The sequence below is a fragment of the Triplophysa dalaica genome, chromosome 1 (assembly GCF_015846415.1).
Source record: "Triplophysa dalaica isolate WHDGS20190420 chromosome 1, ASM1584641v1, whole genome shotgun sequence".
NCBI lineage: Eukaryota > Metazoa > Chordata > Actinopteri > Cypriniformes > Nemacheilidae > Triplophysa > Triplophysa dalaica.
The window spans coordinates 9,636,429-9,780,607 of record NC_079542.1 but is presented as its reverse complement, the minus strand read 5'-3'; the positions used below and the strand labels follow the sequence as shown (position 1 = coordinate 9,780,607).

The following is a 144,179-nucleotide window of genomic DNA, read 5'->3' as shown; positions in this document are numbered from 1 at the left end:
TCTGCTTAACTGCTATGTGTTGATTTGACAGGGTTGTCCATTCACATGTCATAATTGCTCCTGGCTCTAATTCAGATTCATGTTCGCGTGTGTACGTGTGCACGTGTTGATTTTGGATCATTGAGTCACGATGGAGTGTAATGAGCCTCAAACGGCTATGTTGTTTGCATGATGAGAGGAAATTAAAGAGTGGGATTTGAAACCCTTTTATAGAGGCTGAACGGATGAATCAGTCAACTGAGGGTTATCAGTTTAATATTATTGAGGTTTTTATGTTCAGTGCATGGAACTGGATGTAAGATGGTTATGTTGAACCTGTCAATGTCACCAGCTGGTATAAAAATGTAAAAAGCTCATATGGCTTAAAGGAATAGTTCACCTTCAAAATGAAAATTCTGTCATCATTTACTCACCCTGTTGTCATTTTAAACCTCTTTCATTTGCAGAAAACAAAATAAGCTATTTTGAAAAATGTTGGTCACCAAAAACTGTTGGTCTCCATTGACTTCTACTGTATGGACAGAAAACCAATGAAAGTCAATGGGTACCAATGGTTTTCTATTACCATTTTTCAAAAAATCTTCTCTGTTTTGCAAAATAAAGAAAGAGATACAGGTTTGAAATGTGCTTAATGGCAGAACTTTCATTTTTAAAGGTGATCTATTCCTTTAAAGTTACCATTTCAGTTAACGTATATAATAGACATAAATAATTTAGAAAAACAGAGATGTTTTTTTTTTCAGACCCAGAAAATTTTTTATATTTCAAGAGGTTATTTCCAAAATGCAATAACAATAATTTAAAAAGCATGTTTTTTCGAAATTAATATCAATCAAACTGCAGTTGGTTTGTTTTGATTTAAGACATAATCTTCAAATCCTTATGGACGGCTAGCCATGGAAAATCTACTCATACCATGGTCATTTGCCAAGTTTAAAACAAGTTAAAGCTGTTATTGATGTTTATAGTTATTGATAAGACTGGTGAAAATTAGTCATTCATATGTTACCGATATGTACTTTTGCGTCTGTGTAATATGATTACATTCTATTAATATGCCAATTTGTGATCAAACTGACTGGATCTACTTGCGCTTTAATTGTTTTTAGTAGACACCTTCAAGCCAATCACAATTGAGTGTTCAGACAGACCATGGTATAGGTATATAACCATCCTTTTTGTGTGAACTCATCTAATGTGCGAACATTCTATGTCTAGTAAATGAAATGATCCGTTACCAAACATCATTAACAAATTTTTAGCATGCTCGCTGTTCGAGGATAAAGACACTTTTGGACATGAATAAACAAATAATTTCAAATGACGCTCGGAATGTGAGTGTGTGTTTGTTTGCAAGCGTTCATCTTAGAAATTGAAAAATAAAATAAACCTCTGTAGAACTGCACGCGTTTGTGTGTATTTAATATGTGCAAGCATGCAGTGTATATGTGTGTGTTTAGACCCAAGTGGCCTTGGATGTTGACCTGTTCAAACTAGCACACACAGTGGCTGGAGGTAAATTCTCTGAACTTTGAATGACTCTGCTCCCTTTCACAGTATTTTAATCAGACACTGTTATTTATGGGGAAAGAGCGAGGGAGGGGGTGACTGGCACTCCATGAAAACCTCATCTTTTCCCATTTACCTCTGCTGCCTTGCCATCGCTGGCCCATCATTGGTGAAATCAGCTGTGGCAGACGGAAAAGTTGGCGGCAGAAAATGGACTTATCCAATGCACACAGGCATGACTGCCATTCCTATACAGAGAAAACAGGGACTAAAGGACAATGTTATTGACTTGAGAATCTGAATGAATCTGAATAGAGCAGTTGGGGGCTGTGTGGTGCTGGCGGCTGTATGTTTTACCAAGCTAGACATGACATCCATGTTTCAATTATAAAAGTCTGGTCAAATGTGTTGTTTTTCTGGTAAGATTAGTTTGCCACAAGGATGGCAGTGATATCTTACATAATGTACTATCACAACAGTAGGAAGGATTACTGTAACCCCAAACTGTACAATGGACAAAAAAATGTTAAGAACCCTTGTGTTACATAACCTCCAAATTATTCACATGCAACACTTGTTAAATGACTTGACCCAACTTTATAAGCAACAAAACATAATTTCTCCACCTTCTCCTTTTCTCATGATTAATCTTCTCTTGCCTACAGGGGACTTCCTCTCTATCCATCTTATGAATGCCATGCCCATTTGTTACCTGTTGATGGGACATGGTTCACTGTCTGCCCTCCATGATTACGGAGCCACTAATTACTTTCTTTTGCTTATTTTCATTCATTTCTCTTGTTCACGCAGCGCTTTTTCCCTTTGCAACCTGGCAACCTTTTTCTTACTCACATACATTTTTTTTCTCTCAGATTTAACACACTTTTCTTTTTCACTCCCACTGATTCTCTCTCCATATTTTTTCCCTCTCACATACCCTGAAATATCCCATCATTACATCCTACTGCAGCACTTACTTGCTTCTTGTTTCTTCCTCTCTCACATGTTCTTTACCAGAGCACCACTTCTAGTCCACTTGAGAAAATGAGAGGGCCTGCAGTACATATATGATGTTTTTCATTGCACATGTGTATTTATTGTGTGTTTTCCTTGTGATTCCTCCAATAGTTTTTACAAAACATATCATATTTACATTGAAGTTTGAATAGAATAATTTAAAAGGGTCTTGATCTTATAACATTACAGTACAAAGCGAAGTGCTAGATTAAACGAAAATTTGAAGTGCAATTGGACATGTCGATAATGGTCTGCCCATAATTCAAGGCTCATCCAACAAGAGGGCAACAGAAAAATCTGCACCTCACCCAGCCTGATCTGATTGTTTATACATAGGTATTTGTACGTTAAGTTTACAAGCACAAAATGTACATTTTGTACGTTTGTATTGATGCTGAAACGTTAAATTTGTACTTATTACAACATATAAAACTTAAAAATTTCTACGTATTTTTAGCTAAAAAACATAGTATTTACAAAGCTTGTACCTCATTAAGATATTTCAGTGCGTTTCAATAATTGTTTCTGTATTTCTTAAAAAATATGTATAGTATAATGAAAAATGTGAGAGGCAGAGTGCAATCACAATAATGTATTTATTTCAAAAATACCAAAAGAAGTCCAAATGACGATGCGTTGCAGTCACAGTCCTCTCTAGTTGAATAAAACTGGTGGTTTTGTTTGAGAAACAGAGCAGAATTTAAAGGGATAGTTCACCCAAAAATGAAAACGCTGTCATCATTTACTCACCCTCATGTTCAGTTGAACACAGTGAAAGATATTTGAAGAACGTTAGTAATTTTCAGTTCCAGGACATTATTGACTACCATAGTAGGAACATTTGTAGGTCGTCAAAGCGGCCCAAGAACTGTTTGTTTTCCTAAATTCTTCAAAATATTTAATTTTGTGTTCAACAGACAATTCTACTGTGGTAGTCAATGATGTCCCAGAACTGAAAATTGATAACTTTCTTCCAAATATCTTCCTTTGTGTTCATCAGAATAAGGACATTTATACAGGTTTGGAACAACTTGAGGGTGAGTAAATTTTTTTTTTTTTGCGAACTATTCCTTAAATTGTTAATCGCTGAAAATATCCAGGGCTACTTTTTTCGATAACTTTGTCTTTTAGGGCACAAAAAAGACATCTTAAAAGCTACATCTTAACTCAAGTTATATCTTTTTTAGGCGTGTTCCCTGAACTAAGCCTTTTGAGGTTATTTAAGGTCAACCTTCTTAAGTGCGATGTTAGCAGGTGCTGTCCATGGCGGTGTTGCTGAATAGGTTGATATCGATGGCTCGAGAATTGATTTGAGAACCATTGAGAAAACAATGTTTATCACAAAGAAACGTTTTAGAAATAATATAAATTGCACTTATCAGGGCTCACTGAAATAGTATAAAGAAAGAAAGAAATATGTGTGTGTGTGTGTGTGTGTGTATGTATGTATTTATAATTTTGTGTATAATTTTAAGTGTCCAATTCCGCACCCTCACGGCTATACATTTACTGCATTAACCAGCTACATTAACTGTCTGTTTGGCTTCGCTTATTTTTGAAAGGGTAATTTATATTCTCATAGTTTGTCATCACGTTCTCCACGATCTGTGTTGATTCACATTATTGGCATAAATCACTCATTTGTGAATAGGGATAAGTGTCCCATCCAGAATGCAATCACTCTCGGGACACCCGCATTGGTCTAAGACAACTATTCGCTGTCTCGCTGCCATAGTTTGACCAAATTTCCCCCCATAACATTCATTCCCTTTATATAGACTATGCCTTTCCTGTCAAATGGTTTGCCAGCTGATGTGCATTGGGATAATAGGCTGTAATTAAAAACGCTAACAACCATCAGTGTATGATAATTTTATTCATGAAAACACTTCAATAGCTTCACTGAGTGTATTAAACCCAAGTATTTTATTTGTAAATTTAAAACTAAGTCAAAGTAAAAATGTAAATTTAATACTAAATAGAATTTTATGTTAAATTACTGTATTCAATTGTATATGTGAAATTAAACTGCGATGTAGAAAAGATTTTTGCATAGCGGTATGGACATCAAATCCGATAAGGTATAGACCTACCTTACGAAAGTATAACTTACAGAAGGTATACTTAACCAAGAAGGTTTCGGGAAACACGTATTACCGATAAGGTATAATTTAAGAACACGTAGCGTTAAGGTTTCGGGAAACGTAGCCCAGATTATGATTCTGATCCACTACATGAAAGCGCGCATTTGTACTACAAACACACCTCAGGAGAAACAAGGCATGTCGAAATCTGTGACGAAGCAGGCAAGAATCAATAAGCGTTCGATTTTCCTGCCGTAAAATCTGTTGTAAAGCTTCTTGATGGCATCGTTAATGATGCTATAAATATGTCAGTATTTTGGATTTTATTGTTAGTACAAACATAAGTAAATAAACGTTTTATAGAACCACATATAACGCAAAATTCATACGAATTCTTATGAAATCACATTGGCTCACCACACTATTTCTGCAAATTCAATATAAACAAACAAACAACTGCTCATTGCATGTAAATTCTGTTTCTGCTTTTGCAAAAGTGTGGTATGGTTGTTTCGGCTACTAGAAGAATCCTGCTGTCATATGGCGTCCTGCTAAACAGAGCCACTGATGTGAGAAGAATCATTTGTTTTGCCTGATGCACTCTAATGTCATATGCATCCCAATAGATCTAAAGTAGCCTGAAATTATGCATTGTCTTTTATGCATTGTCTCTTGACTTTTTGTTTTGTTTTTCAGATGTTGTTTTCATGCAAACTCAAGAGGATATATTCTGCTAAGGTTTTGCTGGTTTACACCAAGTAATTAATGTCGTAGAGCCTAACTTCTGACAAGTGCAACAAACCATGGTTTTGATATTTACCCATGATAAAAAATGTGGGCATCAATGTTTTAATGAGATACAAACTCTTTTGAAAGCATCAACATTGTTTTAGAAAAAGCAATTTCGTTTCATTGTTCTTATCAGACCATTTTTACATAACCCCACTGTACGGAAAGAGCTAAAAATCATGCTGTAAAGTAGCCTATACTGTATATGTGTGTAAGGTGCAGCCAACTTTGTAGGGACAAAATTGATTAAAAAACATACTATACAAAGTGATGCTTATTTCATAATAAATGATGGTAAAATGTTTCTGTGAGGGAAGGTTTAGGGGTGTGGTTTTGGGTAAAGAGCAAAAAATACCAATAGGTCAGTTTAAAAACAATGGCAAGTCCCCACAAAGATACCAAGAGAAACACGTCTGTGTGTGTAGAACACATATGTGTGTTTATGTAATCACAGCAAGCTATGGCCAAGAAATGTGTGGACGTTTTTTACAGCATGTTGTTCCATATGTGTAGAACGTTGGCTGTCAACCAAAACAGCTCCACACACTTGTCAATCTACCATTTCTGCATGTCAGACACCCACAGGAAGTGCTTGGGTGGCTAAAATGGTTCTGGAAGGAGGGGTGGGAAACAAAACACTGAGTGGTGATTGGCTATTTGGCCGGTAGCCAAGGTAACGGGCTAAAAGGGTGAATGTTTCCTCTCTTTCTCTCTGTGTGTCCTTTGAAAGGTCAAAAGAATCAGACACAGTCTCTCAGAGGCAGAAATTGTACAACACTACCTACATTTTTCCACTTAAGCACATTTCTCTAATTACAAGCTCATAGTCCATAATAACGTAATTGCACCTCAATCAATCTTTCTAACTATATGAGCGTTCATCCGATCAGTGAAGAAGGTAGTTACATTTGAATTTATGCTCTTGGCATCAACTTTATACCAAATTAGAAAGTACAGCCATACAATATATAAAAAAATAATAATAAAAAAATATAATATATTGAAGGTCCAGTTTGTGAAATTTTGCAGCATCTAGTGGTTAGGTTGCAAATTGCAGCCAACATCTCACTCCACCACTCCCTTTTGAAGCACTACAGGGGCTGACAACATGGCAATTTCAATGCAAATATCTCATTCCAACGTAATAAAAGCATAACGCTTCATTATGTAAGGTCTTCATACACCTCTGAAGACATAGTATTGTTTATTATATTTCATTTCTGTCATTAGCACCTCAAAAAATTACACATTGCACCTTTAAAAATGTGTGCATCTCTCAGTCAATCAGGAAGGACACCAGGCCTACCAAAATTAAAGATGCAATATGTCATTCTTAGATCCACCTATTTATGTGGTTAACAGTATTGTTTTACGTTACAAATCAGCATAACTAAATACAGACTTTACACTTGGATTTTTATTGTTTGTTTTATGGGTGTAACCAATATGCATAAACTATTGTTTGATGTGATGTTAATATATACACTTGTGTTTATTTAGTATATTTAATATAGTTACAGTCCTGAGAAATTGTAGACACAGTGGATCAGATACAAGACGCACATGCATTATTGAGCATGTTGAGTTGTGAATCAAATTATTAGCTCATCAAAGCCCATAATAAACATGTTCTTCAATTAATCTCTGGGGATACAAACAAGTCTGGAGGCATTTTGCTCTTTAGTATCAAAACAACTGTAAAAATGTATCGTGATTTAGATGCAAAGAAAATAATCTGTCTTTTTGCATGGCTTCACCCACTCATGAAGTACGATCGGTTTATTGTGAGGTGTATGTATTTTACACAACTCAGTTGTTCATTCTGAGACTGTAGTAGAAACAATTCCATAATGTCAGTGCTTTCCATTTCTGTCAAATGTGGTGTACATCACAATCAGATGGTGGAATCACTGAAGTGAGAGAAATAACACCACCTCGTTTTTTCCCATTCTCTCCTTCTCTCTCTCTCTCTCTTTCTGCAGCCCCCTGCCCGTGTTTCTCCGCACGGTAGCCATATGTGCAGTTTCATAGTGCCATCCAGACATCTCCTATCTCAAGTCCTGTCATTCTTCCCAAGCTTAGACATCTGTCAGAGAATGAGTGCGAGCCAGAGAGATGCAGCCACGCAGAGCCTCCGCTCAGCTGGTGTAGTTCTGAGGCAGGTCCGGAGGCGTTCTGAAGACTCCATTCAAAAATACATCAACTCGTAGTTTTTTCATTTATTGTCCTTTGATTGTTCATCAAATAAACTTAATTACACAACACTTAGTTCCAGTCCTCTAATTTAACTGGGCAAGCGGGATTTATAATAGTGCTGTTTCTTAGTAAAGCAGTACTGGGGAGCTTCACAGTTTGTACTGCTTTGTCTGTATTTGGCATTCAATCCAAAAGTAACTGAGTGTTTCGAAGAAAAGCAGGGAGATGAATTGTGTGATTTTTCCTGTTGCGAAAACAACTGCTTTTGGATAGTTTTAGTATTGTTTAGGAACACTTCCAAATTGAATTGGGATTTGCTACAACCTTTGTTTTGCTTGGAAACAGGTAACACATGATACTTAGACTCTTAGTGTAAACTAACATTTTGGAGTGGCAAGTTTAGCAAGGTAACGGTTCTACTCGGTTTCTTTTGTTTGTTATCAGAAATAATCTACAGGCACTCTATAATTTGCGAGTGTATTTTGATATGCAGTCATGTTTAAATTGTTGCTTTAAAACTGTCTATAGCAGGAAATCAAAATTGACCAAAAAAAACATTTATTCTCATGCATTTCCAACCATTGTATAAAAGCAATATCACACAAAATCATTATGTTGCCTTAAATATTCTATTTATTTGGCCGTAAGCATGATTTACAGGGTGCCTTTGTACAGTGACTCCATTAACAAGGAATTCATATCGGATAACTATCTAAGTTGTGTACAGCAACACTGCAATTGCAATTTTGCACAGCACTGACTTAAAATCACCTCTTCAACAAAACCCTTCAAGAAATATTTGCATGTGTATGAGGCCAATCTTGAAGAGGTCAATATCAAAGTAAATGAAAGAGAAAAATGAGCGAAAGAGAGCATGTGGTGTAATGACAGAGAAGAAGGGAAGCCGTGAATAAGTGAACAATAGTTTGGCATAATTTAAGGGACACTGCGGATTTGCATTCATAACAGATGTAGGAAGGCCTGCGCAGGACACCCAAGCATCCCGTTGAAGGACGTTCTCTATCTATCCGGTTTCGCACCGTCGGGGTGGTGCCGCCCCGCTGAAACTGGTCAGGCCCATGTGCGGATATACTGGACAGCTTGGCACACAGCACGTGGCCTGTGCTGTCCCGTCTCTCTGCTTGGCGGGCCACATTGTTGAATGCCGGTTACTGGCTACTGGCAGCTACAACTGACTACCTGCTCATATGCTTCTGGCTATGGTTGACCTGGGGCAGACTCTGCGGGCTCGCATGCCTCTTTAGCGGCCAGACAATCTGCTCCTTCTACGCGTATGCACATACATTTATTGTCCTGCTTCAACAAATTGACACTTAAATTCATGCATGCTGACTACAGGAGCCCATAAACATCACACTCTCTCTCTAAAACTGTATTTGTTGAGATTAAAACTACACATGTATTTATTCCTTACACGTCCTGTTCCCACCATCCTTCAATCTAACCACACACCTCGTTTCCCTCCTTTCGTCTCTCCATCGTTCTATGTTCTCCCACTGGCTCTCTCTGTGTGGAACGCTAAATGCCCAGACGTACCATCTGAGTGGTTCATCCGCCAAGACTTTCTCAAAACTCCACGCAGGGACGTCTGTCCCGCTGTTGCAGAGGAAGAGGAATTCCTTTTAATCAAGAATCAGAGACGGTCTGGTGTGTGAAGGTTATCTGAAAGGAAAAAAACACTGTATCATGAACACATTCTTACTTGCAGAAAAACATATACTTGTTAATGTAAATTCATAAAAAATTATTCAATGAAGGCTAGGAATGATATGCAAGTTACTGACACAAGGGGTACAGGCCGCTGATCCCCAGACTCCAAGCGGCCCCCTATTGATTTGAAATGTGAAATGTAAATATATAGTTCTAGGGACCAAATCACTGCACAAAAAGCTACACGTTTGGTTTGGGTTCTATGTTTTGTGGACAAGGACCTCATGATCCATTGATCCAGACCTCAATGGATGCCGGCTAAGCAATGAAGTTGTGGCCTAAAAGTAAATCATCAGATTATGTTTTTTTAATCATTTTGGTTAGATTATCAACTCCAGACACCACTCGGCACCATCATTATTTCATTGGAACCATTTCCATGTCATTTCCAACGTCATTCACAGTGACAATTACACTCTAGTCTGATAAACAGGTACATCACACACATACGAGATGGATTTTGAGTGAACAGATGTCTGTACTAAATTAAATTCAGAGGAGTGAGGCTGCCATTAGTCTAGACAGTTCGACTTCACTGGAGTGATGGAGTTTGTCATATAAATGAAAGACATAAGAAATCTGAAGAACAGATTTATTTCATTCTTTTCCTCTAGTGCCTATGGACTTGATTGACATGAGGGAACGCAAAGCCTTCAACAGCGGGTTTTACACAAAGACTTAATGACCAATTATTTTTACTGCATCAATAACATTAAAGCGTAAGCATAATGGCAGTCCACGTTAACATGTTTTAATGAAGTTTGGTGGTTTAGAATAACCAAACATTGTTTCGTATAACAGAAACACGGCCACTTAAAGGGATAGTTCACCTGCAGAATGACAATTCTGTCATCATTTACTCATTCTTTTGTCATTTCAAACCTGCATGACTTTCTTTTGCAAAACACAAAATAAGATATTTTGAAGAAAGTAAGTAACTGTACAATGGCGGTGCCTTTTCACTTCTATTGTTTAGACACAACACCACAATGCAAGTCAATGGGTACCGCCCCCTGTTTACAGGTTTGAAATGACAAGAGGGTGAAAAAAATTATGACAGAATGTACATTTTTAGGTCAACTATCACTTTAAGACTCACATGATTTCATAAACTGTTTGTGTTTGTTGTGACACCAAGGACCTGTCAAATGTTTGTATTTAATACACTTGACATTTTAATTGCTTAATGAATTTGTTGTTTCATAATTACACTTTACACTAGATGTCAACGACATTCACAAAAGCAAAAACAAAAACAATACGGACACTAAACATTTCTGTTTTATTGTCACTCATCAGCAGCTAATTAAACTTTGCAACTCGCACATTCTTCACGGCGCACATAAACCACCTCGAATAATAGACCAATGAAAGATAGAAGACACACACCACCCTAACAATACGTCTGCACACTAAAATGACGGTTGGAATCTGACAGCTAGGATTATAGTGGTCCTCCGGTAGAAAGGCCTCTCAGACAGCAAGCCTCTGGAGCGATGCATGAAGCTATGTTATAATTAACTCCGCTGCCAAGAGATATTATATATCATCAGCCGTCCTCCAGCCAAAGGAAGTGCTGCGCGGAGAGAGAAAGTCATGGCAGTGGTATTGTTCAGGGCTTAATCAGGTCATCGCCGTGGCAACTCGGATTACAGTCATTTCCAAGGTGCTGGTTAACGTCCACAACAACAAATCTTGTCACACATCAACTTTTACTTTTTTTTGGAAAAGTACTTTGCGGCAGGCCCGGCAGACAGGAAACAATTAGGATCAATCTGGACGTGGGTGACAACAGCCGCCCAGTGACAGCAGCCCCACTAAATAATGACGCTTTGACTCTGACTGACGGGCCCTCCGAACGTGTCACCCTACGCTGGTTCTAGACCCCTAATCAGGACCCATACAAATTCACAATGAAGACCTAATTGTCATTTTTAAATCATCATGCGTCGAAACATCAGGATTTGCAAGGCATCCGGAATTGAAAACGCATGTTTAAACACACGACAAAACAGAATGGGTTCAGGTTTATAGCATCATATAGGGAAGTATTATGACAGAATAATGAATCTGTCTTCAGCTGGAGCCTGAAGGGAGGTGTAAAGCCAGGTTCTTTTGTTTTGATCTCTTTCTCTCCTCTCGTCATTTTCCTTTTCATTAAGAATTTGGTCTGGACTGATGTATTGCTGTGTGGAGAGTGATAGCACGGGGTGATTCGAGAACTTTCAGAGCCCCAAAGCCTCATCGCGATCCGCTTTTCCTTTATAGCTTTAACCTTCATCTTTCTCTCTCTCTCACTCTCTCTCTCTCCCTGTGTGGGGATGTGTGACCTGACCAATCACCCATTGTATTATTTCGGTACTCCCAGGTGCAATGTTTCTAAATGAAGACATTTGTGATCATTATGATTCACATTACAGGCTCTTTATGACGCATTTGCTTGCTTGACTCTGATGTGACTGATTAATGTAATTACTATTCAAAGTCAATGTGCCAGGTGTCCCAGGAACAGCCAACACGGTAAAGCCCACAAATGCATTTCACCCAATTTTGTGTCTTAATTTTTACATTTTCAAAAGTAGCTTATCCATTCTAGTATTTTCTTTTTTAAGGAAATGAAGAAAGATTCAATTTAAGGCGATTCCCAGATTCACATTTTCTCTCTATATTGCTGTGTTCCAGTTGTACCCCAGCTGTAGATTGGTCCACTCTGGAACACTAATTTACTCACATTACCCAGGATTCTTTGTGCTCTCTCCCTCTCTCTCAATTAACCATGTGAACACATATCCACCTCTCATTTGCCTCCTCATTTAGTGCAGCTCTTCTAGCTTGGGCCAAATTACCTGCCGTTTCAGAATGGCAAAAACTCATTCAGCCCTGTTTACAGCTGAGTATGAATAATGAAAGTGACAAATGGAATCGCTCAGGAGCAATGCTAGGACTGGCTTAAAGCCCTGTTTCGTTAGGCTTGGCTGACTTTTGTAATTACGTTCTTTTTCTTTCTCTGCCCTCACTTTTCTCGTTTTTTTAAACCTAACATGAAATAAATGTGCCTGAAATATAATATGAATTTCTTTCTTATTGATGCAGAGATTCATTTTTTGGTGTTTAAAGGCCAAAATGCTTGTTGTAGGAACAGATTGTTTCTTTCCTGACCTTTTGCTCCAAGTTATTGTGAAATATGTATAGCCTTTTTATTTCATACCTCATTTTTACAAAGGAAAAACTAAATTTAACAGTCATATCAGTGCTAAAACATTTATAAATGATGCACCATCTGTACGGTTGTTATCACATTGCCCTCCTCTATTTAGAGCGAAATATATTATTAACAATAATAAACATCCTTAGATCAGAAGAAAAGATTTGTGTTCTAATTTGCAATTACTGGTAAAGTAACATAAACTGCAAAATACAAGGGGCATCCTTTGCCCCCTCCACTTTTACTTTTGGATATATGTATTTTAAAAAATTCACAACAGTGGAATATATCAACACATGACAGAAAGTGAAATGATCAAATCAAAAGGCCTGAAATTTTCTCCTTGTTTTCAGGCCATCCCTGTTGTTACGAAACTAAATTTACAAGAAACTGCATAACCTTTCACAAAGTGTGGTGGACGTATTTGAGTAAAATAAAAGTTAATGGGACAATTCACCCAAAAATGACAATCCTCTCATCATTTACTCACAATTTTGTCATTTTAAAAATGCAGCGCTCTGGACTAATTTTTCCCACTGGTCGCACTGGTGTGACCCACTTTCTCAGTTGGTTGCACCAACTTCCAATTTGGTCGCACCTTTTTTATTGTAATCATAATGATCTTGCATAATGACCTCAGATGAATCCTTCTATTAATTTGTCACCCCGTCTTCTAACATAGTCGGCTACAAACTGCTTCATATTTGCGATTTAACACTTGCTAGCTCAATAAATCCAATATAAATCCAAAGAAACTTTGTATTTGTTATTTTATACAGCTGTTATTATTTAGTTTTATATTCAAGTTATATTGGCTATGAAATGACAAACAAATATACCGTGTCACTCTTCAAAATCCTCCTTTATTGCCCTCTTTGCAAAAAGCTGTAATTTTGCCACTGGCATTCTTTATTTTTATCACATAAATTCAGCTAGCTCAAAACTCTAAAGTAACTCAGAACTAAATTATTATACATAAACTTTACTACACATTGTCATACATAAACTTTAAATATTAAATCTCACTCTTTAAATTGTGTTGGCACGCTTTTGTTCTGAGGTGTTTTGAGAGACTGATTTGATGGGTTCAGAATAGTGAGTCTCGTGAGTTCAGTGTTTGACATATGAGTTGTTTCAACAAAATGAATTGGTTCAAATGAGTTATTACGTCGCGAATCAGACATTAGCAGACATTAACGTGCTGTTCGCAGCCGTTAGGACATTGCTAGAGATAGAAGTTAACATGGAAAACAGTTCACTGCATAGGATTTTTTCTTTATGTCACCTGCATGCGCGGAATCACTTGTCAGGAAGAAAAGGCAACATGTTTTTGAGCACATTTACACTCGGGTAATTTGAGTAAACATTATAAAAAACGCTTGCATTTGCGAGCATTTTAGTCACAGTCTGGAGCCCTGACATGAGTTTCTTTCTACTGTAGAACACAAAACTAGATACATTGCTTTTTTTCATAGATACATTGTATTTTTTGTTTAACTGAGGAAAAAAGGTCATACAGGTTTGAAATGAGTAAATGACGATTTTTCATTTTCTGTGAACTATACTTATAATATGTTGATATTAATAATAGTCTAAAATAGAAGAAGGTTACAAGCATTTATTATTTATTCTTACCTCATCTAACCCTCAAAAATGATTTGTTGGTGTGACCTAAAGTAGCGAAAGATTGATTCGTTGATAATAAATATTTGTTAATGTATTAACATAAGTTAATTTAAAGTTATTAATAACAATTGTTTTTCTAGTGTTTTCTCTATATTTTTGAAAAATATAAAAAAATCGCAGTCTTTTGTTATAGCAGAAACCAATGTTCAATAAACACTTCAATTTTGTATTAATATGCATTGGAATAAACAATTCTACTGCCAAGTATTACACTTTAATATCCTAACTGTGTTTGTGGTTGCCAAGCAACATCAACTTGGCAGAAAAGGAGAATCTAATATAGATCCAGAATTATCTGCTTTATAAAGTCAAGTTCTCAATTATAAAAAAATAAATAAAAAAATTCCACACAGCATGTGCATTAGTCTGGAACTGAATTTAATTAGGTTCTAGACAACCGCCCCTAAATGATCCCCCTTTTATTGTTTTTTTATTCACTGGCCTTTTGTCCCCACCCACCTCCTGAATATTTAGAATCAGCCTAATGGCAGTTCATTTTATTTTCGTGAGACAGTCAGGTGTTCAGTGATCACCCCTTGCCGTGAGCCTTTCCCTGCGGTGTCCACTAACCAGCAGGACATGCCATCAGATGGAGAGGCTGTGTCACTGACAACCCAATTAGCCAAATTAGCCTCTTAGAGCTCGTCACACCACATAGACCTTAATGGCTTTAATACTGCTGGGTAATCTCCTTAATACAGGCAAAAAATGATCAGATTACTTCTGCAATGTGACATGCAACCGAAATAGACAGCAGTTTGATTTATCAGTTGTGATAAGGGCTGGCTATGTGTGCACAGGAAGTTTCGTGGAGATACAGTACAACATTCAAATGCCTCATTAATTTTGTGTGATTCAGCATTAAAACAATAACAACAAACTAACAAATTAAGTGCAAGCAAAAAAAGAAAAGAGTATTTTATGGGTATTTCATAAATCCAATCCAAACGCACACTTTCTTTAAAAATGTAAACATATTTAAAACTGTTTCACTGAATTCTGCAGATTTTCCCAAATTTGAGTACAGAATTCACAAAAAAGTCTGCAGATTCTGTATGACCCTGGTATTGAGTATTGTCACATCCCTCTGAAATGAAAACTGCACATTTTAATTTCAATGAGTTAAGTATTTTTATTATCAAAGTATTACAGCTATTTTGGTGGAAAATGTCAAAAAAATGTGCCCCTAAATGTTCTGCCTACGCTCCCAAATGTTTCAGTCAGGGGGTTACAGTGCTACAGTGCGCACTTCATATCGATCCCTTATTAGAGGTTCTTCAGCAGCTCCTACAAGCTCTATCCTTGTTTATCTTCCTGCAGGTTAAAACTGAATAGAATAGTGTAATGTTAATTAACTAATAGGTCATTCATTGAATGCAGAAGGTTGGATGCTTTTCTACAATAACTTCAGCCTAAAATAAAGAGTCATTATTAACTCACATGTCGTCCCAATCCAGTGTTTTTCCTTTTTTTTCTTGGTAAATTTCACAAGAAAATATTTCTCATGGTTTACTTCTGTGATCAATTCTAGTCACGTGATCGATGATATTATTCACTGATCCACTCTAAATGAGTTATATGTTCCACAAAGACATAAAACAGAATAAAGAAGATTTATAGTTTACAGCGTATGGGCTAGTTATACTTAAGATTTATTGTAAATGTATTTTTTAAAAGACTCAGCATCAATCAATTGGGTTTCTTTGAACTAAACTTCTTCATCTCACATTTCAATGACCTCTCCAATTACTGTTCCATTATATGCAGTGCCATTAGAGGTAGATCCACCCTTAGCTGCCTCTCACACCAAACCAATTCTCTTACATCTACTCAGCCAGGTAAGTGGGTCTCTTGCAGTATATCACAGGGCAAAGCCATGAGGAGCACAACTTCTGATTGTCCATGTTTCCTTCTTCTTTTCTTCATCATCAGTAATTAGATGTTGATGAGAATATAGGGTGGTCATATCGTACTATTCTACTCAAATGTTATTCAAGGATAGTGAACAGTAACATCATGCTCAACTTGGCTCATTTTCATACGGACATTTTGTTGTTATTTTAACTTGACCATCTTTCAGCATTTCCTTTGTGTTTAGTTTGAATTGTGCTTTGTAAATTACACATTAAGTTGCCATTAGTATTCAGCAGCTGGGATTGCAAAACAATTAATAATGAGTTTAGTGTTCCTGAGATGTTGATATCTATTCAGTATAAGAGCACTTTAAACAAATTGCTCAGAAAGGAACGTGGATATCATTAAGTGTCAGTGCTTCATCCATCCTCTGTTAGTCTCAGACGCATAAAAACTATTTTTCACAAACTACTGTCTATTCTAAAACCAACACAATGACAATGTCATATGACATTAGTCTATTTATATACTTAACAGAGTTTGTCTGACTCGCATGTCATGGTCAAGATTAAAGATTAAAGTACGTAATTCATACAGTGATTGATGCTGCAGTGTGTGATTCCTGCTTTTTGAATTTCTAGAAACTATTACTGTTGTGACCCCATCGTGTGATCAAAAGGCAGTAGCCCCACCCAAAATTCAAGCCATTAGCTGAGCTAACTGCTGGCAAACTGCTCAAAAAGCCACAGAGTTCCTCTACTATAAAAAATGTTGTCTGTTAACAGTAAACTGTCAACTGACACTACGACAAACGGCTTGTTCTAATATGGAATGGTCCCGTCGCGCCGCATCCAGTGTGAAAAAAATGTTAATTTATAATAGGTCCAAATGCATTCTTTTGTTGAGTAGCATCGCATCGCACCATGCCCGATATAATATTACTAACAAAATGACCCAAAACACAAGTTTTGATCCCAAATTGGGTCAAAAGTTTCAAAAGGAGAGTGTTGAATATGTAAATAAACAGCAAAACCTGGAAATCGCTCAACCAGTGATTTACAGCATGCTTAATTGAGCACCATTCTCTCTCACAACAGCTCAATGGAAATCAATGGAGCCCAAAGGATGGGATGGTCGCCAAGCCTTTACGTTAAGTTAGATATCTGATCGGTAAAAGACAGTGACTAAAACTTGGAATTGACCTTCTGATAAAATCATTGGTAGCTTTCCTGTAGCTCAGTGGGATAAGCATTCCATTATCAACACAAGGTTGTGGGTTTTAATCCCAGGGGATTGCACAAACCTATGTATACATGTGTAGGATAATGCAATGTAAGTCGCTTTGGATAAAAGCATGTGCCAAATGCATAAATGTAATGCAATGTAAATGTTATATCGCATCTGTTTCTTCTGACAATTTGACACAAAATCAACTACTGTATGTACAGTATAAGCACTCAAAAGAATATAACCAATGTTTTATATTCTTTTGTATAAAGGCATCATTACAACTTCTGGATGCAAACAACCATGTTTTACTGTTTCAGTAAATCAAAACAAATCTGACAATTTTATGCAAACTATTGATACGCACATTTAAGATATTTCAATGATTATATTTCATTGTGCAGCCTTAGCTTTCCCTTTAAGTATTATAGGGTCAAGGTGTGCATATGCAGTGGTTTACACAATTATGGCTGTTTTTTATTTAAAAAAATTACACTTGCTATAATGTGGTTGTAGTATATTCTATGCGCCTCATATCTACACAGCTGCACGACTCCCTGAGACTTAATTAGAACGCAAAAGCATTTGTCAATTCTTTATTTACATGTTTTACGTGTCTTATAAAAGCAGCAGGTGGGAACATTCACTAACATTCAATTCACCAAAATCTCTATTGACAACTTAACATAAACACCAGGCAATTGTTGAAAGTTCGACTACGCCATTTTGTCTCTCAATAGTGTCACCGAAGACATTACCTATGAAAATATGGTCACATTAACATATGAAAATGTGTTCTGGAAATGTTAATCCACTCACACCTTTCCATTTCCATCCGAATGCATCAATTTTACAAGGGCCGAAGACACATTTGGTAAACATACCTCTATTGGGCTCCACAGGGAACTATTAAAGTCACTGTGTTAATGAAACAGTCACTCTCTCTCACACACAAACACACTCACACACCGGGAGTCCGTGCAACGACGCAAGGCCGATCAACAACAGCATCCCTAAGGATTCATTAAAGAGCCAATTGTCTGGTAGAGAAGAAGCTCTGAGGAAATGCAAACCTCACTTTGCGCATCCATCGATATAAATGCTCCAAGATTATGACCCCACCGTATGGTAAACAGAAGGTAGTCATAGTTTTGATTTCATTATCCGAGACTCTAACAAACAAAATAATGATCTTTACTTGGTAGAAAACAGACTGGATCTATGATGAATCCATATGAACTGTCAAAACTCTTTGACGTGACATCAACAGTTAACATTGTGTTATGTGAACGCTAATTATACATTCACATCGAAAATTTGCTTGATTTGTAATGATCTCCATAACACATCGCAGAAACCCTAGTTTTCAGCATGCTAATGAGATTTGACTCCCAGTTTTAACATTAATTAACTCTGAATATGAAATACAAGGCTTTGCCCATTATTTTTTTAGTCATTGGCACTAATTGAACAGCTTCGCCTTAGTGAAACCTGGAAACTTCTCACGGTTTAGCTCCAGAAAGCAGAATATGTTGATCCAACACTACGGCATTGTTCTCTATGCATTAGAGGATTACCAGTAAACAAGGCTTTCCATCCAACCAACCAAACATATTGTTCTTCTTTAATTAAAACGGAGAATTGTACATTTGCAGATCCTTCCATTCCTTCTAGTTCCACATTCCTGTTAAAGATTAGTTATCTAAACACTCCAGTCTTCTCAAAGTGGATTTGGCGGCCTTCTAGCTATTTTCCACTCGGGCAACCATGAAGTCATATTGACACTAGACATATGGCAAGCTCTGAGTGAAGATACACTCACAGACTTCTCCTGTGTTTCAGTTGTCTTAATGAATAATACCACGGTGCATTCAAACGGCTCAGGGTTCTCTCTTTTCCCCCCTCGCTCTCCCTCTTTTTCTTTCCGCGCTCCCCTACTTATTTCTCCCCGTTTCTGCAGCATCAACAGCACCTTCATGCATGAATTAGTACGCTTGCATTTCCCATTCAAACACATCACTGAGAGAGAAATGATATGTTTCTCTCCGCCTCTCTCTTTCTTGTTCCCGCTTTATCGTTTTACATAAGAATTAAAAACACAGCTGGCAGCACAGATATAAAGATGTTGCGTCTTTAGTTCGGGTAACGTGTTATTCATGCAATTTATATTTGGCTTCTTTACTGAAGAATTAGCAGATCATTTAGAGGATGATGCCTCCGCGCATATCATGAGACTTGAAGATCAATCTAATGAATAGGATTTCATCGTGATGCTTTTGTTATCACGCAGAGTTTTGGTTATACATGTTGATCCAACCCTCTCTAATAAATTTCCTTTTTCTGTATTTTATTTAAGTGCCATACTGTGGAAGGTGAACTCGTTTCTCTATTTGCCCCCATTTTTCTGACAAACATGAATCTAAGTGACAGAAAAACTAATGTAAATAATGACTTCATAAATACATGTCCAGAGTTCGTATTATAGCTGTATAGGAAGGGGGTAAGGGGACATAATCCGAATTAGGTGACCTGGGAGAGAGAACAGAGAAGACACAAATCTGCGCATGACATGAAACATTTCGGTCTATGTGAGATTATCACTGAAATGGCAGATGAATCAGTTTTTGCACGCTCACACAATTTTCTTTCAAGTTTAATAAAGTAGGTCTACGGACCACAGTCTGTCAGAGAAAGAAGTTGAGATGATTTGGACTGCAATATTATACACCACTGCAGAGCATGAAAGCAAGTCTAAATATACAATTTAGGAATGAGAAAACTGATAGAGAAAAACAGACTGGAGGAGATAAAAGTATTAGGCTTGGTGAGGCAGAGAGATCAGCTCTAAATCGGATGATTGAAAGGGACTCCAGCAAAACCAAATAAACAAAAGAAAACAATAAGTAAATGTTTCCTTCACCAGCAAACACACTCTACTATACAGTTTATGTATTTATGAGGTAACTGAGAAAAGTTGGTCCAAACTATACATATGTTCTAAACTCATTAGGGACCTTAGGTCTTCACGCCAAACTGTCAAGCGGGCTATTTACATTAGACAATGACAACAAGATAGTTCTTGGGACACTTTGTGATTAAATTCAGTGACCGCCAAACTAATTTTGCCTGGGGTGGGAAAGAGAGAAGGGGAGGAGAAGCATTTTGCATGAATCAATGTGGAGAGGTGAAGGACAGAACAGATGGCAGATGGATGGAGTTGTAGCCAAAGTCAAGGGTGTAAGACTTTCTTTCTCTGAGGTATTCTGCTGTGATCTTGCTCACTGTAACATGCAAAAAAATACAAAGACGGAGCTGAGAAGATTATAGTGGGCATGACATTAGTCCTAATTATTTATATATTACAAATCAGCCTGTGCTATCATCTACTAGTGCACATCACATAGATTCGGACACTGTGGCATTGGCCTCATTATCCGCAAATGAGGTTGTTAGAGACTCACACCTAACCAGGAAATGGTCATGTGACAAAGGTGTCCGGCCCATTACTCTGTGACTAAGACAAAGTGTTTCAAATAAATGTCATTGTGGGTATTTAAAATGACACTCCTTTGCTGTACAATACTGAACACTGTATAGTGACTTTATATATATTTCTAACAATGAAACATATATTATACTAGGTTGTTTTCAATCTGTAAAATATGAACAAATCAACAGTTGAGTGAACCTACAGCTAGTTGTGCTGGCTAACATCCTTAGCTGTTGCAAAACAACCCAGCGTTGGTTAATTTATAAGTCAACGTTTGGTTCTGTCCATATTTGAAATGGACAGTAAGTTTTGTGTAAGTTAACGAGAAATGTGTTATGTCTACTGTTTGCAATCCTATTGAGTTAAAAAGTATTCATTAAAGCAAACAGAAAAATTGCATGTTTTACAAAACACAGATTACATACTGCAATTTTTTTTATTCTAAACACGGCTTCTATATCCAAGATAACATTTGTATGTGATGAAATGTATTGATTTAGCATTCAAAACAGAATACTTAAGAAATACGCCGTATGTTGTGCAGTCTTGCATTATTGGTGACCAGCTAAGCATCCATATTATTAGAAGAGGATTGCACTGGGTGGAGTTGAATTTGACTCGCATTATTAGTTTTGCTTGACTTGAAATGTGCTCTCTTTATCAGTCGCTGACATCTCCCGCAGTTCATGTCATTAAAATGAGGCAATGATGCAATCTGACATTGTCATGAACGGAGCGGCTTTCCACTCTTACTCTTCCATTTCTCTTAAAAGCAGACTCATATTGATGAGTCTCCAAAACAAATTGATGTAATTAATGCACAGGTTGTATGTAGAGGACATGGACATGTGCACAAACCATTCATCACTTGCTGTGTTTATTTGCTTTCAGCCCATTGAAATGGCACTTTGGTCTCGATGAGCTGAATCTTGGTAGCAACCGATTGGACATTCTTGTGTTTGGGGGGACGAAGTGAATGGATACTGTCTTGTGGGTATAGAATATGAGAATACACGTGTTCTCACTCTTTTTCCATCTCCCTTTTAACCATTTAAGCTTTATTGTTTCGCTCTATTCATTATCAATATGTTCAAATACTACACGGATGTGATAAGCACTTAAAGAGGCAGTGTAAGTTCAGAATTCAGAAAGCCTATTCTACTGTACATTTTTATTAATTACATGTAACAATATAAATGTAGATCATATTGGATGTGCCTACTTCTACGGTTGACTGCTTGATTTGTATGTTTACGTTTTAAAGCAATTTTCTCAGATGATATTCAATAAAGAATTTAAACATTATTAGCATACAAATTTGGGCAAAACATCTGACTTTCTGTGACAGCATCTTCAAAGTAAACAAAGAAATCTGACATTTTGTACCAATAAGATATCATGTTCAATGTCAAAAGGTCTTAAAATTGTTCAGAATCTTAAATATGTTTTATCGTTTACAAATTATCCATGTTGTTTCTACACTCTCCAGAGCGTGTTTCTTAAGTACAGTATTTCCGTCGGGACAGGAGCGAAAGTGTCACAACAACATATTTGTTCTGTGTCAGCCACCGTAGTGCTTTGAAAGGAAGAGGGGAGGTGGAGTAGATCATTGGTTGCAATTAGCAACCTCACCACTAGGTGCCTCTAAATTTCAGTATTCTAAGCAACAAATAATGAAAGCATTTAATGTTGTTTGTTAAGAGTCATTTTACTATGCAGAAGCATGGAGAGTGCAAACAGACCTAAAAGCATTCCTATGGGGTCGCGAAGTGCTGGTGCAGCATGGAATATTTCTGATGAGTTAAAGGCTTTTGAGAGACCACGGTTGACGAGGTTGTATTTAAGTGAGTCAGAGCAAGAAACAAAGGGAGGGAATGAATCTTCTAGTGAATGACTAATTGAAAACATAAATGTCAAAGGAGAAAGCAGCGAAATGGGGGGTGTCGCTATGAATAGACAGGATTAGGAATGCTAATGAATACAGCCATGACCATTTTTATGATTTTTTTGTCTTATTCCATCTCCTCTAACGTACACACAAATAAAGGTGAGCTTGAGAATGCATCAGAGTGATATAGGGTGTGTTTGTGTGTTTCTGCAAATGTCTATTTAGGAGCGCACTTGGATATTTACGTGAGAAAACTGCGGATGAACGGTACGACAAGGGTAGGCCCATTTGAAATGTGGCTGAAAGGTAAGGACATCTAAAGTAAAGGTAAACAATTACTAAACCGTAGAGAACTGAGCCCCCTTTTAGTTCCTTCCTTCATTTTCTTTCAAGTCACATTAAAGTAAATTCCCCGCCATCTGTAACCATACAAAATCTCGACTTACAGATTTGCATTTGCCGTCTTGCATATGTACAGCCTTTAAACCCCACACAAAACACTCTTATTTACTTACTTATTTACTGTTATTTACACAGACGATCGCCAGTAGACACACTCATGTCATTGACAATTGTCTATGTGTCTCAAGAGCAAGCATCGTCATTTTTTTCCATGACACCCAGCAGAACAATAAACAACGGCCTCTTTTTTACCAAGTGCGTCAAATTCACCTGCTTGAAATTGCACGTACAATAATCATAACTTGAAAAGTTGTTGCAAATTGGGATTAAATCCGATCGAAGTGACACATTTATTTCCTTCCACGCCCATCCGATGCATCCTTTAAAGTTAACAGGAAACAAATCAGTAGTACCATACACTGACCTGAAGTTATAAAATAAGGCCCAAGTGTATGATATCATGGGTGCAGTACAGAGTAAGGATTATGACATCGAAGTCATAAAAAATGTTTTCTTTTCTCTATCATGGTAAGTTTTTATTGTACGCTGATCGGTCCGCGCCGAACCGCAAGAAGTCAAAATATATTTTTGCAAACCAAAGTGGAATTTTGGCATGTATTGCATAACTTTTCGCACGTTCCGTACCTAAACTTTGATTTGGAGATGCATGAATGTCAACAAATTGTTGTAGACTACGACATGTGGTGTAAGTTGTCCTTATAATGATTACCTTGACGAACAAAAAAGGGAAATAATATAATATAATAGCCTATAATATAATACAATACAAAAGCCCAAAATAACATATTATTTATAAATAATAAAGTGATGTGCATAAATGTCAGTAAATGTTTATCTGTTTTGTGCAGGAGGCTTGGTAAAAAAATTATAATACACAACACATACACAAAGTTTATTGTGTAAATAAGTTTAATGGCTACAAAATATTACTACAATAGAGGATTAACAAATTATTGACAAACGTGATAATTGGTTTCAGGTCGAGAAGCACAGAATGGAAACTGTCCTGACAGCAGAGCTTCTTTGTGTGAACACTGCAGAGTCATCAAAGACTTAAAATCATCTCAATAAATTTAATACACAGTATTATATTTCATGTCTTCAATGACTTGCTGTTTCTAGTATGTCACAACTCAATACATAGGAAGTGAATTATTGAACAGTACGGACCTCATGTTTCAGTTTCATAAGGAAGATTCTGTTGGAGCCTAGAGGCTTTAGATGGTCAGTGGTGTCGATACGGAGGAGGGCATATAACAGCAGATGATAGACTGCTGACCTTTTAGACTCTTCAAAATGCCGATGCAGATGACAAATAAACCTTTAAGTCGGATAGAAGTGCTGACGGTGAGCAATATACACTTTTCTCTTTGTCTCTATTTCTCTTTCACTCTCAGTCTTCCTGCCTCTGATGTCAGATTCACATAAGCGGTTAAATTTTTAACGTTAAATTACGTCTTATAATGGTTAAGGATCTGGTTAAGAACAGGTCAGTCTGACGCAGGTGTAACCCCAATCCTATTAAGTAACCGAAGAAGCTCCTAAAGCACACATTCAACCCCAGTAAATGAGACATCTTGTGACGTCTTTACATCTTTACTCGCCCACAAAATGTGATTCTTATTTTTCATTTAACCCTTGTTCCAGAGGGACTGACCCAGTAATTATTATAAGTCACTTTAATCAAAAAGCACAAACTAAATAATCATATGCCTCTTTTATAAGAAGAATCATCACTGTTGCTTCTAGCTGAAGGGCTTCCATTAATAGATGAATCTGATTATGTAAATCATTATTGTTTTGAGTTAGTTAAGAAAAGAATGAAAAGTGTAAAATGAATGCAGTTAATACTAAAGCAGAGTGAACTTTTGTTATTTAAATCCAAATTACGCTGTGATTTTTTTTCCTTTAAAAATAGAAACACTGTCTGTCTTTATAGAGTTTGGTATCTGTTCATGTGTTTAGTTTGATTAAAAAATAGCATAAATCTTTCTCAGTGCAATTTACTAGAACAATTCTGTATTTGATTAAATGTAAATAAAAAATGATAACGACTGACTAAGGGGCTTTGTCCACCGAGCCGCATTTATGTGCCTGAAAAGGGCAGGAGCTCGGCTGAAAACGCCTGCTGCAGCGTTCTGCCCAAAGTTGAGCGTTTTTACAACTCTGGGCGCCAGGTCGAACGCTTGCGTTGATCGTGGGAAAAACGCATAGCACCAGCGCGAAAAAAACGTCAACTGATGGTTTTTAAAGCGCAGCATTTCCGTTGAAAACAATTGAAAAAACACGTCGGCCGCAGGCGTAAGCACCTTGGTGGACACAGCCCCTACAAATGTATAAAATCAACACTGGTGTGAATGTGTGACATTAGTAACGGCTAATCATTTACAAATCTGCGCTAGCAGAATCGCTAAATGTAATACTTTATAGATTCAAAAGGAAAATGGATCATTATTAGGATGAGTGTACACAACCTTTGCTGTTTATTGTGGTATGTTGTGATGCAATGCTTTCTGCTACCTTTCATGTAGTTTTTCTGTTTCAATCCTAAAGTAGGGTGTTCTATTTATGAGTAGTTGCAAGACCTTGTATCACCTCACATTCCTCTTGTTTATTATATTGTATATTTGTTATCCCTGTATGTGTGTGTGTCCCTATTTGGGATGTGCAGTAGTGCTAACACAAGGGAATGTAGGGAGGGAGCTGTCAACATCCATGTTGATTTAGACACTTTTGAATCTGAGTGTGTGTTTGTCAGAGTAAATGTTGTGAGGTTGTGTGTATGTATGTGCGTGTGGATTATATGTGACAGACAAATATAATCTATAAGAAGCCTCTATATTGTTTGGCTCCACAAAATGATGAGTACATTTAAAGTTTAGATGCTTTTCTGCAACCGGAATGTAACTATTGAGACCAACACCAAAAAGGGTGAGGAAAAAATCTTTTCCCTTGAGGCAGTTAGCGTTAAATAAGCTTTGTTATTATTGAAGTGGGTTTCTGCAGTGTGGTATGCCAGAGAAAAATGTTGCTCTTTCATAATTTAACAGTCAGATAATTTGGTTTTCTAAGAATTTGATGAGAACTGTTGGAGTTGATATTGAAATCACTGGCTTTTAATGGCAGACTGGATATGTTGGCAAATCTAAGCACAGTTTGAGACCTTGATTTCTTCTAAAGCTTTGTCGGAGACAATATTAAAGAAAAAATATGAAATCAGACTGATCTTAAGGAATTCTCTGTATGATTCTCACTCATGGAAGGGTTTGAGTTTCGTATTTAGAATTAAGCATTGTTTAAAACTACATGGAAAGCCATACAAAAAAAAGTATTTTCAAAGTGGCCTAAAAATGGAGCTGGAAATAAAAAATATATTTATGGGTCATATAATACTATGAGTTCCCCGGTGTACTTATAATCCTATTAATCTATTGCAATAAGTGTAAATATTCATATTTCCATTTACAGTATGTGAGTGCATATGTCTGTTTATTGCTTGGATATAAATAATGTGAAGCATGTCTGTAAATCACATGGCTGATTTACCAATGGCAACCCAATGAACTTTTCCCTTTCAAAGTGTTAGCAGAGGTGTAAGCAGAGGGAGAATGTGCGTCTGTAGAGCAGAAGCCAAACTTCCCTCGAGACCATCACTTAACCAAAGGGACAAACAAGAGACAAACACAACTGAGAATAAAGAGCAGATTAGGAACAACGGAAGACATCAGACTAAACAAATATATACTGTAGTACAGTGAAGTGTCCAGTTCTGCTAAATTCCATTTAATTTCCTTATCTTTAGAGAAGAATACATATGACAGACTGAACGAATGAACTGTATAGATTGCCACAAAACGGCATTATTTTAGCTCAGGTTCTAATTATTTTTGTCTTTTCTGAAGGCTGTCTAGAAACACTGTGTTTTTACCATTTGGCATAATATTGCTGATGGCAATTTTGAAAGTCTACTTAAGATCAAGAGTTATCATGTCAATCCACAGCCCACACAGTTCACTGCTCAGTATGTTGTTTGTTTCTCAGTGTGTGTCTGCATGCGTGTGTGTGCTTGTGTGCCGCTCGCATCTGTTCGCTTCCGCATTGCTTCTGGGAATCGAGAGCGCTCATATTATCAGCTTTATGGCTCTCTGAAATCCCCAATCAGCCAAATCCAGAGCCCCTTGAATTAATTGATCGCTATATCGGATCCCATGGTGTAATTAAGGGGATAAAGTGGTAAGAGGCAGTCAGTCTAAGCCCTGTTCCCTTAAGACCATTCATCTCTGCAACCCATCACCACACACACACACTCTGCATTATTCATAACCGCTTTACATGGCCATACATTTGCACGCTTTATGGAGATGCCTCTAGATGCAGGAGGGGATGTTTTGAAACATTCAGATTGGGGTGTTATTTTGTATGCTGTTTAACCCTAGACAGTATTCATTGTTGCTCCTTGTGCGGGGTGGGGACACCATTTATCAAAGCTTCTGAATGAAGAATAACAGCTTTCTCCATGATGTGTATTTAGGAGATGCTAGTTAGGGAAATAAATGTGTTGTGCAGCTAGATTTAGATAAAGAACGGGTTTTGTTTGTTAAAAAAAGTTGTAACAGGGGACTTCGGTGTTTATGTGTAAGTAAATGGGTTCTGTATTGTTATGGTATGGCAACGCTTCTTGCTCAGCTCTTTGCACTTTATCAAATGCATTATGAAACCCCGGGATTGTTCACCTAATGTATTCAGTCATCCTGCTCATTTGACACACAGTCCCGCTTCATGGATACTTTTTACATTGTTTAACAGGTACGTGTGCATTTTCAGAGTGATTTCGTGTTGTGGAAGAGTCCAAGCACGTTCCCTTCTTGAGATTCAGCCACGCTCTCGAGTCTCTTAAGCTCAGCTGTATAGCTTGGGATCAAACTGTGGACTGAATTCATCATATTTCCCCCCACACAGACACGCAGAGAGGGAGACTGAGAAAACGCATGACATTTGGAATTCCATTTTCACATCAAATTGCCAGCAAGGTCAGGCTGTGTATATCACTTATATATAGACTGCGGCATTGAAAACGTTCTCCAAACCTTGACTAAATGCTTAATGTTGCCAATCTCATTTGATCCCCGTTGGACAAACTGTGAGTAAATGCCCAAGAGCCCCAATGACTGATGACATAAGGCCTTATTATAAAATAGCACATTTCAGATGCTTCGCTGATGGTGATATGGATACATAGATATGCCTACTACCATGATGTCAAAGTTACTGCCACTTCGGAGCTGAGAGATGGTTGCCCACCCGTTGTTCTGTTATATTATAATTGGATGACAACAACCTCAGTGGGGATGGGTATAAGACAGTGTATGTGTACTGCAAACTAGGCCACTTGTGTTTTTATCGTTTTGATAGCGTATAGAATATTTAGAGTATAGAATATTTATTAACACTCTCCTTGACAGAGTCTGCTGTTTATGAAACATTGTGAGTACCAATATGCTTCTTCTATATATTTTGTGATGCAGTGAAAAAATGTACAAGGGTTCTAAACCACCGTTGAAATCAATTGTTTTTGTAAAAAGTTTATTTGAAGAGTTAATTTGCAAAACAGATAATTTAACCATTTAAAAAAAACATGTTTTTTATTGTGCATGTAATATAAATCAAGCTGCAGTTGGCTTTTTTAATTAAGTAATAATAACAAAAAAAGCTGACTAACATAATACAACACAATAAAAACATGATTACACAATAACAACTGTTGTTAAAAATGTGAGTTAACTTTTTTCTAATTAAATGCTTTCATTACATAGTATTTGGTATGTTATTGTATTGGTGTTATGAGAGAAAGCACTTGAGCTGGCATGGACTCCACATGTTTGTTTATTTAATTATGCATCTAATTTTAAAATCACCTATTAAATGTTTCTAAATCTTTTTAAAAAAATCATTGTTTTAAAATATTTCGTTTGTTTTGAATCACACTTTTAGACCCAATGTACATCATACTAACTTGCTAACATTTACATTTGCATTTATTAATTTGGCAGAAGCTTTTATCAAAGCGACTTACAAGTAAGGTAGGAGAGCATAAAGCATATAAATGCTGACATAGTTAGTGAAGCAACTAATCCATATGTGGTCAGTTTCAAGATTCTTTGCATGTCTGCTAATCTGTCAGCGGAGAAATGAGTGCACGTTGACCTTGACTTGAAGCAGAGAGTGAACCTCCCTGTTACACACTGTCAGGGTTAAATCAGGGTTTTTATGTTATCCGTTGTATTATGATGCGATAAGTGGGTTAGTTAGGGAAGGAGGAGTTTACAGACATCAAATGGGAGGTTCAGGAATTACACTGCATAAATACATGACATGGAAGAGCGTTATAGCCAGAGGGCATTCCATTCCATTCCATTTTCTACCGCTTATCCGAACTACCTCGGGTCACGGGGAGCCTGTGCCTATCTCAGGAGTCATCGGGCATCAAGGCAGGATACACCCTGGACGGAGTGCCAACCCATCGCAGGGCACACACACTCACTCATTCACTCATTCACTCACGCACTCACACCCTACGGACAATTTTTTCCAGAGATGCCAATCAACCTACCACATGTCTTTGGACCAGGGGAGGAAACCAGAGTACCCGGAGGAAACCCCCGAGGCACGGGGAGAACATGCAAACTCCACACACACAAGTCGGAAGCGGGAATCGAACCCCCAACCCTGGAGGTGTGAGGCGAACGTGCTAACCACTAAGCCACCGTGCCAGAGGGCATAATAAATATAATTAAAAATAAATATTTACTTTGATGGCACCACAAAACAAATACTGTATACATTTGAAACCCTTCAATGATGACAATTTTTTAGCTGCGATGTCAACAGAGAAAACAAACTTTTAAGAGCTGTTCGAAAATTGTCACTGACAAAACATGTTCTATAGTATAATAAAATGTTTGCAATTTAATGTTGTTAAGGTTTTATTCTGACAAAATATGAATAAAGCAGAATACAGTTCAGTATCGGCCAACTGGTCTATGAAACCTTAACACCTTTTTTTATTGTAATTAATGAAGATGTGTGTGTTGTTTTAAAACCTACAGTAGATTTTGCTCAGTACAGCTCCAATATAAATCTGCAACTGGGATATTAAACTGCAACTCTCTGAAATCATGAAAATGTAGCATTCTGATTTCTGGCAAAGCAACGCAAGGCTCTATTAGGAAAAGATTTTGATGTAATGGAGTCTTTTGAGTGTAATATGTATGTCAATTATACCTTTTTTTGAATACTCTTCTTCAAATGCAACATCACACGCCGCAATAATATTACTGCTGTAATACAAATAAATGGCAATAGAATATACAGTTTCAATTACAGGAAAAGATATTGCAGGATTTTCTCATCAGGGCTGTTGGATCTTCCACAGCACTTGAAATGGTGATTTAATTTCTTCACTTCATACTGAAAGGGAAAAAATTTAGGACACACAAATACCAAAAAATCAATTTTACACAGTGCTAACAGCCTTTGATTGAATTTCCCTGGCATAGAGAGAAGAATATTAGAAAATCATAAATCAGGTAAACATAACGCTTCATTGACCGGGCATGGGCTATACCCGTATGTTTTGGCATTGCCTCAGCGGTTTATATAATTCTCGATCAGTGGTTGACAAATGCAGAGTTAAATATGACAGGGAAATTCATTTCAAAACACCATCTTGAGCAGAACAGCGGCGAGAGCTGATCAATGATGTTATTAATTACCCTAGCTGTGTATCGACTCTCTCGCGCTCTATATCTGGATCTCCATTTCTTTTCATTTGGCCCTTTTACCACACCCTAAAATCTGATCTCGATGAAGATATATCGGATGCTATTGACATGTTATGGGGGACAATCGTTTTTACACACTGCATCAAACTCTCTGCAGTCCTATTTGCTCTTTAGGTAATGCTCTCATTTAGAATGAACAGCTTATCACAGTTTTAGCCCAACTTCAAGGCAAGAAGAGAAGGGAATCCCACAATGCACTGCAACAATAGTATAGTTGCACACTAGTGTATACAATTTGAATGTAGTTGATAAATATAGTGTCCTATGCTACATATAAAGTCACTGTCCATTCACAGTGGTCCAAAGAAGTCTTTTATAACGGTTCATGTCAGTTAGGATGCTTCCGTAAAAGGCACATGTCTAGACGGTAGGCGGTGGGAATGAATGCAGAACAGAGCTAACATTTCATGAATGCAGTTACTAATGGTTTGTAAAGATATACCCCTTAGTGATATATAAAGGCCTATTGATGTCAGTCGTCAAAATCTTTCTTTTGTTCAATGTTTCTGCACTCAGACAGTCTGTATTTGCAGCATTATATAAATCATGGTCAAACACGGTCAAAAGGTTAGGGACAAGTTTATATTATTGAGCCCAAAAGAAGTTAGGGAGTTTTTTGGGTGTAATAGCCCTGCTCTCATACCTTAAGGGTCATGTTGGATTTCTACCGCAGCTGAGAGCTACTGATCCAGGGTCAGTCCGCTGTGAGTGCTTCATCCATCACGCTAGCTACTAGACTTCATGAGGCTGAACAGGGAACAGAGGAGGACTCTGGAGAGTTTAAGCACCCTTCTGCCCAAGTAAAAGTCAACAAACTCTAGGGCAGGGAGTAAATAATGTACTTTTTAAACACATCTCAAGAGTTGTGTCCTTTTACGTGACTCAGAAGCACAGATACCAAAATAAATAATGTTTTTTACAATTTATCTAGAATGCAGTTCCACTAATGGGCGTGTTTTATTGAACTATTTTAGTGTTCTTGTCAAATAATATTCATATCTTTGTATTATTTGAGGCATTTCACGTTTACATGCCAACGCTGTTTCATTCACTGAACAATTCATTTGGAAAGCTTCCCATAAACATTGCATAAACGCAATTAGTTTTGATTTAGTTTCATCTTGACTTTTAATGGAGAAAAATACGCAATTAGATTAAATTCTTTAGATGAATGTTAAACATTTTGCACAGCTCTCACGAAAAAAGAAACCAAATGGATTGATATCATGCCATATAATTATCACTGTAGACCTTAGACACAATAATCCAAATAAAGCAGTCGTCTGATGAAAGCGTGACTACAGTATACATTAAACAGCTTTTAAGTTCACCCAAAAATGAAAATTCTTTCATCATGTTCTCACTCTCAGGTTGTTCTATATCTGTATTGTTCTGCTGAACACAATGGAAGATATTCAGAAGAAAATATTTTAACCAAACAGATCTCATCCCCCATTCACTCCTATAGTATTTATTTCCATACTATGGCATTACATGGGGGATAAGATCTGTTTGGTTACTCACATTCTTCCAAATATCTTCCTTTGTGATTAGCAGAACAAATACATGTATACAGGTTTGGAACAACCTGAGGGTGAGTAAATGATGACAGAATTTTCATTTTTGGGTGAACTTTTCCTTTAAATCGCATTATAAAGCACAGATCTGTTTGGTATTAGAAGCCGTACCGTGGCTCAGAGTAATGCAGTATTTTAATGTACTGGGTTTAATTCTGTTTAAGAATATTCCATTAAAACTAAACTGTGCTATGATTTTGTCTGATTGATTGACACTTATTGAGTCTGTTTTGAGAGAAGTGAAAATTTTATCAGCATTGGAAAAAAAGTGATCACTTCCGAACTCTACTGGATACTGCCAACAGATGGTGAAGTCTGTGAATATTCTTGCCACCCAGCTTCATTAGACTGGAAAAGACTTCATTTACAGGCATATTATTAGGGCAGATTACTCATTTGCAACATTTTATCGTAAACTGTAAATGTAAACTGTGGCTGTCTGTTCAGACTCAGTCCAATCATTGACATACATGTATTGCTGGTAAGTTAGCCAACAGTATACCAACAAACATTTCTTTTCTACCCAAAAAAGGTATTCCGTGTCTAATCACACAAAAATAACAACTATAATGATCACGCAATACCACAGAACAAAAATTCGACCCATTCACTGTTATATCATGGTATATTTTAATTTCTGCAGAGACAAAAATGACAAGCAATTTATTTACAGAAATAGCTGTACAAAAGCAAAAAATATGTAAAATAGATCATAAATAGAGGTGGGCTTGCGCTCAGTACATTTGCCATGTTCAGCTAAGCTGCGTGCATAGTGACTCCTAATAAACAATGATTAAACTCGATCCTCAATTCTACATCAACATCCAAGTCAAAGGACAAATAGAGTATGATTTGAATCACAATTTCTTTTTTCATTATTTGTGACGTGTCCTATGACCTAAGCGCTACAACTTAAGTCTTATATCTTCTAAGTTGAATGCTTGAGGAACACACACCTCAGAGGGCGCATATGTATTCCACCTCTTTCAATAAAATGTCTTGTTTGTTTGGGAATTTTAGAGACAGAGAGTTTCCAAATATGTGGATGCAAATGTGTAGATACAGTATTGTACTCAAATGTAATGAGCTGATATTAACTGCACATCTCTTGCATCCCTCTGAGGTACGTGTCCCATTGGTAAACCTTTGGTGCTTTCTTCTAGCTCTTTATACTAGGAAAACCGTGTGTCTCAAAGCGTTTATGTTTGATCCCCAATAGACTTAATATTGTGTTTTTTCTGCATTGCCGTCCCTACCTATATTTTCGTTGAACACTAAAGTCATCCTAACTGTATAAATCGCAGTTGTGACCATGCTAACTTTGAAATGGATGGATATACCAGGGTATCACCTGTGACATGTACAGTTGTAACTCGTAGATATACTTCACAAAGTTTGACTGAGCTTACTTAAAGAAGCCACAAGAGAAAAGCTTTTGTTATTTGAAAGTCTATCATAGTAAAATTGCCAGGACTGTAGATTCAGCATAAAGTACTCTTTCTCCACTTTTAGAAAGCATCTCAATACAATTGGTTTCATACTGGTTAAAACCAACGAGTCATACCAATTATGGTATAAAAAGGCACAGTTGCATATTTTGCATTCACTCTATAGTTTTGTTTTGATTTTTTTTTGTCTTTTTTTACAGAAGCACTACATATACAAAGTGGCACAGGGACGAAAAGGGAAAGCTATGATGGATGAGTTCTGAAGAGGGATTCATCGTGAGCAGGCGTATATTTGAACACAGACATAAAACAGAGATCTAAGGTAAGTGAGAATCCTCTTGAATCGTGGAATTGAGTTTTACAAATCACTTTCTATATAAAGAAAGGTACGACTGCGTTCTTGGGAAAATTATATAAACATTACAGAACCGACGGATAAAGTACAGCTGCTGTAAAGGAATTATATAAATAACAAAATGAAATGACACTAACACCAATGAGTAAATAACTGATGAGTGTGTTGCTTTTTCATCCTCATCAAATCAATATACACAGTCATATTACAATGTATGTAACAAATGCAAGCAATGGACTTCCCTGTTCACAGGGTATGATAGTTTGATTTTTTTTTTTTTTTTACTTTTTGCTTCATAGTAAGTGTAGATTCCCTTTAAACGTGCAATAAAAAGTACATATCTATGTATACAGTTTGTAAGCATCATAGCACTTCTTTTAAACACGAGTAGTACATACAGACTACAGATTCGGAACCTGCATGAAAGGCAGTCCATTCAAACTGAAGGAATCATTAACATACAAAAAATATCGATTGCATCTGAATAATTTACCACGGGTTTTAAAAGCAAGATGCCTAGTTTTCTTGCAAATGTGTTCTTCAAACGTTGTAAGGGATAGGCCCATGATGCATGTATATGTGTGCATGTGTTTTCATACTTTCAAATTTCTTTCGAATTTCCTTCCCGCTTCCCCACATTGTACCAAAATGTGTTTTGAAGGTAATTAAAGCGACGCGTAACGCAACCAGGAGCTTTGCAGGACCTTTCCAAGTTGTTCGAGCCATCATACGTCAAGTTGTTCCCAATACTTTGGTTATAGAGCGGCGACATGCGTTGCATTGCCATCGCTCCTGCAGTCGCTAACGTTTTTCTGTGATTGTCCATGTAGTTCACTCCGACTGCTACGAATGACCCGAGGGACACGTGTTGGTAACTCTTTCGAAATGTGCGGGATCAAGTGAATCTGTTGAATGAGTTTATTGCTCTATTTAACATTCATTCTGCGAGAATGTTACACAGGGCCAGCCCAAGCTTTTCAGCAGGGCAGTATTATTAGACTAATTCACCCCAGCAGCATATCCAAATAGTGTTCCTGTGGCTTTATGGGATCATGTGTATTTACAACACGTGGATCTATTTCGAGTGTGTTTGCAAGGGCCTCCGAGGCCATTTCGACACCAAAAAATAAAGAACTTAGCATAGTTTCACACACTTAGAGAGAAAGGTGAACAGAACAACCACAATTACACATATCCATGGCATTCAGGCAAATAACTCACAATCTCAAGGACGTAAAGAACCTTTCTCTATTTCCAGAGGTATACTGAGAAAGGACGGATGAGCGAGATGAAAACATATCGCTTATGGTTTCAATGCATGTGTCCGAAGTACGTTTACAGTATATATATGTACAATACCTCACCGACATGAGACAAGCGTGCATTACTGAATTTGTCTGAGTTTGTGTTCCTTTTTGTGTACAGAATGTGAAGTTAGGCACACAGGTAAACTTGCTTCCTGCGCTGTAAGTTTGCAGTTTACAGCGTGATCGCCGTTCACTTGCGCCATTATCTACAAAACCCTCGTAAAAGGCTAAAGTCAATGATCGTGATGCCCGACCACAAACACTCTTCTATTAAAGCCAACACTCATCATCATGGGATGATTTTCGTCCTTCCTTGGCTCGTCTTTTTTTGTCTTGGTTAATGTGATCGGTTTGTCCAGAGTGGATAGTTCAGTACATGGACTGATTGCATATCGACATAATACATCCACATAAAAACACTCACAAAAACAAAAAGATTAAAAGACAGAACCTCATTGGTTTCAGTCCACAGCAATGGTAAAAAAGTCCAGATCCGTTTCAATGGGCACACACTCTCAAGGGGAAATGCATGCATGTTTATAAAGAGGTCTACAGACACCAGGCAGCACTTTGGGGAAGTCTACGGGGCCCGAAACGCTAGCAGCAAAGTAGCATTCCCGTCTCTCCACCTTCGCCACTTCCCCCTCTTCATCTCATCCTTCTCACACACATTTACAACATGTAATTCCGCGTTTTTTACTCAAAGATCTAGTTAACGTTTAGGGTGGCGTTGCACTAGCTCAAATTAAGTGCAAGCGGTTCAAGGAAAATCCATGTTGCTTTGCATCAGGGTTTGCTTTGCTAACAGCATCTCTGACCATGCTGAGTCACTGTTGTTGTCCCCTGTTAGCCGCTGTGTGTTGTTTACAGGTAAACCTCTCGCCTGGTGAGAGTTCCGCATTGCGTCGGCTTGTATTCGCCTGTGGGCGCCAGCGGAATCTCCTCTGTCGGGCGAGACGTTTCCTCGCTGGCGGAAAATCCGGCTGAGCTGAACGTGTCGTAGGATGAGGAAGAGGAGGCCATCTTCTTGTTAAGGAGATTGCGGTTGCGGTCGCCCAGCAGGTGCGAGGGGTCGCCACTGGCGACGGCCAGCGTCTCCTGGCTTCCGGGCTGGTCAGCGACGGTGCTCCCGGGGGAGGTCATGAAGGTGGAGAGTTTGGGAGGGGTGGCCTTGGGTCTGCGTTCAGGCGAGGTGCGCACGGGCATCCAGCAGGCATCCGAGTGGCCGTATTCGTCACACTCCCGGGTGCATTTTCCCGTCATAGCTACGTCAGGCAGGGGCCGAGAGTCTGCTCAAACAGAGAGAAAGACACAGAGAACAGGGAGAATATTAGTTATGATGCTCAGCTTTAAATAGATGAAGAACATTAAAAACAATACAAGTATTGACACATACAAATTAATTGTGATATGTGTTTCATGAAATTGGAAGCATCCTTTTTTTATATAATATTTGTAATGGGCTTGTGTTGCAAGCACACATGTTTTTCTAATCCAAGTAACTTCATGTGTAACACATACCACAGTACACAAAATGGAAACATACACAAACAACACTGAAAGCTAAAACATAAACCAAAGAAATAATGTGAGCTCTAAAAACAACACCATGCTTTGAAAACGTGGGGCAATTCTACTGTCCTGTGACTTCTGACTCCCAAACTAATGGCCTGAATCCATCTCTAATGGCTGCGTGTTCAGCTAAAATATGTGTTTGAAGAGGGCAAATGTGTGTGTTTCAAGTAACAAGCTGACTCTACAAAAGCTGCGATGACTACCATTAATTTTTCAGGAGAGGAAAAGTGTTTTATCCACTTCTTGACTTGAGAAAGCACCTGGAGTTTACCTAACAACAACATACTGTAGACATGCCTGTAAGATTGCACTTACACTCTCCTTAAATCTTTTGCATGCAAGCAAATATATAAATAAATACATGTGTTCTAAGCGTTTTCCTGACTGAGGCAGGGCAAAGAAATCATCTGAGATTCAGCATCACAAAACCACCTTAAGATCTCATATTTATAATATTCCAAAAAACTCAGAACAATTGTTTTCTGTTTATAAATGTCGAAAATACCATCAGATGTAAAAAACACAGCTAAAAATAAAAGGAGTACATTAATCTGAAGTGCACACAAATGCGACTGGCTACTCAAGCGCACATAAGATGTTAAGATTCCTAAGATTCTAGGATGCCGGAGAACAAAAGCTGCAGTGTTAGAAATGGTCGGTTAATGACCAAATGTGATATGGCACAAGCAAAATAGGGTGAGCGCAAATCTAACAAAAAGCATGCGGCCTTTGGTTAAAAAGCAAAATGGGTTTTAACCATAGCTTACTTTTAATGTTCTTTTTCTCCTGCAAAGAAAGAATAGGGTAGAATCACTGTTTGGTTTCTTCACAGTGTAATATTAATCCATTTATAAGTGTATCATACAAAAAAGGATGATGTGTTGCATTTATCTGAGAATCAACATGGCATGATTTAAGGTCTAGACAGACACGGCCTGGAATGGTAGCAACAAAAATAACACACACACATCTGTCCTGTATCCGAAGAGCTAAATTGATCCATTTCTACAAAAAATACAAAACATAAACTATTGCTTAACTCTCACATTCTAGCTTTTTCACGGTTTTCTTAAATATCTCCTAAACAGAAATGAGAATAAATAGAGAGGCTAAAGGGCTAAATTAATTATTGTGGGCCCCGATTATATCCCAAAAATCTCCTGTTTCAGAAAATCAAGAGTTAGATTTTTCAGTATGAACTAGGGCTTTCTCATGATTAATCACGATTAATCGCTTTTAGAATAAACGTTTGTGTTTACATTATACATCCACATTTATATGACAAATATAAAAATGAATAAATATTTAGAAATAATTTAAATTATGGGTAAAAATAAAGAAACTTTTATTCTGAATTCGATTAATTGCGACTAGTCATTTGACAGCCCTAGTATGAACTCAATTGTTTCACATCAAATTCTTCCTAAACTAATTTATCTGAGCATAACTTTAACAGTATTTTAATATAAATTTGTAATATTTAAGGAGAAACAAGTGAGGCGAAGTTGAAACCTAAATAAAAAAACTAGGAACTTTATTCAGACCTACAAGCTATGACAGAGCAACCGTTCAGAAATATCATTTCCATCTGGGCATCACTAATCACATAACAGTCTAAAATGATAAAATACAAAAACCGTCATTGATAAATGTTAATTTGCCACAAACCAGTTTATCATCCCAGTTGTACCATTCAGAGGCCTCAACCAAACCCCAAACATGTAGGTCTGACCGGACTAAAACATCTGCAGCGCTCCTGTTAGTTACAGCGGCATCGGTGTGGTTGCATTGTGGGCAAGTTTAGCTGGATCTGACTGAGCCATTGGGATGGTGACCACATGGACAGCTCAATGCTGTTCCCTGTGCACTTTTAAAAGCCGGCAAGGCTGGATAACGGCCCGGCGTCTAAGATGAGGTGTGGAAGTAGGTTTGCCGCACAATGCTCCGTCATGCATCACAGAGCACTCAGTCAAGCAACAGTACCTCAATAGCACTAATAACAAAGATGAGTGTGCAGGCTCAGATCTGCAGGAAGTCGATATGCCAGAGCAATGTTAATGCTTCAGACGGGGATTACAAAATGGCTGGATAAATCTTTTATGACAGTTAATGTGTTCGCAGAGGAATTAGGCACTGTAACAGGTAATACACGTGCACGACCGTCAGGGAAACTTGAAGATCATAGGCGTTGTATTTTTACCTGCTTTTTGAACAGCGAGTTTTACATCTATTTATGGAAATATCTTACTGTTGTCTTTCTTGACTTTCAGTTGAGAAAATCGCCGTTTGATTCAGGTCTTCCTGAGTATCTCATTGTCTCTTCTCTTTCTATAATTGTCTCTCAGATACAAAAGATTTTCGACATCTGTCTATTGTTTCATACAGCATTGTATTTCGCTCTAATTTTTTATGAAGTGTTACATCAGCGTTCAATTGTTGTGTTCAACTTTGAAAAGCTACTTTGTATTCATTATTAAAGCAGTTCAATCACAGTCTAGCAACTTAAAGTATTTATTTAAATTACGCAACTAATTAAATTAGGCAACTATATTAATATTACAGACTTTATTTAAAAATATTTTGTGTAAAAATATTTGTAAAATAAATAATAAATAGTAATATATTTTCTCTCTTTCTCTCTCTCTTCCCCTCTTTCTCAATCTATTTATATGTATACAGTATATATATATATATATATATATATATATATATATATATATATTTACTATTTATATATATAGAGGTCACACCTTATTTCAAGGTCCAATAATTTTCATTTAATAAACCATTAACTATGACTTTTGTCTCAGTAAACTACTAATTTGTTGCTTATTAATAGTATGTAAGGTAGTTGTTAGGTTTAGGTATTAGGTAGGATTAGGGAAGTAGAATATGGTCATGTGCTTTATAAGTACTAATAAACAGCCAATATTCTTAAAATAGGCATTTAAGAAGCAAACTATTCTGAAGTGTTACCTACAGTATTTATTTATATTACATTTTCTATTTATAGCTATATATTTAGGTAAAATTGTCATTTTTGTTTCATTCTGTGAACTATACAAAATATTTCTACCAAATTTAAAATAAAATAATGGTTCGGTTTAAATTTATTTGCAAAACGGGAAAACTGGAGAAACAGGTCAAAATAATGGAAAAGATGCTCTGTATTTTTTCAGACCTTAAATACTGCGGGGTTAATCTTCAATTTTTAGGAAAAGTAAAAAAAAATGTTTAATGTAATTTTTATAAAAATATATTTTAATCACAGTTTTCATGCGTCTCGTTATGCTGTCAGTCTTTCACATTGCTGTCAGCAGACTTTGTCACTCCTGAGGTTTGATTTTGTTGAAATTGAACAGACACTTGAACGGAATGGCCACAATACATCTTGAAATGTTGCTTAAATGAAAAAATAGATATTAAATATGCTTTCAACATCTGCTGTAAATTCATTTCAAATGTAATATTTAAATAGTTGGTGGCTTATTATAATTTTTTAATAACATTATGGCTTATTTTTGTCTTTATGAAAACAGATGGACTACTGTCTTGCTATTAAACGTGTGTGAACATTGATGAACATGTCACGTCAATGAGCTTTTTGACGAATACTGTACATTGTATCAACAGATTCCAGTGTCTGGTTCTCGCACTGTTCAAGCCCCTCAAGGCCATTAGCTGGGCCTTTCATGTATTGCTTACTCTGCTGTCTTCAGCAACTGTTTCCTCCAGTGAGAAACAACAAAAGAAACGGCGCGCGTGAGAAAGCTGTAGTTCATTAGCCGCTCCCATACAGCCTGTGGCTCCGGGCTATTCTTCTGTTTGAGTATTCCAGCACTAAACTCTGGGACAAACCACCATTATTACACAGTGAAATTTCACAAGAATAGTCATTGACTACCTACCATATAAAATCGGTTATGGTTTTGCCTGAGCCTGTAAAGATTGCCTTCAAAGGAAAGAAGCATGGGATTTTTGTATTAGATCATATTGTCTGTGAATCGATTAGTTTTTTTTTGACACGCTCGAGTGAAACTTCTAAGTGGCGGATATGAGGAACAAGACTTTACTATTCGCCATTCTCCCAAGGCTGAAACAATCTATAAACTGTGGATTCTGTCATTTTGTAGTTTATGCGCCTATTTCTTATTCACTTCTAAGAACGGGTGATCTCATTGCAGATGAAACAGAACATTGTCTGATTTTGGGCTATGGCTAATGTAATGTAACGGCATGTAATTGTGATTTGCACAATCTCTGTCTCTCCTCCAGCTCATTATAGAGGTAAGATGGAGAGCGTTTAAGATGTCACTCAGAGACACGCTCTGAAGCCGCAATAATTCAAAGCATTTAGACGGGGCAGTCACAGGTCAAACGCGCATCCAGATGAATTCAATCGCTGGCGGAAAGACTTCACGTCCAACTTGTTTCATTTAAATGAACATCTTCCAGGAGTGAATACGTCAAACTGAAATCTTCTACAAAGTCATACGAGGCTAAAAAACACTTTTGTATGGGCCTGAAAAGTCTTCCTTTCAAAGTCTTCCTAAAACCCTTGCCTTTAAATTGACCCCAAGCCGCTTTTAAAACTCGGTTTTGAGCCTCAAAAGCAGGGGCTAAACAAAAGAGACCGTACTCGGGCCCCTGGCTGGAAACAGCCGGAAACAGCTCTGTGGCACGCTAACTGTCATTCCGCATAGAGGGCTTTTCTGCCGACGGGGGCTCAGAGTATAATGCCTGCCATTTTCCACAGCCAGTTCTTTTGAATAAATCAAAAGAAACATCCACTCTTCTCCGACGGAGGGTTTGAAAACGAGAGATCGAGGGGGGGGGGTGCGGAAGATATGGCTCTCAGAGCTATTCTGCGAGTTAATTACGTGTGGACAAAAGTGGATTCCCTGGCGCAGTCGGAGCTTTGCTGTTGTGAAGCTTGTGGCAGGCTTCTGGAAAGCTGTAAGTGGGCCAGAGGCTCGGCTAATTGACAGGGATATGAGGATTTTGTCATCTATGTGTTTTGGTTTGTGTGTATTTTGTCCTGCTGTTTTAAGCTTAATGCCTTGCTATTCTGGCGTGTGTGAATGTACTTGTGCGTGAAAGCATTAGTCCTTCTATATTTTTAGCGCTCTGCGTCTGCATGTGTCAGTGTTTTCATCGCCTGCGAGTTAAGCCTCGTTCCTCAGAGGCCGGATGAACTACATGCTGGTCTTTTGGTCTGTTTTCCGGATGGGAAGCCCTGCCAAAACATAACTGCCAGTGAGCTCTGCTGACCCCACTGTCCAGCCACTCTGTGTGTGTATGGAAAACAAAGAACAGCCGAGAGGACAGTCTGGAAAATCATTCAACGCAATCCAGCAGATTATCTAGCAGACAGCCGGCATCTACCGCACGCACACACTGTCCTCAGTAGGAGACACGACAAGCTTCTTGCGTCTGGTCATTTTACTATCCACACTGTGATAATAATGAAACAACATAAACAAACCCAAACTTAACTTCCGGTAGGCCTCCGCAAAGAATCAATAACTTTTTAGTAGTTTTAATTTAATTTAATACAATTAATGTACGATAAAATATCCCTATAAATTGTTATATGAAATATATAGTCCAAAATATAGTCAAAATTTTGAGATTCATCCAATGCCAATTCTACAGTGTGACAGGAATAATTAATGTAAATGTCCTTGTCAGTCCTTATGAGTCAGGCTTAAAAAGCCATCTGATGCTTCGGTCACCAGTTACCACAAAAAAAGAAACAAGAAAAACAAGAAAAACTCTGTCTCTTGTGGCTAGAGCTCTCTCCATTGGATTCAATAATGCTGGACTGTCCTTGCTGACTTATTAGTGCAGCTGATCTAATGTTCTCTCTGTCTTTTTCTATTTCTTCGCACAGCGTGAACACTCAGAGTCGACCCCTCGCATTTATCACCCAACATCACTTTTCAACACACACTCAAGCTATATACAAACACAACAAATTCCCACCTCAGTACACGCCACCCGCCGAGCTAACTGAGGCACCATAATGTGACCAAGCTTACTTGCAAAAGGGGGAACAAAGGCATAATTTAGTTACACAAAGTAAAGGAAATTCCCAGCAAAGTGACATATAATGCCCTCTAATAGCATTAGTGGAGGTAACGCTGCAGTCAGCTCACGAGTGCTTCGGTCGAGCTAATGTGACGGCTGAGAATGAGCCGGTAGCTTGAGGATGCTGAGGCCGCGTTGACCTGGTTTGCTTCAGTAACCTCAGTGTTGGGCTGCACATGCTTTCAGAGGAACTGCATCAGTAAGCCGGCACAACAGAGTGTACAGTAACACAACAGCCGAAGAACCATGTCCAACATGACACAATGAGATGCGGATGAGTGATGTGTGTATTTATTTTTCTCTCTTCCTTTTCTTTCTCTATCTCGACCAACATCCCCCAGTTCACCTTATAAAATTATGCTACACGAAAAAAATCTCTTCTATGTATTAATATCTTAAATATCAAAATCAATGTTTTAAATGTACACTGTAAAAATATATTCATTTTAGATTTTTTCACATTATTTCACCAAATCAAAAGAAGTTAAACAATTTCAACTTATTTTTTAAGTTAAGCAAATTTCAAGTTATTTCAACTCACCAGCAGCCAAAACTATTGTTGAAAGTACTTGTAAATCAAAGATACAAGCAATAAAACTTAAAACAGCAAAGAATTTTCACAGTGTTATAAGTTCTATATTAAATCAATATATCAGTTCATGAAAATCTGCTTTAATGCTGATATATGTAAATGTCTTCCCTAACATTTCAAAGACCCTAACAATGACTTGTTCATATACACAGGTTTCTCAAGATACAAAAAACACAATTTTAAATCTGGTTTTAAATATTATACAATACATTATAGCATATACAACTACATACAATAATGCTGGTGTCCTTCTGAAACCTTAAATCTCCATGTTTTGTCATTTTTATTTTTGGCCTTAAATCATTATAGTCAGTAAACCTTTATGTTTGCAAATATGTTACCAATAAAAAGTATAAATAGTGCTTGTCAAGTATTTTATCAGTTAAAATATACAGTGTTTTTTCCATTTGCCGAAAAACAGCGAATTTGCACATGCAAGGTTTCGGAAGGACAGTCAAAAATATATGATATTGATATTCTTCATAATATTCTCCATAACAATTATCAAGCTATACACTTAACATTAAGGTTTTAGTCTTGTACTCCTACATGTCTGTTCCTACTTTTAGTTTGTGAACATCTCTTTTATAGTCAGACAAAGTTGACGCTTAAATCATAACTCAGAACTCCATTTAGTCTCTTGAGCTTCAAAAGAGCAACCCCTGAGCATTAAACTTTCTACTGGGGTTTTCAATCCACTCTATACATCAAAATGCACAACCACACTGAGAAAAAACCCTCACTTTAAATCCACCGAGTGGCCACAGAGCAGGTATAGGTGGCTCTTTACAATACTAAAAAGCACTTGGGGAAATAATTAGTCTAGCGTTTGGGCTCTCCAGCTATGATTAATTGAGGAGAGATTAACTAGCATAATTTCATTCAGCAGACTATCTCGCTGCCAATTACCTTATGCAACTCACTCACTCGCTCGCCATCCCCGTCCTCTCTCTCATCAGAAAGTGTCATGAGATCAGAAACGTGGCCCTCATTTTCACCACTTCTCATCTGTCATAAAAAGTCTGCTCACATGCATACTCAATCAGAAGTCACATGTCTCGCTTTCTAAATTGGAAAAGCAGATTTTCACAGTACCCAAAAAGAACAATCACACATTGTGAAGCTGAAAACTCCCGAATGACGGCAACATTTTCAAAGTCAAAAACATTTCAGTGGTCAAATGCACTGCAAGCGCTGACACATATATTACACAATTTCCATGACAAAGGTATGAGTGATAGGGTGAGAAGCATTCAGGAGGTGGACAGACAGTAAAAATTGTAACATGTATATATATTAGAAAATGGTAGGGCTTGAGCTGCTATTGACTGCGTGTTGAAAGAGAGACAGATATATAGAAAGTGAAAGGCAGACGGGGATTAAAATCTCGCATGTGTGTGTGTGTATGTGTTTGTGACAGTGTGTTTTCCCCTCACTGTTGGTCTTTAGACTGCGTCTCATTGGCTCAGAACTGAATGCCTTATCGCACACTCCCAGACGCACACACACAATAGCCGATTTTACACCATTAAATGCGTATTTGTCAAAATAAAATTTCAATTAAATCCCACAAACCTACTGGTTTGTGCTTTGCTCCACTTACCACCGAGGGAACGGAACAGAATGACTAACTCTGTCCGTCTTTCTCTCATATACATATACATATATATAGAGAGAGAGAGAATAAATATTAAAATGTAAAACAGACTACCAGACTACCAAACTCTGTTTACTATAACAACCATTCCGCTGCGATTGGACACGGACACAGTCTGAGCTTCCAGTTTTGAACGAAATAACTACAGGTTTAAAATAAATTGTCTTTATACTTCATGCTACATGTAATCGATTTGTACATGGTCACAAAATCGTTTTCTACTGCAAACATATTTCAACGACAAGCTGGGCTGTATCATCACTTCAAATCATGCAGGATACTTATGTACAACGTGCAGTTTGTATTGCACATCTAAACAACAACAACACACACCTCACCATCCCTGCGGAAACAGACTCATATGCTCTCTGTTAGATGACCTAAGTGCCCACGTACTGCACCACTTCGCCGGAGCTGTGGACCCTGCATTTATTTCCCATGGAGAGGCAACCAGATTGAGTCACCACATTTAATTCCCAGCATGCCAAGGGGCGTAAGAGGCTAATTAAGTAAACCGGTGGTAGAGAGGGTATAGCTGGCTGCTCCAGATCCTAAACACTAGAGGCCTTTGGCCCTTCAGGCTTGCTAGAATTGAGCTCAAATTGGCTAAATGAGTGAGGTTCATATTTCTGCGGGGTTAAGCCGTGAGGTCCTGGCGAGATATCCTCTTAGTTCTGGTTCTAGCACGTCATCAAAAGTGGAGTGAACTTTCAGAGAAAGTTCTAAGCCTTGTCAGACTTGAAAATGGTTCCATTAAGGATGAGGGAACGGGCCATAGACTGCAAGCACCTTGCAATGCATATTTTTGGGTGATACTATGCGATTATCTGAAAATACAAAATGGGGATATGCTTATGGGCCCTGACGATATGAGGAACAACATATTCTTTTCGGCTGCTCGGCAGCAAGCGTGAGAACAGATAATTGCTGAAACATTTCAGTGCCTAATTTAATGTTCCCGTTTTAGCACCTGAAAACTTGAAACTTCTCGGCGTCATTCCTGTTTGAAGGGCCCTTTGTGCAAAATAAAGACGCTCTTTAATTCGATGGAGCTGAAGAGGTGGCACATTAAGGTCGTTTACTAACTTAGCCTCAAAGTAATAACAAAATGGCTTAATGCAGTACGAGTGGTTTCGCTCAGTTTAAAGAATTTAACTCATTTACGCAGTCCCATGATGTTAAATTCACCCGGTACAAATAAAGCGCTGTTTTAGTGCCTTTATCTGACATCCAGCCATTTTGTCATCTCAAACAGCTCCTTGTGAGCTCTCTTTCAAATGAACAATTAATAATACAATAACCTTGAGTCCAAGTATTATTAAAATCCTACAAAGGCATGGAGTAGAAAGACCTCATCAACACCTAAATTATAACCTACAATATTTCACAATACCACAGTTGATTCTTCTAGAGGCTCATTTATTTTTAACTTGTCAATGTTTCTGACACTCAGAGGTGATATTGTTCTGCGGCAGTCCATAGGATGCTTAGTGGCACGCTGTGTTATCAGAAACGACTTTAAGCGAGACGATGTGTCCTAGTGTGTCTCTTGCCACCTTGAGCTGAATTAAGGCTGTGTCACAGTGCATTGTCACTGCTGGACTATCCCAAGCTGGAACTAAAAGATCAATAGCTGTACCTGAGGACCAGTGAGTGAGAGAACGACACTGAGTACATGCGCAGACAAGCCATCTGCCATACAGCAGTGGCCAAAAGTGATGTCGGGGATGCTCTTTTTTGCTATATTTTGCTTTTAATGCCCCCTCAGATGATTAATTTATATCAATTTTTCATTCTACATCAATTGTATTGAATTCATTTAAAACTACTTTACAAATATTAAATCTTTGCCGAGGTCAACCAGAAGTTAAATTTGGGTCTCATAACGTTTGTGTTGTTGAAACCCACCATAGGACTAGATTATTTGGCAAAAAGAGGGGAATATGGGTTTTATTCTAATATACGAAAAAAAACTAAAATCCATACAAAAACTAAAAAGCTTACAGGAAATAAAGTATGAATTAATATTTTTAAACCTCAATGTTGTGCAAATATATAAAAGGTGTGGCAAAATCATATCAAAATTTAGTTGATTTAATTGTTAAAGTATTTTCATGTCTAACCTTGCCTAGAGCACGAAATGAGCAACGGACACAAAATAAAAGTGATGTGTACCGCTCTTAACTGTCATTTTATATCCGGAAGCGGTCTTCACATGGGTGGGGCAGCTTTGCGAGCATTGGCTAAGTTAGCAGTTTAAAACCTCTGCGTGTATTATTCAACCGTTTTCTTGTCTTTTCACACCCAAGCTCATCAGAAAAATGAGCATGCTTTATTAAATGCACTCACACAGGGGGTTTATACTCGCGTGTCTGTAGCGATCAAAGCACCTTGCCACATCGCTTTCTCACATTTGACTCTAATTCCTCCTGGCAATGTGCCTAAATTAAATCACACATGCATGGCCAAAAATACACAGAGAGAGAGAGAGGAGGGAGAGCAACAATAACAGATGCAAAATAAAGTTTTGAAACCCCTCTATCTATATGAACTTTAAACTTTGAATTCTGAATTGGAAATACATAACAAGCCTGCGTGTTTGCTGCAGACAGAAAGGTTATTAACCATGCTTGAAGGTTTCTCTCTATCCTTCCTACCTGCCCTCTCTCTCTCTCTCTCTCTCTCTCTTCCTTTTCAAGCAATTGATTTTTGTCCATTCCCACCAAGCACCAATGATTCTCAAGCAGTTGGGTTGTGGGAAATATTTATCCTTATTGATCCAGGGGGCTGATGAGTCTGTTATGAACGCTGCAGTTCAAACAGTTTGGGTCCCACAAACATCTCTAAATATCAATCAGCTACGGGTGGACTGAGAACCGATACCAGGATTTGTTTGTGAATGCCAAGAAGGCTGAACCGGCAAGAAAAATACCACATTCGACCTCTCAGTGGGGTGATTTCTGAATCATGACAGAGTGAGATTGACTCTAAGCGCAAACATGTAGGTTGTATGTTTCCATACAATTTCTTCACTATATAGGACAACCTTAAGAAAAGGAAGAGAAAAAAGCAGAGCGAGAGAGAGAGAGAGAGAGAGAGAGAGAGAATTACTGTAGCTGCGAGGTGAAAACATCTTCCGTGCTTAGATGTGGGACTGGAGGGGCCGCTACTAGCGGAGGGGGAGCTGATAATTCCGTGTGCTATCAAGTCATTAAAAATTCAACACCTACAGGATATTTTCTGCATCAAACTTTCATGCCATCAGGTTGTCTCGACAGTGCCGGCTTCACACACCGTAACGATGAGAAAACTGATGAGAAAAAGCTCATCTTCCTGTGTGCTGTCTCTGATAAAGCCGAACATCACAGTGTGCTGCTGACAGACAGGTTACAGTAGGCAGCGGCGAGAAAAAGTGTTTAAGGAGGCTCATCTTGAACTTGGCTCGACATCCCTGCAACACAGCAAGGAACACCTTAAGAGAAGGAGCCAAGAAAATCAGTCTATTTCTTTTGGGTTTCTCACACACGCACACACAGAAGCAGATTTAAGATGTCTGACTTCTAGCCGTCATACTCTTTTAAAACTGCGCAAATAAAAAAAAGTCAACAAAGTCGATCATCTCCCGGCAATAAAACTATCCGCAAGTTCTCGTGCATGCAATTGTATTAGGCAAGGTCATATGGAAATGTGTCCCGTTCCCGTTCCCGGCCTGCACCCTGCATCACTTGTCATGCCAGCATAATAAACAACATCGGCAAGCACTTGATGAATTCCACAGAGTGAGGCATTCTAAAGGCTAAGCCAGCGAAAAGAGACTTTAGGGAGCGTGAGAAAGTTCAACACATCTACAAATAACCTAACCTCCAATGAACATCGGCTTACGTAACAAGTTGCAAATGTAGATGTGAATTAATCATCACACAGACGTAATTGTAACCGGTTATTGTGAAACATTTGCTGGCTGTGAGCAGAAGAATTCACAGGAACCAACGCTGGGAGAAATATTTGGCTTAAAAGCCTTACTAGCAACACCCGTGTATATGATCTTGAACATACGGCACATTAATCAGAATGAAATGTTGCTTTTATTTTTATTATGAGCCAAACGATTTGGCTCTTCATCAATAATAGTCCTGGAATTTGAAGTTGGAAAGGATACAAAATAAAAATGAAATAGTGCCTGTGAAACGCTCTTATACTAACGGCAGGCTGTCATTATAAAAAGCAAGAGATTTAAACATTGCTGACGCACCACCTGAAAATCTAATAAGCGCTACATTTCCCTCCATATTCCACGTGTAGTGAGTGAGATGCATAGAGACGCTGGTAATGTGTGAGGCAATTTAATAAGACTTACTCTTCGCTGTAATATTGCACGATCAACACGGTCCACAGGGGGAAAAAAGTATGCACACAGAGAGATTGATGCCCTGACACACGCGCTCGAGCTAAAACTTTCACAGAACCATCTAAAATCGGAGCCGTATCAAAATTCTGAAATTGCTTAATGTGCAAAACTCAACAGCATAATGTCTTGAAACGGAATTATTGGGTTATTACAAAAACCTTTTACCATAGCAACCATTTTTTGTCACAATGCCGTAGTAACTTCAAGCAGTATTAGCAACCATGTTAATGAAAAGTGACAAAAATAGTTGTGAAATCTTACACTGTTTGATGAATAGGCTATATGTAATGAATGAGGTCTGTGAGCACGTCCTGAATAAATAAATGAGCCTCGGCTGAAGGGTATTGTTATGCACAATGTGCAACCCACGTTGAGTGCCTTGTTGCTTTAAAAACTAAATAATAATACTTTAAAGAACCCCTTTTTTTCCTGTTTTCAAACTTTGATTGTGTTTTCTGGGTGTTTAACAATGGATGTTCATGTTTCTAATTTAAAAAACGCTTTATATTTCACATATTTCAAGTCTATTGTTCACCGCTGTCCTTCTTCTAACAAAACGACTGGATTTCTTCCGGCCTATGTAAAGTCCCTCCTTCCGGAACGCTCTGATTGGTAAAGCTGACCAGGTCTGTCGTGATTGGTTCCCCGCTTAGAGTGTTTGTGTGTGAAGATGTACCACCTATACCATATTAGCGAGTTCCACTCCTCAAGCTGTTGTGATTGGTTAGTCCCCCTCTCAGTGCACTTGAATTAATATTTTTCGGCTTTTAGCATTAAACAGTAACAATGGCATCAACTTCACTTCATCAGTTAAAAAACATGCGGCTCTATCGAAGGGTAACGGAGGTCTGCTAGTGCATACGCAAACGTCAATCTTTGTTAGAGATCAAGTTTTTTTCTACTATGCCGATGTTAAAGTCATGGAAGCTGTTATTTGACTGTTAGTTATCTTAGAATGTATGTAAGTGAATTCTTATTACCAGCTGTAGGACTGTGATGAAAGTGAAAGTAGTTTAGCGTGAAGCTTAGTCAAATGTTTACAATCCTTGATAACCAAACACTACTCCAACGGCTCTTCCACTTCTCTACGGAAGGCCTCGCCCCTTTTTAGGTGAATTCCTTTGGGCGGAGGTTATTAAAAGCACTGGGAATGGTAACATCATGTACCCGGGAAGTTGAGGGCTTTAGTCCGATCCAGCCGTTCTCTGTAGTCCTTGAAAAGCGAATTCTGTTAAAGACTATATCTCGCTTGGCACTGAACTTTGAGCTTTATCATTTTGAAGTTATTATTTATTATTACACACTAACTAAAGGTTGCAAAGTGGGATCGCGGGGAACGTGCTCTTTAAGGGCACAAACCATTATTCTATTAAGCAAATTCATTACGGGCAACCATTTCATTACAAGATACAACAGAACGTTGCTATGCAACAAAAATATGATAAACAGGTGTTCTAAACTACACACTGTTCATATACATTCATGCATTACGCAGATACTTTTTCCAAAGCGATTTACAAGGCATTCAACATGACATTTTATCAATATGTGTGTTCTTCGAGATTGAACCCACAACATTGCCGTTGCACGCAAGCCACATGCTGCATGTTAAAGGAACAATTAACCAAAAATTAAAATTCTGTCATAATTTACTCACCCTCAAGTTATTCCAAATCTGGATAAACGTGTTTGTTCTGATGAACACAGAGATCGATATTTGGAAGAATGCTCGTACGCAAACAGTTCTTGGTTACCATTGACAACCGTAGTAGGACATTTTTGTTATACATTTCTTTGTTCTGTTGGACATGAAACAAGATATTTGGAAGAATTTGGAAGGCAAACCGTTTTGTAGCATTTGACTATCATTACATTTTTTCTCATACGGTGGTCAAAGGTGGCCAAGATCTGTTTGGTTCCAAGCATTCTTTCAAATATCAATCTTTGTGTACATCGGAACAAAGAAATGTGTACAGATTTGGAACAACTCGAGGGTGAGTAAATGAGGACAGGAGTCAGCTGTTTCTACAGTATATTTTACATTTTAGGACAATCAAAGCACTCATTTAAATAAAAATATATTATGGTTCCACAACAAAAATATAACTGATGTCATTATCGTATTTTGACAGAAATTATGAATAAAATATAAATCTGTGTAAAGGAAAGAATAAAGTATACTTGATTCTTGTGACCGCCATAGTGCTACTGCAGCAGGGCTGTGAGGAGTGTATATGGCGTTTTATACATGACTGCTCAAGCTGTCTCCTGGTCTGTTGCATTCACTGACATTTACAACACAGCCCAGGCTGCCAGTGTATAATTCACCATGGGCCATGGAGAGTGTATATTTAGGACAGGCCTATCTCGGTCATCCTCTAAAACATTCCCGCTAAACTCTCTCACACTTGACTGAAAGCTATGTCCACGCTAGCGTCTAAACATGACCCCGCGCCACACGGACCCACAGCTGCCCACAAACCGGGGGGGGAAGACTCATCGCTTCCTTTACATAGTCACAGAGTCAGCTTTTGTCCCGTATATTTTCTTCGCTGCACTCACGAGCAAAACTGCAAATTATTCACACTTAATGGGTTAGTGGATTTGGATACAAACATAATGCCATAGATGAAGGCTTTTCTAATGGACCACCGGGGTGCGATGGGTGCAACATATCCCACCTAACACAGAAGTAGTAAAATCCATTAACTAGGAGGCATTTCGACTTCACAACTGCATTGCTGCAATGAGAAGGTAATAGCAATCAGAAGAGGGTCTCTAGAATACAAATGAGGACGGTATGAAGAAAGCTCCAGCTGAAGGCAGGGAACATATCTTACACTTCCTTTCTTCATTAGCATTTAATTTTCTCAATCACTTAAGTATGTTCATTATATATATTTGCTACATAAGAAATGGAGGATAAGACGCTCACTTAATTTGCTCTCGTCCCTCAAGAGCTCAGCTAATCCATTGTATGGCATAAAGGGCTTGTATTGTCGTACACTCTGTCGGAGGGGGTGCGAGTGCATTAGTATTATTAAAGGAATGATGAAAAGTGACTCCATCGCCGGCCGATGATAAATCACTTGGCTGTCTTTTCAGAGTCAAATGACAGGGGCTGGTGCGAGTCCATGTGATGACTGACCCTGCACATGCATAAAAACAAGAAATTGCAAAAATGGATTGTAAAAAGATTTATGCCTGTGCAAGATTACTCGGGATTCGGTGTGTAAGAGTGAGTCTAAAACACCTTCCGACAAACATAAACTGTGAGTAAGATTGCCTTATTTTCCAATGTGTGATCTTTCAAGGCAAATAAAATATTAATAGGGCTCGTGTGCAAGTATGTGATTATTATAACAATTTCTCTGCTCGTGGAGAAAAGGAAAACGTTCTCAATTGCAAATGCTGACTTGATGAAAGCCAGATACGGGATGTGGAGAGATTAAGACGGCAAACGTGACCCAGAAAACCGGGGCCTATATAGTATTGTTAAGTTCTGAGTTATCAGCATTTACACTTTTACTCCATCCAGCAGCACATTATTATTCTGCTCCAACTCTCTGAAATTCACAAAACTATGCTTGTTCATGGCCTCTAAATGTACTTTTTTGCCAGTTACCGTAGGCGGTTTTACTTAGCGGTTAGCAAACGCCGGCAAGCTTTTTCGTGCCCCACGCTCAGGAGGGCTACTATTATTTGCTCTCATTTTGCTTTCGGTCACCGCTGGTTATAGCGGACTTTAAAACATTCTTACAGTAAAGTATGGTAAAAGTTGGAGACTGAAAGAACTTTATTTGGTATTACTGCACCATTAGCTGAGAAAGCTTTTTCCACTTAGAGTGTCTGAAAGAGGTGTACAGTACAGCAAAGGCAAGCAAGCTTTCATTAATATTGGACAAGCTTGAGATTTCCTGCGCATTAGCGGCGAGATTTATTGACGACTTTGCGCCACAGATGTGACAGGTGCGCATAGGTACTTATTCAAGAGAAAGCACTCGGAAAATGTTCTCTCAATGTTACATGGAGGTTGAGGAAACGTTTGCTAATGTTCTCTATGTGTGGGGTTAGCTTTACAGTTAAAGTCACTCAAAGAACTGTACGGCCAAAACAGATTAAGATAATACATTCAACAAATACTTTCGGGTCACAACGTAGGAATTTCGATGCAACAATCTTATTAACTTTTTAAAAACACTTGCTTGACTAATATTTGTTTCAAAACATGACTAGATGTACAAATTTGCAGCAGTTGTGAGGCATATTCTCTATCTTTTCCCAGAGTTGATGTTTACTAAGGGAAGAGCAGATTTTGCCCTGTGGCCTCCCCTACAGATGATAATGGAACGGAGTTGCTCCATAAATATGCCACATTAGCGCCCGCTTCACATGCCGCCTATCAGACACAACATAGATAAATCCTTGTCGCCTCACCCTCAAGGACTGAACTAAAGCCGTCCATCATAAAGCACTCTCCCACACATACATAAACACACACAGCGCTGTGAGAGAATAGCCTTTTCTAACCTTTACTATTTAAAGGAATCTTCCTTTTGTTTCTGGTACAGTCAACATCTAAAACAAAACGTTTTTTGTCTTCTGTCCCCAGAATTACATATTTAATATAGAATAATATTATATATGAACTTGAATTAGTTTAGTGACAAAACACACATTTTAATTTCCCCATCTAATATGGAATCGATTATACAGCATGTTGAGGAAATAAGAATATTATGGAAAATAAAGTGTTCTTCCATCATGACAATGAAATAAAACAGAGTTAATAAAATCTAATAAAACATATTTAAATAAAAACATGGATGACTAATATCATTTGTTTCTGAAAATCCTTCATACACTACAATAAAATGCATTATTAAAATACATTTACAGTCATAGTTCATTCCTTTATATATTGCATTTTTTAACTCCCTGAATTATAATATTAAATTCTGTTTGCTACATAAATTAAAATTCAGATTGAACTGTTTATAAACTGTATGTCTCTATTCACATCACAGACCACCCTGACACATATACACACATTAAACCCTGCCTCAAGCTTACCACTGTCATCTCTCCTTTGAAAGAATATAACTGATCTGAATGATGGTAAATTGCTTCTTAATCTTGCCAAATATGCCTTAATTGTATCACAAAGGCCAGGTCCATAAATCTCTCTGACATAATAGTCATCAGCACTCAAAATATCAGTGGTGTCTAAAATGTCAGCGACAATTGTCTCCTTTACAGTTTATCATATACTGTAGTGTATATCATTATTGTATACTGTATGATAAAATAAGATTACTGTTACAAGGTCACTTTATTCAGGATAAGGTAAAAAATATACCTTGGGGAGTTTGGGAACGCTCTATAAATATGTAAATGTTTCTAAATATTAAATCAACTTTTAGTACTAGAATAGATGTTTTAAATTTGGGCTACTATGCTTGCCAAATTTGTTTTTGCCAAATAAAACTTATGTGGCTGTGTGTCTTGGCCAAGATACTTCTGTAAAAAAATCAGTAATGTCTAAATTCCAGATAAAAAAATAATTAATTTGAGGAGAAAATGGCATTTGGAAAATGAGGTGTTATTCTGGTTTCTGGTGAATCTTAAGAGTTCAGAAAAGCTTGTTTTCACCATAATATTGTATAGCAGCATTCTTCATTCTTTATGATTCCTGGAACTCAATATAGGATTTTTTTATGTCCAAATCACATAGCAGACCGGCATATCTGAATCTGAATTGCTAATTCAATTTTTTGTTTTTTTATCACACAAAAAAGAAAAAGAAAAGCTTTCTTTCATCCATGTCTTGCTGATTGTATGGAAAGCATCCTGTGTTGTCCTTGAAAACTCCTCGCAGTCTCTTACTTTCTCTAACGCTGCGAAATGCTCCCACACTCCCTCCTAATTTAAACTGCAATGCATCATGGGTATTACATCCAGCTTCGATCAATGATGGCTACAAATACCCCAGCAGCTCCTTTTCTCAGGAAATGACCTGACTGTTGGAGTTTTGTCACCACAGGTGGAGAGAGGGAGAAAGAGAGAGATGGGATGGCAAAGTAATTTCCTTATTTTGTACCCTTCCTGTATGGTGACAAACATTTTTCCGCAATTCACTCATTAAATTCGAACCGCTTTGTATAAAACCATACGCCTCCATTTCAAATAGGAAACAGGTTTAATGTTACTCTGGTGCAGATCAGCACCGAACATTCAAACTGGCGACCGCAGATGATATTTCTGTATGACCTCATCACACGGAGCCAAGTGTCAGCCGGTGTAAAGGTGACCGAAGTGTAATCCTGCAGACGGACATACTTTAATACCACTGGCCCGTGTTGTCTAAGAGCAATTCTTCACAGCGCCTCCGGATTCCTGAAAGATACAACCAACACAATTCCCTCAAAAAGTCAATGTTTGTCTGCTACTGCAGGTGAATACTTTATAAATTTGCTCTCTCTCTCTCCTAAATAACATCCCATTCTGAAACGTGCTGTGTCAGAGAGCATCCCGCCTTTATTGTTAGACTAAGGAAGGCCAACAACTCCCATCCACCAATAGGAGAATCTATTTCTGTCTCAGCTGCGCTGCTGTGCATCTGTCTGCAAGAATATATCAGCGTTGCCCCTCTTTTTATGGAGAGCAAATGAAATGAAATTACTTTCATCTGTAAACTGTTTCCGTCTATGGCTTTCCGTAGTCGGGGGTGAAATTGCATTTCTCTCTCACTCACCCCTTCACTCCCTCTACCTTCTTCCCCCTCGCTTTCTCTTCTACCATCCAGGCGTAATAGCGCTTTGATGGAAAAGCTCCACGAGCAGGCGCAGATGGGGGACTAAGCATGACGAGATCATGAATGGAGGATAGTTATTGTTTTTATTGATCTTTATAACGCGTGGAGAGCGTGTGATCGCATCACCTTAGCATTCATCATGCCGCATTATCGATGGGACGACGTTATTGGCTGAAACGCGGGAACCGGGGTCCAAAGAGGATGCAGCAGGTGTGCGCCAATCATGGCCATTTGAGGGCTGATCACAGGTGTAACTTGTGACAAAATCAATGAAAGTATGGAATCTGATTGTCTCCGAGGGCGGACGGTGGGTGGACGTCTTTCATTTCTGTGTGTGCGATTGTCTGCTTTTGATGGAATTTGATTTACTCTTACATTTGTCACATCATTGACAGATATACCACACATAATACAGGATGGGCTTTTAAAAATCTATTTCTACATTGCACTGCACAGAGTTCTAATAAAGTGTATTTGTTTTTTAATAAAACGATACAAAGATTCTTATTAATAATATGACCTGTTTTCAATATAAATAAAATATACCTGTACATATTAATTGACATTTTAATTTGCAATATTTTAACTATTTAATAATTATTAACATATTGTAAACCAAACAATATTTATCAAGGTTCATTGCCAAAAACAAATAAAGATATATTAATTGCATGTTTGTTTTAGGGATGCTTACATAAATGTACTGAAAAAGAGGACAAATGCACTGCTTCATAAAATGCTTTTGCAGTGTACAGCTCAAGTATAAATCTAATACCAGTATTGTGTGTCAGCCCTTTCCTCAGAAGAACAGAGTCAGATGACTTTAGGACCCCGACTAAGATTGATTCATTTCTCCCTCCATCCCACCGCATGTGTGCTCCAATCAGCAATATTTCACACTGACAGAAGGACCCCACAGCGGGCATCCTCCAAAACGCCTGAGTTTCTTCTGCTTATATATTCAATTATTTCACAGGGCAGAAAAATGATTACAGACATCACTTTCTCAAACCTTATCGTATGTATTTTTAAAAAGCTTTAACTAGCGCTAAGCTGAGGGTGGACAAAAGCAAGTATGAGATGTAAAATCTCTCAAGCGCAATAATGGAGACAGTTTTGTCTCTTTATTTATTTATGAGGGCCAGTTATGCCCTCTGAATTAGAATGCTGTCTCTGCTGCAGTTGGCCTGAGGTAATGGGGTCTAAGCATCAGCAAATTCATGATGGACGGATGCGAAACTTTCTCCCAAGTACGTTTCTATTCTACACTGTATGACCCTCAGTCCCATTTCCTGCATTAATGTCCATCCAGACCCCTATCTTCCTCATTTCCTCCTCATCTGTCAAGTGATCTCACCCCCACAGAGTCAAACTTTACCGATTTGTTTCAGTCTTTCATCTCACTATCCTGTCTTGCTGAGCAGAAAGCTAGCATTACTACCCTGTTCAGTTGATTGACTCCATATTGTGGCAAATGCCTAGCACATCGCCCTCTCCATTACATAATACCTTATCAAGCAACAGTTAGCTTGTAGCTCCCCTGCTGCATCTAAGCAAAGGAATGGGGTGGGGGTTTAAGCTCTAGCCGTTTCTGAATACTAAACAGCTAATTTTTCTTTAAAACCAATGTAATTCAGTGTCTCAACCCCCACCCGCCCACCACCGCCATAATTTTTCCTTTCTGCCCCATGAATACTGCATCAACTCTAACTGACTGTGCATGCTGACAAAGAGCCCGGAGATTGACTAGGGTGAGTTATCTCTCTCCCTCTGTGCACTTTCACCTCTCTCCCCATAGAATGAAATGAATTGGAATGAGCAGGTCTGTCTCCAGCAATAAGTTTGACTAAGTAATTCTGAGAGCAATCGGGTGAATTAGCATTAGGAGAGAAGTGACACGGAAGAATACCGTCTGACACGTAGCGCGTTAAATCACGTACAGACACAGAGGGAAAAGAACCTCTTTTGTTGCTAGTGCTAGCGCCGGCTGAGCGGAGAACGCTTTGAGTTTACGGGTGGCCACGGGGTCACAAAAACATTTAGGTTAGCCGGTTCTGTATGCTTTCGTTTTAATACATGCTTTAATGCACATTTCCGCACACGTCTGCCGAGATCGCGCTGTCCTCACAAGCAAACTCGCCATCAACTTTGCCATCAATTCACACTGGCAAATCCAAAAGTTGCACTTTGGTCAGACTTTGGAGGTCTCGAAAGGGCAATTTGTCTCCGAATTGCCCAATTACTGTACTAAAGCACAAACAAATGTCAATACCCCATGAATAATTACTCTCATACAGACCTAATTAATCTTGCCAATTAAACCCGAGAGACGAAAGAACTTTTTTTATCCATCCGTGATCGCCACAATCTATACAACCTCTATGACTCAAATATTCGTGACTCCTGATGCCAAAACAAAGCCCGAGCGCACGCTGAGCCTAATTAATGCACAAAAGGTTCTCAGAAGCAGACGCAACTCATACACGCCATGTTTGAGTCACACACGCGTCTCCTCGCCTGGGTGCAAAAAAAGATGAAAGAATGTAACAAGCACCTGTGTCTTTGTAATGGCGCGATTGACGCAGTGTCTTATATTTAAGGTCTTCATTAAATTTAGAAACAATACTACCTTGCATTTTGTGGTGTGAAGGAAATATAGCGAAGTTTCATGGTGAGAGTGCTCTGCGTGTTTTCTAAAACACCATCTGGTCTGTGGGTAATGTTAAGAATGTCCTTTAATAAACGTTGCACACTTCCTGTGATGGAAACGTTCGAAAGGCGCATACTGTACTGAAGTTGGAGTGGCACTGCTGACCTCCTCCACAGTCTGCACTGCAGGTATGTGCTGTGACGTTCCGCGGTGCTCGCACTACCCACTGCAAATCTGAGCCATTTCATTTACCGCAGAATGTGTGTATGTGCGAACTAGCAGAAGGTGTGAGCGCGTCTACCTGCTTAGTGGAGTTTAACTGGTCACATTTTGTGAGTTTAACAGTCTAACACTCTCTTCATTATTTGTTACGCCAAATCTTTCTTCATTCATTGACTTTCTCCACGACTCATTTTGCTTTTACTCTCGTCTTTTTTTACCCTGTCCCTGCTTTGCTCTGTTGAATCTGTGTCGAGCCAGATTCGGCTGCGGCGCACGGAACTGCTGCACATGGTTACCTTTCTGATTCAGTTTTCTATTCCCGAGGTATATCTCTCTCTCTCTTTCTTTCTGTCTTTATTTCTCTCTCTAACCTTCTCCTCTCATGGCTCTGTGAGCATGTACGTGTAGCAATTCTGCTTTACGCCCCTTTTCTCTCACTCTGTTCTGCTGGCTTTCTCGGATGGTGCATGCTCCTCACACACTGCGCTGTGGAACAAAACGGACACCATTAACAAAGGAACACACCTATCCGGCCGTCAATCAAAAGGTTGCAAAATCGTGCCCTACAACTGTGAGAAGCACCAGAAATAGTAAAAGTCCCTTCTGCACATTTAGAAACTGCGATGAATTTAAAGCACATCTCATGAATACAGTACACTTTGAAGTACATTTTTGCTTTTCTTAATGTTTTACAGACAAACGTCCCTTTTTTGTAACAATTAAATATCTCTGGTGTCCTTCTATCTCCATATTTTTTGTGGTTTTTATTTTTTGCCATAAATCACTATTATTAGACACCCTTTGTGTTTGTCGTGGGGGTTTGCGCATATCTAACAAATTTACAGTATTCAAATGTGAACAGTGTCTTGCGAATATGGACAACAAAGGTTTCTGAAGTCGGCTACAATTTTTTACAGGTATTAATTATTTTAAATAAATTAAAACCCAAGGTTGAACACAAATTTGTCATGAAATTTCCTTATAATAAATGTAGATTTGAGACTGATCTGACTTTCTAAATTGCCATTAAAATGTTATAATTATAACATGAAAATGTTAAATACGGTCTAATTTTTAAGTCGCTTTGGAAAAAAATGTTTACTGTATCTCAGCTTGTAGTGTATTGTATTATATGAAAAATGTTTGGATAAATGTAAATGCATAAATAATTCTGACAGAATAGATAAACTTGCATTTATTTCATTGTAGTAAAAAATACTTTTTAAACTACCTAAAGCATTCTATTTAACTGTGCCCCACATATTATAAAATAAAAAGCAATAAAAAAATGATATTCAAGATATCAATTGTATTCAAACATGTCCAACATTTTTGTTACTGAGCTGCACAAATTTCAAAGTAGCCTCTCAGCATTTCTAAATGTCCAGATGACCCGTGATTGATTATTTAGCTTACTTAAAAGCTTATTGACTGCAGTAAGCATTATGATGATGAGGGTGATAAACACGATTGTAATTATTGTTATCATCAAAATGAAGGTTGGTTTAATAAGTCTCTTAAATCCATGATTGCCTGAGGTGGTCCTTAGTGTAGTATTTTTCCCAGATTCCTTTGCAGCCCTGAGGGAGCTGAACAACAGGGAACACATTCTGCCTCCTAGGTAAACGGTCCCCTAATAACATGAAAACACACAGACAAAGCAACATTAAAACTAAGGCATCTTCTCTTAATTAAAGATCAGGGGAGAGGTGATCGACGTCAATGACTGTATGTGAGGGGTCCATCCGGCACTCCGTCTCAATTTCGTCATCTTGAACTATCTCTGGAGGTCAACTATTAAACCCATGTGACACCGGAGTCGACAGACAGAAGCTCAATCCAAACATATCTGCCTTCTTTGTCTCTCGCGATGTCAGAACAGCAGGAAATGAAATGTTGATATAAAACAGCGGAATATAAGATTCCATTTCCCCCTCTTTCACAGATAAACTGTGACTCAGTCCCTCTTTCTCTCTCCTCGAATTTCGCTTCATCCGTTCCCCTCCTATCTCTAAACATAAAAGCGGGAGGAAGTTGGGCTAAAAAAAACAAAACAGCATGATACTCTTACTGCAGACGACCAGTCAAAACCATTAAATATTAATTCTAGAGAGCATTGTGTTCTATTGTTGTGTGCGGGGTACAGCAAGCAGAGTGATGATACTTCGTTCTCAAATTGCCATGTATTTATCCGTTTCCCTAAAAAAAAGCAAAATAGGAAGATTACCAAAATCGGAGGCCATTGTAGTCCATAATCCCCCCTGTAATCCGAAGGTATTGATCGATGATCCTAGGGATGGTTGGAGGCAGATCCAGAGGAAAAGCGAGCAGAGCTCAACCAGACAAGCCTCTTCCTAACGGGAATTGTATTTTGACCAAAGCAGCCTTGTCAAAAATAAAAGCCACTGTTGCTGTTCATCTGTGTCTGATTCTGTCTCTTTGTCAAATCCAGCCCTTCTCTAGATAAATACGGTGGCCAGTGGAGAAGCAGATTAGATTCTACAATGACTAACATTTTTCACCATCCATGTCTTGGGTGCTAAATAAGATGATTTACTAATATGATGGAACACTAATCTATCATATTTATTATTGAGACTTGTCAAGACTCGTAAGCGTATCCTTTTTTCTTTAGCAAAAAAAAATATATTACTGTATATAGTGATATTTAATACATAAAATAATAATAATACCAAATATAATATATCATATGTGTAAAATAATAATATATGAGATTAGATTAAGTATGTCATGTCTTGTCACTTAGCGAAACATTTAAATATATTATATAAGAAATATATTATGTAAAATATTTTTTTATAATAAAGAATGTATAAGCATAATGTTCTGGTAATGTTGACAGCTATAGGTCTTAATCTACCAGCTATTGATTTAAACTGCAGTTGTCTCTGCTGCTATAGGATAAAGTCTTTTACCATCCCATAAATTTCAAACTTCACTTTTAAGAGTAGACTATATATATGGCTGTCCTCATCACTCAGGTCACAAAGCCCACGGGCAACATGCCTAATGACCCTAGTATGTACTATTCAGCATGCCCTTTAACCCAGGATACAGATGAGTTCGAGCATCGTTGCCAATGACAACTGTAGCTATATAGTGCAAAGAGAAAAATCAATACGAGACATGCGTCATTAAGAATGCCCACCATATCTTAATTGTATCATCCAGCTGTAGCCGCTGTTGTGCTTTCAAAGCTGTCTATCTACACGGCCGGTCCACTCAAACAACACCTGTGACCTGAGACCATAAGAGACTTGATTTACAGACATCAGTCAATAGCATTCATTACTCCGCTCAAAATCCCTTAACCTTACAGAGTTTTCAATCGCTTTAAAAAACCCTCTTACCTGGCTTATATTTCAATGGCTTCTTTGAAGACTGTTACAAACACAAGGTTTTCCAGATGCTCGGTGTTAAGATGAGGTCACCCGGCACCAACGCATCTTTTACCTCTATTTGAGCAGTCTCTTTTTGGGGGTTTTATGACTGTCTTAGCCACTTAAAACCCTAACCTTACACGAAAAGCCACAGAAGAAGAAAATATCTATGACTGAGGTTAAATTAGGAAACCTTTACACCTGAACTCACTGCTATCCTACATGTCCCACGTGCACAAGACCTGTGACATATTATTGAAGAAAACACACAAATAGAAAGTCTCCTCATTAGTCACCATCACTAGAGGTGATAGGTGTCCTTGCAATGCGCGTATTTACCAGCAACACAATACACCAAAGGCTAATGAGATCACTCTTTCCACAGTCAAGTCCCTTCCTCCCCCCCTCCTGTCTGAGAGTCTCTATCCCAGAAGGAGCTCCCATAGAGAGGGATGGGCGTTTGTTTGGAAAGAGCGGTCCCCTGATGAATCAGCTCAGAGAAAGATGTATAATATGCAATGAAAACATGATTCTTAATATACTTATGGATCAATATATCATATGCGTCTTTCCACGTTTTAGATACAATCTTTGTTTTATGTGATATCTATATTTGCTCTTTAAAAGTATGGTTCTCACAAAAAAACGTGTCATGTCATTTAAAACCGACACCGGAAGATATTTTGAGAAATGTTTCATGTTCTCCAGAAGATAGAAAGCCATACAAGTTCATATCTACACAGTGGAAGCTAGAGTGAATTTTTTGGAAAACTGAGGTGAACCTACTTAAAAAAACTGCTTGGCAGGTTTCCGACATAATGCCTCAGTTAGGTGCAGTAAACATGAAAGAGCTGCCCGCAGGAAAACACTTCTCATTCGAAAGCAGGCGCAGTTGCTGACACATAGACTCTCATAAATGCATGCAAACAGCCACTGCGGCACATTAATCCCCTAAAGGAGTCCTAAGGACTCATCTCAGGGGTGCGATCCCAGCAGAAGAGTCTGCAATCCAGTTCTTCTGTAATTAACATCATCTATGTTTTGGAAAGATACAGGCCAACACAAAGAAAGCAACAGGACGGAGAGAGCAAAAGATGAGAAAGGGAACATGAGAGTTTGGATTAAAGATGAGAGAAGTCTAGGAAGACGGAGTCAATTTAATGTTCTCATCATAATTCCAAAATCTACATCAAAAGGCAAAAGTAATGAACATAGAAACTAAAACTCAACACTTCATTATAACAAATATTGTAGCTAATTCTTGCCTCGGTTTTACACATTTCGCAGAGCTTTCTCCTGTGGAAAAGGGACCCCTGGGGATTTGCAGAAATGGGTTTTTATTTGAACAGTGTAAACGTCTGTTTGAAAGAACATTCTGTCACTCATTTCCATGCGCGAAACGCACCAATGAAGAAGCTCGGGTACGTATTACAGGAAGAAACAACTAACTTGTTTAAAATGAAATCATACAATGCATAGAGTACGTCTGCATCACACTTTGTGAGCATGGTAATGGCGGATGTAAGGTGTTGCCACGGCAACCAAGTTAGATGCAGAACTGGAAGCAGGTATGGAAAGACTTGTCAGTTCATCAGAAACTATTAAATTAAATTTTGTCGCCTCGTGAATATCCCTGTGATTTATGGGGGCTTTTATTCTCGTCTTTCAGTGGACTCACTTTTAATAACGTGAAGAAAATGAATACCACCTAAGATGAAATAATTAAAAGTGTTCAAAGATAAGATTCTTGTCTTTTCCTTTAGTTTTATAGGCAGATTAAATGAGCCTCGAAATATGACGGACGGGCAAAATATGATTATGAAGCTAAATTAATTGTATGAAGAACAATGAGGCTTCTGAGTTTAGGGAAGGCTGGTTTCAATCATTAAAATGATTTCAAAACCATTGCAGTATATAAGAAGAAAAATGATTTTGTGCAAACCATGTTTTAATTGCAGTGCAAAAAAGTCCATGCACAAAATCTGATGCATAATGCACTAAAATTCATGTGTGAATTAATGTGACAGGAAGTGGCGTGAAGATTAGAGGAGCGACAAGAGAGAAGAACTGTGTCTGGTCCGACTTTGCTTCTGTCCGCCTGGTCTCCATGGAAATCGGCTAAATAAAGTAAGTGGACTCTCTCGCTCCATGATGAGAAGTGGGCCACAAGGTTCAACGCATCCTTAGTACCCTGCAGTAGCCCCCCGGAGATAGACATAAAGGCACAAGGTTATAACAAGACACATTTAGTAGATCATAAATGTCTCGTTTTCGTGCCAAAAGTACCAGCACACAACATCAAGTTCAAACACGTCCTCTCCTTAAAAAGACACGAGTGACGCAACGTATGTCCATTATAAAACAGGGCATTTAAGGCCAGTCACACGAACACACCTGACAAGCACCACGTGTAGCTTTCTCTGCACGCTAATGCTCGCTTCTAACCTTTTCAACAGGAAAGGCCTCATTGATTTAAACAGGCCACAAGTATTTCGCCTGTCGCGGACAGCCTGTGGGAGCCCTGGGGGGTTTGCTGACAGCAGGGCATTGGCCCAGCATGTGGTCCCTATCTGGGGACCGGGCGAGCGCCCACCTACCTGGATAACTAATACCTACCACTGCGTCCTTTGCTGGCAAGTAAATCACAAGTTAGAAACGGGTGTTAGTGTGTGTTTAAGTATCTGTGTGTGGGAGAGAGAGAGAGTGAGAGAGAGAGAGGTGACACAATGTAGGAAGGTGGTTGGGATTGAACAAATAATGACAGAAAATATAACTACTCATGTTATAATGCCCTAACAAAATGAGGTGCAAAAGAAAAAAACATGCAATTCCTCAAGACAACGACAGGGGGCACCACAGAGCTGAAAACTTTAACAGATTTTTGCTTTACTGTTTCACCTTCAGAAAAGACCACATTTGATGCTTTTCAACAATTGATTGGATGTCTCCAAAACCATAAAATGGAAACAATCCCTTGTAGATATCAAGATAGAAAAAAAACAGAAAATACTGATAAACCTTTCTGCTTCCTTCCTAAATGGGTCCTGCTGCGAGTGCTAATGCTAGATCCCATTACCTGAGTTGTACAGTTTGAGCCAGAACTGACTTGAGATATTAATATCGGCTTGCTGTACTCTGCTCATAAATGGGAAGGCTGATTGGTTTAAAATGAGCTGCAGCTCAAAGCCTAAATTGACATTGAAATCTATTGACTTGCCGGAGACAGAGACAGGGCCGGAATACCAATGGAGAAATAGATTAAACAGACTCATTCTTCATGGAATTAGGAATTCCTCATGAGGCACATAAAATATTGAAGGAGGGGAGAAAGCAGGCAATCTGTTTTCACTATAGTCTGCGAGTGTGCTACATATATCTGTATGTTTCTCTCTCTTTCTCATCACACATTCTGCAGTGATGTGTAAAGACAGCTCTTTATCATACCAGTAAAGTACACAGGCCCGCTCCTTGCCAAATGGTCTACAAAAGCCACTAGCCCGCCCTAAGGCAAATATATCCCCCCTACCTATGTCTTACACAATATCCATCATCACACCTGCGTACACAAGCATTGAAATTCCAAAACAAGGCAGGGCTCAATCCACCCGTGACAAATAAGACACAACGGGACCGAAGCCCAACTGTGTGCAGTAAGCTATAGAACAAATGTCACGAAGCCCTCCATACATGCAGATAAATTCAAATAATCGGGGATAAAATGTGAAAATCTCTCTCTCATCGTCTGTTTACTGTAGTGTGCTGGGAGTTATATAGCCAGTGTCATCTCACATAAGACAATACTGTCAGCATCTCGCAGCCCTCACTGCAGGGACAATGTGTGTGTGTGTGTGTGTGTGTGTGAAAGAGAGAGAGAGAGAGGGAGACTGAAAGAAATACAAAGAGCATTTAAAAAAGAAAGAACTGATAAAAAAGATTAAGAGATGAGACAGAGAGAAAGACGGTGAGAGATAAAGAGAGAGGTCCATTCTTGAGCTGCTTCAGCAGAGTGGTTCAGACATTGAGTAAGTGCTGAAAGCTGCCTAGAAGGTTTAGGTGGACATTAGTGCCTGGCTCAGCAGAACTTTCTGTGGATCCATCTGCTAAAGTAAGCCATCAGACAGGCCAACTGCGCTCTAGACAGACGAGCCCGACCTCGCTAATATAGGCAGCTTGAAATACTAGAAAGCAACTACTTTTTTCTTGGAGGGAAAAATGCATTAGTAAACAACTTCTGTGTTTATCTTATTAGCATCAGAACAGACAGAATCATGGGATTTCAGGAAATACGTGTTTAAATTCTACAATTTTAATCAAATGAAGGGGTTTTCACAATTTCAACAGTTAATAAAGAGAAGTAAAGGCAAAAAATGATGGTGTTTGAAATAAAGGATATATGGTAGAACATTTAAGAACTGTACATTGGCAGCGCCAACCGCGAAAATCTGAAAATATCAAATTAAAATATCAAATCGTTTTTAATTTCAGTTCTTTTATAAAGTACATTTAAATTCAACCTTTGTTGGCAAAGTGGAGAATATAAATATTAAAAAGTGATACAGTGCATTATAAAAATATCAAATGTCAAAAAACAAATAATGCTGTAATATCAAAACACGGTATTCAATATTTTAAATGTATATATATATATATAGGGTATAGGGTATATTAGTGATTCTCACTGTAAAAACAAATGTCTGTAGGACAGTATTATCAGTGCTATTAAGAAAATGTGCATATACATTTATAATGTAAATAGAAACTTTAATGTATACATGACACATTTACATAAAATGTCTTTACATTTTGAGTTACTAAAAGGTTTAAAGTCAGTCCATTAAATTATTGACATTTGTTATTTATAATACATTTTAAGTGAAATTTCTTCTGCAGAACTAAAAAGAAGACCTGCACTGGTTTTGTGTCCATACAATAAAAGTCAATGGGGTCCGGTGCTGTTCGGTTACCAACTGTCTCAAAAGCATCTTTTCTGTTCTGCAGAGAAAGTCATAAAGGTTTGAAATGACAATAGGGTGAGTAAATAATGAGAGAATTTTCATTTTTGGGTGAATTATGACATTCAATTTCATACTTCAGCCTGCTTCGCCTTCTGCCATAAAATATCTATGTACATCTCGACATAAAATTATTATCTGGCAACACTGCTTTGAATGGTGTAGTGATGAAAGCGGTGGCCTCTCCCTCTGACATTGAGCTTAAGGAAACAAGGTCGACCTCCCAGCTGTCATCGCTGGACGCGTGTTGTATAATTCTCGTAGGCAGCTCTATTTCGTTTTTCCCCCAAACAGTGTTGATTCATTTGGGAGACGGGAGGCGAGGAAGGAAGATCGGACAGCTCGGCTAGTCTAGCGAGAGCCAGATTAAAGCCGACACAAAGAGCGTTTTGATTAGGCATCATGGCCGGCACGCCCGATGACTCTTTATGCTATCTGCCGCAGCCACGCGTGACTAAAGGGTTATTTGACGCAAAACCCCAGCCGGGGACCGGAGAGGTCAGGGTGGCATTGACTCGTGTTAATAATTGGAGCTTGCTGAAGATCCTTTACATCGCTATAACAGCCGTGCTGCAGATCAAAAAGGCGAAGAGAATCTCGCCTGGCTTTTCTACAGGTGTGCTCTGGTTAATCAGTCTGTCATCCGTTGGCAGTTGTTTGTTGTGTCAGCTGGCATGAGGGAGCAGGTGGGGCACGGTCCTGAGTGGAGATAATTAAACACCTTTGAGAAGGAGAGCCATTCACTGCTCTCATCTCCCTCTATCTTCCTCTCTGACAGCGTGGTATGGTAATGCAGGCCCTTGACTTTGGGAACTCGACCCCGGGTTCAGAACGTGTCATTCACCGGGGGTCAGTAGGGGGCGCACTATCTAGCTCAATTACCACGTGCTGTCAATCAAACAGGACTGGCATTGGCTACAACTCATTATCTCTACTTTAAAGGACACAGATACCCTTCAAAATTAAAAGCAGTGTAACATGATGCGTTGATACGTTTACAGAAGATTATCTAAGTATGTAGAATAGTAAATGCTTTTATAAGGGTTTCAAAAAGATGTAAATTACATTTACAATTAGAATGTCAATAGTCTAAAATATAATAAATTAGTCATTACAAGATACGCTGATTGGCCAGTTTATACACGTAATATATAGATTTATAAAAAGATTTTCAATCAATAAGATTTCACCATTTGATTCATTATATGACTGCATTACAGCTTTACATTGATAGCCATATATATATTTACATTTACATTTTAAGCATTTGGCAGACGCTGTTATCAAAAGCGACTTACATTGCAGTAACCTATACATTTATATTTAGGTATTTGCAATCCCCTGGGATCGAACCCACAACCTAGCGTTGTTAATACAATGCTCTTACCCCTGAGCTACAAGAAAGCATATATATTTACATATGTATTGTTCAAAATAACCAAGAGAACCCTTAAATCAATTATTAGATCTCTGTAAACACAACATTCAAGTTTCATATTTCACTTTTATACACTGAATAATAAATTGGAAATGAAATATTGTGACAATGGTCAATGAAAGACAAAATCATGAACACAATTTAAACTTGAATGCTTTGTTCAAAGAGATCTAATATGTGACTTTTAATTTCACTGTCCTTCTGAAACCTGGTATCTTCATATTTGCGATTACATTTTTTGGCCATAAATCATTATTATTAGTCACTCTTTATGTTTTTCACTGGGTTTTCAGCATACACACTGCATATACATGAGAATCAAAATGTGATAACTTTCTGTGAGGGAGACACACACATGTTCATGTAAACGCTCAAACAGACGTAAACAACATCTTGTCGTGTTTAGTGATATTTAGAAATGTGTCATAAATCCAGCCTCACAAAGCATCTGCCTCACAAAGTGCCAGTGATTACGAGAGAATCCTCTAGAAATGTTCTCGTATCACGACAGGCCTGGCTGTCGAGATGGATTATTTTACCCGCTCTCTGACTACAACACCGATGGTCAGCCAACAGAACGGACCGTCAGCTTGTGTAATCACCCCAATAAAAAACACAGAGCTTGCGGCTCGTCTCGCTTCTGCGGAAGCCATCTTAAACTTAAGTCTTTCTCTCTCTCACTCCTCCCAGTTCTGTTCTAATTTGATCAATTAGTTGCTGCGTTTCATTAGCACTAGATCATTCATTCTAATGTGATGTGGAATATATTACATTAAGAGAACAATGGTCTCAATACACAACACATAATCCTATTGTAAAGACAGCAAAACTGCGCTACAGTACACTCAAAACAGTTGTTTGACATGTCAAGCTATATAGTTTAATAAAAATGACTAAGCTCAGAACAGATCACAGCTACGTGTTGAGTGAAATGCTGTGCAAAACGTCTACATGTGATCTATGGTATCTACGAACCAGCCATGGCAAGTGAATCATATGTTCTGATCGACACTAACACTGTTACGGAGAGAATCATGTCTGCTCACTGTATATATTTATATGCTTTCTACTCCTCTCTTTGTGCGAGCACTCATGTGTGTTAAAAACCCTCTTATGCTGCATAGGTTAACATACTGATGTGAGGAAAACTGGTTGGCCATAATCCACTTACTGATGTAAACACACAGATCTCCATTTACAGGAACGGCCTGTGATCCAATAACACCCCTTCACCCCTGGAGGAAATGTTTGGGTATGTGTGTATATTTATGTGTGCAAAAAGTCAATAGCAGAATGGTTTGGGAAGGAATGCTTTTGAAAGATGTTTAAAACAGATACCTGGATATCAAATTGTGAATTACGAACAGAAAAGCGATTCGTGTCAATCAGGTAAATGTGGACCAGTGGGTCATTAGATTACTAGCGAGTGACGGTCAGAGGCATTTGTCTTGGCTCAAGTCGATCTGGCTGCTTTTACGGTATTGCATATAAAAGATTGATTATCTGAAATGCCCTCACTTCTTTGTTTTCACTGTTTCTTGTTTTGTAGCTGAAAATGAATTATTTGTGACTGACTGGGACCTTGAGGAGAGACGGAAAGAGAGAGATAGATGGAGGGGACGAGAAAACCGAGGGAGACAGGAGAAAGGGAAAAGGGATGGGTAAAATATTTTCGAGCCTGAAGCCAAGGACGCAAACAGCAACAAACGGCACCATATATTTCCCCTGATACACACACACGCGCCACCCTTATCATTCTGTTTCTTGTGCCTATGTGCTCATCAAAACCTGGCTGCTGTGTTTAGACGGATATATACAAGCAGTTAAGACTATGGATTATGGAATTTAAAGGGACAGTACACCCCTAAATGTCATGTTATTTTTTTACTTAACTTATTTTGTTTACATATATTTTTGTATATAGGAGTTTTCAAGCTTTGGTTCCATTGAAGGAAAGTGGATGGTGAATCTTCAAAAAGCCAAAAATATAAATGTGTTACATTATGCAGGCAGATTATAACATGGCTGGACGGACATGGGAGTGAGTAAATGCTTGTTTTATTTTTCGAGTGTGCTATTCCTTCTCATCCTTTGTTTGGTTAATTGCACCGTTTTCCAGGAATCCTTGGCGTTGTGTATTCCTAATGAAATCTGACACAGACAAAGAGTGAAGAGCAGGGGTTGCTGTACTGGAGCAGACAGGGGTTAAGTGCCTTGTTGTTGGAAAATGGCAATGGTCAAAAGGACATTATCAGACTGTGAACTAAACTGCTAAAGGGTGGTGACGTGTGAAACACAGCACAACCAGTTACATGTTTTTTTTCAAAGCTCAGGAGGTTTCATTACGTTCTCGGTTGTGTTTCATCCAAGTATCAACATTTCAGATGTTTCTCCCGAAACTGTGCTGAAGAAACTTTTCCGTATCTCCTCTATTGCTTTTAAGCTGAAACAACTTATATATAAAAGAAAATATAAAATCTGTACATTACATCTGAAATCAGAGATCTCTTTGGGCATTCTAGTGTCCTTTGTCCACCACATACAACTGCACAGGACATCCACATCCACCACATCCTCTCTGGTTTTTAAATCAGACACACTATCTTTTCTCATCTCTCAGTATTTATTCTCATCTCTCTTTTTCGGTGTCCACCCTCTCCCTCTAATGAACGCTTCATATTGACCTGCTGAGACCCCAGCACAGACAGCATGTGAGTTTTGAACTTGCTTATGATACTATTATTAACATGCGTGGCGGCGGGCCCCTCGCGAATCCTCGCCGTGATAAATGAGCATTCGTTAATTGGATGTCGAGAAAACTCCCGTTTCCCAAGCTTTTGACACATCCATATCCCCAACCTACCGACTCCTGACGATTTGCAATTAAATAATGGCAGGCAGGAGGAATAGCGCTTCTGCGGGACTGGTAGGCCAACTGATTACTGGAGGAACGATATTAAGGAAAGCAGCATAAACAGATGATTACAAGACGGAAGACACCACCTGAGCTACCGGGGGAGAGTGGAGGAAGGATGCAATAATTAACCTTCCGCGAATGGAAACGAGAAGAAAAACATCGAAATGCATCTGGGAGATGTTGTTTTCGAGTTGTGTTACTTTGCACGGTGTTTGTTGTCAGTGTTTGTGGATATATACATGTGGAAGAGAGAGAAAATCTGAAGAAATTCAGATGCAGGATTCCACTGGGATTTACAGTCATTTGTCACATATGGATGATTCAACAACAGTAACAGTCGGACCCGTTTAGAAAAACCCATAAAATTAGAAAGAAACGATTGATTCAACTGTTTGCACTACTGCTTGTTGCTACACTTTTGTTATTTTAGTATCGACTTGGCATCTGTACGTGTACATTTGACATTCATAGATTGCGCCACAGAGCGAGTGCAGGTAAATCACAGCATGTGGCAGAAGCTAAACAAATGTAGTGTCAAGTTAACACGAGTCGTCCTCTCAACCCGCAGCCATCTTGTAGATTCTCTTTGCTTCTGACAGTTCGCCATCGCAGTTATTTTATGAGAAATGTGGAGGTAGCTTAAGCCCCGTGGCTGTGGGTTTATAGAAAGTTATAAAACATTCCAACCTGTAAACAAAACATACACTAACCTGAGTAAAAATGAGATTTCAGGAGCTCACGAACACTAAACCTCTTTCATTCCAAGTCACCACAAAGTCTAGGACCTGTTGCCAACTAATGCATCACTGTTAATCCAACATAAAGTATGTCTGTTATCAGAGTTTCACAAAGACACTTAGTGGCTGTCAGTTTGAAAACAATTTATATTTGTAAAGCTTTTTGTGGTCCCAATTCAGCTATGCAGTTCCATCAGCTCTTTTTTTGACAAGGAAAGGGGTGGGATTAATTTCTGTGTGCAGATTATATATAGGGCCAAAAATTACATTGAAACAAGGCAGCAGCTTTAAAAGCTAGTGTTGGATAAGCAAAAGTAATCCAAGCTCAACGCACATAAAACAAAATGAAATTAATAAGGAACGGTGAGGGAAGCAAAGGAAAAAGACAAGTATAGACCATCAGGAAAATGTAATTTCCAACCCCAAAACCATCTGGTCATGGCGGATTATCTGCTCACCAATTTTATTAATACATATAAGAGGCGGATATTAAAATGGCACCATTTTTCATTCTTATTTATTATAAAGAACGGCGACTTTAAAGGTTATTTGGAAGTCGCAGGAACAGCAAGGTAAAATGGGCGAGCCTGTGTTCATACTGTAGGAGTTAAATTGATGAATGCTTCACTTGCATGCCTTACCTCGCACAACACAGAACGATCTCTCATCATTCATATTACTATTTCTTTCTTCAACTACTCTAGAACGTGGCCCATTTCTTCTCCGCCTCACCCCCCAGAGCAAAGCTCTGTGAACCATCTATTACTTCATTTACTGAGTGAATTAGATCCATAAAGTATACGGGACTTCAACAGAATGACATCGTCTATACTCAGCAGAAGTTCACCTGCAGCGTGAAGGCATGTCACTTTGACGGGCATGTGAAAGTGTCTCTGTGCTGTTTTAGGATTGATTAACATCTCCTGACGAAAGCTTTTAGCCTGCTTCTTCCAGCCCGACGTCTGCTTATAATGAGAGAAAAATATTCAACAAAATCTAGTCGAGAGAAGGCAATTGGCCAGTTAATGGCGGTGACCATGAACATCTGAAAAACATTATGACACTGAAGTACTGGTCCTAACGTCTGAAGCAGAATTTAGTATGTTGTTTGCGACACTAAAACCCTTTCAAACACCCCTTTATTGATCTTGGATCGATCAAGCAGTTTTGCCAACCTTACATTTGACTTGTATCTTTAATTTCTTTATTGAGCTTTGCTTTATAAACTTCCTTAGTCTGACCAAGCATGCATACAGACTGCAAACACAACTTGGTGTTTCCTCAACTGTGAGCAGACACTTGGCACTGTGTCCCAAATAAACCTAGATTTTCACTAGTTAATAAAATGTATCTACCAACAGAACATGTAAACATGCATAACAGAAAAATATCTCTAAATAATGAACTGGTTCATGTTTAATTTTTTTTTAGATTATAATATTTTTACATATAAATTCATATATGTTTTAGTTATTTTTTTATTTTCTTAATCCAAATGTTTTTTTTCCTAGATTATCATATATGAGAAAACACCTGATTATTAATATCAAATTGATATTATTTTATTCAATCAGAAATGTGATATACACTCTAAAACAATAGTGCTATATAGCACTAAAAAGTGGTTCTTGGCCTGTAATCATTGGGGAACCACTTTTAGTGCTATATAGCACTATTGTTTTAGTGGTTCTTCAGCGGTTCTTTGGAATGACTGAGGTGCTATATAGAACCGCTGAAGAACCATACAGGGGCTTAACAGGTTCTTGATACGAAAACGGTGCTATAACGGTGCTATATAGCACCTCGGTCACCCCTAAAAACCTCTGAAGCCCCAAGATATGGTGCTATATAGCGCTAAAAGTGATTCCCGTATGATTACGAGCATAGAAGCACTTTTTTTGTATAGAGTGAAATTCTTTCTTTCTAAAATGCTTCCTGCTAAACACGGTAAAGCCGTATATAAAAATTATATACTGCCCTGTATATAATCTCCAACTGTATAATATATGCATGTCATGTACATACCGCACACAAGTTTTAATTTGTGCAGTAATTACAATATGATTAGCGACTACAGTCTTTACATCACTGCATTCAAAGAAAAGGAATGTGTTTACTGCAAAACATTTCTTTCTAATGCATTACCTTCAACACTAATGCTAAGCCTTGCAAAGCAAGCTAGCCCAATATTTCATATATATACACAGGCATTGTCAGCCATATTGTTCAGTAACAGCAGAGCTAGCGGTTTCCTCCAAAGGGAACCTGCAATATCAAATAAATCACCCCCGTGCGCTCAGAGACAAATGAGGCTGCAAGCATTGCACCTGTTAGCAAAACATCCTCACCATTATGCAAAGATTCTAAAAAAAATCTACGCTTCCCTGTATAACACTGACCGAGGCATATTCATCCACCACCATCATTACAACAAAACAAAGACATAAAACCAAAACGATATGTAGAGGGAGAGAGAACAAAGCTTAAACAAAACTGCAGAGGAGGATGTTTGAGGCCTAAATGTAATGCTTAATTCTGTTTATCCATCCTTTCAACCATCAAAAACCAAAGGCCGAGGATGTGAACAGAGAATAGGGTTTTGTGTGGGGGGGATCATTTCATTCTAGTTTTCCACAGATAAATCGGACACAAATATTTCTTGCCATGGCCTACTTGTGCTGAGCCTTGGCCTTATGCAGAATTCAATTCCAATTTGTCGCTTGGTTTCTGCTTGTGTTTGTGTGTGTGCATCCTCAAGGGTGGGTGTATTGTTTGTGGGTATTGTGAGTGGATTTGAGGAGCCCATCCTTCGGATTAAAACCTCTCTCTGGTTTTGTCAGATCATCCTAGCACTGTGGCACTAAATCAGTGTGGGTGGTTTTTATCATTATGTCAATCCAGTCCCCCTCATAGCCCCTCAGCCCCCCTTTAGATCAGCAAAGATTGAGCTCAAGGAAGCCTATGTATGAAGGATCCAACATTGAGCAGAAAACACCTTGTGTTTGAAATCCATTGCTCTACCAATTGACCATTTGATCTCCTCTGAGATGAAAATTTATATTGAGAATATAAAACACTAACAACTAGAAGACCACAGCTGGAGTCTGAGACCCATTGGCGATGTTAAACTCCGCCCACAGGCCTGTCTTGTATTGCCTATGGCTAGTCATTATTTCTTCTGAGCAATCACACAAAACCCGAACACAAACACACACCTTTTGTTTGCATGCTGGGCCCCTTAAACCAGGTGTGTCTCTCTTGTTTTTGTTAATCCCTTTTTCCGGAAAGGGTTAGAATTCCATTTCGTTTGTATTTTCAGTTAGAGTCATGTGATCCTGAGGTAATTGTCTGCATCTTAAGAGTGTTTTATGTTGGCTTCTCCTTACATAATGGAAAACAATCTTCCTTTCCTTTAGGGCTCACTCATCCGCTTTCAAAGTACTGACTCTTTGTACCTCGAACATTTTTGTTCTTTTGTTTGCCGAATCGGCCCAATTGTGAGGTTGTGGTATGTGGGAGTGACATACACGAGTAAGACGAAAGTTGTATCTACTGTTTTGACACGGTGAGGTAAAGCTTTTCACATTGTCACCCAGCTCTCTGTGAGGTTCCTCGTTTGGTGGCCACAATTCCGCGTTATGTTTGTGTTAGGCGGAAAAAGACTAAACCAACGCAGTTGTTGATGAGACTTTTTTTGTCAGGCCCCAGGCATAGTTTACATGACATTTCAATAATTATGTGTCAATGCATATTCACCTCAAAACAAGCACCCAATGAAAAGCAATGCCAAAAATAATTCGCCAAACTGTCAGGTGTTTATTTTATGTGTCTTGCTGCCGCTACAATTCCTTTCTTTCCCTGACCTTGCACTTCCTCTCAATTGACATGCAATTTCTAGACATCAAGGCATCCGCTTAGGAAACATTCGGCTCCTGATAAAAACACAAACATTGTGGTAATGCATGACTTGAACAGTTATGACAGAAACATTCATTTGAATCTTTCCCTGTGTTTATATTTAGAAATAAACTGAGGATTTCAAAGCAAATAAAAGAAATAATCTATTTTACCTAAAAGTGTAATATTTGAATTTGGCCTATTTGCATGTGGGGTAATTGATTTTCACGCCACTCTCTTAAAGATAACGTTAGCACAACATTTATCAAACCATGTAAAAACAAGTGAAATGCTACAATTGAATCAATTAACTGAAAAATATTACATAAAAAACTGTTTCCATTACAAGATATCATAACACATGAATGCTTTGCTATTTAGTATTTGGCAAGTCATGGCGTTATATTATACAGTTCTCTAATGTTCACTGAATAATGACCAAAACTACTGCAAATAATATGGCCCTAGAATAAAATAATGAAATAAAGGCCATTAAAATATAAAGCACACCATATAAAACAAGTTATTATTGTCCCACGCATTTTAAGTGTGCCATTTTTGTCCCATTAAGTGCCATTCTTGCCCCGAACCCGGGTCAATTTCTGACCCTGGGTGATAGTTAGCAACACTGTCACTTTTGTATTCTCAATGCTGCAGTGATGGTTGTGAAAGGTCACAGCTCATGCCGAGAGGTGGGGACGGAGACACAGTAAGAGATTTGAGGTGAACCTTGTCTAAATGCCACCAATTGACACGTACAAAAAAACACAAAACCCCAAAATGACTCTTTGCTCCGCACTCAAAACATTCTGTCTCACCTACACAGATTCTTTGTTCAAAATACTAGCCTGTTTCTTATTTAATAGGACAAAAGGAGAAAAGAAACAATAAAGGAAGGAGGCACAGGAAAAACAGCCAAAGGCCTCAGTGGCTTTGCTGCCGGTGAAAAGGGATACATCTTCCTCCTAGTGTGCCATGAGCTCTTATTCCCGCAGCGTTGAAGTCTCCACATACATCTCAAAACAGGGGCAGATTTATACTAGGACAATGCCAAAGGGGCTGCTGGAAAACCTTTCAGTATGGATCACATTTTGCAGGGAGAGAAGAGTTATGAGGGCCAATATGAGCAGATAGTGAAAGCACCTTCACCCCACTGTTAATCTCTATGTCACCGCAAAAGGAGATCCATCATATTTTGCCAAACGCAGATGCCGAACGGGTTCTGTTGTCTGATTGGTGCAAACAGTGGTCATGTGATAAGGTTGGCAGGCAACAATGGCCAATCTCACTCCCTCGCTCGCTCTATCTCTCTCCCTTCTTTCTTGTTTTATCGTGCTTAATTTCTAACTCTCTAATTAAGCTGATGCGATACCTGATTGCAGGTACTTCAAAGTCTTGCCACAAAGTGAGGCCGAGGGTCTCAATTATTTGAAAGGTCTAGCGGCCATCTCTGCTAATGCCTCCTTGGACTAATAAAAGCATGTTGCCTCAAAGAAACAGCCTTCAACAATTATCTAAATGTTCTTGGAACCTAGCAACTAGCAGTGTTTTTGGACACACAATGTAAACAAAAGCATACTTATTGTAATGAATGCAATACTAGTCCTACTCTAAATATTCTACAATAAGTTTGATAGCTGATATGATCCATTAAGTCTTTTATTTCAAAGACATGTTCTATACCATCCCAGCAGCTTTCCATAGGTTCAAAGTGCCTCCCGACACGAAAGAATGGCATTATTTTATAATGAGCTATGGAATCCTGCGCGTTTCATATGCAGCCAAGATCATTTCAAAGCACTAAAGCTGCTGTGTTGTGAAGCTATTGTGCGATTCCTTCAACCCGCTGACAGGGCTTGGAATACTGAATATGCGGCTCAGGTTTATCCTGGGAGACGCTCAACACACTCAGCGGCAGTCTGACTCATTATTCCCTCAAGATATTTCCAGTCAGAGGAATTTGGGAATTCCAAAAATGAACAAACTGCTGAAAAGCCAAAGGTTAGCTCTGTCGATCAATGAATATTAACACTTCCCAAAAACACAAAAGCATAACATGCTTGCGGATGCATATTAAAAGCTTTTCACTCTGCAAATCCAGACATGTGGAGGACTAAAATGATAACTTCCCAATCCATTGAAGGAACACGCAAGGGTCACATGAACCGATTTGGTTTTGTTCTTCAGAGGGCAAAGGCTTTTAATCAATTCAACCAAATGAAGGGTTATAAAGTGAATTAGCCCAAACAAGTTTGACTCACTGTTGTTATTGCGTGTGTGAACGCTTTTTCTCGGTTAAACACGTTCTTAACTGTGTTGTTAAACTCCCTCGCCCTTTGAACTTTAAAATCAGGATTATTTGAGATAATGAGACACACATTCCTGAGTTGCAACATTAAAGACGTTTGGATTGCTGTTGGAACAAAGCAGCAACAATGTTTCTTTTACCTCAGAGAGTAATTTAGTTTCAGACATAGTCAATGACTGTATACTTGCAAAGCGTTTACAACAGCGTTTTTGTTCCGGCTCCACCTGATTACAAAAGCCAGGTGACGCATAAATACTTGGCAGGAAACGCAGTAGAATAGCAGTTGTATGTAAAAGCAGACACTATTGAGGTCTAGTAGGGCACAATGCTCTGACTATTTTTGACTCTTCACTACAATCCCAATTCTTAAAGGTCCAGTGTAAGAAATTAAGCAGCATCTAGTGGTGAGGTTGTGAATTGCAATCAATGGCTCACTTCACCCATCCCTTTTGAGGCAAGTTTTCAATTATTTGTCGAAGGAGATAACGTGTACAGTCAATATATCTCCAAAAAATGACACACTGGACCATTTAAGTTCAAACTTGCTAGCAGTCATCCAATCTGAATAAAAACATTCTGTAGCGATTCATACAAGTTCACACCCTTAGCGCTACCAGATAACTGAACCGCTAGCTTACGTGAAACACATCACTGGCATACAAATCAAACCACTTAGAAACCAGTAAGACCTGTTTTATAAATCCCCTTAAGCAAACAGATATGAATTGTGAATTGAGAATGTTTGAATAATGTTAACAAATTCATAGATGTTTGGGGTATTCATAATCCTTGTTAATGATCTGTGAAACACAGAATGCATGCGATAATGCACGTTTGTCTTAGTGAGAATGAAAAAGATCAGAGATCAACCGCCAAACACATCTAACAATGCGTGCACGCGCACACTCCCTCCCTCCACCTTACAAGTGTAGCAACCTGCCTATAATCCTACACCTGATTCCAATTTTCTGATAAAGAAGAGCTCTATTAACTCTTTAGCACTATGTGACTATAACAAATGACCTTGAGCTTCAGGCTTGACAACAGGAAATTTGTAGAACACACCGACCATAGTAACCTGTTCCCAAACTCAACTTAACTTTATTTTTTTATCGCTTTTTACAATTTTCATTGTTACAAAGCAGCTGTACATGAGACAAAACAGTTTAAGTTATACCCGTTAAGACAAGAAAAAGGTGAAAACACAGAAGACAGACAAACCCACATAAAAACGCTTAACACACGTACTAACACACATAGACATAGACACACACACTGACGGGCATGCACACACAGACAAGCATGCACACACATACACACGCAGACAAGCACTAGCACACACACAGACACCCACGCACAGTAAAAGCACACATTTAAGATAAAGGAGGGAGAAATTGCCATATGTCAATTTAAAAGGTCATTTGACTCTACTAAAACGAATATAATTGTTTGCTTTAGATGTAATACAAAGTATATACACAATTTAAGGTTAAAAAACGCTGTATTTACCACACACCGTGCATGTTTGTATCTCCTCTTTGCCCCGCCTCTCTGAAAGGCGCTGATGTTTTACAAAGCTCTGAAAAGCGAGGTGTGTTATGACTGGCCAGGTCACTAGTGCGTAATAATTGGTTGAATACTGCACGGAAATATAACCATATTCGGAACATCAGGCTATGCCGGGGACGGTACAATGAGATTTACATGACCGCCCATTTATACATTTGTGCGGTCTTAGTCAAATCATGCCACAAAGTGACGTACATGCCTGGAGGTATAGTTACACAAGGCGTTTCAGGCAGGTCGGGGTTCGCATTTAAGTAAAATGCATCTTTTGTTCCGACAATTACAATTTTGCAATTTTATGTGTCTAATACATAAATGGGCAACTTAAAACACACCAAAGACATAGAAAAACACGTATTTCCACCATATGACCCCTTTACTTATGTAAAACTTGAAAATTCTAATTAACAAGTAGCCCGCCCGGCCAGACAAATAATGGACAAAAGGGATGCAAACGGTGATGCGGAACCCAATACTCCAATAGAGAAAAAACCTGAATTGAACAGAATTGAACAAAAAACACTGAATGTGCCCTTGATCTACTTATTTTTTGTGTAACCTTTCCAAAAAGAATAACAATAATAAGCACCGATGCCAGTAAGGCGGCTGTGATGTTTTTTACTTGTCATTGCTTTGGTGATCTTTCTCCTCACAATTATAGGCCTTGTGGAAAAAAAAGCGGTTATTGGATTGAGGCTATACCGCGTTCCTGAAATATGAATAGCTTTAATTAAAAGCGGCTGGCATTGCCATCTGGCCCTCTGTATCGGGCTTCTCTAATGAAGTGAGTTTACTCTCTTTTATATATTTATTTATGTGCTTACTAATGGCCAAGTTGCTAAGACAAACTTGAGAGGTACAGGCAAAAATCAGCATTGGTAGAGTTAACTAATGTGCTTTCTAGTCATACAAGCATGTTTAGTTTAGTATCTGAATGAAATAAACTTGTAAAGATGCTTTAAATGGTTGTGGCATCTCCTTCAGATGAACGAGTTAAACCCATAAAAAAGCATTCAACGGCCTGCTTTACTGCACACTTTGGCAGGCGCTTTTATCCAGCACAATTTTCAGTGCATTTACGCTATGCGCATTATCTGTGTGTGTGTTTTGCCTGAAAATTGAAGCCGTGATTTTGATGTTTTGATGCTGTAAGCGCTAACAGCTACAGGCCTATTTCATCACACCTTGAAAATAATCTCCTTCACCTCTTCCTTTTGAGCTCAGTCTAATTCTCCAATTTAATCTTTGACGATACATAAAAATTCGACTCCGTTCGCAACTCCACAGCGCTGAATATCAAGTATTACATCAATGCTAAAAAATATGCATCTATCAATGTGAAACACTGCAACTGAAGCCTGCAACACAATTCCTTTCCTTCTTTAATCTACCCATCTCAAATCTAAACTGCTATTTCTATTGCATGATCTCTAGGTTAGCTGAAATTGAATTCGTATCTACAGATCTACGGTCAGCTGTTGATTGTATGAGGTTATAAGCAGAAGGGCTGTCTTGATCGCTATTGTTGCAGAGAGACACATTATACACCCGGTATCTGGTCGTAGTCATGATAAGATTACAAAAACACTTAACGCCTAACAAGCAGACTCCACAGACAGATCGCTTCAGGGTTCAAACAGTGGTCAGTAATTTTGCACTGTTACTCTACAGGGTTCCAGCATTTCAATCTAAAATACCTTTATGTGATAAAAATAAAATACTTATAAAGCTGCGTGTAAGAGATCATTTAAAATTATTTTATGTTCTATTTTATATGTTAGGTAAAACGATCATTCTGTGAACTACCAACAATGTTTTTCCCAAATTTCAAATATAAATATTGTTTCTATTTGCATTTATTTGCAGAAATTAAAAACGGGTCAAAATAACTGAAAAGATGCTCTGTATTTTTCAGACCTCAAATACGACAAAGAAAACAAGATCATATTCACTTTAAAGCAATATATCAGTAATATTTGTATTTAGAAAAATATTATTTTTATGTGATATCCTCGACACAGATTTCATTCATCTTGTCATTCTGTCAGTCTTTCAAATTGATGTCTTTATCTCGCTCCAGAGACCCTGGACTGGAATGACTACAACACATCTAAAATGCTGATTAAATGACAGTCTCTGTCAGTCGTGGCTTCATATGTATTTTTTGTCATAGCTCATGTTTGTTACTATTGCATAAATTGAATATTTAAAAAAAGCTTCTTAAAAAACAGTAAAAGGAGATGTACTGTATTAATGGTTCATTCCAGGTGTATGGACACAGCAAGAAAGACAGTGAGAAAGAGGGGGGAATAGATCAGTAATGGGTAGAAGAGCAAATGCATTGACTGGAAGATCATCGATTGACAACGAAGAAGACGAGGAACGAGTTTCCCCAGAAGTCAATAATGCATCTCTCTCACTCCCTTTCACAAATATATACATGTGCATATTAAGGAAGGAAATGTCTCATCATTACTTACTGTCGATACGCGATATGTTTACACAGAGAACTTTTCCTCAACCTTTTTCCTGCATTTGTTTATGCATGCGAAAGAGAGAGAGATTGGCAAACAGATAGAGAGAGTGCTTGCTGTGAAAAGCCCATCTTCACAGCAGGGCCTCTTCATTAGGGGGACACCCTGCTCCTGCCCTGACCTTAATCCCAAAACAAACAAACACACAGCAAACAAAACCCTCACCAGGATCCCAATCACACACATCCTTCGCAGCATTATGACCACAATTACAGACCTTCACTGGTTCTTTCTTTCAACTGATGGCATTTTGCCCATCTGTTAACTGCAGGGGTGTGTGTGTGTGTGCGTGTGTGCGTGATCTCCCGTCCTTATTTTAATTGACTCCAGGTTATCGGAGCTCTAATACGGCATTAGAGAAGCAGTGTGGCGAGGGGCGACTACCGCCATTTAACAGATTTAATGAAGTGCTTTCCATGAGAAGGACATCGAGAATGTTTCCTTTTCAACATGGAAAATATGTACAACAATCTCGGCTCTCTCGTTCGACCACATACGGAGTGGGATGACCTTGTTACTAACAACGCCGCGCGATGTATCAAGCTCGAGCTTTAACTACGCTAAAATCAAGCATTTTTTATATCCAACCTTTTCACACTTTATGTCTATAAATAAACTTTTATATCTATATCTCTCTTTGTAGTATAGAAAATGAAGCTGTGAATTGAGACAATGACAACCAAATAATATCTCCTGAAGAAGTATGATCACTGAAATGTGTGCATGGATGTTGTCTTAGTCCCCTGAGGGAGCGTTAAACGAACCTAACGCCGACCCAAAAGACTCTGTCAAAGCGGAACTAACCCACAGCATGTCTAAGCCAATTATAGACCCCAAAAACACACTCACACTCACACTCAGGACATTTCTGTCATGAAAGAGACATTGACTACGACTTTGCATGCAAGCAGTTACTGTGACCGACTGTGTATTTGAGTGTGTATGAGTCTCTTTGTGCAATGTTCGATAATGTATGGGCTCAGCAGAGCACATTAGCTTTGAAAATTTTGAGATTCTACTTCTAACTGCATTGAATGCATAAACTATTGAACTGATGTATGATTCTAAGCCGATCGTCTCCTGACTGTTTTGTTTTTCCAACATCTCTCCCTCCCTCATCCACACACTCCTAAAGACTGCAGGGTGAGGCGTCTATTTTATTTATCCAAATGCAATTAATCTGTTTGCTTGCATTTGCCATTGGAAGGTCTTACAAGAAAGATAGAATAGTACAGGAAACATCTGAAAATGCATCCTTGTGTGTATTAATTCTAACTAGATGTCCATGAGACTTGCTGGAATTCTATCATTTGAGGTATTATTATTCTGCTGTTGTTCACTGAATAAATTCAATGAACAGATAGACCATTAGCTTTCTTAACCTTACAAATAATTTAAATGCTAAATGAATCTGAATTATTTCTTTCAAGGGAATCCTAAGTCACTGTTTTTACTCCTTTTAGAGATCTGACTGATGGCCGATATCAACACCGAGTTTTGATCTAATCAGCCTCGCATTGATCTCCTTGTGACCAATTACTTTTAGCTCAGGCTGAATTAAACCCAGGCTTTAATTGGAGCTAATTTTCCCCACCATTGTCTAAATATAAGCGTTTTAAATGGCCCTGAGAAAAAGCTTCAAATCCTACGCAGTGAGTGGGCTAAAACAATTTCCCTTCTACAAAGCCCATTTAATCTACATTTAGGCCAATGTTCTCTAAATGGCAAAGTTAAAAATCCCATTTTCCCAAGTCTACTCCAATATCGCCACCAAAAGCCTCCTGAAATCTTTTGACGTGAGACAAACATTTTAATAAACAATGTCTAGGGTTTAAGCTTCATATGACCACTCTCAAAATGGTAATATAATACAAAGTCAAATGACCTGATAATTTGACTCTAGGCAACGCATTCCCTCCCGTCTTTCTAAAACGTTCTCTGATGGGCGAAGAGAACAGACATTCCAACCAAACTGACACACTGACCTCACACAATAAGCACCTGTTACTGACAAAGTATAGAATGTAGACAAGACAGCCCTCAATGCCCGACAACTGCTACTGAATACCTGCATGAGAACACTGGCTCCATTGAAAGAGATTGCTTGGCCGCTCATTAACAATGGAGGTAACTGTTGACCACAGAGAGGTTCTACATGGTATACGCAATCCAGCCACAGTGAAACGAGATACACGCACTTACGGTTGCAGCCTTTTCACCTGTTAAACCCCTACAATATAATGACCAGGATAGGGACGATAGCTTATTAGATAGAGGATGATAGTAAAACATCGGCAAATCCACATGTTGAATATTAAATGTCTGTTATGCACTATGGTGTTATAAATGTAAAATGTTAAAAAATTATTCAACACAATCTCATGGCACAAATGTAAGTATTTTACGATGAGGCTTATTTGGCTAACTCGTATGAATTTGTACGATCTTATTCGCACATTTTTATACAATTTGCAGTGACGTTAGGTTTAGGGGTGGGGCTTGTAATTGCAATTTAAGAATTCAGAAGAATTAGCCACCTCGTAATGTACCTACGAATTACTGTAAGATCAGGTTGATTTGATCCGATCTATCTGTTGGGACGATGGAAAACAACATTCATAAAATGGTCTGTCCACAATGATGTAGCCTTGCCCTCATCTAACACTACAAGTAAATCTAGTCAAGCAGCCTACAAGGGTTGACATGCCAGTGGAACTCAATGCCACAATAACAAACTTTAAGCACGAACTTAAGCACAATTCCTTTCAAATAAAAAAGAAAGAACAATGGACACTATAAAAATGCTAGGCTGTTTCAGCGTCTAGGGTTGGGTCAAATCATGTTCATTTATACCAACAATTGAGTTTTGTCTATATTTGACCCAACCATGAGTTGAAGCAACTTAGCATTTTGAGTGTGTATATAAAGCCAGCAATAAATTCTAGAAAAGACAACCTGGAGACTACCTGCATATGTACAACAGCAGTGTAAGCGTACCTATGTGTGAGTGTGTGCCGTTTCGTGAGAATTTTCCTATCCTGTTGATTGATCACTGTGTCTCTTTCTTATTTAGCTGTTTAGCTATCTCTGACTCATCTTTTTCTTGTGTTTGCCCCTACCATTTTCCATATGCTCTGCCTCACCGACACTGCCATCGGGCGTAGTCCTCTCATAGGCGTCTTCAGGTAGAGGAAGGGCACCTAGTCTGGGGCCTGACGAACTCTTGCTGCTGGGCGTCTCCGACTCCTCCAGACCGCTGTCGTAGCAGCTCTGCAGCGAGCCCTGGTGCGGGTCCTGGGGCTGGCTCACCACCGAGAAGGTCACTCGGCGGAACGGCTACAAGAGAAGAGATTGCTGGTGGTCACTGGACGGATGTGGTCGAAGGGGGATTGATGGGTAGATTTATATTTTATTTTGTTTTGGAAATGGGTGGGATAATTCTCAGTAAAACGAATTCTCTAAGCTCAGGTTAGATACCGCACTCCCCTCTATGTTACAAAAGGATATAAACAGTAACTGGATTAATTGCTGCCTCTATGTAGTAAATATATGAAGCCTGAAAGCAGTGTTCTGCAAAAATAAACACAACAATACCAATGAGCTGCACAGCAATTCTTTAATGTACTCTCACATGAAGAAATGAAATGTTAGGATAGTAAGTTCAAAGCCCACAGGAGTAAGTACAGATGCCATGCTTGGCGTTGCGGTTTAAATTTAGCTGCGGAGGTCTGAAGGACGTCAAAGTCTCCTTGTGTGGTTTACTTTATAGCAAAAACAGGACAAGAGGAGCAAGTACGGTCCCGAAGGGAGATAGAATAGTACACATAGCTACAGGCTTATAAAAAAGAGCACACATACACACTTTTACTGTAAATCACAGTAAAGTACTGTAACTAAAGAGTGAATAGGTGAAAGGAGATACGCGCAGGGGTCTTACGCTGGTATAAGCTATTTGGATTCTCCTTTTTAAGTGGTCAAGTAATAAATTCTGCTTTATTTTTTGATCTTTGCACTGATCAGGGTGTTTAAATGGCAAGGGTCAATGCCAGATGGTATTGATTCGCAAGAAACACATGTAGTGATCGAATGCGCAGAACATTGGATGCATTGAAAGTCAAATTGAAAAAAGCAAAACCGAGAAAATCTGTTTTAAGTCAACTGTCTTGCTACAGCGATATAGTCCTACAACCCTCTCCTACTATACACCCCTTAGGATGCTTTCAAAGGTAAATTAATAAGTTGTACTAATTTAAATACTTCTACATTACAGGTAACTTGGGTTAAACAAGTTCAGAACTAATCTGCCCTTCAAATCCTAATGAAATGCATGATCCCGCCCCCCAGTGTACACTGTGCTAACTGATACATATGGTCTCTGAGCTAAATGAGCTGGGCGAGCAAGAGAAAATGGAAGGGAGAGAGAAAGAGCAGGAGAGAGAGAGAATGAGAGCGCTGAAAGGTGGAAATTAAATTTTCATAATTTAACTAGCATTGGAGCCTTGTAATTAAACCATTGACTCTTCCAGTCTGGGTAAGTGAAAGCAGAGGGGGAAAAGAACAGAAGACAATAAAAGGAGAATTGATCTGCACACCCTCCCATCATTCTCTGTGTCTTTCATTCAGCAGCCTATTACTTATTCCAATAATCCTGCACTGATCATTAGGATAGTTCAAAATCAATAATCGCCAAAATTCACAATAGGTAAAATGTTAAGTTCGTGTGAGGTCTATTGCAAAGATTCTCTAATGTACAGTCAAGGGTGAAAAGGTCATAAGGGGGATCAGGACCATGATGTTTCATCCTGACAGGGTTTAATTTAGGTAATGATTATTCCACCTAATATACAGCTACCCACCAAATAAACGGACTTGAAATACTGATTCTTATAGAACAATAACAGAGCCATGCAAACAGCACAGTTCATAGGAATTTAGCAGCCATGCAAAAATATTTGACCGCTGAATACCGCAATTGACCAACCGGAATCAAGTACTCCAGAGAGCCACGTAATAAATAAATATAAACGTCAGCTAAAAACCCAGCAGCTTTTTGTTATTCTGAACTCTGCAGCGGGAGGTTGGCCGATGCATTAAATAGACACTAACAAAGCAGTGGCCTTTTTAAGCGTTCGCCTCTGGCCGTCTCCCCACTGCCCCACTTCCTGTCACTGCACATTTTCTTTCAGGAATATTAAACAAGACGGAGCACCATCATTCACTTCTCTCTTCTCTTTCCTTTCCAACTCACTGCCTTTCTGACTGAGTGGCCTAACACTCATCATTACTCCAAATTGTTCCTTTAATTTGACACGTCGCCATAATCTTGGCATTTGTATTCTGTCAGGTTAGCAGGAACTGCCTTTCAACTTAAAGGAGCGCACGGCAGTTTGAGACTCTTGTAGGGACACACACACCCATGTACGGACAAAAGGAGCTATTCTTTGGAGTTCCGCCTGTTTGCATTGATAATGAACATGCGTATAGTAGGAACTGTCCAAGGATATTTTGTGAAACTGACCATTTTGTAGAAAAGGTCAAATGTCCTTGAACATATAAATGGTGTGTTGAAAGCAACCGCATGATGTGCTCATCAAAACAAAGTGTGAGCATACCAAATATTAAGAAATGCCCGACCATTTTTCCTTTAAGTTATTTAGTAAAATAATAACAAAAACATATTTGAAATAGAAGAATTTGCTGGTGGACACCACTGTACGTATGTGCACATCTCCGTATCTCATGCACCTTACTTTTTATAGCTCTCTCTAACATCTCCGCCATACAACACTGTACTAAGATATAACACCTCTTCACCATCATCCACAGATGGCTCGTCAAATTGTTCTTATTCCATCATTTTTAACAAAATACAACAAAAGCACACGTCAACTTGAAATGGGTGCTTAAACAAAACACGTCAGAAAGATTTATAAAAAAATTGGCACACCAAGGCTAGAAAAATGACAATTTTTTGATAGACTAAGAAAATGTGTAACGTTTTGTGAACATTTTGTAAAAGTCTATTAAACACTTTATATTTTTTGAGTTTTGTTATTCCATCATTTTGCCATCACGGAACACATTTTGGATCCAGGTTTCCAATTTTAATTCAATTATATTCCTATGCTGCATTCATCTAGTTATTTATTTCCCTCGTTCTCTCATTCCTCATATCTTCGTATATTAAAATCTTGGCAATAAATCATGTTTCCATGTAATTACAATCAGCATTGAACAAATGAATAGAAATAAATATTCATGTGCTAAAGATTTCACTTCGAATAGTCAAACATTCGTTACATAATTAAATGGAAGCCCAGAGGGGGTCTTGCTATTGTGATGAAATAACGGATCAAAATCAAAATGTTGTATGTATCAAAAACCCATTCTCTCTCTCTTCCTAGAATGAAATGACTGCAGCTAAGTGTGACAGCAATCTAAATCCCATGCTGAAGAGCTGAGGTTTAAATTACCCACAAATGAACTGAACTTTAGATAAATTGGTGGAGTGTGGCATTGTACTTGGCGGAAATACCATTTTAAATTATATAAACGAGTCAATGAATGTCATGCAAGAAAGACGCGCTGAGATGGGAAAGTGATTAGGCATGCAAAGATGTGGATGTACGGACAGACGGAGTTGAAGAGACAGTTTCCTGTGTTATGAAGGGATTATTTCACTAATTCACCACACATGTCAGAACATTCATTCCATCTTCCCTTTTTAATTCATTTTGTATAGGCCTGGTTGGATGCGTTCAGATTGAAAGAAGACCCCCTGATGAGGGGAGCGCTTGTGACACATGGCTTTCATTCCCAATAGAAAAAGACCCTTTATCTTCACCCTCTCTGCTAAATAAAAAGCCTGGTTATGGCCATGGTTGATTAAATGTTGCAGACGGTGATATACAATCCAGAGACATATCTAAACATGAACACTGGGCCAGAGCTACAGTAATGGGGTACCGTAGAGTAATCAAACTTTCCATCAGCTTGTAGGTGAGCACATCTGATGTTATGTCCTACTCTGTGTGCCGAAACTGAACCCGGCTGAACTTTCATCCATAACTGCACACGGTCTGATATTTCTCTCTTTTCCATTCTGTGCTGTGGGCTATTGCTTGTCTTGCAAAGCTGTGATAAATTGAAAGGAATATCTGAAGCAATACAAACTAAATATTAAATGCGCAGCGAGGGAAACTGCAGTTTAGGATGTTGCTGCACTTCAGAAATGCTAATTCGACAAGAGTGCTTGTAATTTTAGTTTTCTTAGCAGTGGTGGTGGGAATACTATTTCAAACACCCAGAAGAATACCCAATACATTTGCATTACTTTGAAAAATAGCCCTATTCTGTATACACAATTTCTTGTGCTTTTATACTGTGTTTTGTGTCCTATCCGAGCAGAAGAGGTGTGTGTGGTGGATCTTTGTGGGCAATGGAGTGACCTATATCTATGACCCATGAAGAGCGGTGGTTTAGGCAATGAGAAAGAACACAAACTCTAAAGCCTTATGTGTTTTTTTGCAATCGAGCAGAAAGGAGAGGAAAGGAGAAGATGAAGTGAGGGGACAAGGGACGGAAAGGACTAACAAAAGATGAGATACGATGCTTAGCAGCAATGTTTATGGGGTTTGTGGTTTGGCTAGTGCTGGAAATGGGTTGGGGGGTTGAGAGTTGGGGAGGAGTCCAGGGAGTATTTTCCACCTCACCTTAAGGATTCCCATCTTTAATCTATGAAATGGACGCCAAACGTTATGCACATTTAATTAAAAAACAAAATGTTATTTTCTGCTTTTATGGTTTAAAACCATCAAAAATGTCCACAGCTTAACCCCCGGTAGCTAAATCTCGCCATTTCCTGCACTGGGTGTGGTGGAGACATCTAAAGGAAGAGTAGTAATCAATCCACTACTGACTGAAGATGGTGACCTGGTGGTAGAACCTGTAATTAACCCCGGTTTAAATTTTCATAAGCACCCTGAGGGTGAAAAACAAATTGCTATCTGATCAAGCTAGCACTGTACAAAATAGCCAAAGGGTAAAGCGCCCAACTGTAAGTCAAAATCACTTGTAAATCAACACTGGAATGACCTCATTCTCATTTGTGGCTGAATTGAACAACCAACCAAAACGTACGATTCTTAGTCTGTCAAGAGGTAGTGATCTGCATGTTGGTTCACAACAGAACATTCGTGCTGAAAAAAACTTCAATGGTCATTTCTAATCTGATTCTAACAAAATTTGAGTTTAAAATATAATGCAAAACATATTTTATGATCAAATTTATTGAATATTCAGAGCTATATGTCAGTAACAGAATGTTCCATATATATAAACAAAAAAATCTAATGCCGGATTTTAACCCATTTTTGGGGTCAAATAAACATTCTCCGGGTTAATTTAACCCAACAGTTGGGTTGTCCATCTTGGACCCAAAGAGGTTGTAAATTGTATATTGTGAGAATGAGTTGCAACGTATTATCACTCGCTTCACCGGCCTCGTGCCGTTCCCTCGCGGCCCTCGTCCCGCTCTGCTTGTCACATACTGTATATGTTGTTTTCACCTGTGATAACTTTCCTTGTAAGACCAGTCATTTACTTGGCAAACAAGTCTTAAAAAGTTTTTGTTATTATTGGATACAAACAGTATGTAGACAGAAAAATATTGTCTAACTAACAAATTAAATGGGTCAAGTCAAGTAAAACGGCAAAAATATACCATTACTTTCAATTGTTCAAGAATTTGAATAATTAAAGTAGCAAAAAGCATATTTACTAGAAAATGTCTATGACAGAATATTTATGCACGCACAATCCCCTACCTGGACACGTTTCTGGGATTACAGGATGTTTCAAAGTCTTAACAATAAAAAGGTTCAAAACATCTTATAGACTAAAGCATGTTAGAAAAGTAATTCAACATGTTAAGAAAGGAATGCATATGTGTGTTTGAAAGACAAACATAGCCCTTAGTGAGAAGGTCAGGGAGTTTTGTTTATCCTGTAGCTTGGGGAGTCTCAGGTGTCTGCTTTGTCTTAAGGGATGACTGGAGCTGGTCAAGCTTCATTTCTTTTCAGCCTTCCTGCCTGTGAGGACCTCCAGATGGGCTCCAGACCTCCTGAGACCCTCTGGAGTTTAGCCAGGTCTGAGGCCTCTCTGGCAAGCCATTTATTAACACACTCCACTGTAGGCGTTGAAAACTTCCAGGGCATTTTTAACTGCAGGACCTCCTCCCTCTGTGCGGAGCATTTTTGATATTTTACCCAATACTATTTTCTCTCAGTCAACCAACCCAAAAGGTCCAAAGACCGGTCTTACAAGAAGACCTCAGCGGTTACAGAGTTTAAAAATCAATCTGCAAATGCTTATGAATGGGTCAGACTGGTGGAAGAATACAAAAGGCAGGGTAGCGGAGGAAAATGCTATTGCTTATAGAGGTTTATTTTTCATATTTTAAGAGATTTAAACAAAAATGGATTCAATTTGACTTTGAATAATATTGCAGCCTTGACAAATCTGTCCTCCATTTGTGTGATGTTGTAATATCTTATCAAACTCTAATGGAGACATTTGTGAGATTTCTGGGTCTTTCAGGGAAAATTTCGGAGATGAAGTAGAAAAAAAAAAGTATAACGATTGTAATGTCTTTTAAAAAGAACAAAATATGATCCTCTTTTCTCACTTTCTAAAATGTAGGTACAATGCTGCCTCAGTATCTGCACAGTCTTTTCTGCGGAAAACATATTTTTCATATTTTAAGAGATTTAAACAAAAATAGATTCAATTTGACTTTGAATAAAATTGCCGCCATGGCAAATCTGTGCTCCGTTTGTGTAACGTTGTAATATCTTATCAAACTCTAACGGAGACATTTATGAGATTTCTGGGTCTTTCAGGGGAAATTTCTGAGATGAAGTAGACAAAAGGAAAGTATAACGATTGTAATGTCTTTTAAAAAGAACAAAAAAGCTATCCTCTTTTTCTCACTTTCTGAAATATAGGTACAATTCTGCCTCAGTTTCTTCACAGCCTTTTCAGCGGAAAACATATTTTGGTAACACTTTCCTTGAAGCATGTATGTATAATGCCTTATAAAGATTTAATAAAGGGTAAAATGCATTATAATTCTTCATAATGCGTGTTGTAATGCATCGTATGTAGTTGTAAAGAATTACAACCAATTTAAACTCTTTAGTGTAACAATAAATTGCAAAAGTGTTATAATGTATTAACTGTAATAATAATTATTTATAAGAAATTACAATGCATAAAAAGATGCATTACAATGCATTAAAACGAGCATTATACATACATGCTTCAAGGAAAGTGTTACCCATATTTTTCATAATTTATGACATTTAAACAAAAAAAGATTCAATTTGACTTTGAATAATATTGCCGTCTTAGCAAATCTGTGATCCCTTTGTGTAATGTTGTTATATCTTTTCAAACTCCAATGGAGACATTTGTGAGATTCTGGTTCTTTCTGGGGAAATTTCTGAGACAAAGTAGTCAAAAATTAAAGTGTCCACAAAAAGTAAAAATATATAGAAATCTTAAATCAAAAATGTCAATTCTGTCATCATTTGCTCACCCTCTTGTCATTTTAAACCTGTATGACTTACTTTCTTCGGCAGAACATAAAATACGTTTTTTTTTTAAAAACGTTGGCAACCACAAAACGCCAGTACACATTCATTACTATTGTATGCACAAAAACCATGCAAGTGAATGGGTGCCCCCGCTGATCACAGAATTATCATTTTTGGGTGAACTCTCCCTTTAAATATGGGTATGTATGACAGGAAACAACAAGGTGGCCTATTGCATATGATAAGTTGTCGAATACATGTAATTACTGCATGCAGTCCTGTGAACTTTAACATATTGACATCTTCTGCATTAAACATTAATTGATTGATGTCACAGTTAGAGATTTCAGATCACTTCATACTGAAGAAGGCCTACATTTAGGTTTTCACGTTAAATGAAATTATGAAAGATTTTAAACTTGGACTTTGAATCACAGTAAAATCTTGATGCAATTAACAGTTAACAACAAACAGAATAATCAAATAAATATTCTATGAAAAAGTTTTGAAATGCGTAAACCTGATGCAACTGTGATGCTTAAGTCTTAATAAATATTGTGCTGTTTTAGACTATACAATCCTAGTTTTGGTTGCTTGTTTATAGCTTCGTTTTAGGGTAAAATTGTCTTCAATGTCACTATAAACTGTAAACTTTGCAAACAAGAAATAGAGATGTGAAACATGAAAATAAACTGGACAAAAAATCTTAGTTTATATCCATAGTACGGCTCAGAGAGAACACTGAACACATCCAAACTGAGGCGCAGCAAACACTGAACAGTGTATCCACTTTGAGCTCGTCCTTTGATTGCAGTCCACATCTCCACAGCTTTCTACAAGCGGCTCTCTAATCACTTTTAACCTATCTGCTGCCCCTTCATGAACAAGCCTCAAGCTGGACTGATCAGCACTTCAAGAACATTCTTTTAAAAAAGAAACATAAAGCTAACAGACCCTGCAAAAAAGTTGTTTTTCTTTCTTTTGCCCTCCCTCTGAAGTTCTTCAGATAAAACCTTCACAGTACATCTTGGCGGATGTCAGCTGGCTGGCTTTGAATATAATTCTTTTCAAAGGCACTGAGGCATGACTATCTCACCTGGACTGATCATTGCTTCAGTCATCTATCCATTTTTCTTGTCATCCACTCCACCTCTCACTATCTGCGACGGCACGGCGACGCTTCGCTTCTTGACGTTCCACTCCATTTCCTGACAGCCCAACTTTGCCTTTCCTCATGCCAAAAGTTCCAGATGTTCAGGCCTTTGCCAAACAAAACACTGAGGATGTTAGTCACTGTACTGAAATTAGCTGCCCTTGTTTAACAGCGTTCATACTCTCTTAATAAAATACTGCATTCTGGAACAGGCTGGACACCTACATTTTTCGGAAACTCTTTTATATACAAAAGAAAAGTATAATACATAAATAAAAGTATAATATATATACATATTCTTTTAAAAAGAAAGAAAAACTTACTCCTCTTTTTCTCACTTTCTAAAACGAAGGTACAATTCTACCTCAGTATCTTCGCAGCCTTTTCAGCGGAAAACATTATTCCCCCTTTGCTGCTTTTGTGTCAACCACAATTGATCACCGTGGGCTCCTAAAACTCGAAAAAGTGCTGTGATGCTGTTCTCAAGAGGTCATATTAACCATATTATTGCCCTAGCAAATAAATAAAGATCATGTCCGAGTTAGCTGTTGGGCTCTTAATGAATGCCTAAGTGTTTTGGAGCACAGCCCTGCCAGTTAAAACAATATTTTCTCAACCCTTATACGCCTGTTTTTATTTTACATTTAAGAAGTCGCATTAACATTCCTGAGAGAGGCTGAGAAGAAAACTAACTCAGACAGATGGAAATCTCAAAACATTTTTCTGTGCTCTTTTTGTCAAATCCTGGCTAAACTTTTAATTGCTCTTTAAGCGGGGGATTAGGCTTGAACACTGCAGCCATATACTGAAGGGATGATCTGACAGCTTCAAAAGCTTAGTTGACCTCTGACCCTGACTCCATTAGAAGGAACAATACCTCCGGGGTAAAGCTTGAAACTCAAGACCTCTAACATGCGACTCCCAGTGTTTTTTTTAGTGGGCTAAGAGTTTAATGATAAATAAGCATGACATATATTTTGCAACAGAAAATGTTTCTTCACAAAAAATAATGGATTGTAGATGCATTTGTTAGTGTCCTTTTTGTTCTCAAAATGGCTTTGTGCTTTCTTTTTTTCATCTCGTCCCCAATATTTCCCTGTCAAAGTGAAAGGGATATGCTGTTTCCTGTTCCCGTGCAGAATATCTAACCTCATCATTGCAAATCCATTATCACCGCTAGCAGAGATGAATTATGTTCTCAGGTAACCCTCAAACTAACAAAAATGCTTTCAGGTGCCTTTCCTAACATGATAATGGTGGAAAGTTGAACTCCATTTCAACTCTAAAATGCACACGCCAACAAATAAACACAAACACACACGACATCTAACTTACAGTCTGGAATTGATTTACAAGATTACATAACAAACAATTTCAATCTCTCTCCTTGAACTCATAAGACACTATCTTCAACCTTCATGCTTGTCCCTTCACCTGTCAATCATCGGCCAATGGCATCGCAGAACACAGAGAGAGCAGAACTCACTCCGAGCGCGAACAGTCAATCTGACAACTGACCCACTAATGTCATCGAGTGACAGTCTTAAATCACAGGAGCTTCTGCAGTCGGGTTGACAGAGGCCTAAGAGTCAGCGAAAGCACGGGTGTAAACAACCTGAGGGCGGGTTGGGTATCCTAACTCGGACCATGCGGTTTCCATTCTGTGAAATCGGACCATTAAGTCTTTACCGGTCAAGTATCCGGCAGCCAAATAAAAATTCCACACAGACTGAGGAGAGAAATGACAAAACAGAATATGTGTTCACACTTCAGAGGGATTATGACTGACACATGACTGCTTTAATAAAGCGGTGAGAGATGTTGGCTGGCGTGCTGTGTTATCTAGATCATAAGCACTAGTCTATTAAATGCATCTGCAAACAGAGAAGCTGTCGAGATGTAAGGTTATGTATTACAGAAAGATGGCTTTATCGTTTTAGGAATTGAGAAAATGTTTTCCTGATTCAAAGAAAGTATTTAACCTTAATCTAAGTCAAGGGGCAATGTAAGGAAGAAAATGAAAGAAAGTTGTCATTTAGCCAACAAGCCTTCAGTGGATGAACACAGCAGCTGTCAGAAGCTTGAGCATATAAATAGTTAAGATTTCATCAGATAGGAACATTTATGAATGCTACTTTGTATGACAATAATGTATTACACTCTTAAAAATAAAGCTGCTAAAAAGAATCTTCACAGCGATGCCATAGTACAACAATTTTTGGATCCACAAAGAACCATTCAGTCAGAACCATTTTTTATAATCTAAATATAAACCTTTGGTTCTTCAGCTGTTAAAGGTTCATAAGGGAACCAAAAGTTTCTTCTATGGCATCCAAGAAGAATACTATTTCTGCATATCATACCTATTTTTCTATCTTCGCCACAGTATCTGTTGAATAATTCGTTTTGTTTTGCATATTTTTCATCTATCTGTTATATAATTTTCCTGTTGAAATCATCATTATTTTTGTATATTAAATTCACTTTTATACATGTATTCTATTTTTGTGTTATATCGTTGCTGCAATGCACATTAGAAAAAGCACTACAGAAATAAAAAAAAATATATTTTTTGGCAAATTTGCATTCTGGTATGTAATTCCTAACATGTAACTTCTAATAAATTCATTTTCTTGTAATGTATCTTATATGTTCAAAAACATGTCACATTATAGCAGTTCACAATGTTCACAGAAACAAACATTTTAAACCTTACCCCAAATGAAACCTGTAAACCTTTAGCTTGAACACACTCCATACATTTTAATTGCATATATTCTGTTTTATTTTCTTCCCCTAACCCTTCTTGTGTACTTCACTTCCTGTGTAGCTGTTCACCTTTCGGCGGGCTGCATCCAAAGAAGCCGTTTATCACGAATAAATCAATGTCAATGTGACAGTAAAGCAAAACTCCATTTCTAGGGGCCGTGGACACATAACTCAAAACTTCCCCGTCATGTCACCCTCAAACATACGTACACACATGCGCGCACACGGGCCCATTGTCATTGCCGCGTCCTTCATCAACAAGCCATTTGTGAGTCTCAGCCCAGGTCCAGAAGACAATTATGATAGCTGCGATTAAGAAAACAATTATTCCAGAGAAGTAATTATCCTCTAATGTTTGAACAAACAGAAGCGGGGAGAGAAAGAGAGGGCCAGGGGCCGTGCGAGATTAGCCTGGTATTCACACTGTGATGGCCATTACATACATGGCTAGTGAAGAAGTGATCAGACTACTGATGCAACAACATAATGCAAACTAATTCATGCTCGCGCTCGAACACAAACAGCCCTCGGATGTTCGATTTAGCGTGCACGCTCGCACCTGTGTCCACAGTCACCTTTTTTGCAAAAATATGCACATATTCATAAAAAACACTTCCATTTCTGTCCCTGTTGCTAATTTAAATTGTCACATCGAAAGGAAACAACAAAAACTATTGCACATCGCAGTAAAACAGCGCTTTGAAACAAAGGCTATTGTTCCATTACATATTAAAACAAGATCAAACCCTCCGATGACCATTTGTTTTAAATAAATAGCAATTCTAATAATAAATTAACAAAAAGATGAAAGAGTGCCATTGAAAGTGTGCACAGAATGAATAGGCCTACTGAAACAAATCTGGGTTCCGGGCCATCTCGGCCCTGAGGCGAATCGGAAAACATAACAAAAAGTGATATAATTGGAGAGCGAGTGATGAAGCACCTTCTTTGTGCGGACAAGGTCAATCTTCTGTGTGAGCTGTATTGAGAGATGGTCTCTCTTTACCATCACCAGGCATCGTACACTTCAACCAATTAATTAAAAGTGAAGTGTCATTTTGTTATGCTGCTATCATATCCGAGTTTGCGTGTGTGAGGTATGCAGGGTGGGATTTTTTTTCTAGAATGAGGAAAGTGTCAGTGTCTTCGAGAATGGCATGGAGCTGAACCTCTCTCACCGGCGGGTGAAGATGGTTTTATTGCACTCGCATGCATATAGGCTTTTTAAGAAACACAAACTAACTGGCCTGATTTTGGCTGAAACTAAAGAATTGCAAACAACCACTTTTTTACTCTAAAGTAAGAATCACGTATAGTTGAGATGCGTGAAGCTTCAGACGGATCGAGCTTCTATCAACAATTCCACTGGCCACAAAGACCCAAAAACTCTCATATCCACTCCTCGCATGTCTTCTCCGCTTTCAAACGGCCGTCTGTGAGCTATGCGAGATTTACTTTCTCTGAAGATAGAAGGATAGTAGCTCCGCACATCAGTCGGCTTCAAAGGGAGGTGCTATCAGACACTATCATCGCCACGGCAATGATGAAGATACGGATCCTAATCCCCATGTAAAAATGAAAAACCCCCGAGTGCCCGTGGGACTTAATCGAGTACACTACACATTTCCAGCCTTCCGCTCACACTCTAACCCTCTTTTTTACTCACTTTCTCTTTCCATCCGAGATCTTAGTCACTAAGATTAGAATTCACCTTAGAACTCTTTCTTTTTACTCTAATTGAAAACTTGAGAATGAACTTTTGCGTGGCTTTGGAGTCGTCGCTCGTAGAGGGAGCTGTCATTCTGTGCTGATTTGGGATCGGTTCCTTTCTCAAGGTAAACAACATGAAACAGGTTACAAGATAGCATACCGGGTAACTGTATTTGTTTGAGAGGTAAACGTGTGGCTTCCACGTTGTCACTTGACACAATAGCTCCATGCCTGAGGGCCATGCAGAGTCAACCTTATTATTAGCCACGTAAAAACATCCCTGGGGCCAGCTTAACAAATAACACACACACGCAATACTCGGAAGATGGGAAAAAGACAAATGACACAGAGGGAGCGTTTTCAAATGAACCAAACTCTCGCACCATTACAGAACACTTTTGATGCAACAATCTAATTAGACAAAGAAACCTAAAATTCCAGGTTGCGTTCATCCATATGTCAGATCTGAACCTCCGAATCTTCAACCCCATTGTGTCAGGATACTCTGTGGTCCAGAGAAAAATGTGACCGTCCTGACATGTTAATGGCCAGGACAACTAGCTTGATCAAATGACAAAAGGACCTAGCTGGCAATGAGAGATATGGACATGGATAGACAGAGGATGAAAAGAAAAATGTTCCAGCTGGCAATCACAATAAATTCAGTGTTAGAAAGGACGCATGTCACAATGTGAACAATCACAGATGTTAAGATTTGTGCAGCTGGAGTTACGTATAGGCCAGTGGCTAAGCGATTATGTTTTATGCTTATTGATCGAGGAAGACATTATGAGAGAAACTGGTCTCTTGTGGATATCAGATGTTATACTGAACTCTATAGGTGAAGCTCACTTTTAGTCAATAATGGAATAATATACCAAAAATGTTTTTTACCTATAAAATGAAAGGGCATTCACCTTCACCGTAGAGCAGCTTGGACATTCTGCATTGTTTACCTAAAAACAGTCTAATCTGTGGTTGCAATACAAACAAAAGCTAATGTGAATCCCTAAATAAATTACAGTCGTACAGTTTAATTCATTCCGTGCTTATAACATTTTATAATATCCCCAAGGGCCCTAAATTAAGATTGTAAACAAACAATATTATTGACTGCATATGTAAATGTTGACAAAACAATTCAATCGCCTAATTGCGGTTTAAAAATATTTGGCTAGCCCTGTGCCTGTGTGTTACAACACGGTTGAACTTGAAGAGCAGGTTCCTTAAAATTCAAATGCACAGACGTTCAGTCACACGCACACACTTAACTCTATTTTTCTTCAACAAAGACACACACCCTCAAACTGTTACAGCAAAGACAGCACTTCTTCAATTACTTTAATGAGCCATAGAATATAGGTGTTAACAGCTATCTTACGGTTACCAGTCGTGACTGGACAGAATATCCAAGAAAAGAAGCTCTTGAATCGTATAGCCTACACGTTGTCCAACCAAAGCACATTGGTAAAATTTTACAAGCCTTTGTCAAATACATTTAAAAAACAAAACTTTTCAATATTTAAACTTGGAATGTGATGGTCTGTGTGAGTCGGATTAGAATCAAAATCTAATATTACTGGCAATGTAAGATTGCGCTTACAAGGAATTCAACTTGGCATTTGCTTGCACATGAAAGAAATTAGGAGAGAAATATGAGCCAGAAGCCAGAAGTGGAGAGAAATCCTCAAACGCTTCAATAAAAAACAGGCCAATGAAAATAAAGTGTTTAAAAGTATACAGCAAATAATTATTTATTTGACTTAACACACACACATAACCCACACATGTCAGAACATTACAAGTGAGTCTGAACAGTTTCAGGGTTCTATCAATATTTTGATACTGAAAAACGTTGAAGGCTCTTGACATCTCACATCAAAAATAACAAAACCAGTGCCAGTGTTCTACTTTGGAATGCCGAATAACATCCAGGATCGTATGTCTGGTTTGGATACAAGTAACAGTCTCTTTGAAACACTGTTGTTATTGTTTAACAAAAAAAAGCTGACAACTATTTAAAATATTACCGGATCAAGTATCAGCATGTTGGCTTATATAAATATCTGCTGAGGTACTGTACCTGTTGTACATCACTGATTAGATTTAATAGTAACAGTGTCAGAAACAACCTGGAGATGTGGATTGCACTGTAAACATCATGAAGTCTGCTTTACGTCCATATGAAGAAGGGTACTTGTCAGTTATACGAAACTAGGCAAAAGTGCTGCAGGGACATTGTGGTTACATGTAGTCAAAACAGTTATGCTGATGTGTGTACAAACAGATTTTCAATGACAGAAAAATGAAAAGACTGAAGTTTGCACAAATGAATGTAAGCACTGTTTAGGAAGCTATGTACAACCACAGTAAAATAAATTGTTTACCGGGAGCCATTTATTATAGTTTGAAAAATCTGAAATATGTATATTGTTCTAATAAAAACACATCACTTCAGAAGACATTTATTAACCCTCTGGAGTCACATGAATTACTTTTAAAATGGAGAACATGGCCCCCGTTCAATGACATCAGAACGCTAGGAAGAGCCAGGATTATGTATTAAGTCATATACACCTGGGATGGAGTAAAAATCCTTTGAAATACTGCAGTAAAACTGGTTTGCTAGAATACAAGCAATTAAATGGCCATTATATGTTCATATATAAAAATAAATAAATATACGTGAAATAACAGTATCTTGTAATTTATGGTTAAATCCTATTCATTCCCCTTCCTGAGATTTGCAGAGGCTTGATTTTGTAACTCCCAACACTTCCTCACAGAATTTGAATAACCTCAACTGGCTTCGCCCAGACAAACATGTTCCCAGGTTACAGGGTTTGTCCTCTGGTTTAACCACTACAGCATATGCAAACCATACACCAGCAGTCAGGTCCAATCCCAGCTTTCTCAAACCAGATTATATCTGATTATTAAACTTTAAACCATCCAAAAAGCTGTAGGCCAGTGTGAAAGGAAACAGCCCTTGATCCTCAGGAAGTGAGTCCCTGACTAATCCACGGTAAGCATGCTTACCGCTGGACGTGTCACTGCAGGTCATGTTATGAGCTACGGCAATTAGAAACTCAAATGGCAAACTCCCTGTTTCTTTTTTACATGTATTTTACATTTATATTAACTTTACCTTTAACCCCATTTTTTGGTCATGCGCCACACACACGCTCTCCTCTTATTTCAAAGGGAATTAACAAGCTACTGCTAATTTAAGTTCAGCGACTCTGCTTAAAGCACACGCTGACGAATGGGGGTGGGGGGGAGTGAGGAGAGAGAAAATCCTCAGCAGAGCCCACATGAATAAATAATAGACCAGCTGTACGATTTTTCATAACTAAAAGAACGACGGACGAAGAGAATGTTCATCTCAAAGAGCACTTTCCTCTCTTACTGGACAAATCTCCCTGTTAACCTCACAACATCACATTTTTTTTATTTTTATACTACAACAAGTTTAACCCCCCCACCATCATAACCTTCAAACAAACCTGTTGATATTGTTGGAATTTAAGGGACAGTTCACCCACAAATACAAAGGCTGTCATGATTTACTCACCCTCGAGTTGTTCCAAATATGTGTCAGTTTCTTTGTTCCGATGAACACAGAAATATATTTGGAAAAATGCTTGCAATCGAAAAGTTCTTGGCCACTATTGTCTACAAAAGTAGGAAAAATTACAATATTAGTCAAAAGTGCCCCAGAGCTGTTTGCTTTCCTACATTCTTCAAAATATCTTATTTTGTGTTCAACAGAACAATGACATTTCTAAAGCTATTTTTCCTTCTATGGTAGTCAGTGGCCAGAACTGTTTAGTTACAAGCATTCTTACAAATATCTTTCTATGTGTTCATGAGAATTTTTATACAGATTTGGACTTGAGGGTGAGAAAATGAAAACAGAATTTTCATTTTTGGGTGAACTGTCCCTTTAAATTAAAATTGTGTTGCAGAATTAAGATTTTATTTGTTCCAGTGAGAAGTCAGAGTCCTCATCATTTTCTTTCATAATATCTGTGTGAATGTTTCTCAAAAGGTTTCCCTCACAGATGTAACCTTACCTGAAAACACAAAAAAATCCCAATCTTTAGCATGCCTCCTGCTAATGACAAGCACAACAGAAACTTCCCGAGTAGCCTGTGTGTATTCATATAAGTGAATGTCTTTGTGTCTCTCTGCCTGTGCTCGGTTAGATCTGTTGGATTAGCGAAGTTTAATTGGATATGAGGACCTTTCCTTGGCCTCTCAACACTTCCTTAGAGCAGAATTCAAATTATATTAAGAAAAAAAAGCAGACATTTTCCTTATCTCGTCCATTGCTGCATAAAATGGCTGGTTTTGAAACAGCTCGTAAATGTGATCAGATTGTTTTCCAGCTGCAAAACCGAATGTGGTTATAAGCTACATTAAACATCACATTTAAATGTCCCTCAAAGGCCACTGTGTGACACAAATAGGACATTTCTGCTGATTTTGACTGATCTGGAACCAGTTTTAATGCCTAAATCCTTTTCATTCCCAACCTTCATTACAAACAGCACCCAAAGCTGGGTCAACTGAGGATGTCGCCTGAAAGCCCTAAAGAGACTGTGAAGCCCCTCCTTTTGCAAACAAATACAGCACCCCCTTTTCCCGCTCTCTCTCTCTCTCTCTCTCTCTCACTTTTCTTGTTATATTGTATATGGAGGCTGTCGCTTTGGTTTATGTGACTGTAACCAGTCATATTTCTTGCTGTTGGTCTCTTTTCATGTCAATCCTCGCTTCATTAGCTCGGTTTTGCGCATTGATACAGAAACAACACCAAGGCTCATTCTGTGCAAACACAAAACACGCTAAAGCATACCATATAAGAGACTGTGCTAAAATTATTGCAATGCCCTTGGTCTACACATTAAATATTGCTGGGTGCTTATTATATTTATTGGTTACTACTTGAAACCACACACATTTTTTTATGAAAACATTATTAGGCAAATTGGTGTAATGCAATCCTGCTAAGACACACAGTACCTGACAAAACAGGACATTATTTGCAACAAAAATAATCTGTTAAACAGTATTGTACAAGATATGTGGGGGATAGGCCAATCAGCATCCAGGATTTGAACTATTTGTCTCATAATATGCAATTTCCAGAAACTAATACATCAACGCGAATGCATCTCTCAAATGCATCAACATACTGACACAAACAAGCGCTCAATTAAAACATGAGCTTGTACACACAATCACTGCATAATAAACAAAAGCCATAATGGAGGCAAACATGTTGGCAGAAAGGGCACATACAGAATGTTAACAAATTATGTAAATTTTCAAATGCTGTAATTGTCATACTCTGTACTGAAACGCTTTAAGGTTGTGCGTGCGGTCCGATGTATTTAGATTGGCTTTTTCTGCACTTACTCCACCTGATATTCTGTTTATCAATGTATGGCAGGCAGAAAAACATTAGATGTGGCTAACGCTAGCCCAGAGAGTGCCGCGGGTAAGATTTACATGACAACAAGCAAATCAAAGCAAACGTAAAATAACCTCAGACTAGGCTGACATGGTTTGTGTCACTGGGCTACACTTTGACTTTAATGAGTGGAAACTACCACCGAAATGTTTGTTATGATTCAGAAGGGTAAATGAAACATAAAAGTTGCCATGACTGACTGCGCCTAGCACTGAATTATGAAGGAAAGTGGAGAATTTGTATTTACGGAGTAATTTCTTCCAAAATAAGGCCTGAAATGGGCGAAATCTATAAAAAATCCAAGGTTGCATGCCGGACCCAAACAATGTATTGTGTTGGTGGTGATTTCCGACAGAGCAATTTTCTCCTAAAATTTGGCATAATAATGCGTAGTTGAGAAAGGTGGGTAAAATTGATTTAGTTACTGTCATGCTCTGTTAACACTTCTACAGTATCCATGAAAGTAACTGAACACACTGTTTGTGTGTATGTGAATCGTCAAACTGTATGTGTATGCTTTAGTGGCTATACTTATTGAAATATGTAGGACATTTAAAATGACCCTGTTAAGGCTTACAGTCTATAGTCATGTCTTTTTCTGTCTATAGGTTTCGGTTAAGGTTGGCATAGGGATAGTGTATGGTAAATATAATTACCTGAGTTTGAATATAATTGCATCTATAAGAGGTCCTGACTAATGTAGCTTCAAAAGTGTATGTGTGTCTGTAACTCCAAAACTGATTAAGCAGACATTCACTGATGTCCCCGTTTAATCTTTGATCATTAAGCATCATTGCCAAATCCAAAACAGAATCAGAAGGATGTTTTGCATGCAAAAAGAAGAAGAGAACGAGAGAGACAGAAAACAATCTCGCAAACAGAAAAGGGAACATAAGAATACGGGCTGCATAATTAGAGCTCTTTAATAAACCATCAGGCGGAGAAAGCCAAGCCTCTCTGGTATGAGGCACAGAGACGAGATACTTCTTTTAATGCTATTGATTGTGAAATGATGTGTGTGTGTTTGTGTCTGAGTATGTGTGTGTACGTATCGATTGCTTTGACCCAAACACCACAACAAGCCCTGTGCACCGATTATTTTCAAAGCTTCTGCAGTGAGCAAATGCAACAATCAGTGGCCAAATATTTCAGAAGAAATGGAACCTATTCAAAGGAATCACAGTGTATATAAGACATACGCTAAGAGGATATGTATGTGAGTGCATGTGCCAGTGGCATAGCCATTTCATTTGACACCACGGTGCCTTCAAACAAACAACCCTGTACCCTGAGGGAAAGACGGCTAATCCATTCAGCCAATGGAGCAATTCTCATTATCGACTACTAAAAAACATAGAGGCCATAAGGGAGCAAAAACAGTGGAAACAAGTGAGTAGGTGACAAGAAATAGGAAAGGTTGGAAATGATTAGGAATAAGATGAAAAACGTACTGATAAAGGTGAACCGTTTAATGTTTATGGATAAACGTATAGATTTTCATTAAAATATGAGGGCTTAAGCGTCTGTCTCTGTTTTTACATATATTCAATAGTAGCTGGATGCAACAGCAAAATCGTGTTGCTATCATGGCCGAGGAGATAAAATAGCATTCTTCTCTCTTAAGGAATGGAAACAAATTAGGAAATTGTTGACAAAGTAAAACTACAGACATAAAATACATATGAGTCATTTGGACTTGTTCTAGTTATGTAGTCAAATTTTTTAAATAACATTTGCTTTCGATCATAAGCGTGGTATCCAAGCAAATCGGATCAAAGTTAACATGAATAAGAGTCTTTTCGCATTTCTTGATTTTCACTAGAACATTATTTTGAATGTTTATCAAGCTTTTCCACACAATTTACTCAACCTTCTGTCATTTCAAGCAGAACACAAAATAAGATATTAAGGTTGGTAACCGAACAGCACTGGCCCCATTCACTACTATTGTATGGACACAAAACCAATGCAAATGAATGGGGGGCATTTAACAACTTCGTTCAAAATATCTTCTGTTGTGTTGTCTCATACATGTTTGAAATGACACAACGGTGAGTAAATGATGACTGAATTTTTTTTGGGTGAACTATCCCTTTAACGTACAGTAGGTGTTTTAAGGTTTAACTATCCACGTGGGGACATTTGGGCAGGCAAAACCTGAACACACAGACACACATTCATATAAATAGCTACACAGTTACATGATATCATTTCATACCATAGACTCCATTCCTCCACAGCCTTTGAGCCGCACTGGGGCAATGCATGTGCCGAACAGAATATTAATCAATGCGAGTGTGAATTTAAATGTGTGCGTGTTGTTAGGGACCTCACAAACACGAGCGCTTACAGCACAGGGAAAAGAAAAGAAGGCACACAACACACACTCACCGAGACGTAGACTTGCTCAAAACACACACAAACATATTTACCGCAGCCACAGAGTGATGGTGGGCGGAGGTTAATCCATAGCTGCATGAAACCAACCTTCCGATTGGCTGTGATGTGGCAGCTCTCCTGCCCACTCCAGGAAATGATTGATGTTAAGCGGACTTTGATATTTGACTGCTGTGATGACAGTAGGAATATGATTCATCTCCTCTGCCAAAGGAAAATAACCAGCTTTTCTGGTTTCCAGGCTCAAAACACACACACAAATACATAAACTCTCTCACACACACAAACACAAACACACACAAACCAAATTCTAGCTGCTCTAAGTGGCAGAAAACTGACCATTAGAACATACATATAATATATGGATTACGTCTACCTAAACTAAATCTGACATATCCTAGACTCACTGAGTAAGAAAATATATTTCCTTAAACTCAAAACTACATGGCAGTTTTGACCGACCAGCAGGATATAGAGGGAAAATGGAGGTCCTCTGAATTAAAAGGGGATGGAAAGAGAGGCGAGAGAGGGAGCGAGGAAATGATTGATATTCTAAACTCATCTCATTTCAGTTAAATGACAGTATTTCTCCCAGTCAAAGAAATACAGCTATAAGCTCACTGTGTCTGCCTTAAATGAACTCTCTGCTCACTTTTCTAATCTCCCTAACCGCATTCAAATGGAAAAAAAGCTATAAAACTATAACCTATGACTGCTGCTGCCAGTACCTGATATTGCAGAGCTGATTGTGAGTCATATAATAATATTAAAATATATATTAAAAAAAAAACTTCCTATCAAAAGGAGTCTGTAGGACGAATGAAGTATATGTGTGGCGTTTAAAGGGGCTTAAAGACCTGAATGTATGACATGTATGTACACATTCACAAATCTCTCTTTTTCTAGCCATCAGTCCAGTTCTCTCTCCATCTCTTTTCCCACACACATAGCTCTAGGGGTGCTGTAGGTATAGGTGAAGATATGGGATTTGTATGTATAATGTATCAGTTCCTAAAGGCATAATGCATATGCCCTGGAGAATGTTCTGGAAGTGTTAATGTTTCACACCAGGCAGTCTCTGCAGGAAACAGTGCTCCACCCCTACCATAGACAACAAATCATCCCCTATCCCTGCATGCCTATACAATCTTCATCGGAGCGTGTCAGTCCATCCTATTCTTATTTCCAAACCCACCTTTAAAAAAAGGCTAAATCTGATTTCTTCCTGTAATACCTGCAGACAGAATGAGAAGGCAGACAGCGGAGAGAGAGAGAGAGAGAGAGAGAGAGAGAGAGCAAGAGGTGCTAGCTCAGCAGAAGGGCTGCTTAATAGCACCATTACTGTCATGAGGATCCAGATTCGGACAATGAATTAATAAAGAGTGGAGAGGGAGATGTGTGAGAGAGAGAGAGAGAGAGAATACATTCACACACTTGTGCATGTTGACAAAATCACATGTGCACAGTCAGCACCGTTACGTAAGAGTGCGGTGTGAAACAGGTAGAACAATTTGGGATGTTGATGTCGGCAAAACAAGACGCACCTAAATGGAGGGAGAACAGAAAAGAAAGAGGAGCAAGAGTGCTGTCAAGCTTAAAGGTGTCATATGCCACGGCTAAAACAAATATTATAGTTTATTTAAGATGTAATGCAATGTGTATGAACGAGAAGGTTAAAAAACGCTGTATTTACCACATACCATGCATGTTTGTATCTCCTTTTTGCCCCTCCTCTCTGAAACTGATTTTTATTACAAAGCGAGGTGTGCTGTGATTGGCCAGTTAACCCGTGTGCAGTGATTGGTTGAATACTGCAAGCGTGTGACGGATATGTTACCACTCTTACCATACTTATGGCGTTTCAGGCAGGTCTGGGTGTCCATCTGCTTTTAGATAGAAAGCATCTTTTGTTCAGACACTTATATTTTTGCAATTTTACTTGTCTAATACAATACATGCATGGGCAACTTATAACACACCAAAGACACAGTAAAACACGAATCACGCCATTTGACCCCTTTAATATAAACTCGATTTACTGGTGTACAACAAAAATATTTTGTTGACAAACATGATGCAAATGCGAAGATTTCCAAAACGGGCTGAGTATCGTCAAGCAAAACACAGACTCTGACAACCTTTTCAATAAACACACGAATCCCAGAAGAGAGTGATACAAACAGCGGACCGTTCCAGATGCAATATTAGCGCTATGGAAACACTGCGCATCCAATGAAATTAGAGGAGCAGAACTAACCATCGTATAAAGAGGAATAAACCTTGCAAAGGATACAAGGAAGGTTAAATCAATCATTAAACCACTCTGATTTATCTCTGTTATCATTTTGTTATTGCAAACCGAGTCATTTCCTGCTCATGCATGCGAGACCCAAGACAAATCCGCTCAGGAGTTTCCAAGGAACGTAATTCGTTGTATTCATCGAGCCAATCTGGTCAAACCCATCTGTTTCCTTTTGTTTATTTTGCAAGAAATCAAATTCTGCCATTTCAAACATGTATATGTAATATGGGTCAGATGGATTAAACCATACACATACACACAGAAAAGCATTTTTTTCTAAAAACAATCACTCGCCTTTAAAACACAAGCATTCTACGCAGATTATGGAGGATAAGCTTGTTTTTTCCATACCAATATGACATGCAATCATTTAGTGTGTTTGACAACACTGTACGAGGAAATTGTGTATGAGATACAAATGATTGGTGAAACCATTCACACAACATTCTCATTAAAACAGCCACGATTTGCAAAAATAAAACAACAACATTTTATCCGGCACCCAAAGCTCAAACTCTGATCTGAATAGCACTGCCATTTGAGTGATGAACCGTAGGGAAAAATGCAAGTGAAGACTGCAGATTGGGTAAAGATTATCTATAGACGGTCTAATATAGAGCAAGATGCAGAAACAGAGAACACAGAGACAGTATAAATCAATGACACGCTATTATACCTCCCAGACATCCGCAGAACAATAAAATGCCTGAAATATGAAATAAAAACACAATCTATCAGGTTTTTTAATCTTCACTGCAATCCAAATATTCCTTCATCTTGCTCTTTTGTTTGTGTTTGGGGTATTAAGACAATAGGAGGAAAAAAATAAGAGTTAAAGAGTTAAAAGTGTGTGTGTGGGGGGGTTCAAGCTGTGGTTTGTGTGGTACTGCAGTGTTTCATATCACTCCATAGCAACAAAACCTCTGCTATACACACCGACACACAGCTCCAAATCGATTTTTATCCCCCTCCCCTTGATTTTCTCTACACTGTTCATTCAGTCCTATAGTGCCGAACACACAGCCAAATACAGTTTTCTGCGAAACCAAAATACACTTACATAAATGTCATTTCAGCAAGAAATTTTACACCAAGTTACAACGGGCACAAGGGCATGTGTACGTACTCGAGAAACCTCGCCTCTCATTTTAGTGTACAAAAAGAGGTTAATCACATTCATAATTTCACAAAGAGTTTAATAAACAACAGCACTGTGTGTCCTGTCTTCGTGCATGCAAATAATTGACGGAGAGATACTGCCCTGGGGCAACACATTTTCTCTCTCCTCCTTCCTTATCCCGCGCTCCACTCGGCACATCAGTATGCTGCAGACAAGCGTGCACACACACATGCATGGAAACACACACATAAACGCTTGCTAGAGGTCTCTAGACACTGGAGCTTTGTGCCATAGAGTTGTTCTCTCTCTCTCTCTCTCTCTCTATCTATCTCTCTCTCTCTATGTCTCTCCTCAACTCATCCGACTTGGTTTCTTCTAAATGTTACTCCATCAGGAACTCTGAATAGGACGCATTTGTCTAAAAGAGTTCCTTCCTCCTCTCTTGTTCATTTTTAAAATCCCACAGTGAAACAATCCTAAACTAGCTACTTAAATACATTGTGCACACATACACTTGACACAAAACCCCTTGTCTAAAAATGCCTTCCCTCATAAGATATCTCCTTCAATACATTAGGAATAAAGAAACTTGGCAAACCAGGAATGTGAATTTGACCACATTTGTGAAAAGAATCACAAATAAGATGACTATTTTTTGCCACTATGATAATAAATAGGGAGAGAATGCCACTTGTTTGCATGTGCAAGACTTCAATGATTTTTCCCCTTGCAAAACAGAAACCTATCTGTTAGATCTCAACATGTCTTTCCCTATTCTCACACTTGAAGTCTAGAATCAAAGTCAAGGATTCAATACAGTATTATCCTGCAAAATCCCCTACGCCTCACTTAAGACTAAACATTCATGGGTCTGAACCAAGGGCATGTCCATGCAGCGCAAGCCTTGCCAGACAGGTTAAATCCAAAGAAACTTCTGAGCTGTTTGTTTTCTCCCCAAAGCAGAAAAAGTTTTAAATGAACACCGAGTTTAGCGTCTTTATCTTTCTTTCTCCACTCGTCATCTTATTCTTTAGATGGATTAGTCATCCGAACATCCAGCCAAGGACGCACACAGAAACTGACCCAAAGGCATATACTTCACACACTGTTTTATCAGTTCACTGGAACAACATCGACCGAGCTGGAGGGGAGATGTCTTGGGGGACTGCTCCTGAAAACCTTCTAATTCTCACACTCCTTCTGACCTCACCAGATCTTACCTGACTCACAGTGTAGATTAAAGAAACAAGAGTAAGAAAAGAGATAAAGACAGCATAACAACACATTCCTTAGAACACCAAGCTGCCATAACACAATGTCGATACGTTTGATGCACGATACAACCATTTTATGATGCAGCATGCCAGGCATTATGTTTGGGCATTTCCTGTATGTTGGGGACGAAAGGGAACCCAAAAGATCAGTATGAATTGTTTGTGTTTGCACATCAGATTTGGTTGAGCTGGTCTTAAATTAGCACAGGTGTGCCTTGCTGACAGACGGTGTACAGGGTAAAGGTGCGGTCACATTAAAGCTGGATGACTGGGTTTCAATTACTTCCACTTATGGGTGTTTCCTCAGATTTGTGCATTTGTATGTCCCAGGGGTTGATTTTTATTTAAGCCAACAGATAATTCATTTTCTTTCTGTTACATGAAGGTCACAAAAAAACGTGAATGCTGTTTACCATTTAGTTTGTTTACATTTAAATTTTGTATTGCTCTTTTTTCATTGAATGAATAGAAATAATAGTCAATAATGTTTTTATAGTTTTATATTCATTTAAATATAGTATACAGTAAAATACAGTTAATTTAGGGGTGTCACAATTTACCAGCATTGTCAATTTCTGTGATATTAATAACCACAATTATTGATACTGTGTTCATTTTACACACACATGATAGTATTGTTTTTTTAATAAACAAAATCTACGGTAAATTTGACCAATAGTATTGTTAATTTCCATTGTTAAAAAATTCAATAGATTCCATGATAATGTAGTCATTGTGAATTCCTTTGCCATGATAACCGTGCAGGGAAAATCTGATACCCTGACAGCCTTACAACAAAATTAAAGGTGAATTTGACAAATAGCATTGTTTATTTCTAAACAAACTTTGAAACAAATCCAAGAGATATTATTATAATTATTCGCAAAGAAAAAAAATCTGCTTTCCTGTAGCTCAGTGGTGAGAGCATTGTGTTAAAGGAGGCATGAATAAAAATATCAATTTTAACACAAGTTTTTCTTATATAAGAGGGAATCGTATTTACTCGAACATCATGTAAGTGTTAAAACTGAAAATGCCCTTGTTACTGAGATTACATCTGTTTTTGACACCAGGCCCAGCGAACATCAGGTTCTGGAATGCACCTATCTATGGCGACATTGATAGTTTGAACCCCGCCTCCACAGAAAAATATCAACGACTACTTTTCTATTGCACATACTTGCACATGTAAATGGTTTTGGATTAAAGCGTCTGCCAAATGCATAAATGTAAATGTAATATCGTGACAGCCACGATCAAATTTAAATCATAATTTAAAAACAGAAGATCTAAATTACATTAAATCCTGTTGTCTATACTCAACGATGTCTAAAGTAATTTTGCATTTTAAAGCCTTGTGTGACCACACATTTACTTTTAATAATGTGAAAGTCAATGCTTTCAGTCACGATAGACTGAGCTGACAGTTCAGCTAAGAGATGATAAAAAAAGAAAATGAAGGTCAGAGAAACTAAAGCAAACTGAAAGCAACATTTTGCGTTCACATTTTAGAAAGCAAATAACCAATCTTCACACCCCATCAGGATTTTACTGTAGTTGTCTATAAAATCTAATTCTAGCCCCACGAGGAGTTATTCAGCATGTGCTGGCTGGTGTTTGTCTCTGGGATGAGGTCTTTCCTCCAGCCTCTGCTTTAGCCCCGAGCTACTTCTGCGTCCTGCCAGAGGCGCTCAGGTAGTTTAATTTAAGCCAAGTCGAGGTGGATCAAAGCACGGACGGAGCTTCCACATCAAAGTTGGCACAGAGCATCTGTTTGAAAGAAGCCAGACCTCGATTTACCTTTACCGCAAACGGGGGTGCAGAAGGACTGCGGGGGTCGCTTTGCCCCTGAGAGATGAGGAATAGAGGAGGCAAGATGCAAGGAGCTGGAACAGTCACACTGTATGAAATTATGCTGTTGCACACAGTTCTGCTCTGAGGGGTGTTTCCAAGAATCACAACGTTATATGAAAAATGATCATGAGAATATCAAACAATCACTAACTATTTACTAAATACTTATAGGGAATTTGTCAAGAAATTGATACTTTAAAGGGTAATCATTTAACATGCACAAATGCATTGTGACCTTTTCACAACATGACCCGCTTCAGGTCGATGTCCTGTGTATATTTTCTACTGAGGTTGCCAGGTTTCAAAACGTATGAAGGTGCTTCGAAAAGTATTCTATTGTTTATGGAAGTGTCTTGTCCATATGTTCTTCATTAAAACACCTGTAGACGTTGGCTACAATGTTTTCAACATTCATTACACATCATGGAAACTTTATCGAAAAAAGCGATCAGTAACCCAGACACGTAGTCCCTGAAGGATGTCGGCTTTCAGCTGGAGCTGGATCTTTGGCACGCTTCCCTCATAAGTCTTTCTCACTTCCAAGACCTGTTTAAAAACAGCTCATGACGTCCAAACAATGGAATTCCTTCCGGATGATTCAGTACCTCATTAACAATTAAACTTACGTTAGCAACATGTTCACGTTTAAGAAGTTACTTTTGTCCCGCCAACAATATCTAAGAAACGCTGCCAAACTAAGTACCTCATAAGCCATAAATGTTTCAGCACATAACTAAGAGAGATAAAAGATAAAAGCTTAAAAACTTAAATTACTATGTTTAATACTATATTAAACATTTGTCTAATATTTCATATTTCAAACCTCATAGCTCAAAACTAGCCTTTGATATAAGATAGTTTGAATGATAAGAGTGGATTTGATTAGGGACAGAAAATAACACTAATGCTGTGCTAAAATTGCATATGTTGTATGCAAAAAGACGTCTGAATAGGATTGCTTCGGATAAAAGCGTCCTCTAAATGACTAAATGTAAATACGCCACAATTTCTATGAAAACAATTCTTGTGTATTTTGTCTCATTTGGTAAAAAAAGAGATGTGTGTTTACATGTGATTCATGGTTTCATTTGTACATTCAAAAACAAAAAACAAAATTACTGTCAAGAAAAAAATATTTCAAACTGCAGGTTTAGTGATTTTCAAAAACCTTTTAAAAAATAAATTGGCATCTCAACAGCGAGGATTTAAAGGGCGCTCTGTATATACGCGAGTGTTTGTTTTGTTCTTTTCCAGACATACCAGTAAAAGCTGTTACCTTCCACGATAAGCTTTTGTCTTTCCTAACATCCCTCAAAATTCAAGGAGTGAAACAAAAGTCTAGCTCTGATGGAATTCTTTGTTTTAACACTGTTCCCATAAGACAAAAAGTATGTTTCTTCGAGATAAGCTTTCACTGTTCCAGACATGTACATTCTACAATTTTCTATGATTTTTTCAAGCATGCACAGCTTTGCATTCCTTCCTATAGATCCTTTTGTGTCTATACGCTCAGCAATTTCAGCTAATGTGAGTCATATTTGCCAACTAGCAGGTTGTGTATGTAAATGTGTTTGCTGGTGGAGAATATTGCAGTCCAGTCGTCTATGTCAAGCTGAGGGAGATGGAGGGTGTGGATGTAATTAACTATAATTTGTTCTGGGGACGTTATGAAACTGTTGGGTGCCCGGCAGTACAAATAGAGAAATGGAGCGAGAGAAGGAAAGAAAAACAGAAAAAATAAATTGAAAGATATAAACGGATATAAAAACGAGGCAGAATGCATTATTTCTTTTTTTGCAAAACACTATACAAGATGAAAATATGTCATAAGTAAATAGTGTAACGTTACAAAGTTACGAGAATCGCATTTAACTCTGCAGGGTCTCCATACAGCATTTCTGCGAACACTTTATAATCCCTTATAAACCTCTCTAGGTTGTTGCCTGCTATTTGCTAAATGTTCTTGTGTGACATTTTAAGCAACATTGTCAATCACGTCACAAATGAAGCTTTTCAGACTTTAATTACGTTTCACAATGACTGTTCCAAGTGTTTAATGTCACTGTCAATCTAAGATCTCACCAAGTATATCTAAACCTGAACTTGACAGAAGCACCCTGCAGGTAAATGATGGTTACCTGCCAAACAAACCAACCCATTGCTTTAAGTGAACAAGACCTAATGTATATCTAAGGCCACAGGACACAAATGCTCCGATTTTTCATAATCTATCCATCTAAAATAAGTCCTCTCAACCAAAGAACCCGGAAACAAAAGTTTGGCTGTTCCTTTGAAGTTTCACCAGCAGAAAACCCAGGCCAGCTCCAGACCACATGGTGAGATTTTCCCTCAGAAGACTATCACCACCCGCCTCCCTCCTGTCTAACTGAATAATGTTTTGTTATAAAAATTTCTTGTTAAACAAGAAATCGTTGAGAAGAGTGCTGAGCCGTCCACATTTCTGCATGTAAAGCAACATAAGTTTTTCATTTGCTGTGCTAAAAAACTGAGTATGAGATGAAATTGTGTAGCCAATTTGCGTCCTATTTGGTTTTAGTTATTTTTTACTGTTTGTTTGCTCTGAAAAATGTGTATGTAGCTGGTTTCTCTCTCTGTGTGTGTGTGTGTGTCGACTTGGATTGTATATGTTATTCGGGAACTGAACCTGAATGCACACCAACTCATGGGGACCCGTGTCACTGTGGGGACCAAAATTGAGGTCCCCACGGGCACAAAAGCTTATAAATTGTACAGAACGATAATTTTTGAAAATCTAAAAATTCAAAATGATGTCTACGATCTTTAGGTTTAGCGGTCGGGTTAGGAGTAATATATACATTTTGTACAGTATACAGCTCATAACGCCTATTGACTGTCCCAACAGAGATAATAAAACATACGTGTGTGTGTGTGTGTGTGTGTGTGTGTGTAGAAGATAATTAACCGAAATCTGTGGGGTGAATATCTTGTTTATTCCTTATGAGAGAGCAACACTTGATTCTGGAATCCTTCTGTGTCAACAGTGTGCGTGGCGGTACATTTTGCTGTTGTTCATTCATCGGCACCATATGCTCCTGTGTTCCTGCATGTTACCTGTCTACAAGAAGTACAGTGCCATCATACAGACTGAACAATGATCAAAGAAAGGAGGGAAGAAAGAGGAAAAGGGAAAGCCCGAGGCTTAGGAAGCAGCCGTTGTTCACAGGTTTTCCCTCTATCAACACCCACAGAGGCCCGCTTTCGATCCCTAGGCTAGATTACAGATCAGGCCAGGCTCTGAGTACGAGCTGTAGGCTATGACAGGTACTGTAGGGTAGTCCCTTGACACCTCCATATCATTTATCTCCAGTGGGTGGCTGGGATTTCTTCTTTTTAGGTCGCAAGTGTACTATGGAAACAGTAGTAAAGAGATAGTTCACCCAAAAATAAAAAAAATTGTCATCATTGAACATCGACGGTACCCATTAATTTTGATTGTGCGGACACAAAACCAATGCAAGTCAATGGGTACTGCTCTTGTTCGGTTGCCAACATTCTTCAAAATATCTTCTTTTGTGTTCTGCAGACGAAAGAAAGTCATACCAGTTTGAAAAGACAAGAGGGTGAATAACTGGTGACAGAATTTCAGGTCCCTTTAAGCCAAATATTTATTTACACACACATAGACAAAGACGATCCAAATTAGAGCTGTAAACATTACCCTTACTTATGCAATACTTGACTGCATATTAGAGGAAAAAATGACCATCTGTAAAGTTACTTAGATTCTTCGGCAGATTTTTTCGCCAACACAAAAAGTGAACTTTGTGATTTGGACGCATAATACCACATACTGAAGTGTTGGACTGCGTTGGAGCTCAAGTCCAGCACTACATTATTCTTATGAAATCTTCAGCGGTAAAACAGACCGACTGAGGGAGTTAGATAAACAGATAAAATGGCTTTCCCACACTAAGTGGGACTGACAGTACCAAATTAAAAGACAGTTTTGGCATGCCAATAGCAAAATTTGGGACAAAAAAGGGACAGAATAGGTTTTCAACAGAAAACAGTATATTTTATATTGAAATAGCTATTCGCAATCAACTGTCTTAATTATGCGGATTGTGTTGTCTATACAGTACAGTGGGGTTGCCCTATAATTAAAAATGTCATTTATACGTGCAGTATGAATTTCTCTGACCCACTGATATTTAAACAACATTTCACCACTTTATTTGACCTAGCTACATTACATCTTATGTTTTTTTTCTTTACTCCTACAAACTACAAATGTATGTTTTTTTTCTATTTCCAAATTCTTTTTGCTAAAAGAAAAACATCTAGATTTCTTTCATGTAGTAAATCAAAAAGCCCTACTACTAATTCCATTGCTACAGTTAAATCCTCAAGAGGATTAATGCAAATGATTGTTATTTTTGTTTAGCAATACATTCATCAGAAATGCTGTTTAATGAATGTTCTTTGTGTGTTCGCCTGTAAGACTTTGTTTGAAATAAGCAAATGCTGAGAAAGCAATTACAGGAAGATCTTTTTATCTTTCTTTTGCGAGCCTGTATTCTTCAGTTCCTATAAAGTCAGTAGTGCCTTGATGCAAATGGGTGCTGATCTTTCTCCTGCAGGGGGATTTACGGATTTATACAAGCAGCTTTAGATATTTTTCCCTTATTCTTCATTTTGCTCACATTATTATTCTAGTTTGTTGTCTACTGAACTTTATAACTATAGCACCACAAAAGGCACAGATGTACAAAATATAAGGCTACACAATACACCACACTCTTAAAAAAAAGGTGCTTCAAAAGGTTCTTTGATAGAAAAAAACATTTGGTTCCATAAAGAATCTTTAGCATCTGAAGAACCTTTTTATTTCAAAAAAGGTTCCTCAGATTATAAAAAAGTAAGAAAGAGATGGTTCTGTTAAGAACTTTTGACTGAATGGTCCTTTGTGGAACCAAAAATGGTCCATTTAAGGCATCGCTGTGAAGAACCTTTTAAGCATCTTTATTTTTCAGAGTGCACGTAGGTCACTTGGTAGTTAACCACATGTATGAGAAAAGAAAACAACACTACCATAAGGAACTATTGGGTCTATCTTAAAAAACACAAGACCATAGGTTACATGTTCTACTCTTCAAACACAAAAGTCCTCTCTTACTAAAAGAGTACTAAACAAATACTTTCCCCTAATAAATTTCCCAGAACAAACATTGTAATTTTACCATAAATGGGGACCGTAATCGTCCAGTTAGAAGGCTGTTTTGTATTCCTAATGTAATAATTATAAATGGGGTCCATTTTCATCTGGCTTGGATAATGCCCACCTGCAGAAGACTTGTGTGGCGAGGAACCGATGTGAAAAAAATGTTCTGCACCCTGCAGATGTTCGGTTATCTAAAGTACACAACTGCTCCCCGGGCCTGTGGTCTTTTATCATTTCTCCAATCTCCCAGTTTCTGCCTGAGAGCCCTGCATACCTCATCAGACTCCTCCTGAGCTACTTTTACAGTGATTTGCTCAGGTCAGATCTAGCCCGAGTTTACGTCTGGCTTAAACTGGACCTGGGTTTGACAATTGGGATTTGTTCTATATCTGGAAGACCGCGAAGGAACAGATGCATGATTTTCTCCTGATGAATCTGACAAGCAGCTTATGGGAAAGAAAGTAATAGGGGGGGGGGAGGAAAGAGAAATGAATAAACACAGTGCTAAGATGGACAAAGTTGGGAGGGTGGCGGCAGAAGGAAGCGCTTGCGTTCAGTTCACACATCTGCATCAAACAGACTGACACATCTGCCGTTATCTTGCAACACTCGCAGACACCAAAATAACAATTGCTAGGAGTGGGACGGGCTAAACCGCTGCCGCATTTTCTATCCGCTTGCTATACACAATTTACACTTTATTCTGAAATATCTTATCAAATAATTTTTGATAGCGTCTATCATCACAATTGTACAAAACATCTCCTGAGGTTCGGAAACACGACTATCCAAATGCCAACAAAAACAAGCAAAAAACTGTCGGTCTGTGAGCATGGAAGGTTAAGACTGCCAGGTGTTTATTGTAAACGTCCCTCTGGGATCCACAAATCAGTTTGTTTATATATGCGTAAAATATGATGACAAGTGTTAATAAAATTGATCTCTGTGGTCATTAGGAGCGTCCTGATAAAGCGGGGCGTTCAGGCAGGTGCCTGAAATTAACAGGCGATTACGAGGACCCATAAAAACAGACAGGCACTCTTGGGAGCTTGATGGATAAAAGGCAGCCATGAGGAGAGCCGTGGGATCAACATAAACAACAAATGACAGTGCGATCCAAAGGTCTAAAATTACACTGAAAAGTATTTTTCTGTGCATTAAAACTAATATATAAAAACATTTAGGATACAGAACAGTTGAGGTGACATAAATGATGAAAAAAATAGTACTTTATTCTGCACTGCATCAATTCTACCAGTCAAATAAAAGCACGTTTGTGATCATGTTGACGCCATTGAAAAAAAAAGGGCAAGATTTCCTTGAATCCACTGATGCTCACCAGATGCTCTTTGGAGCATTCTCAAATCATGCTGGGGTGACATGGATCATCAGATTTGCACAAACCGATGAAGTCCATGCCAGATCAAGTGTGAGCTGTCCTTAAAGCAGGACATAACAAATACTATGAATATAAAATACTATTTATTATAAACATAATTTGTAAGGACAATTAGTAAAACAAATAATAATACAGAGATATTTACAGTAGCGGACCCAGAATTTCCCACTCTCAAATATATATTGAGCTGCCAACCTTCCTATATCCACAAATTGTGATATGTTGGCATACATACAGTATGTATGGACTCTTATTACACATTTTCTACATCACAAGACTTCCTTTAGGTTGACCTCAATTATGTATACATATATTAAATTAAACTTCACAATTACACATACACTCAAGCAGCCAACACACACCCTGACCCCACTTTTATAAACTGATAATATATGGATATATTCAAGCGAGAAAATTTCCCTTGGCGCTGCTACAGCAATCAAATGCCGGTCATATTTCATTCCAAGTACATGAATACTGTAAACAGTACATGCATAGTGTCTTTAACAGGGCATTCTACTGAATGCTGTTGCATATGTAAGGCAAAAAGCGAGAAGATGTACCTTTTCAGAAAAGTGATGTGTAGTTTACGACACATCTAGCCCCTCAAATCTGGTGGGATTTAAAGATAGAAATGGAAATAAAGGTTCTAACATAAAAATAAAGAGAACCACCGCAAAATTGCGTTCCATTCTTCTGAATGTACTATTTATACATAGTGTTTACGTCAAATTATTACTTTTGATTTTTTATGAACTTTTATCTGTCTTTGCATTCTCTCACATTGCTGTTTGGTGACTTTATATAATTCCTGAGGTTTGTTCCTGTTAAAATTGAACAGACACTGGACTGGAATGGACAAAATAAATGTTGAAATGTTGATTAAAAGCAAAACTAGAGAGGACTCTTCGTTGGTTGCATAATAAATGCTGACTGTAGCTTTAAGAAAGAGAGAGACACAGAATTGAAAAAACGGAGAGAGGAAGGACCGGCACGAGCTGCAAGTAAAAATGAAAAATGGGCTATAAAGAGTGCAGGGTGGAAAGACAACAGAGCAGAAACACCGGGGAATCCGAGCAAATGTCACTGTCATTTACCTCACAATCGTCAGACTTTTATGTGAGAGATTGAGAGTGGAGGAGAGGGGAATTGGGCCGGACCTAAATGGAAATGTACATATATCCATCTGGAGGCCAGTTGCAAAGGGCTCTGGGGGGCTTCGTTCATTCTAGCTGGCCCGAACCAGCGACCTCTGAGCCAGATATAGACCAGATAGCAAATCCGCTGAGACGCTCCAGCTCAGGATAGAAACAGCTCACTCATTTCTCACCTGCCACTAATTAATTTGAGGACGAATATGCGTGTGTGTATGTGTGTGCGTTCCGCTTAAGTTTAATCTGACAGCTGGCATTTGTGTATGTGTAAGAATGCATGCCAATACGCAAGCACAACCTGCCAGTATGTCTGTGTGTGGGTTTGTAGCAAGCATGTATCCTTACAAAGAACATTTAGTTGATTTCGCCACATTCTCAAAGGGTCACCATACACTCAGTTTCTGAAGTCGTATTTACCATAATGAAACCCCGTACAAACAGACATCCTCAATATCTTAATCTCTCTAAGGTCCAGGCAGTGATTATGCAACCCCAGCAGGCCTTCCTCAGCTAGTTATCTGCTTTGCTTTCAAAGAGAGCTCTGCTTAGAACCCCGCTGCTCTCAAAACATCTCGGAGACACTTCACGGGAGATTATGCATTATGAACAGTCGCACTAATATGACTCTAAAGTATATTCTGATGCATCGGTTTTAATTAAGAAGGAGCCGAGTCGACATTAAAAATGCATGACTGAAAATATGCGGCTGGTCTCTCTCGCTCGCTTTCTTTACATTTCACCCCTTACCTTCTGCAGATATTTTCTGTTTACTACAAAGATGTTAAAATCTAGCAGCTAAGACTGTTTACGTCTGTAAACCGCTGAAGTCATAGAGACTTAATAAAAACACAGAGTCTACAGATGTTAAATGTATGTGGACAAAATAGATCCAATGCTTACTGCAGGTCTTGCGAGAATCTCTGACTTCTGAAAACCTCTGTACAGTTTGTGAAATTGTTGACATCTCCTGAAACTCTATCAGAGATTACCATTGTAGAATCTCAGGAGAGAAACATTAGGAGCAGGAGACTCTAACAAAAGCTTTCATTTGGTTCCTATTTCATCTTACTGCGGTCTACGAGGAACGATTGAAATATATATTAAACAGATCTAATTTGTGATATTTCTTTCCTTTGGGACGTACATCCTAAAAGCTGAACAGTTTGAACTGTGCACTGCGCATGAGATGAGCTCTCTCCCAAGACCTTCTGTCTGTTAAATGGGACAAATTATTTAATTTGACTACTTAATAAAGGATGGAACATAACAGGATAAGATTAATGATGGGATACAGATGCAAACAAACAGATTGAGCGCACAAAAACGTATTTTTAAAATGAGTGCGAAAAATTCACTGCAACTGAATTTTGGAGAGAGCCTTTATGCATCATTATCAAATTTAGTCAAACATAACTAAATTATTAAAGAGAAACAGAGAGAGACTGACTTCCTTGAGTGTCATTAGACTAAAGCTGGTCCAAACTTCCCAACACCCCAAGAGAGAGAGACAGAAAGACAGAGCCAAACTGGGAATACTGAAGAGTAAGATATAAAAGTTTGAACGTTCCTCCTACTGTTTTATTCTTATTATTTACACTTCTTCCTCTTGTATTCACACCCGGATTGAAAACACAGAGGCCCCGAGGACGCTTGCAGCACCTCCTGTTTGCCTGTTTTTCAAATCTGCCAGTTCTTTAGTACATCTGCTTAAGACAGACACAGAGACACACACAAGCTCACACATACGCATTCGTGGCAGTTGAATGTGGCTGCCAAAGTTATTTTGGTAGAACCCGCTATCCTTTTTGACATGTAGTGAATAACGCGGCCTATGTCGAGATGTGATTTCGGCATGCAGTGCTGCCCAAAAACACGCACACACAAACATACACTAACACACACATCTGTGTGCAGTGGAGGCAGAGCTAGTTTTAAAGTGTAAGGGGGGGCTGTGATGTCACTATATGGAGACAGTATTTTAGAGCTGCTTGATGTAGGGCACAGAGTGCATTAATATTCATTGACTTGAGACGACAGTGTCAGGTAATAATTCTAAACCGACTGGCCAAATATATATTGATATAGGTATCAATCGTAAATTAATCATTTCAATTCAGAAACTCTTGTGCACTGAGTCTCAAATCCTCAGAAATTTTCAAATTAAGATTTTAATAATAAATCATATTTTTTTTCCTAGAGCTCAACTCAGAAAGGTTAAACCTGAAAGGTCAACAATATACCTTCCTAACAATAAACTACAGTGGTCCACCACATATTGATTTGTGGTATATTAACATACACATATCATTCTTAAATCTCAGCATTTAATGTGACATTCATACTATTAAGTTCACATTACAATTTACCTTCATCCCCTTAATGGGAGCCAACAGGATCACACTACATTTTTTTACTTTTTTTACATAAGCGAGTGCCCCGGCCTGCATATCAATGCAACTCCGTTCTTGAATCTGGACTTTAAAGAACATTATGTAAAATCACTATACAAGTGGGCTTTTAGCATCTATTCTCTCTCTCCATTTGCATGAGCAGGAGCGGTTCACATCCAGACATTGAGAACAGCACCACTGTACTGCCCTGCAGTCCTCTGGACCGTTTGCTTCACATCCATCCAAACCCAGAGTGCTCGTATTCGAATCCATACTCAGCCCATCCTTTCATGTCCCTCCGGCTCAGCCTTTCTCCACTAGCCAAACTTTTTGACAGACTGGAAAGAGAGAAACAAGGGAATGTCTTGGCTCTAAGGAAAGATGAAAAACAGAACAAATCGAGAAGAGGAGTTTTAACAGTACAGACTTGATGAAAGCATATGGAGCAGGTTTGTGCTCAACTGTTGCTTCAGATTTGTTTTCGAGTAGAAATTCCTTGGCCTCTCATTAGTGTGTTTGTCGATGTTAACAGACACATTTGAATGTGTGTATTGGGGGGTTGATAAGATCCTGTTTAATCCATTTCGAAAACATACAGATACTCGGTCATAAATATTTACCACATACCAATTCTTTAAATGCCTGAACTGACTTTATTTTTTACTGTAACTGAGAACTAAGCAACATCACATCTCCCTATAATAATCTGTTCCATACATGCTTAACCTAGGTTCATTCATTGGAATGGTTATCTTCCATTTAAAGCATCAAAGCTTTAACCATTGGAATTTAAGCATCATTTCACGTTTTTGAACAAGGACCTCTTTGAAGCTGTAGACATCATTTATTATAATCAATGGTGGTCAGGCTGTGAGAATATAGTCCATATCTGAAGTAAGGCATGGCTCTGCAGTGACAGATTTATGATTGTTGAGTCTTGGACACAATGTGTTTAAATCCACAATGTTTCATGGGCTTGTTTAACACCACGTTTGAAGCGTTTCCAGGACACCATAGAGATGTTTGGCCCTTGAAACTTTCTTCTGTTGCTCTCTTGGTCTGTCTCTCTGTGATAATAGCAGTATAAAAGAAAGAAAAACAATGCTGGCTAGCAGAGTTGGACTTGTGTGCCAAGAGCTCCAAGCTTAGCCAGGTCTGCAAGTGCTTTGTTGAGTTATGTGACCGCGCTGTAAAAGCCAGTGCCCCTCTCTCACGGCTAATTGAATCTTCTGAATTGACTGATCTCCAAAAACTGAAGACACAAATTACCAGTGGTCCTACAAAGCACTCCTGAGAAGGGACCCCTAAAAGGACAACAAACTATGTGAAACACCAAAAAACTTTTTTCAGAAACGTCAGCCAGTAATTTGCTCACATGGCCACCAAGGTTGATGACAATGGTATCTTTCTCACACTCTAAATCGACAGTGTTTGACAACAAAATATTGAATATATGTGAAAGAAGTTTTTTCGTCTTTATCACCTAGCATCTATATTTGTGTGTGTGCACTGTACTTATATAAACTGTATATATATGTATACCAACCTACCTATCTATATGTATAGACTGTATGTATATATATATACATACATTTAGATACTAGGTAGGTTGGTAGACATATATATAGATAAATATATATATAAAGATAGATAGATATCAATTCATATATATCAGAATCAGAAAGAGCTGTGTTGCCAAGTATGTTTGCACATACATGGAATTTGTTTTGGTGCCAGGAGCATCCAGTACACAGAATCAGCAACACACAGAGACCATCAAACAATAGAATACAGTTACACAGATGATTTAAATAAGGGCCTATGAGTATAAAAAATAAGAAATACAATACAATAAACATAAGAGTAAAGCTATAGAGAGTAAAGTTATGTGTGTATGTAAATATGTATGTACATACATGTACATCCTGTACATACATACTCTCTCTAGGTGGTCTTTTAGGTAAGCTGGCAGACTTAATATGAGCCATAAATTCAAGGATGCAACATAAACATACTCCTAAAGCGAAGATCCCACCGAGCCAAATCATGCAAGTGCAGATAACGTGCGGCGCTGTTTAAGAGGTTGCTGATGGTATTGTCGTCTCCTCCATTCAACTGAAAGGAGCGGAAAGTCTTTTCACAAGGCTTTTGGAGAATAAGCAAGCACACTGTAAATCTTTCAGGCATACTCTAAGTACGGGGGTGTTGCCTCTTGTGTAGCAGTGTGGGCTTATAATCTCTCCTCACATACGGCTCATGTGACATATGAAAATGAGGGTCCTCTTAAAGACTGCTCCAATTCTTTCACCATACTTGAGCAGGAGGGCTAGAGGTTTAATAACTAGCTTGAGGTTTTTGGGAATAGCCCATTACAATGTCATCTATTATACACTAGAGCATGTGCATTCCTGAGATGTACTGTGAGCCACAGAGTTTAGCCACCATTACGCAAAAGAAATCATGTACCTTCCTTTAATAGTTCATTTCGTCTTTAATAACTCTGCAACACATCTAAATGGAATTTAATAATGGCTGATTAAAAATGAATTGATTAAAGAAAAGCCACAGTTTCTGTGGGACTTCATTTCTGCTTAATATTTTCCCTCCCTGTGCCATTATGACAGAATATTTTTTTGTAATGTATTTGTTACTCTAATGGCTTCTGTTTTTGTTGTCCATGACGGATTTCATTTAGCAGCTGGCTAATGGGGCCGATAACAAACCTGAGCTATTTTCTGGCACATGTGAAAAGCCTGATGTCTTTTCTCCTCCGGGCATTCCCACAATTCAAGGCCTGGCCTGTAATTCATGACGGACTATAATGTCCAAGTGTTGCAATGACCCCCACCTCTGAAGTAAATTGGTTGTAGAAGAGTCACAGAGGAAGCTTAGATTATCACCCCACCACCCCTTGTAAAAAACAAGGGCGACTGAAGATGTTGGCCCTCTGGACCGGTTATTATATTGGCGGGGCTGCTGGTGTTGAGTCTGTGTGAAAATTTGAGATCAAGGGGGTTGATGTCTGGACGAACACAACCTAGTGATTACAGGAACTGTCTTGAGAAAATATAGGTGGAGTGGGAAGAAAAGATGGGATTGTAGGGAGCAATAGAACGATCTCTCTATATATATTTCAGTCCCCTAAGGTTTTAATTCAGGGTAGTGTCTCTGTAGAGAGCACAGGTAGACTCTATAAATCTGCTAGCTGGTGAAAATTAAATGACCATAGACCCAATACTTGCAGAGGAATTGTTTTCGGCCTATAAAAGACTTTATTAGAGGGGAGTTTGCTTGCCTCTCATATGTTTCTCTGTCACACCCCTCACGCCGCCCACATATAGACGTTTTGTCAGAATAAACTACATTTTATCAGTCAGCGAAAACTGAAATATATATAAACACTTTAATCTGATAAATACTTACAATATTTATAAAAAAAATAAAATATCATGTCAAAATATTAAACACAATGGTGTTCTGACAATAAACTTACAATTCACCTTAAAATTTACTCACCCACTTGTCATTCTAAACCTGTATGGCCTTCTTTCTTCTGCAGAACACAAAAGAAGATATTTTGGAAATGTTGGTAATCAAACCACGGCGATACGCAATGACTTGTTTTGCACTGGTTTTGTCTCCATACAGTAGAAGTGAGTAGGCACCACCATGGTTTGGATATCACCTTTCTTTAAAATATCTTCTTTTGTGTTCTGCGAAAGAAAGTCATACAGCTTTGAAATGAAAAGGTTGTGTAAATGGGGAGTAAATTTGGGGTGAACTATCTCTTTAAACCATCCTGAACTACTGAACTAGTAACTACATTTTAATATAACACTGTACTATTGTGAAGGCTTTCAAAAAAAGTAAGTAAACAGTACATGAAGTAAAACAACATCAGCACAACCTGATTAATATTCATGAGCCAAGCCATCACCACCTCATGACAAAAGCCAGTGGTTAAAACTTATCTGCTTTCTCAGACGTTCCCTGAATCAATCATGGCGCTCCAACTTTAATAAGCTGAATATATTGCACCATTTCATATGATTTTCCCATCCTGAAGTCTGATATGATTCCAACACATGTACACACTTTGGCACCCGACCATCATTCACAGAGTGAACAAGCACACTTCCATGGCATAGCCTACCCTGAATCACAATATAATTCACCTAATCACCCGTCTTATTCCACGTTACGGCAAGAGAGGGAGGACACCGGATCGCGGTGGCTGAAATTAACATGACTGAAAAGGCCCAGGGGACTCCATAATTCAGCTGATTTTATAACAGCCTCTCATAAACTCCTGAGCGTGACCTTCATTTTTCAAGGGCCGCCCTGCAATCCGTGCACTGACAAGATTTATTGGCCAGCACTAATAGCCTGGTCTCTTTTTGGTGGCCTCTCATCGATATAATGCTTCCTGGCTAGTCGGGTGAGGTGGCATGTGATAATGAATACTTTCGCTACCTGTGAACGTCCTGGATTATGTTTCGTAATGAAAATGTGAACTCTGACAATTATATGGAAAACACCCATTAAAATCCTCAGTCACCAAAAGATCTATTGTTTCCTTCAATTTTGTACACTTTCTGGGTCATAGCTTTCTTATTTTTTGAGATCAGCCATGAATCTAATGCACTCACACACACGCGCCCAGACACCTTTCCTCGCATGCAGCTAAGTGACAGTGTTCTTGTGATGGAATGGCTGAACCGTAGAGACCCTTGTTGCAGCGGATTTTCTCTCTCTCAGACACAAACACACACTTACACACCCACACCTTGGCCTTGCTCTGGCTCAAGAGATGCAGTGCCACACGGCTCTCCCGCAACTTGATGGATGGCCACTGAACCTTTTCTCTCCTGCCCCACACAAACACATAATCTCATTTGGGAACAGACTGGACACGCACGCACACATGCGGCTGTAATCTCTTTTTGTGGCTCGAGGAATGACACTGTGACAAAAGAAATGGATCCTATTGGCAGAGCCCAGTCTGTTCTATCCAACGCTTATTCCATTCCGTTTGAATCCCTTCAGCCGCATCTCTTTTCCATACCAATGAGGTCTTGGTGATGAGAAGCAGTTTCCTTTACACAAATATGTAAGACTTTGTGCATTATTTATACCGGCCCTGGTGTTTAATCTCCATTTATGCAGTCAAAAGATCAAAACTCACTTAATATTTCAGGCCTCACTCGTGTGCTTTACGTTTGGGCAGAGCAAATGTTAAGAAGGCAAACAAATGCTTGGTGGCGGACTGCGCGCAGGTATACGAGTCTTGTTTTGTGCCTGCTCGAAAGATCTGGGTCACATTTCATAAAACCATCTGGATTTGGAAAATTATATTACTCACTTTAAGATGTCTTCACACACAACATACATTTATTTCACTATATTACAGGTGAAATCACAAAGACTTCATGTCCATCCCTAATCTATTCCTCAAACCATCTTGATAAATTTAATAGAAAACATGATTTGGACGAATAATTAACCTTTTTTTATAACTTTAAAGGGTTTGATATGTTTTACAAGTATAGTCAAAGCTATATACACAAACACATATTCCATTGCAGTGTGAAGTTGTCAGTCATATTTGGTGTGTATTATTTTAGTACATACTGTACAACCCACACAGACATACACCAGCCAACATGAAATCAAGAAAGACGCCATTTACATCTTTAATACACATCCGTGGTCTTATTTTGAGTGATTTATCTGGGGACGTTATTCCAAAGAAACAAAGTACGTCTTCATAATCTTTCATCAAATGAACTAACTCACTCATCTTCTGAAACATTGTTCCTTTTCAGCAGACATCACAAATATCTTTTCAATTCTCTCCATTAACCTCCTGTCATATTGAAAATCCTGTTTCACTTGGGAATACATCACTTAACAGTTGTAAAATGGTCTGCAAACACAGTTTCATGACGCCTTTAAAAAGATGCACCAAAGACCACATCAAAGGCCTATCTCACAAAGTGTGCGGAACAAATGTCATGGAATAGGGTTATTTTATCATGAGATGGCAATAAAGCTCAACTTGACTGTTGTTGTGCTATATAAACTTTGCTGTAAACTTTTCCGAAATTACAATTGGAAGAATAAAACATTTTTAAATCATATAAAAAATCATATAGAAACTTGTTTATTTTAGACTTCTTTTAAAATATGAACTTGATATTAATTTAAAACCCCCTTTAAAACAATAATACTAATAGCTCAATTTATAAACTTTTAAAAAGTGAGTGACTTTTATTTGCAATCTCATCCCCAGAGAAAAACCTGCTCTAAATCAGGTTAGCCGTGTAGCCCAAGTTACCATGGCGATGAACAGTGCTAAAAAACAATCCACCTTATTATGAGCGAAAAACCACAGTTTGTTTAAACTGAAACTCACCCATGTAGCTTTGTGAGAGAGGCCCCAGGCCACAAACATTAACACGGCACAATGAAAACACAACTATTTCACCTTCAAACCAAGAGAGCCGTTCTGAACTTAGTTTGATCCCTGTTCGCCTTCTTTGTGTTGACGACAGTCAACTATTCCCTGAGTTAGCCTGTAACAATGCTACGTGGTGGTGCTTTTTACAAGCGTCTCTTACGTAAACACAGACAGGGCCGGAGCTGCGGAAACAATAACACGAGAGCAGACAAACAGACAGATGTGCACACGTGGTGTCACACAAACACTGCTCTCATCAGGATGGTGTGGAGGTGAGATTACATTGACAAGCCGCCATGGAAAATAGATAGATCGAGCTCGAAATTCAAATGAGATGGACCACTCTATAAGCACCGAGGTAAAATACTGATTTACACCTGTGACTGCACATTAGTCATATTTTATATTAAAGCAAAAATGATGGCAGTATGTTTTTTTGGCAATCATAAAGAGCCAGCATGAACAATATTATTTGACAGAATACTGTAATGACTATTATGTTTAATTGTTAATATTTATTAAGTTTTTAGTATTTATTATATACTATTGTCATTGGAACAAACACATTTAAATGCTTAAATATGAATAGTTTAAGCAAACCACAGACCTATAAAAAAATAAAGCAAAAATAAAGTTATTCGAATTATAAATATCAATGATAAAAGTATCATTTATTATAGTATATTATGAATTATTATTAAATTAAATTCTGTCTTCGAAAGTAAACAAGCTATGTTCTGACAATGTGCCTTTTATATTTGACAAACATATAGGGTCTCCACAATTATTAACCAAGAAAATAAGAGGTTTCATAATTCCTTATGACAACGATCAATGTTACATGTCTATCATATTTTTGTTGATACCATTTTATAAAAGTAATAAGCCACTCCGAGCTACGCTTCACACTCCTTTCTCAACAGCAAACGCAAATTGGGTAAAAATCACTGTGGTCCTCAAGTGAAATACTGACGGACACACTAACACACAAATGACAGACAGAAAAGCAGGGTTTAGGACAAGAATCTGCAATATTACACTTTGGTGAACTGCAGGAAATGATACAGTCGAGAAGCACGTGTGTGGGCCCGTTTTCAGGGTTATAATCTAGTGCACTCTGCAAGTTTGACACCAACGGAATTGAAGTACAGACGGGGGTTAAGCACACACAGCGATGATACTGGCACTTACAATCAGCACAGCGGCAACCAATCAAGAGATGATCTCGCTTTTTCCTTCGCTCCGGCCCCTGCCGCATTTTTTTCCGACCTGCAATCGTCGCTTTGATCATTTTAGCATGATGAACGTTACGAGTGTGTCTCCATAGCTTCAATCATAACTATCACGGACCACTGTGACCAAACCACTACGAGAGAGCATAGAGAATAAAGAGAGGAGGAAAGAGGAAGACAGGCAATGGAAGAGAAGGGGAGGGAGAGAGACTCCTGGCGCACTTGAGCTACATCAAGCTGTCAACGGGCAACTGAAAGGATAGATTACTTACAGTAACAGATGGAGGGAAAAAAATCAAAGGGACATTGCACTACTTGCAAAAGGTCAAGTGCAATCGCTACAAATGCACTCCAAAAAAAGAAAAAAAATGCAACTGTATTTTGAACTGCTTTCTCTGTAAATCTGGCCCGGCAGAGTATCAAAAACAGCTTTTGTAGTCCGGCTAAAGTTTCAAAGGTCATTTACATTACTGTTTTACATACGGCCATGTCAATACAAGACACTAGGCGCAAATTAAACAATGGCCTGTATATGCAAATGAAGAGTTGGTCTCTACATTTCAAAGCTGTGCGATGAAGACTTTATTTAATGATGATCTAGTGAAAACAGGTCAATTATATGCATATGGTAATATGTGAAATGAGATCTGCATTTACTCATTACATTTGAATAGGTTCCAAAAGTCTTTCTCATTGTACGGTCACATGCGTCGTCTTGAATCAGATCTGTACCTGTGACAGATTCGGTCATCGCTGGCGGTTCAAGGCTAGCATTTAACTGACAAGCTCTGCCTAATAACACAGCAATCAACTCTACAGCTGATCTAATTCTGTCCGGGTCTCCATTACCCACATGCAACCAATTCTGTGCCACCGCATGGCGTGTAATTTAATGTGACGTGACCATGATGGCTTGTAGTTAATTTAACGGTCCAGTATTGTGATGAACAGAATAGCCTATATCACTGAATGTAAATATAGTCTGATTGCTTCATTGATTTGTAAAGCAATTTACACCGTCCGGCCACTTAAATTATTGAGAATATTTATAATGTCATTTTAAAAGTAGAAACTAAAAATAATTCTCTCCCAAAAAAATATATTAACCCTTGTCTCATTTAAAACCTGTATATTGTCGCTGTCCTTCCAAAAACTCGGATGATCAAATTAGCTGTTTTTCAGGAAATGAAAAAAAAATTCTACTTTATATTTATTAGATATTTGCAAAACCCAGTGAAAAACATAAAGAGTGACTAATAATAATGGTTTGTGGCAAAAAAATAAAAAACAAAATACAATCCTGTATGGAGATTTAAGAAGGAAGGCAGTGATATGACTCTTTCTTCAGTGGAACAAAATAGAAGTTATTTTGAGAAAAGTCAAAGTGGCTTTGCATCCAAAGACTGGAAGAGTGTTGTTTGTTGTGAAATTCTTCAAAAGATCTTCTTTTGTGTTCTCCATAAGAAAGAAATTGGTTTCAAAGGACATGAGGGTGACTAAATAATGAAAGAAATAGGTTATAGGTCATGTTTTGTGTTCAATAAAAATAAGCTGTAAAGCAAAATCATGAGCTGAGTATACATAAACACAGTAGATGTGATCACCATTTGCATGGCAAGTTTTTGTGCTGCACGTGTTAGAAGTAGGTGATGTTTTGGTCACGTTGTATGTAAAGCGCATGCAAGACGGAACGAACCACAACAGGCGATGCCGCACTGACCAAAACCCGACCTCCAAACCACTTACACACACATGGTCATCTACGAAACACCCCCATACAAAGCTAGATATGTACATGCAAACCAAAACACAAACACAAGCCACTGGTAGATATTTGATTCAAATGTTGATCTTAGCTCATTTTAAAAAGGCTGTTATAACTCCAGGCCGATTTGTACAAAATTGGCTAGAATCCTTTTCATCGGTAAATGACACTCATGTTTTTCAATGCGTTTCGTCGCCTCTCATCTAGAGAAATAGAGAGATTATGGAAATGATTAAAGAATGAATCCAGACTGTATTGCTGTATGCATTGCTTGAGTCCAATAGTAATTCCAGATATAGCCTTTGCAGTAAATTTCACCTCTGAGTGCGGACTCCCTGTAATCACACAGATACTATGTCCAAACGTTGCAGACGGTAAGGGAAGACATTCTCCCATCAGACACATTATTTGTGTTTACACCGAGTGGATGCTCAATCAACTAACAGCAGAAAACAGTCCCATTAATGCAAATAAGCAAACAAGTTTGGAGGGAATGCGGATGAAGGGCACGAGGTGTTGAGTGTGCTAAAAGGCCTTGATATATTACCTTTCTGGCAATCAGGAAGGCAGCGTCTCCCACCTGCATTAAGTCAAATTAACGACAGCTTGAATGTCTCATGTGCAACAGGACATAGAAACACCGGTGTCGTCCTGTTACCTGTCTGGGACGGACAGTGTGGTGTACTTTCCTGCTGTGTGTGTGTTTCTGTGCGTAAGGAGATTAGGGGGATGTAAGTAACATGAAACCAGACCACACATTTACGAGGCCACTGCACTCGATCCCTCTCAACACTCACACACACACTGACAGAGAACAGTAGAGACCTTTCTCTAGCCTGTTAACAGGGCCCTCTTTCTAGTCTCCGTCTCTTTTAGCCTTTCCTCCACTAGACAGAAAAAAAAGAGAGAGGAAGAGGAAAGAGAGAGACCATCTCAGATGTCAGACGGCAAGGAGTGAAATCAAACACGATCAAAAAGAGCCGGGCCTTTTCACAAGGAGAAAAACACAGGTAGTTTTCATGGCTGACTTCCCCGGAGGGAATTGTGCTGTGGAGAAAAAATTAAACCTGTCCAAAAACTGAAGAAACAAGCTTTTTCAATTCAGCTACAAGACATTTTAATAAATCCCACTTTATGTTCTCCATCATTAATTTAAAATCTACATGCGTGTGTATGAGGAAAGATGTACCAGTAGGGGAAGAGGACTATACTCAAACCTAATATTGACACAAGTAATTTACAAAAGTGGTAAATATCTAAATTAGTTCTAATCTATTTGAACAATTTAGATTAAAGACTATTAACAGATTCTTATGTGCATTAGTGTTGTTTACCATTTCAAAGCAGAAATCCAATTCATATAATTATTTTTACACAACCCCTAAATTAAACAGTTAGATTAAATGAATCACACATTTCTGCTTAAACGTCCACCCCAACTCACAGCAGCAGAACACTCATCAGTGACTCAATCAAGTGGCTGGCATCCGCTACAAGTGTTTCACATTTTCCCTCCACGATGAATGACAGCCACAGAGCGAAAGAGGCTACAAAATGCTAAAATGATACTAAACATCAGAAGGTTACATTAAATCACAGATTTCAACAAAAAGACTGTTGTTCTACTGCAAGCAGAAACTAGAAAACATGGCTCAAAATAAAATTCCAATGACTATTTCTTATAGCATATTTGACGCCATTACACTATGCAACAACCTTAATGGGTTGGTGCAATCTTGGTTACTCCTGGTAATGCTCAATAAAAATAAAAAGAAAGGGCTACTAGTAAATTGTCACCGGGGATATACGTAATTTCGCTGGGCTTGACCTCGCCTCTTGCCAAAGACTCTGTAATTGCCGACTGGTAATATTGAAGAACTCTTTAGCTCAGCGCCCTAAAGAAACAGCCTGCATCTGAATAGACAACCAAATGGATGGAGAAAGCACTCGAGCTCTCAAATAAATAGCAAATAAATAATTATCTAAGCGGAGTACTCGGACACACAATACATGTGCCGGGGCAGCAAATGGAAGCTGTTTAAATATGCATGAGATGTCCGAAAGAAACATAGCCAATAGTATTCCTTTCACAAAGAAGTGCAGAAACCTAAACACTGCACATCAGAGGGCTGTTCAAGGGGGCATAAGAGACAGAGGAGGAGAGATGGAAGGTAGAAAAGAAGCTATGCGAGAAGAAACCTGAATATGAAAAAACACTGATAGAGGGAGAGAGTGATACAGTTTGAGCTCTCCCAGTGCTTTATTGGTATTGCTCTGTCTTATTTCATTTTCTTTTAAATCAAAGCAATTATTTTGTATATATATATGAACATTATTTTGCACTGTTGGTGCTGCTGCAATATTTTCTACGTATTTGCGAATGCATACAAGCCAAATGAAAAATGCCGTTTTTGTTACGCAAAAATGAGAAAGAATAGAAATGGTTTAATCAGAGAGATGTAATCTCAAAGTAATGAAGGTGTGTGTGGTCGAAATATTGAGAGAGAGAGAGAGAGAGAGAGAGAGAGAGGAGGGGGCTATCTTGCGGTATGTGTTTAAAGGGCATTGTTCTGGAATGCAAGGGACGGCACTACTTACACCATGTTAGATAGGAATCAATAATGCATTAACCACCTTAGAAAACACATGAAACGACAGGGCAAGTGTTCTTTTCCTGGCAAATCTGGACAATGAAAGGGCTGACTTCATTTTGTATTAACCTCAGCTAGCATCCAAGTGCTCTTTAGGCCAGGGGACAATAATGATACGGATTGATTATTTCACGCATGTACCCTGAAAATTGAAAAGCTGTTCCATGCCTACCGTAACAAAGGGCATTTTAAGCTTTAAATAATGGCCTACGCAAACAGGAGAGTTAAAGCAGTATGGGGTGAGAAAATTAAGATAAGATCTTGTGAGATAAGAGAGAGAACGAGTGATCAGGCCAGTTTTCACTGCTAGATTGGTCCAGACACAGGAATGTTAAGTACGACCTCCTACCCAGTCTGTCCGGATAAGCACGTTAAAACATGACACCGCAACTAACATTCCACATTTTTCAATCTTTCCCCCTTTCTGCTTCATCTCACTCACCCCGTCCTCCCATGTTTTGATAAAGAGCTTGGGTCAAACTCCAGCTGCAAACCTACTGCTGAGATGGAATAGCTGTGAACCAGAGCCACGTGTGATCCCATTGGATCTTTAGACACACATAGAGACAAAGGTCATTCACATTAACACCCACATCTGTGCTGCAACTACGCTCTAATAGATGTGCCAACGCGTCCGCAGCAAGGCCCCTTGGGAATGAGATGTGCCTGACTGAAAATGCCTTCGTACATCTAAATGACAGTCTAAATCAAAACGGGCCATATATGGATGCAGTAGCATCAGGTAAAAATCTATAATACATTCAAATACAACATTCCAGCATGATAATACTACAAGTAGGCTGAACAATGTTGGTGAATAAATGTTGATGATGAGGCTCAAATATTCAAATATGATTTAATATTAAGATATGTCACTTACTGGTTTGTTGTACTTGTTGATGGTTTGGCTACTGTACTCAGAACAGTGGTCTGATCCGATGGATATGTTATCTCCAGTGCCCACAAAAGTGTTAGCTGGTGGCAGGTCCTGAACAGCTTGATGCTTTTTCCCCGCCGTGGGTGACTGTGGGTGCAGCTGAACAGTGGGTAGAGGTGAGCTGGATTTGTAATGCCGGGCCAGATCAGGGCTCCCGGGGCCGCCGTTGACCGACCTGTAGCGGCCCATTCCTGGACTGTTTGAGAGTTTCTCGTTAACACCGTCGTAGCGCTGGCCATTCGGCTTAGATGCTTCAACGGTGACAATGCTGCTGTATAGAGGTTGCTTTGACTTTTTCTTATTCTTGTCTTTCTTGGGTTTCTTGCCTTTGTCGTGTTGCTGAGGTGTGAAAAAGTCCTCGTGGTCTTTCTTTCCTGCCTCGTAGCCGTTCTTGTTCTTGGGTCTGCAGTAGCGGGCCATAACTACTACAAGGATAATAAGTATGACTGTCATGATGCCCGATACCACACCGATGGCAATGCTAAGGCGTTGCTTTCCTAAGTCATAGTTGGGGTCACCAGCGATGTCGGCATTGAGCGGCGTACCAAGGCTTCTGGCGATCTGCCCCTCCACGATGGTAGAGTTGGAGAGCGTTTCGTTGACGTAGATGTGCACCAGTGTGGTGGTGCTTTGTGATGGAACTCCGCTGTCATTTACTTGCACGACAAGACGGTGCAGGCCAAAATGTTTCTGTTCTAGTTTGCCAACTAATGAGACCACGCCAGTCACCGCATCAATTTCGAACAACTTAAATGGATTGCCGCCAACTATGCTGTAGCTAAGATCAGCGTTGACTCCTGTGTCAGTATCGGTCGCCGAAACAGTCCTGACCACTGTTCTCACATTGCTAGAAGGGGGGAGAAGAGTATATGAGCTATTCATAGGAAAAGTAACAGTGGGTGGATTATCGTTTTCATCCATCACAAAAATCGACACCGTGGCCGTAGCAGACCGGGGCGGATCACCTCCATCAACAGCTTTGACACGGAACGAATACGTGGTTTTCTGCTCTCTGTCAAAAGCCATGGTGGAGTAAATGGTGCCTGTATTGTTGTCAATGGAGAAAATATCCTCTTCCTCCTCAATGTACAGACTCATGTCTGCATTTTGTCCTTTATCAGAATCCATGACAGTTACCATGCCAACGGGACTGTTGGGTTGCAGGTTTTCCTTTACGTAGAAAGTGAAGACATCCTGCATGAACTTTGGTTCATTGTCATTTTTATCCGCCACCAGGATGACCACTGTGGCTGAGCCCTGCAGAACAGGCATGCCCTTGTCTTTGGCGATAACTTTGAACTCGTACCTCTCCGTCTGTTCCCTGTCAAGTATGGTGTTGACACGGATGTCACCAGTGTCGGCATCAATGGAAAATATTCCACTCACGGAGGAGTCCAGGGAGTATGAGATCTCTGCGTTTTTGCCGCTGTCTGCATCTAAGGCCACGACTGTGACCACACGCTCACCAGGCGCATTGTTCTCAGGAAATGAAACTTCAACTGTGCTTTTGCTAAAAACTGGTGGATTGTCGTTCATGTCCCCCACTTTCACTATTAGTGAATTGTTGCTAGAGAGACTAGGACTCCCGGAGTCAACGGCAACAATGACCACATTATACTCCTGCACTGCTTCATAATCAAGAAGTGCTGACGTATGGAGAAAGTACTTCTTTTTATTCATTTCACCCTCGACTTCACTCGCTGGTTTGAGCTGAAAGGGAACGTCGCCCACTACGGTGCACGTCACTATACCATTCTGTCCTTTATCTCGGTCCGAGACCTGGACCAGAGCAATGGGGGTGTCAACAATCACATCCTCTGCCACATTCGCCACACCGTCTTTAAGATAAATGCGTCCTATTTTTCTTATGTCTATGTTAGGAACGTTGTCATTTTCATCTTTTATGTTAATGACCACCGTTGCCTTGTCAGTCTTAGGGGGCTGACCACGGTCACGTGCCATGACCGTAAAGCGGAGCTGGCTCACATCTTCACGGTCGATTCGATGTAAAACGCTGAGCCAGCCAGTGCTCTCGTCCAGCCGCAGCAAACGTCTCACTGACTCTGTGGCTGCCCCGAAAACGTATTCAATCTGTCCATTGACCCCAACATCAGTGTCGCCCGCTTTGAGCTGGAGAATGGGTGCACCTGGAGAGCTGTTTTCTGGCAGGTCTGTCTCATAAACGCTTTTCTCAAAACGAGGGGTGTTATCATTAACATCTGTGATCATTACTCTAAGAATGGCTTGTGAGGATCGTGGGGGGTCGCCCCCATCTCTAACGCGCAAAGTCAGCTCATAAGAGTCTCGCTGCTCTCTATCCAGAGCGCCTTTGATAATAAGCTGCGGCTGCTTCAAGCCGTCTGTGGTGTCAGCAACTTGAAGTTCAAATACGCTGCTGCGGCTCGCGCCCTCGTCAAATCTCCGCTTGCCTGAGTGAGTGTCAACACCGCCTGTGCCTGAAGTACCGATTCGTCTGATATCCCCGTTGTCCTGAATTAACTCGTATCGCTCTATTCCGTTCCTACCGAAATCTCTGTCGGTGGCCGTGGGCAGAAGATAAAGTGTGCCAATCGGTCTGTTCTCCTCCACTGACAGAGTGAGAACAGGAGAGGGAAAGGACGGCGTGTTGTCGTTTATATCTAAAATAATCACTTTCCCTTCAAAGAGATCGACCCAGCTTTGCGCGGGTCCGATCACGGACACTTCAAAATCTATAAAACACTCGTTCTCATCAAAAATCATCTGACACTGCGGCAGCTTCTCGCGGTCTATCCGTCGCTCGTTCGTGCTCAGGTCACCGGTCATGTTGTCGATTTTAAAGTATTCGGAGCCGGACTCGAGGGTAAAAGTCACATCCATGCCGGCAGTTATGCCGAGGTCCGCGGCTACATTGCCGACACGGATGTCGGCAGGACCCTCTTCAGCCAGGCGGTACCGGAGCACTTGTTTGGCTGCGGGCTGACTCAGCAGCTGCAAAATAAGAAAGCAGTAGCTTAAGCAGTCCACAAGTCCTGTAGTCCTCATTCTTCCTTGCGGGGTTTTAAGCAAAATTAATTTCGATTAACAGTTTTTCGTTTGCTAACAAATAAAGCCTTCTTGCTTGGGTTAAATCGCCTGTTTCTCAGTGCATGTGTTTCCACGACCGGAAAGCTCTCTGGTCGGCTAACCAAAGTCAGGAACTGCGCATATCTCTCGTCTTTTTCCTTCTAAGGTTCCGTTTTTTCCTCCGGGTTGTCCTTCAAAAATGTTCACGACATTAAACAAATGTCCTTTTCTCTCACGCAATACATTAAATTTTACGCTTGAAATAAACATTTCAGAAATTACTTGCTGAGACTACTCCGTCTTTGCCATGACTTGACATCGCCGAAAGTCTTTTCATTAAAAGCAGCAAAGCCAGATATTCAATCCATTGCGAAATCAATGAAACGCGTTTTTAATCCAGTTTCCCGAGATCCCAACTCTCTCTCCCAGAGATGATATCCCACCGCACGAAACAAATACTAAAATATCAGCGCAGGTGCCGAACTTCTTCGCTCCGTGTGCCACGGATATAAACCATAAATGATGTGTCCTCTCCGTGTGCCTTGTCGGTACACAGAAGCGCACAGATTTCTCCAGTCCACTCAACGTCTAATACTTCTCTCACTTGCATTAGAGAGTGGGAAAAAATCTCCGCAGTGCCACGGTGCCGTTAAACGTTAAGGCAAACCACAAAACTAAACGAAAAGGAGTTAAAGTCCCGGCACAGAGGCTAGGAATGTGTCATTAAAATTCCAGCGCGAGGACCGTCTCTCTGCCCAGCGCGCGCCTCTCACCTGCAGCAGAAGCGCGTGTGTATCTGCGGCACTCTGCGCGCGAGTCTCTCTCGCTCTCTCACTCTCTCTCTCTCCACCCCCTTTGTGCTGCGCTCCCTGTGCGACAAACAAAGCTCAACTTGATCGCTTAGTTTTAGTGCATGAGGAGGGTCTACTCTGTTTTTTTCACGTTTATTGCTAAATATGATTTAAATCGTTTAATGTCATTAAATGACCATTTGGCGACCGTTGGAGACACGAAGTTACCGGCTAGATTGAGGGGGTTGTGTTATTTCAGTAGAGCCGGTTGATGTTTTTTAAAGCGAAAACCATAATAGTAAATTAATTTCTTAGTGGCTTTTATTTCTTCGTGGTAGCATTCAAATAAATAATTCATTTGCTTAATAACAGTAACGTGTATGTTAGCACCACCATCCGAAATATAGCATCGATCGTAGTTAAAATCTACAATGCATTTGCTAGGATCTAGGTGTCATTATGCGGTCGAATAAAACATGTAAAATCTTTTCCCCTGTATATTCTCCTCCTTGGTGTGCGCTTCCTAACAGTAGTCCATTCATTATTCCATTCCGCGCTTCCAAAAATTGTCTCGATTTCGGTGCCCCTTGTGGCTTTCTCGGTCGGTAAGAATATAAATGCGTATGGTGAGATGTTTTCCTCGCACGAGTAAGTATGCGGTGTAGTCCTCTACTACTTCACACTCACGGTGCTCCGTCTGTTTTTGGTCCTTTGCGCGCTGAAAAGGCACCACGGACAGCGACGCTCGCTTGAGTCACTGGTGTAAAGAAGTGAGTGCGGTGACTCTCCTCCGTGACCAGAAGTCTGATGGAGACCATTAAATGTACAGAGCGGGTTTATATTACTCATGCATACACCTGTTTTAGTTAGTACACCTTCGTTTAGCTTTCAGCACATTCAACATCCAATGCATTTGAACAATAACTTATTCCAGTTATGTAAATTATTATGTGCTCACTTTACTTTCAAACGTGGAGGGGCTGTTTTTATAGCACGGGTGTAAGTGTGCGGTTTGTTCCCAGCTAAATTGTGACTGAGAGGGCTGAGCTGACTCTACCTCCAGTGTGCAACGAGGGTATGCGAGTTTGAGCAATCTCTCCTGCATGAAGGAAGCCCCCGCTAGTCGTAATGTGAACAGTGCGCCAATTGTCGCTACACAGCGCCCTCTGTCGTCGTCTTTTAATTATAGACAAATTGGCCATTACAGTCTCTATATGTCGGATTGGATATGTGTACCATGTACAGAGCGGGATTCACCACATATATCTGCATGTATTATAGTCTATATCTACTCCCTTTCAATTTGCGAGTCAAATTTGGGCACCATTTTCACTCCTATTCCCTGCAGTCCGTTTCTCATTTAAAAGTACTGTCACTCATTAGGGCGTTAATGACATTTGAAATGATTGCTTTCAAAAGCCACTAGAGGGTGTTACCCTTTTTAGTGTGGAGTGAGTGCACGGGAGTTAAGAGGTCAAGTTTTTAATATAAAGTCATTTATTTATAGGCTCCTCTCTAGTGGATGTTTCAGGTTGAAATAGGCTTGCATTGCAACTGATATGAAATCATTCACAGTATTAGTATATTTTGTAGCTATTGAAAAACTGAAAACATACAAAGCAAAAAATACAGTGAGAAAACATTTCAAATAGATACATTTTGATGGAAATAAGCCAACAGCCAAACTAAAATGACATTAGTTCAGTATTCAATTAATTGAGATAGGTGTTATACTTGGAGTTAGTCAAAGTTCACACAAAAAGAAAAAATTTCTCACCCTCTCGTCATTTCAAACCTGACTTTCTTCCACAGAAAACGAAAGAAGATATTTTGAAGTATGTTGTAAGAAGTACTTGCATTAGTTTTGTTTCCATACAATAAAAGTGATTGGGCTGCAAAACCGGCATATTTTCTGAAACCTGTTACCCTTTTATTTGTTATATTTCTGATTATGCAAATTCTGCTTCTTTTTTTTGATTCATATATAGAGTACAAGTATGCACACTGTATGTATAGAATTTATACTTCTAGTGTCTCGTTTGTTTATTTAAATATTATAATAATTGTGTGTTAATTTTCTTCTGTATACTTTCATTGTTATAATAGTTCAATAAACAGATTAAGCAAAAAAATTGAATGAAGGGGCTTCAAAATATCTTATTTGTGTTCTGTGGAAGAAAGAAATTCATACAGGTTTGAAATGACATGAGTGTGAATAAATGATGACAGAATTAAATTTTTTGGGTGAACTATCCATTTAAATATAGTTTTCAATAAAACATTTTTTTTAAAGCAACTTTTCCTAGGATTCTAATGTGACTTAAATATTTCCAATTAGGGCAAATAGTAGGTGCATCAGCTGCTTAACTTCCGCAAACTTTTAGAATACGTTGAAGCAATCTGTCTAAAATATGAACTTGCTAAACACAAGCAAACTGCATGAGCACGCTTTCACGGGGGCTGCAAATCAATCTGACAAGGACAGACATTTTAGAGGGTAGTAATGGATAATTAATACAACCTTAAAATTTTCAGGAGAATTGAATCAATCGCCTCTGCAAACAAGTCTTAAAAATGCCTGTTGTGGGCTTCCTAAGGCCTGATTATTCTGCACAGTCATATAATAGTTAATCATTATATGAAAAATATTTAGACTTCTTTCATTGAATAATAAAAACGCTGTTGAGGTTTAAACAGTCAATATGTGGGTAAACGGCCATAAATATATATATTTAAAACATTAAAAATGTAAGAAAACAAAAAGAAAGGTTAGTTTGTTGCCATAACGGCTGGTGAATTTCACAGATTGTACATTCTAGAAAAATCTCTCTTCAGTTTGGGTCATGAGATATTTCTGTTGAAGCTGTGAGCAAAGAAAGCAATAAACTCTTTTGACTGATAAATACCAAATAAATTATATTTAATTAGGTCTCAGGAAATTACAATTAACCATAAATGCTGAACCTAGACTATACAATTGTACAGACAAAGGTATGAACATGGAGGGGATCGTGAAAAAGAATCATACTGTATATGATGGATAATAAAGTGCTAAAT

The 144,179-nt window shown here is 38.6% G+C and overlaps 1 protein-coding gene across 6 annotated transcripts; it reads right to left on the bottom strand.

The window, feature by feature from the left end:
* Positions 1–33,135: 33,135 nt before the first annotated feature.
* pcdh7b (protocadherin 7b) lies at positions 33,136–141,094 on the bottom strand. 6 transcript variants are annotated; one of them, XM_056749528.1, is made up of 4 exons: positions 137,230–141,094; positions 86,565–86,781; positions 37,970–37,988; positions 36,778–36,916 (listed from the first exon to the last, which is right to left on the bottom strand). In XM_056749528.1, the coding sequence occupies exons 1-3, from the start codon at positions 140,308–140,310 to the stop codon at positions 37,972–37,974; spliced, it is 3,315 nt and encodes a 1,104-aa protein (XP_056605506.1). In that variant the 5' UTR covers positions 140,311–141,094; the 3' UTR covers positions 36,778–36,916; positions 37,970–37,971. The 6 variants fall into 6 exon arrangements, with proteins under 6 accessions (XP_056605503.1, XP_056605504.1, XP_056605505.1 ...); XM_056749525.1 differs by lacking the exon at positions 37,970–37,988 and having other exon boundaries at positions 33,136–36,916; XM_056749526.1 differs by lacking the exon at positions 37,970–37,988 and having other exon boundaries at positions 33,136–36,916; positions 86,589–86,781.
* Positions 141,095–144,179: the final 3,085 nt, after the last annotated feature.

Bases quoted from the DNA above. Each gene is read 5' to 3' on its own strand.
- pcdh7b (XM_056749525.1), bottom strand. From the start codon at position 140,310: ATGAGGACTACAGGACTTGTGGACTGCTTAAGCTACTGCTTTCTTATT. The intron at 86,782-137,229 runs GTAAGTGACATA...CTTCTCTTGTAG, and splicing joins TCAACAAGTACAACAAACCA to CCGTTCCGCCGAGTGACCTT. The intron at 36,917-86,564 runs GTAGGGGCAAAC...CTGTTTGAGCAG, and splicing joins GGCAGAGCATATGGAAAATG to ACTCTCGGCCCCTGCCTGAC.